Source organism: Erythrolamprus reginae, chromosome 6, assembly GCF_031021105.1.
Source record: "Erythrolamprus reginae isolate rEryReg1 chromosome 6, rEryReg1.hap1, whole genome shotgun sequence".
Taxonomy (NCBI): domain Eukaryota; kingdom Metazoa; phylum Chordata; class Lepidosauria; order Squamata; family Dipsadidae; genus Erythrolamprus; species Erythrolamprus reginae.
The window spans coordinates 48,798,706-48,926,337 of record NC_091955.1 but is presented as its reverse complement, the minus strand read 5'-3'; the positions used below and the strand labels follow the sequence as shown (position 1 = coordinate 48,926,337).

At 38.8% G+C, this 127,632-nt stretch overlaps 1 protein-coding gene across 7 annotated transcripts; it reads left to right on the top strand.

Annotated features, from left to right (window-relative positions):
* The first annotated feature begins 23,021 nt into the window (after positions 1-23,021).
* On the top strand, positions 23,022-102,931 carry KCNC2 (potassium voltage-gated channel subfamily C member 2). 7 transcript variants are annotated; one of them, XM_070754762.1, is made up of 4 exons: positions 23,022-23,750; positions 93,603-94,527; positions 96,940-97,107; positions 102,822-102,931. In XM_070754762.1, exons 1-4 carry the CDS (start codon positions 23,022-23,024, stop codon positions 102,929-102,931), a joined length of 1,932 nt encoding a protein of 643 aa, XP_070610863.1. The 7 variants fall into 7 exon arrangements, with proteins under 7 accessions (XP_070610863.1, XP_070610866.1, XP_070610865.1 ...); XM_070754765.1 differs by lacking the exon at positions 102,822-102,931 and adding an exon at positions 101,668-101,729; XM_070754764.1 differs by lacking the exon at positions 102,822-102,931 and adding an exon at positions 99,866-99,999 and having other exon boundaries at positions 96,940-97,068.
* Positions 102,932-127,632: the final 24,701 nt, after the last annotated feature.

The following is a 127,632-nucleotide window of genomic DNA, read 5'->3' as shown; positions in this document are numbered from 1 at the left end:
AATACTGGTATATTCCTTCAGTATGTTATAATTCAGGTTTAAAGTTATAAGTTAACTTTGCTCAAAAGTATTCAGTTTAAATAACAGCTTAATTGATCTTTAATTTGTTGCCAGAATCTTTTAGGAACGAAAAAAACAACAACAACCAGATTTATCCTGTTAAATCTAGACATGCAGATGTGCATTTTTGGAGATCTATAATTTAGAATACCATTAATCAGTCATATATAATCTGCTATTCAGACATCCTCAATGCCACATAACAGTAGTATTTGTGTTCACCTCCAAGTCTTGAGAGCTTGAACTTGGGAGGATGGGAAGGAAAAAAAATCATTCTATTTTAAAACCATTTCATGAATTCAGCCAAAATATATTCTCTGTAGGCTAAAATATTTTTTTTTTAAAAAGTTGATTGAAACTACAGCAGAAAACCTCAGAAACAGACAAATGCAGCTGGAGTTGTGTGAAAGCTATGTTCAATTTGTCTGCAGAAGATTTAATGTAACATCTAAGGGGAAAATTGGAGCCATTCTATATATTGTATACACTCATTTGGATACATGTAAGGATTGTCTGAATGGAACTCAGGAGTCTGAGCAAGGATTACTGTTTTTCAGTACTCTGGCAGAAGTAATCACATGTAGGTGTCAACTTCTATCTGCCTGGAGACTAAGATTGTAGCAATTTGGCCTGGTCATGCACCTTTTGCATCAGTTAGCTGCCCAGAAGGTACATACAGAACAACAGAGGAGGAGACCCGCAGAGGGAGGTTTCAACACAGTCAATACTTATGATGGAATTAGTGCCTAGTGGTACTCTTGGCAGCCTATTTCAGGGTACAGCATGCTTTCAGTGCCTGAGGATGAGAATAACAGAATAGGACTTTACCTTTTATTTAGATAAATTTAATGTGATAATTTTTCAGAAGACCCGGATTCAAGAAAGAACTAATCTTGATAGATTTTATTAAACCTCCCTGACAATAAAAGGAAGATAAGGCAGGAGATACAACAGTGAGGGGCTGAGAATATTTATTTCTATTAAATTCTAACTTTTGGAGATTAATCTTGCCCCCTTGAATTTTGCTATAGCAACATTCATAAAATCCAGCCAATACAATCTTATGGCGCACCATACACAACACCCCCCCGCCACCCCGAGAATCTACTTAAGAACTAATCATTGATACGTCAGTAATTTCGGTGTCAGAAGTGGGTGTCTTTCTAGAATCTTTCCACTTTACTGCTTGCCATTCTCAATCTACTGCTATCTAACTATGCTGAATTGTACTTAGTACAGATCTTCAGCAGACTAAATCTGATTATTTTAAATGGTGTCACTAAAGGAGATTTTCTAGGGGCATTTATTTGGGGAGATGTACATCTATGACTACCCTGGGTTATAGTGACTGGCTCTTACAACTTTCTGTAATTCGTAGATAGTAGAAAACTGATTGAAAGATTACTACTATCATGAACTTCAAGCCTCCATCAAACAGAGCAAGAAATATATTTTTCATCCTGCAGTATAAACAGATGTGGAACTGCTTATTTAAGGTAGTTAATGCAAATATGGCAGAAATATTGAGTTTGATGCAAATTTTACAACTTTGAACATCTATTGTAGAGACAAAAATTTATTCAGAGTCCTCAATTGGAGCATTCCTTGTTAGCTGATTTCAGTTCATAGATAATTAAGGAGTTGTTAAATATAAAATACTGAATAATGCAGCGCTAATTGTAACTAAACATCAATTGGATATTTCTAGATTTTTTTAATAGTACAAGTATCTAAATGCAAAATAAAATAGTTAGCTATAGAGTAGGGCTTGATTCATTTACTAACTTCTGCAAAGTTCAACAATCCCATTTGAAAAATGGTATCTGTTTTCTATATACTTTTACCTGAGATCTTTTACCCTAATAGGAAAGTGGAAGTAGTTCATCCAGCTAGTATACGCAGGAAATTTGAACAGATTGATCTTTAAAAGATTTGGTCTTCTTTATCTTGGCCCCTATGTTACTACCCAGGTTTCCAAATTGGAAGTCTGCTTAAAAGTTACCTTGAGGTAAGATGGGTGGCCTATAAATTTTATGAATAAAATAAAATAAATATGTTTGGCAGTCTTGTTATCTACAAAGTTGAATAAAATTTAGACTGATAAGCTCCAATTTTGGCTTCATAATTCACAGGTATAAACTAAATCTGGAAATTGCAGTGATCAGAAATTTATTTAAACTTATGACCTGAACTTTACATGGCCAGAGACAAAATTCTGTTCAGTAATCTGCCACATGATCCAGAAATGGAATAGAACAGACAAAAAGCTAAAAGGAAACAGATGAGGATGATAGGGATGTGGAGGGTAGTATTTCAGCATTTTACCATGTTAGTAATCTAGTATTTTGTTTTTATAATCTACTGATCTAGTAATTTTCCTAGTATTTAATACTTCATATTGCACTCCAGATTTCTTTAATTTCTGTGTATTACTTTATCTTTTGTCATATTTCTGTCCAACTGTGCAATGACTATATTAAAGACTTGATTGATTGTGAAAATATACTCTTGGTATACCTAGTTTTATTTTGGGAATTGTTTTAATGAGATATAGAATGAACACATATTGCTTTTAAGTTTTCTTTCTGCATACAAAAGCAGATAAAAAATTGAATCCATAATTCTTGAAAAGAGAGACATTGTGTTACTAATTCTCTGTATTCTAATCATTTAGCTAAGTACAGTATTCTAAGAAAATGTTCAACTTATAGTTCTATAGTTTAACTTTCAAAAATGAATTAACATTCAATCATTTATTGCTTATTAAATGATTAAATGTGTATTATTAGTTAAGTATTAAGTTTATATTTCTAAAGATATAGGGAAAAACATCAATCATTATACCATATTTTTCAGAGTATAAGATGCACTGGAGTATATGCACTGGAGTATAAGACGCACCGGAGTATAAGACACATCTTAGTTTTTTGGGAAGAAAATAGGGAAAATAATCTGCTTACCAGATCTGGCTAGCATCCTTAGTCTGGTCAATTTCAGCACATTATTTTATCCCCTTGTTAGGGCTTTAAAAAAACCTTATTTGGAGAGATTAACAATGAAAGAGCTTGCAAGCCAGTAAGAGATGGGAACATTGTCAGAACCTGTTTAGGGCTGGAAAGAAAAATTCTGAGCAAGTAGAGCAATGAAAAAAACCTGCAAAGACTTAGGGCTTGCAAAACATTCTTCGCAGAGTATAACAATGAAAGACCTTGCAAGCCAGTAAGAGCTGGGAACATTGTTAGCACCTGGTTAGGGCTGGAAATAAACATTTGGAGCAAGTAGAATAATAAAAAAACTACAAATGCAGGGTTTGGAAAACATTCACAGAGAGTACCAGTGAAATAGCATGCAAGCAGGTAAGAGCTGGGAACATCATTAGCACCTGGTTAGGACTGGAAAGAAACATTTGGAGCAAATTAGAGCAATGAAAAAATCTGCAAAGACAGGGTTTAGAAAACATTCTTAGCAGAGAGTAACAATGAGAACTTGGGTAAGAGTTGGGAACATTGTTAGCACCTGGTTAGGGCTGGAAAGAAACTTACTTGGAGCAAGTTAGAGTAATGAAAAAAACTCTGCAAAGTCTTAGAGCTCGGAAAACATTCTTTGCAGACAGTATCTGTTTTTAGTGAACAGTTCGTGATAACAAAAATATAGTGTATATATATAATTCTTAGTGCCTATTAATTAACACTAATTTGATACTTGTGCTTTATTTCCCTGTAGAAGAAGCAGAATACAGAAAACCTTTCTCTGTTTTAACTATTAGGATAACTATAGAAAGTAAAATGAAACTACATGTTCTATATACAATGTTTGTTAACAAATCAAATTATTGATTGTTTGATTGTTTGATTGATTGATTTGATTTCTATGCTGCCCCTCTCTGAAGACTCAGTTTCAAAATAAAACTGACAAAAGTATATTCATTTCACCCAGTGTTTGATGGGCAATGATTCTGAGAAACAGATTTGGCAATATCTTCCTCTTACTAGAAATACAGATAGTTCTTGACTTGCACCATTAGTTCAGTGATAGTTCAGAATTGTGACGGCACACACGGGATTATACCCCTGGCTGAAGTTATATCTCTGCATCACCTTCCCACTATTGCATAAAATTAGGGTGCTTGACAATCCACCTGCCTTTATGAACAACCACAATGATGCTGCTCTGTCCCCACCTATCTTCCTCCCCTTCCTGCCTTGCTGGGTTCCACTGCCCAAGCCCTCCTCCCCAACTTTTCTCACAGTTGTGGCATCTTTTCAGAAATTCTTTGGAAAGCAGCCAATCTGCTACACCACTTGGTGCTGACCCAGAGGTGGGAGGCCATTTTAGGAGTGGCCAAAATGAATTGCTGCTGCTATGAAATGGCACCTGTTTCCAGTATGGTGCCATGCAACCTATCTGCTGTATAAGAACCCAGAGGAACAGATTAACCAGCTCTCCTTTCTGAACATGAATTTGAAGATTCTGGGTTGTTGGAAAAATTTTTTTGTCATTTTGTTTATCCGGTTCTAGCCATGGGCTACTCCCTGGTTGTGCGAGGTTGTAACCACCTGCTGTTAGCCAGTGTTCCCTCTAATTTTTTTTTGGGGTGGGCGGAAAAGTATAGTGTCTGAGCGGCAGTCCCTTCGGGACTGGGCGGCACAGAAATAATAAACAAACAAACAAACAAATAAAAAACCCACCCTGTTTTGCCTCAGAGAATTTCAAAATAAAATACTGTACTGTGTGTCTATAACAGTGAGCTCATAATAGGGCAACTATCAATATCAAAATGCCACTTAAATAGTTGAGCTAGTTTCAAACTAGATTTTGATTTTCTTTCTCTCTTCCTTACTCCCATTCTTTTTCTTTCTCTTTTCCTTCCTCTCTTTTTTCTATCTGTTTCTCTCTCTTCCTCTCTCTCTCCTTCCCTCTCACTCTTTCCCTCTCGGCTTCTGGGCAGGTTTGGAAAACTCTGAGTTGATGATGATTTTTAAGTGAGCGATTGCTCACTGCTCAGCTTAGAGGGAACTATGCTGTTAGCAGTGCTATTCCTTTGCAATATTTAACATCTGGATTATTTTGGAATTAACTACTGAAGAATTTTGCTGTTTTTTTCCCTTTCCTTTTCCTTTCACACGAACAGCCAACAGCTGCAGAAAGAAAAAGGAATGTTAACCTCACCTTGGGAATGGCAAAGAAAAGTTTTGAGAGATAGGAAAGAGGAAAATAATTTGTGGGTGTTGTTTAGCATAGGACTGTGTGGTGAAAAATTGGCAGACTCAAGATTTAGTTGCCGTATTTTTCGGTGTATAAGACACACCTTTTTACCTTTAAAAAGTGTTTTGAAAATTGGGTGCGTCTTATGCATCGAATGCTGCCAAGATGGGACAGGAGATGGCGGTGGCAGCAACAGCGGAAACTGCTGAGGCATCTCTGGCGGCTTTCCTTAGAGGAGCAGCAGCAGCACCAGGAATGTCACCTCCATGACCCAGGCTGCCACCACCACTGAATCAGAGGCCCTGAAAGGGCAGAGCTGTTATCTGCACTGGCGCCAGGTTATAGGGTGGCAGGCTTGGCTCAGGCGAGCGGCTGTGGCAGGGACCGGTCAGGTGCCGCCTCTCTTGGAGTGAAGCTATCTCAGCCAGCCTGATCCTCCGGCGGGAGGGGGCTCAGATCCATCATCCCCCACCCCAATTGCCCGCCTTCAGGGATGCCTTTGGCACAGTGAAGGCACTCCCGAAGGCGGGAGATTGCGTTGTAGTCCACAAGTCTTAAAAGTGGCCAAGGTTGGAGATCAGAAACACTTCTTCTAAGGAATATTTCAGGTTTATCTTCATCACCATATATTTCCATGCACTTCAATTGTGAAGATTGGAGTGGTCAAGAGAGGGGTCTTTGAAAATCTCTTGGTATAGTAGTAATATTAAGGCAACCTCAGCAGGGAACTGTAATTGTAAATGATTCTATCACTAGCCATTTCTGTGACTAAATGAATTGTCCTCATTTGCTTGTTTTGTTTTGTTTGTTTGTTTGAGTTAGGGTTAGGAGTGCAAAGGTTTTCAAATCTGGCAAGTTTAAGGCCTGTGGACTTCAATTCCCATTTCTGAGCTAACATGACTGGTGGAGGAATTCTGGGAGTTGAAATCCACAAGTCTTGAAGCTGTCAAGTTTGAAGTTTGTAAAAAGTGTGCATGGTTTTACAAAGTATACATAGTTGTAAAAAGTATTCTGCTATACTGGTATTTTATTAAACAATATAATACTACACCATTTGGTTCAGAATATTTTTTTCCTTGTTTTCCTCCTCTAAAATCTAGGTGCGTCTAATACATCGGTACATCTTATACACTGAAAAATATGATATCTATCCTATAATAAAAACTGCATTCCTGAAAGCCTTTCCTGACTTGTTTCTTGAATTTCCCAATTCAAAGAGCTGATACAGACTTAATCAAGTGATGCATTCTATGCTTTAGCCTTTATCCCTATCCTTTGTGTGTGATCTGTTCAGCTAGGCTATTAAAAAAAAAAAAAAACCAAAACACTTAGTGTTCTTTTAAAGGAACATAAAAGCTCCCCCCCCCCCAAATAGAGCTAGCAGGTTTCTACAACATTGTAAGTCCTGTGTTCAAATATAGCCCAGGTGATAAGTTATTGGGCAGAGAGGTTCAATGATGGCAACTTGCCACTTGGAGAACTTGAATGGTGGTTAAAGATTGTTCCCAGATACTTTTCCAGAGTCACTCAAGCTCATCGTGCCACATGCTGAGGACAGTGATTAGCGGCTGTTTTCCCTGCCAGCAGATGGCAGAGGGTGGGAGAAGAAACAGGCAGAACAATACACCAATCACTGGTTTTAAATTTCTCCCCATGAAAGCTATACAAACAGCACTGTCATTAGCTCTTCCATTAAGATAGATTACAGCTTGATGACTACAGATTTGAACAAATGCATATTAATGTATCTTGGGGAAGATTCGCTAGATCACTGTACTTGAATAGACATTTATGTATACTTCTGGACATGTACTGCTTTTCTCACAAGTCTTCAACTTGTGAGGTTCAAGGTACAAGTTCATGCAAGAGATTATGCATGTATAAAAAGCTGTCCTGCATAGATATCTGAATTATAGATGCAAATTCCAGTGTAAAGACAATATTACAGGTCTATCAACAGGTCGAATTTATTGCTGCGGTTTGCATAATGATTTTTAATGCCTGAATAAGCTAAACTCTATGTTTACAAAATTCTAACCATGTATACTGACATTACTGGGTAATAACCCGTTAGATATTTGCTCAAAGTAGCAAGAGGAAATGTATAAGATAAGACTTTGTTGACTGACTAGTTCCTCATAGTCCCAGCATGAAACACATGTGAAGATATCATGGTCTAGTAATTAGGATCATACATGGAGAAGGATGCAAATTAGGGTCAGGAACTGAGAAACTAAGAGTCAATGCCAAAGTGATGTTGTTAGTGAAGTGTGAAGACATCCTATAGTTTGCAGTTGCCATATGTTGCCCACTTAGAAAATACATTATTAATTAATAGAAAAGAACCTCTTTTACAGGTGATTTGAGCCTTGGAGAACTTTGAATAATATATAAAGATCACAGGTATAGCTATGCATCTGGTTTTATTTTGCATTGGTTGTAAACAAATTCCAGTATGAAGCCTCAGCAACCCTTATTCCCTGATTTGGATGTAGCATGGATGTATTTCTTTGGATTTTTCTCAGTAATATTTCCAGAAATGAAAAATTGTAATTCACACAGATGAAGTCCGCTATTCTCTATATGGCAAAACAATACGTCCTGTTGATAGGGCATGGCAGAAAACCACTTAAACTTCCCTTTAATAATTTTGTGGAAAATAAACTGTACTCCTTGAAAACAAGCAGAGCAATCTCACCACTGGTCCTTTGTTGTGCGTAGTTCGGTTTCCATGGCAGTAGACAGCTTAGTCCAAACACAGGCAGCTTTTTCTATCAAAAAATAAAGAAATAAAAAACCTGAAGAGATGCAGTAGTGGGGGGAGGGGACACAATCCAGTTAATTATATGTAATTGTTCATATGCTGGGACCATATTCCTTGTGCTGTAAAATGCATAAGGAATTATAACAAAAACCTCCCAATTTTTGGCATATATATCTGCATTTTGGCTGTGCAAAAATTCAGGAGTGCTTTGCAGAGCATATTAGCATTTGTATTTCAAAGTCTTTCCTTGGATATCTGTACATGAACCTATATGCAGATCCAACATTTTTCTTAGAACATCAGTGAAATAAGGTGTTGAGCATCCATTTACACAAATAGAAAGCTAGTGGTTATCTTTAACTGTCTGAGTATGTCAAAGGACCTGGCCATGTTTATCTTGCTTATTTATTAAATTTATATGCAACAATCTTCCCTCCAAGGTGACTTTGGGTGGCTACGGTATATTAAAGGTTTGAGGAAGGGTTCTTCACTTACCAGTAACATGCTGTATGCATCAGGTTTTTCAATAACTTTGTATAGCTTTGATCTGCACACTCGATGATATGCCTTTTACTGTAAATGCATATTGCTCTGTTAACAGGCAGTTGATATCATTTCTTTGCTTGCTTCATAAGTTAGAAGAAAGGGAAAAATCACTTTCATAATCTGAAGAGTTTCGTGGTATTATTGTTACTGTGCTGGTAGCCTCTTCTTAGTGGCAAGAACATTAGGGATTCAAACACCATTTCTCTTCTATTTTTCTTTTCCATTTGTTTTTATTATTTCTTTATTTCATAGAAAGAAATGAGGAGAAAGAAGAGAAAGTTCTAACATGTCTCTTAATAGCTTAATAGACATATATTCTTGGCAGAATCACACTGTGTTTTCTGTCATTCTTTTTCTTTCTTTGACATCCTTAATTAATATCTTCTTTAAATAATCCTTTTTTAACTTGAACAAATACACTTTGCTTTTGACCAAACAATACCAGCACAAGGTTCTTCCCACAGAAATAGCAAGGAAAGTAATAGGCCAAACAGAATTTTTTATTTTGAGCTAGTTAAGGAAAAAAAGTGCCAAGGACATGTTAAAGCCCATCAATAGTAGAGCAGTAAGGCTAAGGATGGAGGTAGAATGCCTTTAAAAAGGTCAGCTTTTGATGGGACCTGGTGGGAAAGGCTAGAAGTAGATACTTTTGAAGAAATCCTGAAGACATAAGTTGGGTTCTGGCAAAAAAAATAAGGTCAAGTGGCAAACCTGTGCCAGCATCACATGACTTACTAAAGATGTCACAGAAGTAGTGACTAAGCAAAGACATCTGGTAATAAGCAAATGTCAGTTGTAATGTAAGCCAAGCTAAACTGGTTTGGATGGCTATCCAAAAAAGGGTGGATGGAGTGAGGTAACAGGTCACATTTTGCGGAAGCCCTCAGACAAAATTCTCATTAGGCTCAGAATACCAGTTAGTCCCAAGTAGATAGCAAAATGAGGCAAGAACTCCTAAAAGGACATCTGTAGAGTGTGACTAGCTCTCAGATTACTTTTTTGTTCATCTCTTGTATTTTTAAAAAATCTTCCATCCTACTTCTGGGACATCTTTTTAAAAATATCCTAACTTCTGGCTGTAGACTATTGCCTATAGACATGATGGCAAACCTATGGCACACATGCCACAGGTGGCACGTGGAGCCATATGGGAGGGCATGTGAGACTTTGTCGTGTGTCAGCTCCAGTACGTGTGCATGCACTGGCCAACTGTTTTTCAATCTTTGGAAAGGCAGTTTCATTCTCTGGACCCTTCAGGGAAGCTTCCCTGAAGCCCCGGAGGCAAAAAATATCCCACAACGGACAAACCGGAAGTTTGGGAAAATGCACTTCCAGTTTGCCCATTTGGGCATTTTTTTCACCTACCTGCAGTGGTGGGTTCATACTGGTGTGGTCCAGAGAGCTGCATCGGTATGAACCACTGATTTTCCATGATTTTTCCCCCTGGTGTCCTTGTGTGGAAGAAGCCCTCAGCTATGCTTTGGATGAAGAATAAAGGTCAGCATTAAGACAAGGGTGGGTGGGAGGATTTCTTCCACATGAAGATGCTGTAAAAAAAAAATCTCTGACAATCAGTGGGTTCATACCGAAGCGACTCTCTGGACCACACCGGTAGGAACCCACCACTGCCTACCAGGCTTCAGAAAGGCCTGTGTGCATGCGTGGGGGGCAGCATGGGGGGGAGGTGTGCATGCAGGGGGGGGAAGGAATTAGTGTGGGCATGTGCATGCATGCTAGCACCCCCACCCTTTTGGCACATGAACCAAAAAAGGTTCACCATCATTGGTCTATAGTTTTCCTTCAAGCTGCATAAATGATGTTCCTGTTCTGCTTACAGTTAGTAAAAGGTGAAAAGTATATATGATTGGAAGAGAAGGCAGTCCCACCTATGCTTGCTGTAGAGGTAAATAATACAGTACCTAATAAATATAATTAGTTTAGTAGGGCAGACACTGCCCATCTATTCTAAAAAGAAGGTTTATTCAACTCAGTAGGTCTGACTTGCACATAAACTAAGTCAAAGGGCTTTTATCTTTTTGCAGTGTAACATATTTTGAGATACTATTAATTGACCTGATTATGTATCATATATAATAAAAATTACCATATAGTTTTAATTTTGATTATCCATTGTTAATAGCTACAGCAGATTGACTTTGCAACTATTATTAATCCACCATTGTTTTTAATTGTTAATACATTCTAATTCTAACATACGTGTATTTTCTTCTATTACTTTTACTACTATTACTTTTACTACTATATTTACTACTATTACTCTTCAATGGGTTTTTTTGATTAACATTGAATACTATTGTTACTTAATATACACAATGAACAGGCATTATATGCATGTGTTTTGTTCTCTGAATTTTTGTAAAATTCTACAAATTACAGTTTGTCATATAAAATATGCTATTCTGTATGTAAATTTCAGAATTGTTTAATGTTGTTGTTAACTTTGTGGTTCAAAAAAAATTGAAGATAAATATAAAATATAAAACTGATTAAAAGAGAAAGAAAAAAAACTTAAAACATTAAAGTCAAGAGTTAAGTACATACTTAAAATTACTAGTAAAACTCATTAAAAATTCTTACGCAGAAAACCTATACAGTATTTCAATTTTAGTAACAATACCAGCCTTGAAGTGCAGTAGACAATTTCTAGATGTCTATGGAGATTCTCAGCCATCCAGGTCATTGTTGTCCCAAAGTTGCTTTTTCAAGAGGCAACTGGACTTTCTTTGTTTTTCTTTGGACTGAAGAACTTATAGGAAGAGAAATGAGCCATCTTCAAGGAAAAACAAAGTCCAGTTATCTTTTAAAAAGTAGATTTGGGCAATTTCTAGATATATTTATCTAGTCTGGCCTTTAATGAACATAATACTTGTGGATGGTTGTTTTTGAAATTAATGTTTAAAAATAAGTATATATTTTAATTTCAGTAATTTCATATTGTACCGCTTAATTTTGTATTTGTATGGAAGTGATATGAATGTGGATAACATGAAAAATAACAAACTGGTGTGGATGCATCATTTTTTATAATTGTACTCATATATGATAATTAAATATATTAAACATATTTTATTCATATTTTAGTTAACAAAACAATGTCATTTTCCCTTTTCCTCATAGTTATTTATTGCTGGATTTTTGTTGCATTGAAAGCCTCATTACATAAAATGACTATGGATTTAAGAAAGTTTCCAGGAAACTTTCCTTTTTCTTCCAAGAGGAATTCTGTACAATAGTGATTAAATGCCTGTGTTATTCTTTACTTTTGATCATGCAAAAACCTGTTTTCTCTCTCAAATGATGCAGTATTTTTTAAGTGAAACTGGTAATTTCTTTGTTCCCTCAAACATTTTCACAATTATAAACTACTTTCCATGAATAATTTTCCTAATATTCAGCAGATACTGATTAAGGGTATTGTGAACATGTACATAATTATATGCAAAATATTGTAACCTATATAAAGAAACAAAGTTAAGAAATATATTTGTCTTTTTAAAAAAATAATAAAAATCATGATTATGTGTAAATATCTTTCCTTCTTTCTTTTGCAAAAAAGTATAGATATTATTCTCAGGAATAATTGTAGACATCTTGGATGATAAAAGTTAGAAATGGTCCTTCACATTAAATAAAAAGTTGCTTGTAAAAGCGTCTCTCCCCCCATCAAGTATAGATTACCTAAAGCTTCCCAAGTGAATTCCGTTTCCCAACATGGTTATTTCAGAGATGCTACGAACCAACTTTTAGCAGCATTTGAAGGAACACAAATACCTTATTGGATCTGAATAGTAGATTTGCTCATTGTGTAGAAGCCAATAATTCATAATACAAAAGAGAAACGGATTCAGAAAAAAAAATTCTGGAATGGGCATTTCACTGAAAGAAAAGGCTTATAAACGGGCAAAAGAACTGTCCTGCTTTCTGCTCTATGTGTGAACTACAAGGGGACAGGGATTTTTTATTTATTTATTTATTTATTTATTACTTAGATTTGTATGCCGCCCCCCCACCTCTTGCGTCCCATATGTGTCTGTTCCTATCCCTCTGTGCCATAGCTTGTTGGGCTGCATGGTTCTAATATGATATCAGATAACAACAATATCACATAAAGGGTTTTATTTTTCAACTGAACTTAAGTAGAATTTAACTTACCACAGTTGGTCAGCTCTCAGTCGGTTATAATTTGTAATAAAAACAACCACAATAATCATAGTAAACAGCTAAAAGCTAAAAATCTCAAAATAACACAAAAAATATAAGTTCTTACAAGTATAAGCCAAAATGAGAAGTAAACAAATGGTTGCTTTCAAATATCAAAAGCCTTCTTGGACAACTTGTATTTTAATTATTTCTTAAAACTTTACCAAGTAGTATCTTCACAGTTCCCACCCTCTGTGAGGCTATCCCTGCCTAAATATAAATAAGGACCTGACATGAATGGCCATATCCCCTTATATTGTGCTCACATCCTTATATTTAGGTATATATCTGAATAAACTCATTACCGGACTCAATTGTGTCAACCCCTAACCTCCAACATTTCTCCCTTAGACTCTCCACGATTGACCTCTCCAGGTTCCTAAGAGGCCAGTAAGGGGCGTACATAAGTGCACTGGTGTGCCTTTCGTCCCCTGTCCAATTGTCTTTCCTTTCTTTCACCTATCATATATATTCTCTTCCTTTCATATATCCTCTCCTCTTAGGTCACTTTTACCCTTATATATATTACCACATGTCTATTTTTCTTCCTATGTATTTGTGTATTGCACAAATGAATGAATGAATAAATAAATAAATAAATAAAATAACTAGAGTTGCCCCACAAGTAAAAATAAAGATGTGTAGATATTCAGCCTCATATTTGACAATATTTAGGAGATCTAGTTATAGAAAATATTATTGCATTGTAGTTAAAAAATTTCAGCACAGGAAAATATCTATTAGAAATTGTAATCTTCTTCCGGTCTGGAGGAGACCGCAGCGGGATCTCTTCGGCAGCGCTCTGCCCCGAGATTCCTTCTACCCCTCCGAAGGTCGCTAATTTGCGATCGGATCGGGCTCGGATGGCCCGATCCCAGAACAGGGGGCTCCCCTCTGTCTGAGGAGCCGTCGCTGAAGCTCCGGAGGCAGCGGTTCGCCCCGCAGCTTCGGAGAAGGGAGAACCGATCTTCCTTGCTTAGGAAGATTCGGCCAGTGCATTCTCCCCACACCCAGCGGGAAGCAAGAAAAAGTTCAAGAAAGCGAAACTATTGCAATTTATCTGACTGAAAAGGAATACAACAGATAAAAAGACCTAAGGTAAAAAACTCTTTTTTCGTTTCATGTTCAAAAACAGAAGATTTGATCGCAGTGAAAGTTTCAAGTGAAAGTTTTTTTTTCCAATAAGGCGAAGGTGAAAGTTTTTCTTTTGGATTCATCCGCAAATAACAGCCGAATCTAATTTTTTCACTTTCGTTTTTTCCATCTTGAACTTGAACTTTGGAACTTAAAAAATATTTTCCTTACTCTATGGATTAATAAAATAATTTAAATTCGATATGACTATATAGAAAATCTAAATCGCTAAAGGAAATTTGCAATGATGATTGGAATTCGTTTTTTTTAGATCGTTAAAATTGTAGTGTTCCGGGCTTAAATTCTGACAGCGGAGGAACACAGTTTTGCTGCCTTTCTTCTCACCTTGCTGATTTTTTACAATAACGAAATAACGCAATAATTAGAAAATAAATGGAAAATAAAAGGAACTGAAACATTAGATCACAAAGAGTTTATTCAACCTTTTTTTTGGATTATTTACTTTTGGATTAACGTATTTGGATTACTTGCTGATCGTTTTTGGATTATTTGCTGAGAATTTCCCAACATCTGCTTTGCTGTACGAAACTTAACCTGACTCCATCTTAGGATTTGCCTCTTTACTTCTGTCTTGAACTTGGAAAATAAACTTACTTTATTCTAAGCAAACGAAAACTTTTAACTTCACTTTGCCTTTGAATTTGAAATTGGAACTAAATATAACTCTATCCCTTGATACTTGGATTTACAACCTTTACTTCCTTTTCTTTTTTTGTGCACTGCTATTTTTAAAAGAAAACTGATTTGAAACATATGCATTGTTAATAAACCTTGGTTTCCTGCTCTTTTTTAGTGGAATTAAAATACCACCTCCTTTCTTTTTCTTTCCCCTAGAATAATTTCCTCCACTCTTTTTCCTAATTTTCTCTTCTTCCCTCTCTCCCTCTCCTTTTTCTTTCCCATAATTTTTTCCTTCTATTTTTTTCATCTATTCTGTCCTTTTATCAGACTACTTCTTTTTAGCTCTTATTTCTTTCGTATTTTTAAAAGTTTTACACCTGGTTTTTTTTGGTATTGCATATCTAAAGTTTTAAAAATAACAATATATTTTGAATTTTGTTAGTAATTGGATTGATATATATAGCTATATTTGAAGGGAAACTGTTAACAAGATAAATTGAACAGGTTTGGTGATTTTAATGCTATTGCGAATAGACAATTAGACCATTCAGGGGGGGGAGGTAACAATAAAAGGAAAAAAAGTAAAAAAACAAGAAGGAATTTGCTACCTAGTACTTTTCAAAAAATGAAAGCGGAACTATTATTAAACGATATCTGGAGGGAAAGATACCCTCACAAGAGACAATATACCTTCTACTCCAACCCCCACAAAATTTGGACAAGAATAGACATGGTATGGGCACCAAAAATGGTTGCAGAACAAATAAAAGAGGTCGAGATAGATGTCAATACATGGGCTGATCACAATCCAATAGTGGTCTCTATGAGAATGAATAATAAACAGAATAACTGGCGGATGAATAGAAACATTTTAAATGATAAGAAATATAAGGATTGGATTGAAAAAGAATTAAAAATATTTTTTGAAATTAATAAAAACTCAGACACCACTCCACAAAATTTATGGGATACAGTTAAAGCCTATATAAGAGGATTAACAATATCCTACACAGCAAAATATAACAAGGAAAACAAATTAAAGTATGTACAATTAATAAATGAATTAAAACAACTAGAATTTTTATTGCAGCAACATATTAAGAATAGAGATTTAAAAACAGAAATAAATGTAATTAAACATAAAATTAGAATCATAGAACAAAATCAGATAACTGAAAAAATTAAAAGAGCAAAGCAACACTATTTTGAACATGCAAACAAACCAGGCAGATGGCTAGCATATAAACTTAGAAAACAGAGACAATCAAAATTAATTAAAAAACTAGAAGACAAAGATGGTATAATAAAATATGATACAGAAGGAAAGGCAGACATTGTGTATAATTTTTATAAAGATCTATATGCAAAAGATAATATTAGCGAAGATGAAGTTTTTAACTATTTACAATCTTCAAAATTACCACAAATAACAGAGGACCAACAGGCCACCATGGATGGATCAATAACAATGGAAGAACTCCTAATAACAATTAAAAAACAGAAAAATAATAAGGCCACGGGCCCAGACGCCATACCGGCAGAATGGTATAAAATAGAAAATGAAACAATAAGAAATAACATGTTAGAAATCTTCAATTTATGTAGACTCGAGGGTAAAATTCCTAAATCTTGGTCAGAATCACTAACAACTTTAATACACAAACCGGGCACAGAGCCAGAAAAAATTAAAAATTACAGGCCTATATCATTATTAAATGTAGATTACAAGATATTTATTGCTATTTATGCAGACAGACTTAAAAGAGTCATAAATGGAATAATACACCAAGATCAAAATGGGTTTCTACCAGGGAGACAAATTAAAAATAACCTCAGAACAGTTATAAACACACTAGAGTACTATGAACAATATCCAGGTAAGACAGCATCCTTAATGTTCCTAGATGCCCAAAAGGCCTTTGATAACGTCAATTGGATATTTATAAAAATGCAATTAAATAAAATGAGATTTGGCCCAAAATTTGTTAATTTAATAGATGCTATCTATTCAAAACAAACAACTAATATAATATTGAACAATAACCAACTACCAATACTTGAGATAAATAAGGGAGTTCGTCAAGGTTGCCCTATATCACCATTGTTATTTATTATGATTCTTGAAACTCTATTAATTAAAATAAGAGCAGATCCTAAAATAAAAGGTTTAACTGTAGGAGATGAAATTTATAAAGTCCAAGCCTTTGCAGATGACTTAACGTTTATAATTGAAGAACCGATAACAACAGTTCCCACATTACTGCAAGCTATTGAACAATATGGAAAGGTAGCAGGTTTAAAGATAAACAAAAGTAAAACACATTTTTTAACTAAAAATATGAGCAAAACACAAGAAACCAAATTAGAAAGCATTTCTGGAATAAAGATTGTTAAAAAAGTAAAATACCTAGGAATAAATCTAACAGCGAAAACAATAACATTAAAAAATGATAACTATACAAAATTACTAACAGAAATAAAAAAAGATTTAGCAATGTGGAATAACCTGAAAATATCATTTCTAGGAAGAGTTGCAACAATTAAGATGAATATTCTACCCAAGGTCTTATTTCTCTTCCAGGTAATTCCAATAAACCCAGGGGGAATCTTTTTTAAAACTTTGACAAATCTAGTTAAAAAATTTATATGGCAAGGGAAAAAAGCAAGGATAAAAATAAATTGTCTAGAAGATATCAAAGAAAGAGGAGGATTTGGCCTTCCAAATTGGAAATTATACTACCAGGCTGCCGCATTAACATGGGTTAGAGATTGGATAACTCTAGAGAACAAAAGAATATTAAATCTAGAAGGACATGATCTTATGCTTGGATGGCACGCATTTATATGGTACGACAAGGAAAAAAACCACTCATATTTTAAAAGACATACATTAAGGAAGTATCTATTAGAGGTTTGGAAAGACATAAGGAAAAATCACTTTCTAAATATCCCAGAATGGCTTGCCCCCCTAGAAGCAATAACACATCCGAAGTCTATAAAAGACAAGAAAATATCTTTTAGATATAAAGAATTACTAAATGACCAGATGAAGTTAAAATCTAGGATTAAATTACAAGAAGAAGGGATAACAATAGACTGGTGGCATTACGCCCAGATTCGATCTAGATACCAGAAGGATAAAACTCTTTATATTTTTAATAAAAGTAAAAATTTGCTAAGTAATCTAATTACTACCAATCCAACAAAAATGATAGGTAAAATATATAAATTCCTCATTGCTCATAAAAATATAGAGTTGACCTTAAAAGACACTATAATAAGATGGTGCAGAAATATTGGCAAGGAAATAGACATAGACACATGGGAGAAAGTTTGGATTAATAACTGGAAAATGACCAAATCAGTCTCATTAAAAGAAAACCAAATTAAAATGTTCTACAGGTGGCATCTCCCACCAAATAGGATAGCAAAAATGTTTCCCAAAACATCCCCACTATGTTGGAAATGCAAGAATGAAATAGGAACCTATTACCATCAATGGTGGACATGTGGTAAAGCTAAAATATACTGGAAGATGATAGAGAAAATAATAAAAGAAATAGTAAAGCAAGATATAGAAAATACCCCGGAATTTTACCTATTAGGAATTACCAACCAGACTTATAAGAAAGAAATTCTTTACTTAATTATACACATACTAACTGCGGCTAGAATAATATATGCGCAAAATTGGAAGGGGGAAGAAATCCCCAAGGAAGAAGAAGTTATAGCCAAAATATTAGATTGCGCTGAAATGGATATGATGACAAGACGATTAAATGATCAAGAAGATACTAAATTCTATGAAACATGGAACAATGTTTATAAATGGATAGACAAGAAAAAATAAGATATACAAATTTATTTTTAGTTAATCTTTTGTATTTGTTTTCACCTAGGTGATAACAATGTTAATATTAGTTTAAATGTATTTTTTGATGATTATGGTATAGTAGTTTATGTACAAGCAACATATTAAGAATTTTGGTTTATATACGTATAGTAGTTAAAATTAGTTTAAATGTACTGTTTGATGATTATGGTATATTAGTTTATGTATAAGCAATATATAAAGAATTTTGGTTTATACACGTATAGTAGTTAAAATTAGATTAAATGTATTGTTTGATGATTATGGTATATTAGTTTATGTATAAGCAACATATTAAGAACTTTAGTTTATATATGCATAGTACTTAAGATTTTGAAAATTCTAACCCAAATTTACTAGACTTTTTAATATTCAACATATATTCAATTATGTATTCTTTTTCTGTATTTGAATCTATACTTTCAAGAGAAGCGGGGGAAATGCACCCCCACTTTATGTTTAATGTTTGTATGTGTGTCTGTTTATTTTAAGAAAAATTAATAAAAAAAATTAAAAAAGAAAAAAAAATTGTAATCTTAGCAGTACATATTTAATCAGTTCTCTCTGCACAATAACCACTGAAGTTCAAAAGAAAGTATAAAAATGTGAACAGAGTTATTGGGCAGCCTACAAAATAATACCATGTGCCACATACAAATTGCTTCAGTGAGCTTGTGCTTTCTTATATGTAACATTTCTGTTCAGCAAAAATGTGATGCCTTGGGAGAGAGATGATAAAGGGCAAGATGACACGACCCTTCTCACAGATACTAATAGTTACTGACATAATTCATAAGGATGCCTGAGAGCAAAAAAATAGTTCTGCAATGCATTTTTGATGTTATCTTTCAGAGCAGGAGTGTAGACCAGATAGGTTGATCTATGAATTACTCAGATGATGTGAGTTTTGATTGTTCTAAAAACAGCAACAGAAATTAAGGAGGTCTTTGGCAGTAAGCTGCCATGGCAGCTTTGTGATTTTGTGTTTTTTTCCAAAATGTTTGTTTTGCACTAGGCTTCTAGTTTTTAAAAAATCATAAAAGAAAATCAAAATGGACAATGAAGTGGACTATAAAGCTGAAAATATTAGGATAAGACATGTAACATCACGTAATGCTTATTGTGCTGGGGAAAAAGTTATATATCAGGTTTTGCCTTTATATCCCCTTTTATTTACACTAATAAACATGTACATGTGTGTACATCTGATTTTGTTTTAATAGAATTTCACATACAGTTGACTTACAAAATTATTACATATTTTAATTTCTTTTCAAATATGAGAAAAGTGCTAAGCAGATTTTTCTAAACCATCTTTCAATAATATTTGTTGCTGAATTCTCTGTAGTAGGAGTCTATGTATTATTAATTCTTCATGGATTCTCCAGACGGGACTGTTTGTGTTTTTAAAATATATCATGTTTTGATTTCTTGAGCACTAATAATAGTGAAAGAAAAAACATAATATGCAAGAAAAAGTTTAATAATAAGTTTATAATTGCAAATATAATTCTGAAATCCGTCATAAATGAGATTTTTTTTAAAAAAAGAAGATATAAAAAACCCATTCCCCACCCCAGGGCCTGATTAATTAATCCAAAAACATCGCATATAGTCACAGAATGTGTTTCTAATACTGTAACATAAAACTGGAAGGAATGAAGACATAAACACACATATAAATTTGATTTAAGCAATCAACATTACCTGCATTGCAAATACACCCCTAGATTCTATTGGGTGCAGGCAGTCTCTAGCCTCAGAGTTATTTGGAACATTTCTCTCAGGGTGTCTTTCTATGTATATTTACACTATACAGTGAAAATATACATTTCCTTTGATATCTTGGAGATATCAAAGATTACTTTGGAGATCAAACTGATATTCACTTGTGAGAGTATATAAAAATGCATTTAAATATTTCATAGTTACCTTCAGAAGGTTTTTGATATTATCAGTGATAAATGCTATCAAATACACAATCTGTTTAGAATCTGAATGGGAAGCACACATCTCAACCTGACCTCCTTCAGATTCCCTGAACCCTGTTCAAAAGAGGAAAATGATCATACATGAATTGTATTCCTTTTTTATGATTGCATCTTTCTCCATATCCATTATCGAAAGATATTTAAAAATATATTTGTTTGATGCAGTGCTTTCTCTCTTCATTTTTTGAAGGAGGTAGAAGCATTCATCATATTCTTCATTTCAAGGTACTTCTAAAGGATTCTCTAGAACAGTGATGGTGAATCTATGGCATGGGTGCTACAGGTGGCACACAGAGCCATATCTGCTGGCACACATGCCCTAGCTCAGCTCCAACGTGCATGTGTGTGGTGGCCCGCTCCAGGGAATCCTTTGGAGCCTGGGAAGGGTGAAAAACGGGGCTACTGGGCCCATCAGAAGTTAGGAAACAGGCCATTTTCGGCCTCCAGAGGACCTCCAGGGGGAGGGGGAAGCTGTTTTTGCCCTTGCCAGGCATTGAATTATGGGTGTGGGCACTTATACATGCATGATAGTGCGCACACACATTCTTTTGGCACCCGAGGGGAAAAATGTTCGTCCTCACTGCTTTAGAACTTTGAAACCATTAAGTGCATACTACTAAATTTGAATTCTTAAGTATTATGGTAAAGTTGTGTTGATCCAAGATATTTATTCACAGGGACAGCTCAAATATTATAGGCAAATTATTTTTCATAATCAGTGGGATAGAGATGTAAAACTAGAAGCAGATATCTAAAAAAATTATCATCATCATCACTTTTATGTTTTCTTCAGTCATTGAATTTTTGAAACCATTAAATATTTTACCAAAGGGTTCAGGTTCTCTGTATTGTTCTCACCTGTAGCTAAGTGTCATTTTTGCTGCTCCTATCAGATCAAATTAGTTGTTCCTATTTTGGTGTTATCAGCATGTAAATGAAAAAGAGGGAGATGATACTTTCTTTAGAGAGTTTTTGTAATCTTTTTTAATTTTTGGAGGATTGTTTTTAATGATTGTGGCAATTACATTATCCAAAGAAAGAAGAATTGCAAAAGATCCTTGCCACGAACACCAATTGCTGGAGAGTGGTGCTGAAAGGACAGCTCTCTCCCTCCACCGTCTCTTAAAAAAAGAAGCAAAGCGAGGAGCCGCGTTTCTGGTTCACCTTGGAGTCATAGCAGGGGCCAGTTAAAGAGTCGCCTGCTTAAAGCAGCAGTGAGTCCTTCCTTTGCTGGGAGCCCGTTCTGTTGATACGCTTTCCATCCCCCCATGTTTTTGTGGTGGTTTTTCTCTGCCTGATGCTAAAGCGTCTCATCTATTTTGCACAAGGACAAAAGATAGGTTTCCTAGCAGCAGGTGGGGGTTGCTTTTATTGCGTTCGGAGCTGGCAGTCAAGGGCGCTGAAATGGCCACCTGAAGATGGACGGAAAAGCCGCACAAGGAGGGATTTTTCGTTTTTCGTTCGGACACACAAGGGGTCTGGAGGCAACTGAGAAAGGACAAAGAGCGGCTGGAACGTGAAGAAAAGCCTCGTTCTCTCCGTGATTAAGGTATTGAGAGGGTTGTGGAAATAAGGGGGGGAGGGGAACGTCCATCACAGGATGTTTCTGTTAATCAATCGACAAATAAAATCTGGCGAAGATGTCAGCGATAGGAATCTGCTGATAAGGTTGCAATGGTCCTATTTAGGGTGTGCCCACAGATCGACTTGCTGGGGAGGGGCGTAAAGACTGTTTTTGTCACCAGTTAAGCTCTGGTGTCTTCTGGAGGTATTTTTTTAAATTAGAAGATGGACAGATGACATCTTTTAGTTTAGATAACTTGATCTCAAGAATTCCAAAGAGGAAATATGAGTAAGGTTGACCAAGCTGACGCCTGCTAAAGGGAAACAGCGTTTTAGCTCTGACCGTATTGGAATGGGTGGGCGGGTGCAGGTTTATAGGAAGAGTCCAGATCATCATTGGAAAAGGAAGGGAGGAGACAGGGATGAGGGAAAGAAGCCACCTGATTAATAAGCTAAACAAGGATGCTTTTGCAAGAATGTGAGGATCCTGTGCTGAATTTGGCTCAGGACTATAGCTATTAGGAGTGCCGGGTTTGTTCCTGAGTCGTTATAGAGTAACTTTCTCGCTGCTGAGATCCAATAACCTGCCCGCGGTCCTCACTTTGGAAAGAACTTTGAAGGAGTAAATTAGGAGATGCGGTAAGAGATTGATTTTAGTCAAGGATAAGAGTGTAGAACGGAAAAATAAGGGAAAGGTAAAAGGAAGATTCCAGAGATGCCCTGTGTGTACAAACAGGAGCCAGAATCCTAAGGAGGTGTCTAAGTTGGAAAGAGGGCTTCCAATGCTCTGGAAGAGGGCTCTGGGATTGGTCTTGTCCCCGGGTGTGGGCCCTTCCTTTAAGATCCCTTCCCTTTCCCCATAGGGACGCTTTGGGAGGAGGTTCCTTTCTTCTCCCGCACCCCGCTGGATTCCTTGGTACTTAGTAGTCTGTTGTCTTCTCCACAGGCGGCCTTTTAATAAGCGCCTTGCACATTGCCTGTCTCTTCTCTCTTTCTCGCCCGCAGTCATGTCTGAGTCACAGAGATGGGGAAGCTCGAGGATAACGAGAGGGTGATCCTCAACGTCGGGGGCACCAGGCACGAGACCTACCGGAGCACCCTGAAAACGCTGCCGGGCACCCGGCTGGCTCTGCTCGCCTGCCAGTCCCAAGGCGACTCCCCTGGCGGCGGAGAGGAGCACCCCCAGACGCCGCTTTTGCCCACCCCCAATCCGGCCCCCAACCCCGGGGGCGGCAGCGGCGGCCCCCTGGATACCGTGGGCGGGAGCGGCTGGAGTTCGCGTGCCAATGGCGGCGGCGTCACCCGTGGCGGGAGCGGCGCCTGCTGCGAATTCTTCTTCGACCGCCACCCGGGGGTCTTCGCCTACGTGCTCAACTACTACCGCACCGGGAAGTTGCACTGCCCCGCCGACGTGTGCGGGCCACTCTTCGAGGAAGAGCTGGCTTTCTGGGGCATCGACGAGACCGACGTGGAGCCCTGCTGTTGGATGACCTACAGACAGCACCGCGACGCCGAGGAGGCGCTGGACATCTTCGAGGCGCCCGACCTGATCACCGGCGAGCCACCTGGCGACCCCGACGACGACGAGTTGGCCGCCAAGCGCTTGGACATCGAGGACGTGGGAGTTCTGGGCGCCTCCTCGTCTTCCTCTGCAAATGGGTCCCCTCTCGACGGAAACGGCGGCCGTTGGAAGAGGCTCCAACCGCGCATGTGGGCGCTCTTCGAGGACCCCTATTCTTCCCGCGCCGCCAGGGTAAGCGAGAAGAGCCGGGGAAGGAGGGAGAGCGCCCCTAGACGGAGAGTAGGAAGCGCTCCTAATCTTTGAAAGGGGCCTGCTACACCATCCTACATGTGCTTGTTCAAAAGAATCTCCTGAAGTTGCAACTTTTACTTTGTTTTATATATCACCATCACAACCACCATAAGAAGCGCTTTAGTGTAACCTTCCCCAGGGTGGTTTCTGCCCAAAATCTAGCCAGTTTGGGGAAGGATGCCTTCCCCCACCCCCATTTCATGTAAGGCAGATCAAAGTTTATAATGGTGATTGGATGTTGCATTGCAGGTAAGTTTCTTGCCAGCATATACATCTCAGGTAAACAAGCTCTTGCCATGTACATTAGACTTCTATATCTGTGGCTGAAATAGTGATATACTCACATTACACAAATTAGGCCTTGATGCATGATACTGCTCCAGGGAGATTATGCACATTATTTTGGTATCCAAATGTTACACAATACCTGTCCTGTTGTAGTAAGTGGGTATGAAATTAGAAGGTATACCTGTCATACAAAGGGAGAGTTACCCAAAGTCCCATTTCCTTATTGAAGACTAACCATCATCAAGTGCATTGCAAATAAGTCCAAATTCTTACATCTGTATATTTGTCATGATTGTTTCTCTAATAGCTCAGATTGGTGTATGCTTGTTAAGTTGTTTTGTATGAATAGACCACTTGCCCAATTTATGTTAAATGATGACAGTTGTTAGATGTGGTAATATGTTGATATGTGGATTTCTCTTGTGTGTGAAAGAGGTGGTACCTTATAAAGGAAATGACTTAATTTTCTTGTATCCTGAAAATCGGGTGTGTACAAGAGAACATTGTTTATAAGGGGAAATTCTTAATAATAAAAACCAGCACGAAGCTATATAATATGTCACTTACTATGTGTTTAAATAACAAAGTTGAGAAACTTCAGAAGAATCTGTCTACTGAAGTAAGCCAAATGGGAATAGTGTATCAAGTATGTAACAAATAGCATTATTTGACACACACCCCTTCCTAGCCCAGGTGCTGCCCACCTAGCAGTTTGAAAGTATGCAAGTGTAAGTAGATAAATAGGTATCATTTTGGTGGGAAGGTAACTTGTGCTTTTGGTACATAGCCGTGCTCACCATATGACCATGGAAAATGTCTTTGGACAACACTACCTTAGAATCAGGCACAACTGGACAGGGAAATCTTTACCTTTACTGAAACAAAACCTTTAGCAACAGAATACCTTATACTAGGAATAAGTCTCAGCAAAAAGGAATTAGTTACATCTATGCAGAATTGATCTGAAATCCTGTGGAATAGCTATGTTAGGGAGGTAGAACAGAATGGGTAGTTTATACCTTATAGACCTGTACTTATAACTGGATAGTACACTTTTGAATAAACATCCAATGATAAAAATGCAAATATGCCAAATAAAGTAACAATCAATTTATGAATCACAGCAAAGGACAAGAGTTTTCCTTTTTTTTAATATATAAATTTTAAAATTAATTTTTAACAAATTCATATTACACACAACATAAATAGTGCATAGTGAAATGTGCCCCCCACCCAGACACACACACATTCCCCACCACCAAATCGGGGGTGTTCTTGTATAGTCCACTTGAGCCAAGAGCAATATATCTATTTACATATTATAGAGTGATTCCAATTTATTTCTTGTAGCTTGGTCTCGGATTCTGCTCGTCATATATCGTCTTATCTTGTCCCACCGTCCCATCAGTTGTCCCAACTCAGTTTCATTTTCCGAATTTATCCTTTTATCCATAATTTCAAATTGAATATGGTCCACCATGTACCTATACCAATTTTGCATTGTCCATTTTGTCGCATCCTTCCAACCAAAGGCTATTACTGCCTGAGCGCTTTCAGGGCAAGAGTTTTCCTGAATTATTTGAAATAAGTACTTCCTCATCTAAAATGATCCGCAGAAAGCTAGAGAAACATTCTGTCTATAAGTTGGATCTCGGTGTGATGATATGTTTGTTTGGATGCATTGAAGTGTTGAATCCCAATGTGTAGTGTGGAAATAATAACCACTATCTTAGGTTATTTAATGGATTAAAACTTTCATGGAAAGAAAACCCTACCTCCAGAAATCTGTTTAGAGGCAGTTTATTTTGAAAATTAATTATTGAGGTGCAAATGACAGTGGAGGATTTTTCTAGGAACAAGAAATCAAAAGAATATGACTTGGTATTGAATGTTATTTTATATTAATTCAATTTCAGAAAGTGTTGACAGAGAAAAAAGCAGGGAGAAACAAAATAAAACAAAAATTTGAATATTTATGTATTAAAAGACATGTTAATATAGAAAGGTTAACCCTTGCAGCTGATTGTTTAATGGCTACACTGATATTAAAAGTTATAAAAGTCCCTGATAATGTTATAGCAATTAAGCAGTTTTACTTAAATTACAAGTTAGTTTTGTAATTAAACCAAAAGGATAAACTAATTTCACTTTCACTTTATTTTCATAGTCAGCTAGGTAGTGTTCCAAACTTCAACTGATATTTCTGTTTTATTCGCTCTTTACTATAGTATTCCGGTTGGGATTGTGAACTTTAGTACTTCATTCTTCTACCTTTGATACTAGAAATTTCAGAAAGTGCCCCATCCAAACAATTAAAACCCATAAAAAGAAAATAAAAGTTATTCATACCCTTTGGGCAGAGTTTGGTGGTATCATATTGCTCAACGGCTCCAGGCCAGCTGGCAAAGCCAGGTTTTCACGGTTTTCCATAAATACCACAAAATGTTACTGTTAAATTATAGATAAGTGTATTGCTGTCTATTAGCATGATAAATAAAATAGTTCAACAATATGATGAGAAAGAATGAAACATACTTAAAAAAATGCATATGAATCTCACTAAAAAGTACACAATAATAAAATTACTTAGAAATTTGATAACCCCAATCAGTATTAGGTGTGGATTAAAGTTGGATTGTGCCTAATTTGAAGTATTCACTTGATTGGGAGCTGCTCAGAGTTGGCTGGAAGATGAGAAACTATATAAAATTTTAAATAAATAACTAACATCAAAGATTTCTTTAGTGAGAATGACTTTAAATAGCAATCAAGCAATACATTTCAACTGAACCTAGATAAAATAAATAATTAATCTCCATGCTTCATGCCAAATATATAATATATTATTTTTTTCTTTAAAAAACCATAGTTGCAACTACTTATAATGAATAGCAGAGTATTTTGGATCAGAGGTCTGAAGATCTATGTATGAAGGCAGTTGATCCTCATGTATTAACATTTGATTGGATGTGGGTGAAGAGTGAGCAATAACTGTAGAAAAAAGGAGGACTGACTACTAATTTTAGGCTTCCCATGACTCATACTCTTGCTTCATATTTATTAAAGATAGTTGCTTTCATTTTGTAACAAAAGTAATTTCTAGTGGTGTCTTTTTCCCAAGCATCTTAATCTATGCCTTAGCTATAATTTGGAAGACTTTTTAAAATGTATGGCATCTTTATGAAAGTATAATATTGAAGATGTACATGGCATATATGAAATTAAAAATCATAGCATTTAGCTAGCATATTAAAAATAGATAATTCTGGTTTTTATTATATTAATTTCAGTTTGATCAACTCAATTGTTTCATTTTTTTCCATATTTTGCAAGCTAGACAAAATCTTTTCGAAAATGTGAAATCCAATGTTGTATGTATCATTATTAGTGCTCTTGTACTACAGGTTTACACAACAACATTACAATATTGATAATTTTACTTTCAAATTGTTTTCTGTAATAAACACAAAACTATATTTATTTTACCATAGAGGTCATTTGTCACTTTCATGCACTTTGTCACTGTTTGAAAGGATCCTTTAAGGACTATTTCACTGTAACCATTGGCTGCCTCATTTTTCCTCCCTTTTGTTAAATTATAGATGGAATAACAGAGAGCAAAGGATTATCTATATCAAGAAGTTAATGCAATTGATATTGTAATCTTATCTGCTAATTGGGACTTCTACACTTGCCTCCAGAAACATCTCCAGATGCTTCTTTAAGGTTAGGGTACAATCTTTCCATAACAAGCCATTCCTTTAATCCCTTAGTCCAGAAGCCACCAAGACAATGCTTCCATGTAAATGAAATTCATCCTAAAGATTCTTATCAAACCATACAACATTCAAGAATCAGTTGAAACCATGTCTAATCTTCCCAGCTTTTGATGTTAGAGAAATGCATCTGAGTATCATAGACACTTCCTTGATTCACCTAAGTATAAGAAGAGTATATCCTTAGACTTGCAAGATCCTGTTATTATAGCCACCCTCAATAAAAGTAGTTTTAATTTCTTGTGGAGTTGACTGTCTAGTGGAGTAACCAATTTGCATCCCCTTCATTGAATCCCAGTAAAATTATTCTATCAGGCAGGTTCAAGCTAATTCTGTTTTATAATTAGATTACAATCCCGACAAAAGTGGATCTGAGTAATCCATATCTTTAAAAAACACTAGAAGCTTCATAACAAGTTTTAAATAGTAATTACATACATTTTCTAGTAGAAAATGGTTTTAAAATTGTCCCTAGGAAATGATCTTGGGTATATTTATTGATTCATTTTATGTTATGAAATACAAGTTTAATACATTTGTTTAGAAAACAATTTTATCAGCACCGATTATCAATTTTCAGAGAAGGACTATTCACAGCATCCTGTGGCATGAAAGGACTATTATTATATAAAACAATGGCAATACAACGTATTTATTATGGGTCTTATTATGTAATAATAATAATAATAATAATAATAATAATAATAATAATAATAATAACAACAACAACAACAACAACAAAACAACAACAAAACAACAACAACAATAAACAAAACAACAACAACAACAACAACAACAATAATAATAAATTTCTTAGATTTGTATGCCGCCCGTCTCCGAAGATTCGGAGCGGTTCACAACAAACAATATACAGTGTACAAATCCAATGTTTTAAAAAACCCTTACAATAAAAAGCAATCATACAACCCAAACAAACCATACATAAACCATAATAACCGAGGGATATATCAATTTCCCCATGCCTGACGACATAGGTAGGGCTCTTCCCCTGGATCCCGCCAGATGGCATTGCTTAGTCGACGGGACCCAGAGAAGGCCAACTCTGTGGTACCTAATTGGTCGCTGGGATTTGTGCAGCAGAAGGCGGTCCTGAAGGTATTTTGGTCCAATGCCATATAGGGCTTTATAGGTCATAATCAACACTTTGAATTGTGACCAGAAATTGATTGGCAGCTAATGCAGGTTGCAGAGTGTTGACGAGACATGGGCATATCTAGGGAAGCCCATGCTTGCTCTCGCGGCTGCATTCTCCATGATCCTAAATTTCTGAACACTTTTCAAAGGTAGCCCCATGTAGAGAACGTTGCAGTAGTCGAACCTTGAGGTGATGAGGGAAGGAGTGACTGTAAGCAGTGACTCCCTGTCCAAGTAGGACCGAAATTGGTGCACCAGGCGAACCTGGGCAAACGTCCTCCTCACCACAGCCGAAAGATGGTGCTCTAATGTTAGCTGTGGATCGAAGAGGATGCCAAAGTTGCTGACCCTCTCCAAGGGGGTCAATAATCCCCCCCTAGGGTAATGGATGGACAAATGGAATTGTCCTTGGGAGGCAAAACCCACAGCCACTCTGTCTTGTCAGGGTTGAGTTTGAGCCTGTTCACACCCATCCAGACCCTAAGAGCCTCCAGGCACCAGCACATCATTTCCACTGCTTCACTGACTGGACATAGGGTGGAGATGTATAACTGGGTATCATCGGTGTACTGATTATACCTCATCCCATGCCCTTGGATGATCTCACCTAGCGGTTTCCTGTAGATATTGAATAGCAGGGGGGAGAGGACCGATCTCTGAGGTCCCTCACAAGGGAGAGACCTAGAGGTCGACCTCTAAGCCCCCATTAACACTGACTGCGACTGACTGGAAAGGTAGGAGGAGAACCACTGGAGAAATGTGCCTTCCTCTCCCAACACCTCCAGCCGGTGCAGTAGGATACCATGGTCGATGGTATTGAAAGCCGCTGAGAGGTCAAGAAGGACCAGGAAAGAGGACAAGCCCCTGTCCCAGGCCTGCGAGGGATCATCCATCAGTGTGACCAAAGCAGTTTCAATGCTGTAGTCGGGCTTGAATCCTGACTGTTGAGAGCCTAGATAATCGGCTTCTTCCAAAGATCGCTGGAACTTCTCGACAACCTTCTCCATAAAGGGAAGGTTGGAAACTGGACAATAGTTGTTAAGCACAGCTGGGTCCAGGAAAGGCTCCTTGAGGAGGGGGCACATGAGTGCCTCCTTGTAGGGAGCCGGGAAGGACCCCCCCTCAAAGAAGTATTGACAATCTCTTGGACCCAGCTCAGTGTCACCACTCTGCTGGCCAAGACCAATCAAGAGGGACACAGATCCAGTAAACAGGTGGCGGAATTCATAGCTCCAATGGCCTTGTCCACTTCATCAGGTGTCACCAGGTCAAACTCCTCCCAGACAGATGGACAAGGACGGGTCCCAGTCACCTCGACTGACTCGTCAGCTGACACTGCGATCCAATCGGAGTCAAGGCCCATCCGAATCTGAGTGACTTTATCAGCGAAAAACGAGTTAAATTCCTCGGCACTACTCTGCAAGGGATCCCCCCCCCCGATTAAGAAGGGAGCGGGTCAACCTGAACAGTGCGGCCAGACGGGATTCACGCAACTTGCCGCCTTGAGCGCCACTTTGTACGACTTAATATGAGCTCTTACAAGTGTTTGATCAGACTCAGATTTACTTTTCTTCCATCACTTCTCCAGACATCTGTTCTGACGTTTCAACATCCAGAGTTCCTGGGTAAACCAAGGAGCTCTCCGGGGTCTAGTGCCACGGAGAGGTCGCAACAGTGCAATCATATATTCATATTTTACAGAGCTGATATAAATTAAAGTTCCGGGATTCTTTTAACATTTTTGAAATAGCTTCAGAGAAAGCAATCAGTGGGCTGGCTCTTTGTTATTAGAGAGATGGAGGGAATGAGATGCCTTACTGCCCAGCATCTGCATTTTCCCTATCTTTGGCTCAACTGTCTAATGCTCCTCTTGTTGCCATGGAAACATATCAGCTTCTGGCTTGTTTTCATCAAAAATAGCACCCTTCTGCCATTTATTAGTCTTAGAAAATATTTCCCATTATTTTGCCATAAATGTTTTGTGGATTATCTATAATGTCATTTCAAACAATGGTTGCATATAAATGTAAATGCTTTAAATGTTCATTTAAGCAGTTCAGTAGTGGGTTCTAAAACCTGTTGCTACTGGTTTGCATACACATGCAATGCTTCTGTGCGTGTGCAGAAGCATCTCAGGTGGGTTGCAGAGCATCCTGCCACCACCGCTGCTGGTTTGCAGAACTGGGCCGAACCAGAGCAACCCACCACTGAAGCAGCTCCAGATAAACAAACATGGGCTTTTAATTTGGAAAGCTTCACAGTCTCTCTGTCTCTCTCTGTGTCTATAAAGCTAAACACAATTGGGCACTTTCTCAGATTTTAACATTTGTTTACATTTAAATATTTTAAAATATAAACTACATGGTAATGAACATGTGAAATGGAAACTACAATAAAAATAACCGAGAAGAATTTTGACTGTAGTCACAAACCTCCATAGTGTGTCCAATGATGGGATATAATGTTGCAATGATGGGATTCAAGAAAAGGAAGCTGATGGAGAAACACATTTATTTTATTATTTTTATTATTATTATTTATTAGATTTGTATGCCGCCCCTCTCCGTAGACTCGGGGCGGCTCACAACATTTATTTTGTTGCAAATGTAACTAAAATGTGATGCAATAACCTAGAATTAGTTTTAAAAATTTTAAGCTTCATAAAGAGTGTAGTGAAGATGATGTCAAGTAAAAGAAGCATTCTAAATAATTAATCTGCTCTTGCAATTACTTCTTGCCCTAATTTTAAGTACATGAAGGCAGTATACTGAAGGCACATTAAAATATATTTATTTTACAAATTTCTCAGACTATCTAGAACAGGGGTCTCAAACTCAATTTACTCGGGGGCTGCTGGAGGTAGAGTCTGGGTGAGGCAGGGGCGCATCAGGTCACAAAAGGGGGTCACATGACCTCAGGACACAGCGACGGTCATAAATATGAAACAGAGGCCAAGTTTTGATCACATGATCATGGGGCTGCTGCGAAGGTCATACCCCTTTCCTCCCTCCCTCCTTCCTTCCTCTCCTCTTTCCCTCCCTCCCTTTCTCTTCTCTTTCCCTTTTCTTTCTTTCTCTCCACTTCTGACCTACAGTTTGGGAGCTACGCTGAGTTCTCTGCACTGTTCAGACTATAGGATGAGTTTAGGCAGGTAAGAGAAATGAGTCCTAAAGGTGCTTCTTCTTAGCTGAAGGAGGGAAAGGACAGAAAAATATAGGAAACAAAGGGAACAGGTGATACAAAATTGATCTGCTAGCTAGTGGGATAATAGACAGAGGGCATTAAATTATGCAATGTTGGAAAAGTCAGGCAGCAAAGATGGAAGAGATGTGGAAAAGGATCTTCCAGAGAGCCATGGTGATCTGAGAAGCTACAACTGGAAAGAGAAGCTAGAAGCCCAGATTTGTTCTCTTTGCATCCCAGGCTGCAATCCAAAGATTGAGGACTTTGAGGACTGAGAAAGACTGAGCACACCCATGCATACAAATACAGAGGGAGACATAGATGGGAGTAATTAAAATCAAAACAGGGAGAGAATGGCAGCAAGGACAGGCAATAGGTGAAAGCAACTGCTAAACCAATGGGGTAAGAGTAGAAATAAATGAAGAGGGTTTTGAATGGGAGGAAATTTGTTCAAATTTGCAAGGCTATTAGCTAATACATCTAATCAACTGCTATTAATCATCTAATACATTTGGGCCAAAGGGACCTCTGTGCTAATTTTCAATTTTCATATATCCTTATTTATTCATATGCATCTCTAAATCCTTATTCTAGCTTAATTGCTAGAAGAAGAAAAGAAAAAAGCAATATTACTTATTCCTAAACAAATATCATCCATTCATATCTACTAAATCTTGCTGAATATTCTCATAATAATAGCTTACTAATCCTGCCGCCCGCAGAGAGAATTTCCCCTCAGAGCAACAGTTCGGACACTCCTGCCGCAGTGCCTGCGCTGTGGTGGGAGAGTGACCACGCCTCGCAGACTTGCAAAGGCAGGCTCAGGAAGCGTGATAAGAAAAAGGTGGAGGGAAAGAAGGCGGCGCCAGTGCCGGGACCCACGTCTCAGTGGGATAAAACCCTCTCTCTCTTTCTCATGGCACCGCCCCATCCTGTGGCTGCTCCCACCATAGCCATGTGGTCCTGGCGCTACTGGCTGAGTGTCGTCCTGGGGCTAGTCTTGGGCTTCATGGTTGCCTCCTGGCTCCCTCCTTCTCCCACTGCCTGTGTCTACTGCCGGTGCCTCTGGCCAAGCTGGTGGCTGTCGCTGTGGGTTCCTCGGGTGGCAGCTGCCGCTTCCCTCTGGGCAGCCCAGCCATGTGGCTGTAGAAAGTGCAGAGGTTATTGCTGCTGATTAGAGGCAGAGGCAGTGGCAGTGGCAATAATCTCTGCACTTTCTATGGCGGGCGAGAGGGAGGGAGCCGCGGCCACCCCCAGCGCTGCCCACCACATATGGGGTGGTGCCAAGCCTCCCGGTTGCGGTTGCTGGGAGAGACTCTCCATCTTTCTTTTTAAAGTTCACAGCAGAGTGCTCAGTCTCCCCCCCAGGCGCATGGCGGGATGGCAGTCGAATGGGAGCTTGCATGTGCACGCGAGATTCAGATGAGAAAAAACTTTTGCCAGTGGAAGACTTCCTCGGGGCGCAATAACATTACACTTTGATGCTGAGGTGGGGGCTGCAAGCTATTGTCCTGCGGGATGCAGTTGTCCCGCGGGCCGCAAGTTTGAAACTCCTGATCTAGAAGGTATAAAAATACATAACCTATATCTGCTATTCATTGAGGTTGGCTGTTTCAGAATTTAAGTCATAAAATGTATTTTATTTTATTTTATTTTATATCTATCTATCTATCTATCTATCTGTCTGTCTGTCTGTCTGTCTGTCTGTCTGTCTGTCTGTCTGTCTATCTATCTGAACACGTATAGGATTGTAGTTTGTATAAGCATAACATAAGTGGTCAATAATGATAAAAGAAGACTATAGGACAGTAGGGCAGGGATAGTAGGCACAACGGTATGCTTATGCATGCCCCTTACAAATATCTTAGAAAAGGAGAGAGGTCAACTGAAGACAATCTGAAGTTAAAGATTTTGGGGTTTGGGGAAGAAACCACAGAGTCAGGTAATGCATTCCAGGCGTTGGTTACTTTATTGCTGAAGTCATATTTTCTGCAATCTAGTTTGGAGCAGTTTATGTTAAGTTCGAATCTATTATGTGCTCATGTGTTGTTGCCGTTGAAGGTGAAGTAGTCACTAACAGGAAGGACATTTTGGTATATGATTTTATGAACTGCTATTAGATCAGATCGGAGGCGACGTAGTTGTAAATTGTCTAATCACAGTATTTTAAGTCCGGTGGCGTAAGATATTTTGTGGCGAGAGGAGGAGTGAAGGACTCTTCTTGTGAAATATTTCTGGACTCTCTCAATTGTATTGATGTCTGATATGCAATGCGGGTTCCATACAGGTGAACTGTATTCTAGAATTGGTCTGACAAAAGTTTTGTAAGCTCTGGTTAGCAGTTCAATGTTTTTGGAGAAGAAGCTATGTAAGATTAGATTAACAACTCTTAATGCTTTTTTGGCAATGTTGTTACACTGGGCTCTGGCACTTAGTTCACTGTATATGAATAATCTGAGGTCTTCGACAGAGTGAGGATCATCTACAAGTTCATTTCCACCAAGTTTGTATTGTGTGTTCTGATTCTTTTTGCCAATGTGTAAGACAGAGCATTTCTTGGCTGGGATTTGAAGTTACCAGTTAGACCATTCAGCTACATGGTCCAGATCCTTTTGAAGAGTAGCAATATAGTCAGTGGTATTAAATATTTTAACATCATTGGCAAAGATAACACAGTTGCTGATAATAAGGCCATAGTGATCATTTATATAGAAAATGAAGGAGTGCTTGTCCTAAAACACTGCCTTGAGGGACACCACTGATGACAGCAGCAGGATTAGATAATGGCACTACCTATTTTGACTACTTGTTGTCTGTTAGACAGGAACACTGTTATGCAATCATGTAGGGGTCCTGAGATACTGTAGGATTTTAGTTTCAGTAGAAGTTTATCATGAACTACTGAATCAAAGGCTTTACAAAAGTTTATGTGGATTGCACCTATTGATTTATCCTGACCAAGTTAAGTAGTCCATATGACAATCTGCAGTATTGCAGATTTCAGGATAATTTTTTTCTGAAACCAAATTCTTTGTTGGAAAGTAGGTTATTAGTTTCAAGGTGGAGTGTAATGGATTGGTTTATGATAGATTACATGACTTTGTAATAGACACAACACAATGAAATTGGCCTGAAATTTTCAACGATACCTGGATCACCTTTTTTGAAGATAAGGATGACTGTGGCTAGAGTCAAAGTTTAGGTAAGGAGCTATTCTAAAAGATGTTTTGAAAATTATGCTTAAGGGTTCAGCCAAGGTTGAGGAGAGCTTTTTAAGAAATATGCACATAGTCCATCAGGTTCAGTAGATAGAGATGGTTTTAGGTTGTGTAATGTCTTTCTAAAATTTTCTTCTGTAAAATTGATTTGTGTTGGACCGTTGAAGTTCATTGTGGTATGACTAGGAAATGTTGGGCATGAGCCATTGCTATAACAAAGACTGAGCTGAAGAAGGTGTTGAAGAGTTTACTTTAACTATTTCATCATTATAGTCTTTATTGTTTGGTCCTTTAAGGGGTGGGATGGATTTAGAAAGTTTGAGTTTATTGTTTACAAAATTATAGAAGGCACAAATGGACTTCGTACAGAGAAGGTTTTCTTCTTGATTGATGTGATAGTTGGTACATTCAGTCTTTATTTGGTGTCATTTATGTAGTATTGACAATTATAAAACTATAGCGTATTTTCAGGAAGTCACGGTGGTAAAGCAAAAGCAAAACTGATTATATATTTGATGTACTGACGAGCATAAGCAAAATATTTGGCATTCTACCAAATGTTTCTAGTCTACTCTTTAATTGTTTAAGTTAGGAGCTACCATTAGAATATCTAGCATATCATCATCTTGTAAAGTTAATTTATGTGTAAAAAGCATAACAAAAGTAATGCAGTATACTGTTATTATTGCATATCAGTATTCATGTATGACTTCAAACTAATATTCAAGAAATATGTAGTTTGAACTTTCTATACACATTTAAAAATTAGCATTTCAAATTCAGCATTTCTAAGAGATTTAGACACTTTTTACAATTTTGATGTGGCATAGTTCACTGACTTCAGTTTGTTCAGCAAATAAATAACTTTACTTAACAATTATAATTAAACTCAAGTACTTCCTTCATAAGTAAACATTAATGGAATGGCTATAAGAGACCATAGATAATTTTTATAAATTTCCCTGAAATGAATAATCCACAAGACACAGATCTGAATTAAATCCATTATTTCTTTACAGTACGAGTAGTCCTCAGCTTAAAACAGTTCATTTAGCGACCATTCAAAGTTACAATGGCACTGAAAAAAGTGACTTATGACCATATTTAAAACTTATGACTACTGTAGCATCCCCATGGTAGGGGATCAAAATTAAAACAATTGGCAACAGAATCATATTTATAACAATTGCAGTGTCCTGTGGATATGTAATAACCTTTTGTGACATTCTGACAAAGTCAATGAGGAAGCCAGATTCCCTTAATAACTGTAGTATAAAAACATGTTAAGATTTCTAAAATAAATACAAAAACTAAATGATTAAAATGGTTATATAAAAGAAAAGATAATCAGGGATGCACATACAACCTGGAAAACAAAACTAAACAAAACTGAGCAGAGCAGAATACAACACAATGTTGTTAATAATATTAATAAAATTCTAATGTAATAATAATAATACTTCTTAATGATAAGTCTTTGGAGAGGGGCGGCATACAAATCTAATAAACTATAAACTATTAAAATTCTAATGTACATAGGAAGGAGTCATTTACAAATAAGTATAGTTTAGACAGTATTTTCATAATAAATAGGTAGCTAACAAATGAACCACAAGATAAAGAACATAATAAGATAAATATATGTTCAGTGAATATGCAGCAACTGCAACTAAGAAGTAATAAAATAAGCATAACTTATTTATTTATTTATTTTTTATTTATTCAATTTTTATGCTGCCCTTCTCCTTAGACTCAGGGTGGCTTACAACATGTTAGCAATAGCACTTTTTAACAGAGCCAGCATATTGCCCCCACAATCCGGGTCCTCATTTTACCCACCTCGGAAGAATGGAAGGCTGAGTCAATCTTGAGCCGGTGATGAGATTTGAACCGCTGACCTTCAGATCTACAGTCAGCTTCAGTGGCCTGCAGTACAGCAGTCTACCTGCTGTGCCACCCCGGCTCTTATGTTCAATTAATGAATTGGGAATGGAATGTCAGGAAGTCACCAAGGATTGTTACTATTCTTATGTATCTTAGCTGGTTTTTCCTATTCCTGTTTCAAATACATTACTCCAATACCAAAGGAAGGCATGCATAACCTTGCATTTCTTCTTGAGTAAAGTAATCTTCTTGAGTAATGAGATTGAATGTAAAAAGCTGCTGAGAGAGGAGAGAATTGCTTAGAAATAGTTGGAGACCATGTGATTTTGAATGGCTTTTCCTCTTAAAATAGCCACATCTCCACACAACTTAAGAAAGACCAAAATCTGGAGAGCCATTTCAAGGGCACAGATCAAAAGTACAGGGACATCTTCTTTCTATATTTCTTTGAAGAAAAAGAATTTCTCTTAAAATTCTTTGATTTCTTAAATTCTGTAATTTAAGTATTTTTGTATTAAATAAATAGAAACCAAGAAATGTAAATGGTAATTACATTATTCATGGAAATGAAAGGCAGCATGGAATTATATGAAAGGAAGAAAACTAAAAGAACTCATCACAAAATATGCCGCATCATCTAAGTCAATACAAACCCATTAAGTTACCACTAATAAAATTCTAAAATTATTATAAGTTTATACATACTTTATTAAGAGAAGAAATCCATTAATTTCACAATATTTTATTACCATTTTAAATATCAATACTATTATAGTATTTCTACTACACCGTTTTATCACTTAGGTTCAGACCAAATCACTATTATGGGTCTCTAGTTAACAATGAACTATATTATCTTGATATCATTATAGTATCCTACTGATACAGTCGGGTTTGATGCAAATTGCACTTAAACAATAAATATAGAATCCTGAGCACAGCAAAGTTCTGGTTTTCTGATACACTTCATCAAGGAAAAGTTGCTATTTGTTAATTGAATAAAAACGTAAGAATTCAAATTGATACTGGAACTGGAGATATAATAACAGAAAAACATCCCTTAAAAAGCATTCACGTTTTACTTTATCACATCACATTGCCTTCTTTAATACATGCAGCTGTTTGAATGACTCATATGTGTGACAACTTATTGTTACTTGTGGACGCTTTATGTTTTAAGAAGAAAAGTCCACAGCTTTGAAAAGTGATTATAAAGTAAGAGCACTAGGATTAGCTATCTATAATCATCTTTTTAAAGGAACTTTTTCCCCTCAAAGAGCTTAGCTTTAGCATTAAGTGACCTTATAGGACTTAACAGCATCAGAAAATACTGATAGATTGAAGTAGCATGAATATTCCATTGTAGTCATTTAGTTGATGTTTCTTGTATAGTTCCTTATATTATAATTAAAACTATAGAGTTTTAATTACACAGTGTATTTCCCTGAGAAATAGCTCTGAAACTCTAAGGTATAATATAAGCGGAAATAAAACATGAAGTATTTGAATATTATAAATTCTGTATTAATAGAATAATAGTATCCATTTATAATAAATAATAGCACAATTGTATTTTCAGTCTGCATTTGGAATAAAATGCACTGGTTACACAACTTAACTGCAGTGAAACTAAAACAATGAATCATTTGTCTAAATTTCACAATACAGTGGTACCTCATCTTACAAACTTAATTCGTTCCATGATGAGGTTCGTAAGAAGAAAAGTTCGTAAGATGAGACAATGTTTCCCATAGGAATCAATGTAAAAGCTAATAATGCATGCAATCCCAAAACTCACCCCCTTTTCCTCATTACTTCCGGCATTCGGATCCTTATTCGGGGGCGGGTAGAGGAACGGGAGGGGGGGGGGAAGACAGCAAAGGCTGCCCGAAGGGAGCCTTCTGGGTGTATTTTCAACGGTGGCAGCAAAGGGGAATCCTATTTTCATCCTTGCCGAACCTGGAAAGCTCCAGCGCATTTAAGGGGGAATTCCTCAAAGTCCACACACATTCACATGTGCTGCCGGTTGCGTGACTTTTGGGAGGCAAGCGGTGAGGCTTTACCACAGCCACAAATGCAGAGGCACTGCGCGGAAACTTGCCCAAGTGGAAGCCTTCCACCTCAGTGAACGGGATTCTGGCTTTCACTGCCTTTGGTGGTCCCCAAAGTATCCTCACAGGGAGGGCTGAGAGTAGACAAAGGGGGAGAAAGTCCAAGGCCAGGTGGGCCCGGAAGACAAGAGGGCTTCCCAGAGCCCATCAGTCATTTGACAGGCACATATGCTCAATGAATACAGATAGGTCTCCCTTTTTTCCTGATGTCCATGTCATCCCTCCCTTCCCCCCGTGGGGGCCAGAGCAAAAGGAGTTTCTCAGGGACCTTTCTATAATACTCCGGATTTCTGGTGGGGTTTTTTTTGCTGGGGTGAGGCGGAGTCAAACCAGAAATGATAAAAATCAGAAACCATGCTGGAGCCGAGATGAGCCTCGATTCACTTCGGATCGGCCACGGCTTTGCCTTTCGAGTGACTGTCCCCCCACTCGCTCAGACGCCTGACTAAGTGGCTAAGGACAGAGCCGGCTCCCGAGAGCTCTGTCTCTTATACCTGAGAAGGGAGTCTGGTCAGGGATACTTGGTGGGGGACGCTTGAGACCCTTGGTGCTGCAAGGCTGAAGGCTGTTTTCATTGTGAGAGGATGGTCCTGTGGAAGGTCGCTGTTTCTTCCCTGCCAACGCTTGGATCAACTGGCGTGGAAGAAACAGCGACCCTTCCACGGGACTGTCCTCTTGCAATGAAAACAGCCTTCAGCCTTGCAGCACCGACGGCCGGATTCCCCACCTCGGGACTGCCAGTGCAAGCAAAAAGAGGCGGGGAATCCTGGCGGGGGTGGCAAGCAAATGGGAAATCCCAGCGGTGGCAATCACAAGGCAGGGGAATCCCTGCAACAGTAATAATAATAATAATAATAATAATAATAATAATAATAATAATAAATTAGATTTGTATGCCGCCCCTCTCCGCAGACTCGGTAAGGGAGCACACACACACAGTAAAAGAGTGCACGCACCCAGGCTTGGGTTCATAAGGTGAAAATGGTTCTTAAGAAGAGGCAAACAAATCTTAAACACCGGGTTCATATCTTGAAAAGTTCATATGAAGAGGCGTTCATAAGACGTACCACTGTATAGGCTCTGCCCATTTTGTACTTTTGTACAGCACTGTCACATAAGTACAAAACAATGGAGTTTTTGTAATCATTTCATAACACATATTTTCTCACTTCCTCCCTTTCAGCATCCTTATGTGGACATCCATGTTTGGGCAACATATCTTAAAAGGATATTTGCAAGCCATATTGTGTCTAGACAAAAACAGCCAGGAGTCTGGAAATCAAAATCAGTGAGGCATGATTGAAAGAACCTGCTGTGTTTAGCTGGAGAAAATAAAATCAAGGGGAGATGCAACAGTAATATTCAAGTATTGCAAAAGTTGACTTGTTGAAGAGAAGTTATATGCTATTCTCAGTGAAGGGCGACCAAACATTTTACTACCACACTGTGGGCGTGGCCTATGCAGGACACCCTGCATTTTCTTTCAACATTTTTCAGTGCAAATTGGATGCTCTGGGGTAGAGCTCCATTTTTGCTACCCCACTGCATTCCCCCCCCCATCTGGGCAGTAGCCCACCCCTGGCTATTCTGTATAACTACCATAAAAGAGCTGTAGAACTACAGCCAGTGAGTAAAATGGCAGAGAATTGGGATTTGACTAAGAGGTAGAGGAAATGAAAGTGATTATCTGTAGAAATAGTAAAAAAAATCCTGAACTGACATTATTTAAATTGTGGGCTTGACAACTACCGTATCTTGACAATAGATTGTTTACATTATTATACAAACATTTTTGTTAGAAGGTTTTCCTTATATTTAAATTCAATCTATATAGTTGCACTTTATACTGATTTTTTTTATTCTAGTTTCTGTGACAATGTAAATGCAGAGTAGTTCCTGAGCTTCATCCCTTTGGCACTCTTTTATGTGGTTGAACATTGATATCATCTTTGTTTCTTCAGGCTGAGGATTTTTTCTCACCCAAATCCATCCAGCACCTTTGCCACTCTTCTCTAAATCTGTTCTAATTTATTAAAATCATTTTGGAATTATGGTGACCAGATACAAAATACCAGTGTGATCTTTTTTAAGGAGGGGGTGGGTATAAATTTTTTATTGCTTTTCACACCTTACAGAAATTCCAGTTCAATACCTCAAACATAATACAATATAATATCAAATGCCAAATTCTTAGTCAAATTAATCAATTTTTTTCTAATTATTTATCCAATTTATTCTGATACATATCATTCATCCTGTGCTACCTCCTTTCCACATACTACCATCCGGATTTTAGGTATTGTTCTTCGCCTTCATTTGCATTTAAAGTACTATAGCTACCTAGATTTCTCTTGGCTATTTGCTGTTTTTCATAACTATGCCATCGTGCTTTAGTCCATTTCTAACATTCTACTAAACTCATTCCTACCTTTATTTTTTTTAAAAACCCATCATTTTATCGTAGCTGCCCTGAACAAAAGAAATATTGAAATTTACTTCTCATTGAGACCTAGGAAGGAAAGAAAAAAAAAGAAAAAAGAAAAAGAGAAACACCATTTATATTGTGTATTAATCTAATTATAACAATGTCAATATATATAGGAGGAAGGGTTGTTATTAGAGATTTAAAATGTATTTCCTATTCAATTCATTTCTTTCATTATATCCATATATCATTTTAACTTTAACAAATCAAAATCAATATAAATAATATTATTCCATTGTTTTTCTTTTTCTGTTTTTTTTTTTACAAAAGGTATCTTCCATTAGAAAAATCAATATAATATTATTCTTCCCTATAGGTATTTTCCATTGCCGTTCTTAGTGTGATAGTCTTCCCTAATCTATAAATTTCACTGCCAATCCCATTGTAATTATCTTCCCTAATCTATGTATCACTGTTATATCAGTGCAATAATCTTCCCTATTCTAATTGCTTTCACTGCTAAATGCAGTGCAATAATCGTCCCTAATCTATATATTTCCATAATTATATATATCTTCCACTATTGAACTCAGTGTGATAATCTTCCCTAATCTGTTCAATTTAGTTCTTCCATGTTTCACCTGTCTTTCCTAATAATAATGATAATGATAATGATAGTAATAGTAATAGTAATAGTAATAGTAATAATAATAATAATAATAATAATAATAATAATAATAATAATAATAATAATTTATTAGATTTGTATGCTGCCCCTCTCCGAAGACTCAGGGCAGCTCACAACAATAATAAAATAATAAAACTTATAGTGCCTAACATAATATATTCCAATAATAAACTCCAATAAGATTAAAAAATTAATAATTCCAATTCATTATACATACTCATTTCTTTTTATAATTTATAGCTTTGTAGGAAAACAGAAAAACAAAAATACTCTAACTGATCTTCTTCCTCCAATGTGTTGTCAGTCAAATCAAGCAGTCCAATCATGTCAAATCAAATCAAATCAAATCGGTTCAGTTCAGTCAATTTCATCTTGAATGTTTTCTTCCTTCCATGCAATAGATAATCCTCCTTCTCATAGCCAATCAATGTGGAAGCCAAAAGGATGTGTAGAGATCAGACAAATAAAATATATTTATAGGCTAGAATGTCAAAGTTTTTAAACAAATAACCAGCTGCTATATTTCCTCTGGCCACACAATGGCGCTAGACACCAAATCTTTCAGCTCTTCTCCAGCTCTTTCCAGTGTCCTCTTCCGGTATTTTAAGTTCCTCTTTGTTTATATAAGAAAAAAGAAAAATATAGCTTCCACAACAGAAATTTAAGGTTCACAATTCAAAGGGGCAAGTTTTTTTTAAAAACTATTTAGATAACTAGAAAATCCAATGATGAGCAATTTGCTACTTTTTAAAGCTTCGCTGAACACCGCCTCACACAGATAGCTGCTTTCTACAATCTCCGGCTGTTTTAGCTCTGTCCATAAATCAATCAAAAAACAAAAGTCAAAAATCCTTTTCAGGCATTCTTAGCTCACCACCAAAGACAGGATATCCCTTCTTTTCTCTGCAGGTAACTCCTCCAGCTCTTTCCAGATGCAACCATTCAACTTCTATCCCGGCATCACATTGTCTCCACAGCTGTGTCGGCCCAGGCATGGCTGCCTGTCCAGCTTCACCACAGCCAGTGCAAGATACGCCAGTTTGTGTGGCGGGGCATGCCGGCCCCTGCCAAGCCTCTGGCAGCGTCCCATGTGTCACCCTCCCTGCAGAAGGGATCTGGTCAGGTCCAAAAGGCCCAGAAGCCCCAGACAATGGGAACTCAGCGCCATTCCCAAGAGAGAGGGAATGTCACCACTGCTGTGGCCATCAGACCTCGGGGTGGGGTCTGAGGAGAAAATACAAGTGTGATCTTATTAGTGCATAGCAGAAGGGAATAAGGTCTTCATCTTAATACAACACTTCTTTATACAGCCTAGAATTGTGCTAGCTTTTTCAGTAACTGTCTCACATTGACAACATTTAACTTTCTGGCAATGACTACACCCAATTCTTTCTTGTAAAGTAATACTCCAAAGCCATGAATTCATCAACTTGTCTCTGTCTCATTTTTTCTTCCCCAGTTTTTTTTTGGTCCAGTCCAGTCTTTAAAGTGGTCTAGATTATAGTCACATTCTCTCTTCCTAGGCATTGGTCAAACTTTCCAATTTTGCAACAGCTCCAAATTTGATATGCAATTCAACAGTCATGCTATCCAGTTCATGAAAAAAGGTTTAATAATATTGCATCAAGAGAGACCTATAGGAATTCTACTGGTTTTTGTTCTCAGTTTGATGTAGACAATTACTGCTGAATTTCTGAACATGTTTTTTAGCCATTATAGACTCATCCTACTATAATTAGTTGTGCCACTCTCTGTAATTCTGCTATCTATTCAAAATTAATGTAAATGATTGCAAGGACATTCTGATTTGAGAACAGACCTGCCAATATCAGAATCAAAATATTTTGACACTTTCAGAATTGGCAGTATTTAAAGAACATTTTTTCCTGTTGAATGTGGCTGCTACTTAGTGTGCTATATACCAAATTACATGTTGGAATGTGAGAGAGAAACCTCAGGAAAGGAATGTGAATAAGGCAGAAGATGAATTAGATATCTCCAACCTGTTTTGTGTGCATTAAAAACTATTTAGCATTGCTCCATATGCCATGGGATCAGTTTTGTGGTACTCTTTCAGACCACAACCGTATTCTATGTAGCCTTTGAGGTTAATTCTTTTTATCTGACAAAGCTAGTGCCTGGCATAAAAAGCTGAGAAATAAATATAAACCAATCTGCTTTTAACACAAAGATAGCATAACTATTTCTGAAGGTAAATTGCCTTGCATATGTACCCAAGAACCAAGAGCCAGCTGCAGCCTGACAGTCTTGATTTGAAAGAGGCTCATTAACTATGACATGTCTTTGAAATCCAGATGAAAAACATTGCAGCCCAAGCTTAGCATTTAGACAGAAATATAAGCAAAGGAGTTATCAAAGAAATAGCTTTAAAGTGGCATAGAGAAAATCAAGTGGTGATGTTTTGTGTACACAGTGAAATAAGGAAAATTCCATTTTTAAACTTTAACATGGAGTGGGGACTTCTTTCTGCATAAAAAACATTATTTAACCTTTAAAACATCTTTCCAACAATTCATCCCTTGATTTATTCATGTAGTTCTTAAAGAGTTATTTTTATATATTTTGTGCATATCTAGGCTATTTTAATCTCATTGCCTTGTACTAAAAATACAGAGAACTACATAATAATATTAAATATAATTATATTTAGCTCAAAAAGTTGTTTATTTCAATTGAATTAACAGTCTTTCAAAGACCATTAAAAAGGAAATAAAAATAACTAATGAAGATACATTGAAAGTGATAGAAAAACAAAGTACAGACCATTTAAGAATGCAGAGAAAGTATCTTCTCATATCCAAATCACCCCATTTATCATCCCACCTCCCACAAATTATTTTTCATGGAAAAACCCAGTTAAAAGTTTGAGAAAAAAAGAATCTTTTAATTTTTATCATTCCCACCATTGCTTTCCCCTTTCCCTCTTCATCCTCTAGAATAGTTGTTTAAATGAGCAGTAGAATGACAAAGAAAAATTGTTAAATTTAGGTTTTCCTTTTCTCTTAGACTTTTTTACTATGTCACTTCTCAGATCTGCTAGAATGTATCCTTCCAAACAATCAGAGCAGGACTTTTTTCAGGATTTGTGAAAAAAGTACTAATGATGTAGTCCAAATTCTAATAAAGAAAACTTTTATTTTTCTGTTGTTGTGTAAGAGCAGGTTTCTGCTGTCAAGTCAATGTTAGCTCTTAGTGACTACATAGATTTCCCCTCATGATAATCTGTCCCTAGCCTGGCCTTTGGATTTTTCAATGATGCATTCATTGTCAATATAACTGAATCAATTCATCTGGTCATCATCTTCTATTTCCTTCTACTTTCCCCAGAATTAGAACCTTTTTTTGAGAGTTGAGTCTTTGTATGTGTCCAAAAAGGGATAATTGTCATTTGTGCTTTGAGTGAGGATTCTGGGTTGATTTATTTGATGAGCCATTGGTTTGTTGCATATCCATGGTATCCTCAGGAGTGATCTTTGGCACCAAAATTCAAAAGCATCAATGTGCTTCTTTAGCTTCCATACAATATCACAGTAAATACCATGGCTTGCACAGTTCTGATCTTGGTATATGTGGATACATTATATCTGCAAAAAATAATATCCTAAGAATTATCATTGTGCTATCACAGAGAAAGAAATTAAATCATACAATAGACTATTTATTCTCTTTAATGTTGTTTCACTTTTTAAAAATTTGCTTACATACTATATATATCTGTATTTAAATTGATCACATAACTGTTCTTAAATTATCCCTTTGCATCCTGTATTTGAAAAAGTATTCTGGGAAACACTCTTATTTCCAAATGACACAGCCCACAGTTAAAGATATTTTCTTTCATAAGGTAATAAAGCAAAGTATAGCTTCTGAATCTATATGTTTCCTATCTGCTTACAAAACTGATCTTTACATCTTTGACAATTTTTTTTGATGTGGGTAAAATACAATTTCCCATCTAACATATTAAAAAATCAGATGAATATTCATAGGACATACCAGCTGCACTGTTACGTCTGTCTTCAGAGAACTGAAATTATCATGCCCCAGTTCAGTTGCCAGCTTAATGAAAATAAATAAATATGGAGATAGACAAGTGTTTTGGACATAGCTATAGGAAAATGCAGCTCAGGGCCTTCTCAAGGTTAACTTGCTGTAGCAGATATTCCAACAAGGGTGTTACATTTCTGATGACTGAGAGTTATATCTTGTAGCAGTGTTATGCATTTTCTTGGTATTTCTAATATAGAATTTTCTTCTGCTTAAAACAAATTCTGTATATGACTTTGTTGAAACATGGACAGAGAAATACTGAAATTTTGAAAGCATGTAAGCTTGAAAATAGGATGTTGTGAATTAGGATAACTGGTGCTGAGGGTAAATGTAAATGAATGACATTTTGGAAAGGAAATGTTACTTAACAGAAGCGGCTGTTTTACCACTATTTTCCTTATTTTTGGAAGTGCCAGTTTTATTATAGCCTGTTATACTAAAAGCAGATGTTGGCATCAGTATGATCCACAGTGGGCAACTTCTGCATTTTAAACAATCTTCTTACTGTGTTTATTTCTTTTTCAAGTCATATATAGAAAAATAAATATAGGCTAAAGGTTGCCTGCCTACAGTTCATCCTAATTAAAGCTTAATTAAATATCATTAGATAACAAAGTTTTTGCTTCCTGAACACTTTTGGTTGTGTTTTATAGATTTTTGACTGCTAAGTACAAAAATAACCTGTAATTTACCCTATCCCTTACTGTTTTATAGAAATCTACAGTTTTTACATAATGGCAATGTACACTCTTCATAGCCACATGAAAGAAACATGGGAAAACATGGATCTGTCATTGAAGCACATCCAATGCACAAAATACAACTAGAGTAACTGCACAGATCTAAAAGTAATGGCTCTGCTGCTTGTAATACAGCTTGGATATGCTAAGTGCTGCTGTTACATATTCAAATAGGACAGTCATGCAAAAGAGTTTCATTTAAAAAATGGCCACTCCAAAAGAAAGAAAAACACGGTAGATGGACCACATTTGAGACGACACAGGTATTTTTGTTGGTGCACACACATCATCAATAAAAAGCAGTTCTAAAATCTGCTAGTGGGGCCAGAGCAAATCACCAGGATGTCATTGAGAATTTTCTTGGCAATTGGAGAGCACTAATCTACTGTCAGGCCGGAGCCATCGTTTGAGTTAGAGACTTTGGCCTGCCACAAGTAGAATAGTGCTGAGGGAAAAATACTAGCCACAACAAATTCTAGAAATTCAAGGTCATCCTTCGTTCAGCACCAGCTGAAAGTACAGGTAAGGATCATGGACGTTGAGAGAACCGGAGTGGTCCATGTGATGAATTTGTGGGTGTGAGCACGAGTGATGAACCTTAAATCAATCTTAGACATATGAGATATTTAGAAATTTTGATGGAAATGCCCCAAAGTTTTAATTCATAACTCAACCCCTTCTACAATACTGGAAAATATGGTTTAATGCTTCTTTGATAAATGTTTTATTCAGGAAGCAATATTTAAATTATTTCATTATTTCATACCCTTCTAGATTTTTTTTTTTGCAAATTCCATCCCATTTTGCTAAACAACAAAACATTTACACCTGTTATGAAAGGATAACAAATTTTGCAGGCTAATTTCTCATTTCATATAATGATCTAGAGCAGTCCAGACTTATTTTACAGCTCCCACTTCCATCTTTAAAGCTGACTGAATGATTTCTGTATTCCTCTTAATTTTGTGGTAATAGTAATTTTGGAATATATGAATTCCACTTACGTGATGGATAATTACCATATTTTTCAGTGTATAAGATGCACCGATGTATAAGACGCACGTAGATTTTACAGGAGAAAAACAAAGAAAAAAGTATTCTGAACCAAATGGTGTATATTGTTTAATAAAATACAGGAAATACTGGAAAACTGCTAAATATCAAGTGAGCTACACAAGTAATCTTGCAATAGCATCACTTAAGCAATCACATAAATGACATTTTCTGGGTCAACCATGCTGCTGCCTTAATGGATTGCACTGTGGTCAGAAGACTGATGTGGTCTGAATCTAGAGGTTTTGGGAACAGATGTGCTAAATGGATATACCATTCCTCTCCCAATTCTTATGTGCACTCATAAATCTACTCTCAATCATTTGGACTTTTTTGTCTTCTATGGCAATATTACACATCTCAAGATGAATGTATGGTTATTTCCCATTCCCTGAGATGTATGACTGTATTATATCCATATTTTAACACATACACTGCAGTACACTATGTACTGCATTAAAACTTTCCAGTAATTTCTCTGCATTGCATTTCAATAAAGCTAATATGGAGTTTTTGTTAAGATTAATCTGTGCTTAAGTATATTTATATTATTTTCTTTCATGAAAGCGACTAGTTACAAAGTGTGAGGGAAAGGGGTGGCACTGCCTTCTAGAACTTAAGGTTTTGAAGTTTGAAAACTAAAAAAAATATTCTTGGGTTTTTTACAAGCCTTGGCAAGAGTGGGAGGGCAGATGATAAAGCAGAGGGTTTTGTTTTGTTTTTTATCTGCAGGCCATTTTTTGTGCTATTTTTCTCTCTCTCCTCTCTCCTTTCTCCTTCTGGCTTCCACTACCTCTTAATCCTCTTTTTTGAGGCATTTGAAGTTGCTACAGCAAAGGAGGTTGATTCAAGACCGGGGAAAAGAGTTGCAAGTGCCGGGCTGCCATGCTGCTCTCCTCGGCACCTCTTTCCCTTGGTAGGTTAGTCACGCCCACCTTTCCTTCCCCCTCCCAGCCACCGAGGAGATCAGCATGGCAGTTCAGCACTTGCAACTTTTTTTTATCCCCGGTCTTGAATCAATGTCCTTTGCTGTAGCAAGCTCAAATGCCGCTGCCAGCAGAAGCTCTGCTTAGCTCCGTGGCATTGACATAAGAGACAGAAGAGGAGACCGGAGTGGGGATGGCAACAAAGGAAAGCATGTGTGAGGTGGTGGGAAGGAGAACAGGGTACCTGCAGCAGGGTGACTGTGGTGGTGGTCAGCAGCAGTGGCAGCAGTCTTCCCGTAGACCGGCGATAGCGGCTTCTTCTGTAGATTGGTAGCGGAAGTCAGCGCCAGCTGCCAGACCGCATGGAAAGTCGCCATTGCCAGACTACGGGAGGGCTGCTGCTGCTACTGCTGACCGCCACTCAATTGCATTCGGTATATAAGACGTACCCAGTTTTGGAAGCACTTTATTGAGGTAAAAAGGTGCGTCTTATACACCGAAAAATACGATATGTTGTATGGTTACTATGTTCAGTTGCTATTCCTGACATCTTTCTATATGAAATCTATATTCCCACACTGAATGCTAGCCATATCATATATTCATTTGCCCAAAAAGCTAGTAATCTTATTTTAGGAGAGTGAAATCTGTTATGGGTACTCATTCATGAAATATAGTGATTGTTAACAGTCCTGGGAAAAAAACAAATGTTAGCAATCCAACTTTCTGTGCTATTTTCCATTTCTGTTCATGTAATCTTTTATTGTTTAGAATAGAGGTAAAGGGTGAATTGTTTGGGGGGAATTTTAATATAAAGAATTGAATGCAATTATTGGATGTTTTGGTTTGATTTTTATGATTTTATCTTTATCGAATTAGTAGTTTATAGTTTGCTAAATTGTACCAGCCTAAAAGAGCAAGTTAAGTTAATAAATAGTTATATCTTATTTAGAGCTTCCTTCCAGTATACTTTTCCCTTGATGCATAACAATTATTTACTAATTTGGCAAATATAATATCAGTTCAAAGTTATTGGTACTGTGGTCAGACTTTGCTATTGTTATAATATTGATATGTTTGATTCATGGATTATCTGGGTCTATACATTTAGGTATAGATGTGTTAGCTGATATGGAAGTGGCAAGGGAAGACTTTTGTCAGGGATGGTATAGAAAAATTAGTAGTAGTAATATATATATTACCCTGCCAGATCGAATCCCAGTAAGGAAGGGTGTGGCTAGCTGAAGGCTCCATTCTGTTCCCTGCCGGCCCGATTGAGCGGCCGGCGGTCTCCGCCACGGAGCCCGGTCCCGTGGGCTCGGTTACATCTTCCGCTGCCAACCAGGCCATGCTGGCGGCAGCGCAACGAAGAGAGACATTTGCTTTCCTCCCGCCGGCCCCTCAGGTTGGATGCACCCTCACTGGCCCGCTCGGCCGCGCCTCCTCGCCCGCCGCCCGCCCAGGATGCAGACCTGCTGCCTCGCCCCATGCCCGCCGAGCCTGCGCCTCCTGTTTCCCTCCCCAGCCAAAAATACAAAGGCGGTCAGCCGCCGCCCGCGGAGCAATGGGAAGCTGAAGCCGTCGGCGGTTTCAGACTCCCTTTGCTCCAGGCTGCTCCGCCCTGCCTGTCATGCAGTGGCAGACCGTCTTTGTGTTTTTCGCTGGGGGGGGAGAGCAGGAGGACCTTCCTGACTCCCTCCCCCAGCGCCGGACCTCCTGCCCTCCCTCCCAGACAAAACCCCAAAGTGGCCTCCCGAACCCGGAAAGAAGCCCCGCCGGCGGCTGTCACCTTTTAAAACAGCCGGGCGGCTTTCCAGAAGCCTCCGAACGCTGAACCCGGAAGTTCGGGTTTGGCGTTCGGCTTCGGGAGGCTGCTGGAAAGCCGCCTGGCTGTTTTAAAAGGTGACCGCCGGGCTGGGGGGCTTCCCAGCAACCTCCCGAACCCCGAACTTTTGCCGAACTTCCGGGTTTGGGGTTGGGGGGGGGGGTACTGGGAAGCCCCCCAGCCTGGTGGTCACCTTTTAAAACAGCCGGGCGGCTTCCCAGGAGCCTCCGAACGCCGAACCCGGCAGTTCGGGTTTGGCGTTCGTAACACGAAAAAAGTTCGTACGAAGAGGCAAATTTTTTCTGAACCCCAGGTTCGTATCACGAGTTGTTCGTAAGACGAGGGGTTCGTATCTTGAGGTACCACTGTATAGTAAATATATTCTAAAATTATCTGTAAGTAAACTAGAAGACAATGTTACTGTGTTTTCCTTAAAACAAAACCTATCCTGAAAATAATCCCTAGCATGATTTTTTGCATATAACTAATACCAGATTTACCCCAAAATAAGTCCTAGTGAAGATCACCATCAGCCCCGGGGGCAGAGGTGGGCATGGGCAGCATAGGAGAGGGGAGTGTCTGACAGCAGCTGCAGGCTAGCAGAGAGACAGTGGGATGGAGTGAGCGGGCATGACAGATGTGTAAATCACCCAAACACAGTTTGACCCAAGGGCAGAAAATAAAACACTACAAAAAAAAAGTAACTGAGGGAAGGGTATTCTACCTTGTTTCTGTGTATACCTATATAAAAGTCAACAAAAATTGGAGGCCTGAATTGAAGCAGTAACACCTCCACCCACCCCTGCTGAGGCCTGGATGATGAAGATCGAAAACTTATTACCCTCCTCTGCCCTCCATGCCCAGAACAGCCAGCAACCACCTGCCCAACCATGTGTCCTTTCACACATACGGGCATAGCCTTTGGAGAGGGGCGGCATACAAATCTAATAATTAATTAAATCAATCAATCAATTCCTGAGTTGGTGCTTAGCATGGCAGCTCCTTCCTTTCCCAGAGACCAGGTCTTGGTGCCAATCGCCACCTGTGCATGGGAAGAAGCATGTGGCATGACTCAGCATAGTGGTGAGATCACCAATGTGAGTAAAGTGCTTGCCTAAGCTCGGCCTGGACCTGACTTGGTCCCTTAATCATGGCCCCACAGATCAGCTGAATCAGTGAGCCAGAAGTTGCCTCTCGTTCTGTCTCTCTGTGTCAGCACCCCAAATAGCATCTGGGAAATAAATCAGATTCCAATCCAATTCTCGCATCCAAAATTCGATTTATTAACAGAGCCATGTTGTTCACACTGTTGCCAATCCCAATACTAACTTCCTTCCAGTTCCCCATCCAGGTTAAGGTTCATCCCCCATCCCCACACCCACAAGTTCATCACAACGACCAGTCCGAGTGCAGGGATTTCAGCGACCACCACCTTCTTCTGTTGATGCAGAACAAAAGATGAGCTTAGACTCTAAGAAAGGAATTTGTTGTGGCTATTAACTTTCTCTCTCAACCACCCCTCCCAATTCCCGTAATACTAATCTACTGTGGCAGGCCAAAGTCTCTAACTCCACATGATGGCTTTCAGTCTGACACTCTGGGTGACTGGAGGTGTTTTTGGTGCATACGGCACCAGGCAAACTCAATGCCACGGGCCCCCTCTCTTCTGCAGATCACTGTGTAGCTCTGAAGCAGGAGGTGACCATGGCTTGCACTCTTTCTGGCCTGGAGCTTGGGTCTTGTTCAGGCTGCTGCTACTGGTATAATGAGGCAGAAGGTTGCACGGTGCATCAAGATCACCCCCTTGTGCCTCTGCTTGTCTGCTGGGCTGCTATGCCTGTTGCTGGTGGCCACATGGACTTTTCACCCTCCTGGCCACACTGCTCTTGGCTATCCTGTGGGGGGGGGGACACAGGGGGGGGGGCAGTTGATCCTGATGCATCACATGATCTTCTGCCTCATCATAGTAGCAGCCTGAGCAAAACTCAACCTCCAGTGTCCCAACAGCCTTCTGTATGTTAAAAAAATAAGACTTCCCCTGAAAATAAGCCGTAGTGCTTATTTTGGAGCCCCCAAAATATATGACTAGATCTTATTTTGGGGAAACAGGGGTAAGAAAAAAAATACTCTATTATTTATTGTAGATTGTTGTGTAGGGTGAATATTTGACCCTTCATTTTAAAGGATATTTCATTTGAAAATTAATACAGTATTGCAAATAGAAGCACTTGAAAATCCATGCTAAAATTTCAACCAGCCCATATCTTCTTTTATATATGTAGAATATTATTTTATTCTACAGATAATATTAGCCAGGATACAATGGCATGAGATGAAAATCACATAGAAAGAGGCTAACAAAAATAAAAGCACATTTATAGACCCAAGAAAATGAAAGAAGAAAGTATTGCTATCATTTCTACTCCTAAGAATGAATAGGCAGAGGTGTGATGTCAGATTGGCTAGCTTCTCATCTCACGTAAAAAAAAGGCCACAGCATTTCCGTAATATCCCCCATTACCCAAATGTATTCTATATGGAATTAATTGCAATTTTGGATGCTACCTGAAAGAATCCCCCAAATGTCTGAGAAACCACTGAATGCCTGAAGCATTTGGCATGGCTTCAAAGCACATTGGATTCACTCAGCTGAATATATTGCTTCAAGGCAAGTCCCAGTTTCAGTTTGTGATTCTTGTGAATCAGCTCCATAAAATCAACTCACATTATAAGATTCCATCAAAAAGGCCTTTAAGAGTTTTATGAGACCATTTATTTTATGTTTATGCTGCTCATACCCTAAGTAAGGTGACTCTGGGTGGACCATAGATAGTGGATTATTTTATTTCAGAAAGATGTATCTGGAACTCTCAAGACGATTGGCTTAAGATATAGTAGGATATTGACAGACATGAACATTGGGCCCTCTCTAACAAAATGAAATTCAATGGAGAAAAAAGTAATATTCTACATTTAGGCAAGAAAAACCAAATGCACAGGTATAATAAAGGTGGTACCTGGCTCAATAGTAGTAATTATGAGAGGGATCTTGGGGTCCTAGTGGACAATCACTTAAATATGAGCCAGCAGTGTGCTGCAACTGCCCCCCAAAAAAGGCAACATAATTCTGGGCTGCATTAACAAAGGGATAGAGAACATCCAAGGGCATGGGGCGAGGTATCATCAGTATGCGGATGATATCCAGTTGTACATCTCCACACCATGTCCAGTCAATGAAGCTGTGGATGTGATGTGCCGGTGCCTGGAGGCTGTTGGGGTCTGGATGGGTGTCAACAGACTCAAACTCAGATGGAGTGGCTGTGGGTTTTGCCTCTCAGGGACAATTCCATCTGTCCGTCCATCACCCTGGGGGGCGGAATCACTGACCCCCTCAGAGAGGGTCCGCAACTTGGCCGTCCTCCTTGATCCACAGCTCACATTAGAGAAACATCTTTCAGCTGTGGTGAGGGGGGCATTTGCCCAGGTTTGCCTGGTGCACCAGTTACATCCCTACTTGGACCGGGAGTCACTGCTCACAATCACTCATGCCCTTATCACCTCGAGGCTCGACTACTGTAACGCTCGCTACATGGGGCTACCTTTGAAAAGTGTCCGGAAACTTCAGATTGTGCAGAATGCAGCTGCAAGAGCAATCATGGGCTTCCCTAGGTATGCCCATGTTACACTAACACTCCGCAGTCTGCATTGGTTGCCGATCAGTTTCGGGTCACAATTCAAAGTGTTGGTTATGACCTATAAAGCCCTTCATGGCATCAGACCAGAATATCTCCAGAACCGCCTTCTGCCGCATGAATCCCAGCGACCAGTTAGGTCCCACAGAGTTGGCCTTCTCCGGGTCCCATTGACTAAACAATGTAATTTGGTGGGACCCAGGGGAAGAGCCTTCTCTGTGGCAGCCCCGACCCTCTGGAACCAGCTCCCCCCAGAGATCAGAATTGCCCCCACCCTTCTTGCCTTTCGTAAGTTCCTTAAAACCCACCTCTGTCATCAGGCATGGGAGAATTGAGATTTTCTTTCCCCCAGGCCTATACAATTTATGTATGGTATATGTGTGTGTATGTTTGGTTTTTAATAAGAGTTTTTAGTTATTTTAAATATTAGATTTGTTATACGTTGTTTTATTATTGTTGTTAGACGCCCCGAGTCTACGGAGAGGGGTGGCATGCAAATTAGATAGATAGATAGATAGATAGATAGATAGATAGATAGATAGAATCAAGATCACATGAAGTGTTAATACCACTTTTTAATGCCTTGGAATACTGCATCCAGTTTTGGTCACTATGTAAAAATATTTTGAGATTCTAGAAAGAGTGCAGAGAAGAGCAACAAAGATGATTAGGGGACTGATAGCTAAAATGTATAAGGAATGGTTGCTGGAGTCTTGTATGTCTAATTTAATGAAAAGAAGGTCTAGGTGTGACATTTATAGCAGTTTTTCAATATCTAAGGGATTGCCACAAGGAGGAGCAGAACCTATTCTCCAAAGCCCTTAAAGGTGGAACCTAGAACTAAGGAGAACTTTCCTCACAGAGCAATTAATTAGTGGAACAATTTGTCTCCAGAACTTGTGAATGCTCCAATACTGGAAGTTTTAAGATGAGATTAGACAACCCTTTGTCTGAAGTGGTATAGGCCAGTGATGGCGAATCTTTTTTCCTCGAGTGCCGAAAGAGTGTTTGTGCCTGCTATCGTGCATGCATGAGTGCCTACACCCATAATTCAATGCCTGGGGAGGGCAAATACAGCTCTCCTCGCAGAGGCCCTCTGGAGACCAGAAACAGCCTGTTTCCCAACTTCTGGTGGACCCAATAGGCTCATGTTTCGCTCTCCCCAGGCTCCAAAGGCTTCTCTGGAGCTGAAGGAGGGTAAAAACGTTCCCCCACTGGAGACTCTCTAGAAACCAAAAATGTCCTCCAAGAGCCTCTGTGCAAGCCAAAAATCAGCTGCCCAGAACATACATGCACATTGGAGCTGAGCTAGCGCAACACCCATGCCATAGGTTCGCCATCACTGGTATAGGCCTTCCTGCCTGAGCAGGGGTTTGGACTAGAAGACTACCAAGGTCCCTTTCAATTCTGTGATTCTGTAATTATCTGTCTGAACTTTATTGTAAATGAAAATCCAATGTACTTTTAACTAATACAATATAATTTAGCCTCTGGTAATCTGGGTTTACACAGAAAATGAGAAGCATAGTCTATTTCTTATACCAGCAATTCTTACAGAAAGTAATTTAGGCAGCCAACCTGTACTAGTCATCCTATGCATTATGGGGTTTTTTTTAACCTAAGAGGACATTGTCAGTTCAAATAAGCTTGATGGGAGTCTTTCAGTGTAACTTTTTTGCCATGCAACTGAGTTATTTGGAAGTAGAGATAGGTTTCCCTTTAAAGCTCTGTTTCAGAAAATTTTGTGTTGTAATACATGATAGTTTGTCCACAGTAAAATGTCATCCAACTGCTCTTAAAGTTCTTTGCCATATGTCTTTAAGAAAGGATTTCTTGAATAAGAAATGCTTGAGAAACAAGTTTTCAACTTCTAATCTTCTGCATCATTTTTTTAAAAAAAGAACAGAGTTGACTAATCCAAGATACCATATTTTTCAGAGTAAAAGAGACTGATAATTTGAGTGCGTCTTATACTCTGAATGTAGCTTTTTTCAGCCCTAACTAGCTGCTGCTGATCTTCCCAGCTCTTATCTTGCAGGCTCTTTCATTGTTTCTCTCTGCAAAGACTGTTTTCCAGCCCTACGTCCTTGCAGGGGTTTTTTCATTGCTCTAACTTGCTTCAAATAAGTTTCTTTCCAAGCCTAACTAGGTGCTAACAAGCTCTTACTGGCTTGCAAGTTCTTTCATTGTTACTCTCTGCTAAGAATGTTTTCCAAGCCCTAAGTCTTTTTCCATTGCTCTACTTGTTCTGAATGTTTCTTTCAGGTGCTAATGATGTTCCCAGCTCTTACTGGCTTGCAAGCTCTTTTATTGTCACTCTCTCCGAATAAAGTTTTTTTAAAGCCCTAACCAGGGGGTAAAATAATGTGCTGGCTAGGGACACTAGCCAAATGAATACCTGGTAAGCAGATTCTTTTCCCTATTTTCCACCCCCAAAAGTAAGGTGTGTCTTATACCCCCCCCCCCAAAAAAAAATATGGTAATCCTAGTTTAATACCATACCTTATCTTCCTCATGTGTTAATAAAACTGATATTGCCTATTACTTTTTGAATATGAGCATTAACACCAAAAACAATTCTTAGAATTTGGAGTTCTGAATTGCAGATTTGCATTTGTAAATATTCACACGAGAGTGCCGTGGGTGATTAGGCCTTTTTATGTCTCCTGAATATTTCTTGCATTACAGGTTTTGTTTCCTTTTTTATGTCTAGTAACATCTCTGCCTTGCATTGCAAGCTAACGGAACGATCCACAATTATCTTCAATTTATTTTTAGCAAGGCTTTTAGGCCATAATCCCCTCCTTACATCAGGTTTATAGATTCTCTATATTGTTTGTCCTTGATTGTAAGTAGCAAGTTGAATTTACTGTATTGTCATTGCACCTTGTACAATGAAATTAAATGCTATCTTCAGTGTATATCATACATAATAAAACTATAAGAATAAAAATAAAAACACATATCCTTCACATTCCAGGCAATTGAATTGAAAACTCCAGATACTGCATTAATATTACACTATACAGCATATAGAAGAAATTGCTTTGAAGACTGAGGCTCTATTTTCCCGTCATGCTAATAATAATTATGGATAATCTCATCTTCCTCTTGTGAAAATGTATTAATACTTTTCAAAACCATCTAATCATCACCATTTCAATCATTTAATATATGTTATATAGAGATATTTTCAGATTGCAGCTGATGATTCCCAGATGTTAATGTCCCATCCTGGAAAAGCATCTTTACCAATCACTTGTACCTCAGACCGAAAGCTGGACATTTTCTTCATGTACTAACATTCTATGGTAGATAACAATACATTAAGAAAATTCAAGATGATTTATCACCTGATTGGTTGTTGGCTTTCAACCTGGCAAATGCATGTCAACTCTGATGACTTCTGGAATTATGTTCCAAATTATAGGCATAAATTGTCTACTCCATTGTATTCTGCTGAATCAGCTTTTCTGTAACAAAATTTTCAACCCTATCTCATGGCTATTTGCTGATAATTTATTTACTCTTTTAATTGGATCATTTTCCTATAGTGCATGTACAGTATTTGGAGTTAATAAAGAGATTTGCAACCTATTCTATTTCTATTTCTCCTGTCATTTGTTTTATATATCTAGCCAAGCCAAAGTCTGTTTCCCCATTTAAAAAATATATATAATTTTTACTAAGTTATATTATTAGACTTAGGTAGACGGTCCTTTCTATATTAAGTGCTAAGTTGTTTTAGATATCAAATGAGTGGAGCAAAAAACTGTGCCTAGTCAACAAATTTTGTATTGGTCTTAATTGGTAAACTGAAATTATATTAGGAGCATCTTTTATTATTGCAGAAAGCTTTTGCATCTTAACTGGATCACAGACCTTTTTACCTTGCCTGGTAAAAAGTATATCAAAAATTCACCATGATACTGTAGACAGAATAATTTTACTTTTGTAGCTATCTTACCAATTTGTTAGATTCTTAAAATGCAGATTCTTGTTGTGAGCTTTAAGACAATATGGAAACCTTAACAAATTCCATATTTGTTAACTATCTGGCATCTAATTGGTAGCATTCTTATAACTAAGCAAAATGTGAGTATACTCCAAATCTATTAGGTTTTGTTAGGTCCTACTAGTTTAATTAAGATTTAGAACAATACATAGCAGCCAATATGTCCAATTTGATTATATTTGCTAAGTGGGGCATCTCTCCCAGGTACTGCGCAACAAATCTGCCAGGGCAGTCTTGCTTTGTCAGCTGTTAGCCTCATTCCAATTTTTGCACTTTGAATTGTTTCTGCTATATAGGGCTGAGAAGAAGGGACATTGTTTCTTGCAGTTTTTCATGTCTAATTATTTTTTCTTCAGAAGAAAAAATTATCTTCAGTTACTTCCTGTGTGGTGACACTGATTCCCCTGTATCCTGTGAATCCTGGTCCAAGAGATGTATCACATCCTTTTATCAGAAGATTCTTTGGCTATAGTTCTGACACCCCAGTGCACTGATAATATATAAGCTCTTTAAGAAACAGGAGAAATGTGTTAGCCAGAGATCAGCAGGAATCAATCATTACCAGCATTCTAAAATATAGTTTCCAAGCTTAGGCTCAGTCTTTCTTGAGTATCAGATATAGGTCATTTAAGTATTGTAACAGCATGGCTATTTTGCCATGTCTCCTAGATGTTTCTCTTTCACCCCTTCCCAATCTATTTATGTTTATTGAATTTCATTAATACTGACTCTCTTTTCCCTTTCTGAAAATAATTTTCCCCATTGCCTATGGAGATTCTCAGTCATCCAGGACATTGTTGTCCCCAAAGTGCTTTTTCAAGAGGCAACTGGACTTTCTGGTTTTTCTTTGAAGATGTTTTGCTTCTCATCCAAGAAGCTTATTCAGCCCTAATTGAATGGTGAGGAATGGAATATACTCCTTGCAGACAGTTGGTCATTTGCATTCTTTTAGCGAGTGTTAGGTCACCTGGAGGTTTACCTATGTCATCAGAGTCATCTGAGTGATGCAAATTGGTGTGAAGCCTTTTTGGAACTGTTGAAAGGACTATATTGTAGATTGGAGATAGATTATGTCACATCCACCCCTATCTTTTGAGAGTGGGCTGTTCAAGTTTGACATAAATGGCCTCTTTAACTCCTTTTTCAAACCAGCAGTCCTCTCTGTCCAAAATGTCTTCAAAGAAAAACCAGAAAGTCCAGTTGCCTCTTGAAAAACCACCTTTGGGGATATTTCCCCCATTCATAATAGTAGAAATAGCTCAATACACTCTCTTCTCAGGATCTTGGATTGCAGTTAGAAATAAATGCAAAAAATAAAATTAAAAAAATCGTAACTAAACATGTATATAATTAACATATATATATATTAAAAGGCAATGAACTAAAGCACTCAGATCAAGCCACAGCCTTGATCCAGTGCTCCTGGATCAAAAATTCAAACCATTTTTCCTGGATCATCATTAACATTGTTTGTGAAGTTAGACACTTTCAGCAAGTTCAATTTATTGTTCTTTTTGTCATAGAAATTAAATTTGGATTGCATTTTTGGCTGTTTGCATTGTGGATCATGTACATTACTTTATAACCCAAGGTAATTTTCTTAGTCCAGTATGAACATTTTGATCTATTCAAATTATAGTGCATAAACATCAAATGCTTTTTTAAAATTAAAAAAAAACATTTCAATATACACTTTGACTTTTAAATGTCTTGGATATGTGGATATGTGTTTCTTTTATTTGTATATCTTATTTGATAAGAAATAAGCTAACACAGGTGGTCCTCAACTTACAACCATTTATTTAGTGTCAATTTGAAGTTACAACAGCACTGAAAAAGTGATTTAGGATGGGTTTTCCCACCTACGACATGCAGTATGGCTATGGTCATAGTATCAAAATTTGGGCACATGGCAACTGGCATGTATTTATGACAGTTGCAGTGTTCCAGGGTCATGTGATCAGTTTTGTAATTTTGTAAATTTGTAATCTTCCAACAAGCAAGTCAATGGGGAAGCCAGATTTACTTAATGACTGCACGATTCACTTATTAAGTATGGCAAAAAGATTATAAAATTGGGCAAAACTCATTCTCCTTGCTTAGCAAAAATTTTTTGGGGTCAGTTGGCATGTGGGTAATGTGTTCAGCTATGTAAAAATATAGCAGTGCTTGAAATTTATATTTATTTATTCAATTTCAACTGACCAAGCTTTAGTTATGTCTTTAATAAATGCTTTTATCAAGATATTTATATCTTACTTTTTCATTAAGAAGCTCAAGGTGGCATAGGGCGAGCTCCTAATTGTCCGGAGAAGAATTATGGATGTTAGCTATTTGGGTCATTATAAGATTCAACAAACAGTTCTTGCACAATCATGTGTGTAACTGAATGTTAAAATTCTATTTCTTATATGGATAGAAATAAACATAGATTGTTATTGTATCATTGAGCTAAGTATCTTTATTCTGATTTTATAAAATCAGATAAGGTAAGGTTTTATTTGTAAATGTCCCAGAGACATCTGCTTTGTTACTGCAGAAGTTTGGAGTGTATGGTTTCTGAACTAGTTTAACAAGAAAAATCTTAGATTAAGAATCTTCTTGTACTTTTAAAAATCAGTGCTTTAAAATACCGTATTTTTCGGTGTATAAGACGCATCGATGTATAAGACACACCTAGATTTTAGAGGAGGAAAACAAGGAAAAAAGTGTTCTGAACCAAATGGTGTAGTATTATATTGTTTAATAAAATACCAGTGTAACAGAATACTTTTAAAAACCATGTACACTTTTTAAAAACTTCAAACTTGACAGTTTAAAGACTTGTGGACTTCAACTGCCAGAATTCCTCCTCCAGGCGGCTGAGGAGGAAGGATGAAGCGGATCCGACAAGAACGCAGCTCTGCCCGTTTGCCTCAGTCTCCATTAGAAGCAGCAGTGGCGGCGGAAGCAGCAGCCTCCCATCCTTCCCTTGTGGGAATGAAACGTTTACAGAGGAGGAAGAGCTGAGTCGGTTTACAGAAGAGGAAGCGAGATGAATGTACCAAGGGAGAGAGGCGCCCACATGATGGAGGACAGAAGCTTGGGTTTTCCCCTATGCCATTAAACTTGAGGTGTAGTCCCATAGTCCAGTGGGGGCGATCAGTAGCAGTGGCAGCAGCCTTCCTGTAGTCTGGCAATACCAGCTTCTCACGCAGTTTGGTAGCGGTGGCCGGTGCCAGCTGCCAAACTGTGTGAAAAGCCGCCGCTGGGACTAGGGGAAGGCTGCTGCTGCTGCCACCGCCCACCGCCCAACAGCATTCGGTGTATAAGACGCACCAAGTTTTTGGTGCACTTTTTTGAAGTAAAAAGGTGCGTCTTATGCATTGAAAAATACGGGACTTCTAAAAGCAATCAATTAGCTCCTTCCTTCCTTCCTTCCTTCCTTCCTTCCTTCCTTCCTTCCTTCCCTCCCTCCCTCCCTCCCAAATATAATTCTTTGATGTTTTCATTTTATATATTAAAAAAAGAACTCTCACCCCAAGTACAAGGGAAAGTAATGTTAATATTCTATGCTTCTACATGCAAATTAGATGGAATTTTATATTCAGGATTGTTAGAAGGAAGGGACATCATTATCACTTTGTGGCTGGAACAGCAGCTGTATATTAGTACGCATCTAAGAATGATTAGGGTTATTTTAGATCCGGAACAAAACCATTTTGCAGCTGCAGTGCTTATATAGTGAGGATAATCTGTATCACCAAGTTCTTCCTTTTCCCCCAAATTAATACCTCTTTTTTGAAATGCTATTACACCTATAATGCCGTGCCTAATAAAATACAGTGCAATGTCATTATTATACTATAATAACTCCATTTGAATATTAAAAGCCTTTGATCAAATATAATGAAAGCATAAAGGATGCACAAGTCAAATTGCAATATTGAAGACTACATGGACGAGTCCATATAATTTTCTTAGCAGTGGTATAGAAATAGTTGGCCAGTCCTTTCTTCTGGGGTGGTTTTTCAACTTCTCAATATAACCTACATCCTTATAATTTTCTGGCCAGCTCAGATTTTTTAAGATTTTCCATCTTGCTAGATGCTGCTAGTGTATGCTTTGTTAAATATGAACAGTACAGCCCAATTAAAACATGCTGTTTGTGCTGCAAACTGTAATCTTACTAAATACGCAAAAAAAAACCTTTTGCTGTATTCCAAATTTTATTTTTCAAGAAATATAAAAGTTATTAAATTTTAAACATATGCTAAAAATAACATTATTTCATCCCTCAAACGTTATCTGCATCTGTTTCTATTGTATTAAATATACGTCTTGCCTTATCTCCAGAAACTCAAAGATGATTGCATAGAGCATCCTCTTTCAGTTTTTCTCCCAGCAAAAACTTGAGAAATATTGCTTGGTTCAATGTCACTAGGACCTTTTTTAGCTGACAGTGATCTTCAACCTGGTCCATTTTTTAAAATGTAATAACTTCACTGCAACTAGGAATATAATAACTTCTGCTTCAACTAGAATATATTTCAATACATCACTTTAATGGATCTCAGTTTAGTGGAATAAATTTTTATTTTAAAATTAGTGGATAAAACGGTCACCTGGATAGTTAAGTTACTGTATATAGTCATTACTTGGAGAAGCAGTTTGATGAAATGTTTGTTATATGGCATCCCTGGGGTTGTACCCTACTTTGATGAAATGCTCTTATCCAGGGGGGGTGTAGAGTTTAAACCATTCCAGGCAAGGCAATATGAACTGTCAGTGCAGAAGGGCTGCTTCTTGTGGGGAAATTGGGTAGTTAGACCCTCAAGACTAAGGAAATCATTATTAGAGACTCTACATGAAGGCTACCCCAGAATCGTACAGGTAAAGGCATTGACTCATAGTTATCTTTGGTGTCCAAATGTAGATAAAAATATAATGGAGTGGGTAGTGTTGTGTCAAGCATGCCAAGAATCAAGACCAGCACTTCCAGCAGCACCACCATGGGACTGGGAAACATCTGTTATTGAGGGTTCATTGCCACAGAGTCCATCTCGCTCTTCTCTGTGAATATGACCAGGGGGAACCCCCAGAGAACGATTGTGAACCATCTGACATAGTTGAAGAATATGGGAGAATGCAGTCAATGTGTGATAAAAATACAGGAAAGGTGCCGGTGGACGCGAAGTCATCGTAGACCAGTGTATCGGAACAATTATGTTTATGTTTTCAAAGTTTCCCCAGGGAAGGGAAATGGGTGTTATGTCTGTACAGGTATGAACAGAGGCTTATCCTCCTGCTGCACAAGTGCCAGACGTGTTTTAATGATATTGATTTATTGGATGACAGTGCTTTTAAAAGGGTTTGGTCAGCTGGGAATGGGATTGTCAGGCCCAAGGTTAAATTGTGAATTCAAAGGCTGGCCTGACACAGTTTTGGTAGTAAGAAAAAAAAACCACAGGAGAGTGAGAGATTATGCCACATAGCACACATTCCTTTACGCAGAATCCAAAGTAACTGAACACAGGAAGGAATTAGAAATCCGTGCATCGGATTTGTCCTCATGATTGCACTTGTAGGTGTGGGGATGGGAGATGAGCTTTTGACCTGGATGTAATCTTAAGGGACCTTAAGTTGGAATGAAGCATGCTGAATTGGGTACGCTAAAGAAATAAGATGTGGAAGTTGATTTATTCTCTCAGATGCTTTTTTTTGGTTCGCTTGATAGGGATGTTGATTTAAAATGAATTCTTATCTTAAATAAACAAGAGTTGCTGGAAGATTGGCTCTTTACCTGATTTACCATGCCCACATTACAGAAATCAAAGAGACCCAGGAACAATATAATTCTCCCATCTTCAGCCTATCACAGATTATCAAAAAATACAACCAACCTTTGTTTAGTGTTATGTCTTTTCCTGAATCCCCACTAATAGAACTTGACAGTCCTTTTCCTGCAAGATAATTTGAAATTAAGAATGTTGGTGACTGGGCAAAACCTCACCACTCTCAAAGCCAGTGAAGTACCCTTTTACTCAAAAACACTACATGGATCCAACAACATGGAGCCCAATCTTGGGTACTGGTGGTGAGTGTAACTCTGGCCCTGGGCTCAGGTTGCTGCTGCTGAATGCCAGGTCGGTAGTAAATAAAGCTCTCCTCATCCGGGATCTGATCCTGGATGAGGAGGCCGACCTGGCAGGTATTACTGAAACCTGGCTGGGCCCGGAGGGAGGTGTTCCTCTCTCTGAAATTTGCCCAGCCGGGTTTCAGATATGGCATCAACCTCGACCCCAGGGAAGGGGGGGAGGAGTGGCTATTGTAGCCAGGGAGAGCCTTTGCCTGCGTAGACTCATTGCTCCGGAAATTGCGGGTTGCGAGTCTCTCTTGATGAAGTTGGACTTAGGGGTTCAGGTGGGCTTATTTCTCACGTACCTGCTTCCCAGCTGCGTGTCAAAAGCCCTGCCTGTGCTACTCGAGGAGGTAGCCGGGTTGGCGGTGGAGTTCCCCGGACTCATTGTCCTGGGGGACTTCAACCTGCCGTCACTCGGTGAAACCTCTGGGTTGGCACAGGAGTTCATGGCCACCATGACAGCCGTGGACCTGACTCAAGTAGTACAGGGTCCGACTCACGAGGGAGGGCACACACCTGACATGGTATTCCTTTCCGAGCAATTGAGTAATGGTCTGAGACTAAGGGGCTTAGAAGTATTGCCTTTGTCATGGTCAGACCATTTTCTACTACGACTTGACTTCCTGGCTCCAATCCTCCCCCGCAGGGAGGCGGAACCAATGAAGATGTTCCGCCCCAGACGCCTGATGGACCCAGAGGGCTTTCAGACGGCGCTTGGGGTTATTCTAGAGGCACTCGTCCACAGTTCGGCGGAGTCTCTCGCGGAGGCCTGGAACAGGGCTGCGGCGGGGGCTCTTGCACCTTTGCGACCTCTCCGTGGCGTTAGACCCCGTAGAGCCCCATGGTTCAATGAGGAGCTCCGGGAGTTGAAACGCCAAAAGAGACGTCTAGAGAAGCGATGGAGGAAGAGTAGGTCTGAATCCGATCGAACACTTGTAAGAGGTTTTATTAAGACTTACAAAGTGGCGCTCAAGGCGGCAAGATGCGCGTACCATGCCGCCTTGATTGCATCAGCGGAATCCCGCCCGGCCGCTCTGTTTAGGGTGACCCGCTCCCTTCTTAACCAGGGGGGAGTTGGGGAGCCCTTGCAGAGTAGTGCCAAGGATTTTAACATGTTTTTCGCTGATAAAGTCGCTCAGATCCGGGCCGATCTCGACTCCAATTGTAAAACAGAGTCGACTGACAACGAGTCAGTCGAGGTGACTGGGGCACGTACTTGTCCACCTGTCTGGGAAGAGTTTGACCTGGTGACACCTGATGAAGTGGACAAGGCCATTGGAGCTGTGAGTTCCGCCACCTGTTTACTGGATCCATGTCCCTCCTGGTTGGTTTTGGCCAGCAGGGAGGTGACACGGAACTGGGCCCAGGAGATTACCAACGCTTCCTTGGGGAGGGGAGTTTTTCCATCACTCTATAAAGAAGCGCTCGTGCGCCCCCTCCTCAAGAAGGCCTCCCTGGACCCAGCTGTGCTTAACAACTATCATCCAGTCTCCAACCTTCCCTTTATGGGGAAGGTTGTCGAGAAGGTGGTGGCACTCCAGCTCCAGCGGTCCTTGGAAGAAGCCGATTATCTAGGTCCTCAGCAGTCGGGTTTCAGGCCCGGTTACAGCACGGAAACCGCTTTGGTCACGTTGATGGATGATCTCTGGCGGACCCGGGACAGGGTTTATCCTCTGTCCTGGTGCTCCTTGACCTCTCAGCGGCTTTCGATACCATCGACCATGGTATCCTTCTGCACCGGCTGGAGGGGTTGGGGGTGGAAGGCACTGTCCTTCAGTGGTTCTCCTCCTACCTCTCTGGCCGGTCGCAGTCGGTGTTAGTGGGGGGTCAGAGGTCGACTCCTAGGTTTCTCCCTTGTGGGGTGCCTCAGGGGTCAGTCCTCTCCCCCCTGCTATTCAACATCTACATGAAATCATTGGGCGAGATCATCCAAGGACATGGGGTGAGGTATCATCAATATGCGGATGATACCCAGCTTTACATCTCCACCCCATGCCCAGTCAACAAAGCGGCGGAAGTGATGTGCCGGTGCCTGGAGGCTGTTGGGGCCTGGATGGGTGTCAATAGACTCAAGCTCAACCCGGATAAGATGGAGTGGCTGTGGGTTTTGCCTCCCAAGGACAATTCCATCTGTCCGTCCATCACCCTGGGGGGGGGGGAAATATTGCCCCCGTCAGACAGGGTCCGCAACTTGGGCATCCTCCTCGATCCACAGCTCACATTAGAAAAACATCTCTCAGCTGTGGCGAGGGGGGCGTTTGCCCAGGTTTGCCTGGTGCACCAGTTGCGGCCCTATCTGGACCGGGACTCATTACTCACAGTCACTCATGCCCTCATCACCTCGAGGTTCGACTACTGTAATGCTCTCTACATGGGGCTACCTTTGAAAAGTGTTCGGAAACTTCAGATCGTGCAGAATGCAGCTGCGAGAGCAGTCATGGGCTTACCTAGGTATGCCCATGTTTCACCATCACTCCGCAGTCTGCATTGGCTGCCGATCAGTTTCCGGTCACAATTCAAAGTGTTGGTTATGACCTTTAAAGCCCTTCATGGCATTGGACCAGAATATCTCCGAGACCGCCTCCTGCCGCATGAATCCCAGCGACCGATTAGGTCCCACAGAGTGGGCCTTCTCCGGGTCCTGTCAACTAAACAATGTCGGTTGGCGGGCCCCAGGGGAAGAGCCTTCTCTGTGGCGGCACCGGCCCTCTGGAACCAACTCCCCCCAGAGATTAGAACTGCCCCTACTCTTCCTGCCTTCCGTAAACTCCTTAAAACCCACCTTTGCCGTCAGGCATGGGGGAACTGAAACATCTCCCCCTGGGCATGTTTAATTTATATATGGTATGCTTGTGTGTATGTCTGTTAGTATATGGGGTATTTTTTAAATCTTTAAATATTTTAAATTTGTCAGATTATTTATGATTTGTTTTCACGTGTTGTGAGCCGCCCTGAGTCTTCGGAGAGGGGCGGCATACAAATCTAAGTAATAAATAATAAATAAAAAATAAACATGCAGCCTTTTGCAAGGCCTTGACCAGCCAGGAAAGTGTACTCATCATTTTTAGTTGTATTTTTGTAATACAACTATAATCTATCTGATTTTGATTTTAAGATTTTTATATAAGTTCATAAATTATAGGTTCATTTCATTTGATTATGTTAATACTTTACCAGAGAACATGCTTTGATTGTTATATCATTTTTTAAGTGCTAAATTGCAAGATAAAAAGGATGGGATTTACTTGCATATTTTATTGGCACTGGACTGTATGTAAGGCAAATAACTAAGGGTAAAAGGAAGAAGAAACTGCTATGGTTAGTTATGGCAATTCTGGTCCTAGTTGCCATAATTAACCAATAATATCTAGGGTGCTCAGATTTTTTTATTTTAGTCAGCAGTGGGTTGCTCACGGTTCAAACCAGTTCTAAGAACCAGTAACATTGGTGGTGGGAGGCTGCACCCATTTCCAGGATGTTTCTACGCATGTGCTATATCACTGCATGTGCAAGCATATGTGAACAAACCTGTAGTAAAGAGTTTTAGAACTGATTTTAGTATTTCTTGCTAGGGCTGGGATCATGCAAATAATATTACATTATAATTTGTGAGTTAAAATCAATAAGCAGTGAGCGTCAATAGGTTATGTTTTCAGCAGTATATCCTTTAGGCACGAGTCTTCGGAGAGGGGCGGCATACAAATCCAAATAATAATAATAATAATAATAATAATAATAATAATAATAATAATAATAATATGCAGCTACTAGAGAAGAACAGAAAAATTAGACCTAAGGAAGACATGGGGACAAACTAGCATCCATAACAGGGAAGGCTTATTCAGGTACATATGAGTTATCTAAGAAGTTAGGTATGTGGAACATAAACAAAAGAAATACCAATTGAAAATAATGAGAGATAGTACATTGAGTTCTTGTAAGTGAAGAGAACAATTGCATAGTGCTTTATTTAGTGGAAACAAAGACACAAGAAGAAAATAAGGTAGTTTAGATTCTTCTACACACTTGTTTTACCTATTCTGTGTTATGGTTTTGGACCACTTGAAGCAGGGAGAAGATTTAAAAACCAATTGGTTAGCATGTTAACAGATGCATGGCATATGTGCATGCTTCCATTTTCTAAAGAAAATGGTTACAATAAAGACTAATGGCATAAAAATGATGGATAGTTCAACTTTTCTGCTCAGTTTGCACATACACAATTTGCAATAAGGTAAAAATGCATGATAAAAGTAGAACAAACAGTGGCAAAAGGAGGATAACCTGCCCTTTTAAAGAAAAATCTAAGAGTTTTTATATCTCACAAATTTAACTTTTTTAAAGTTTTCATATTACTTCAACAACAAAAAACAAAACTCAAGAACAATTCTACAAAATTTGCTTTAATATTCCTCCTGCTCCAAGTACTGTATTTAGAGAGCTCAGGAAAAACTAAATATCAAAGCTGTCAATCACAAAACATCTCTTTTCCTTCACGTCTCATTCTGAGAGCTTAGAAGAAAATGAATCAATTTTTGCTGACACTATCTTTAGCTATTTATGGATACTCTTTTTTCCATTGTGACTTGTCCCAAGTTAAAGAAATTATTCCTGTTTGATAGTTGAAGACACAGTCATAAGTGTTCTTAACGGTGAAAACCTGATTTACCAATGTAATTTTATTTATGAATCTGTCTTTATACAAATGGAGAAAACAATCCAACCTATCAAAAAGAGATTAGGAGCACAAGTTAAAATAGGGAAGGAAATGGTAACTGAGCACCTGTCTATGCTAGACAAGTTGAAAATCACCAGGACCAGATGGATTATACCCCAAGGTTCTGAAGGAATTGGCAGATGTGATCTGAGAACCATTGAATCAAAGATCCTGGAGCACTGGAGAACTGCCAGAGGACTGGAAAAAAGCTGATGTAGCACCTATATTCAAAAAAGGGGGGAAAATAGATCCAGGCAACTACAGACACATCAGCCTGACTTCAAGACCATGGAAGATTCTGGAAAAGAAAATCAAGCAACAAATTAGCGAACATCTAGAAGTAAACAAAGCAATAACCAAAAGTCAATATGGGTTTGTCAAAAACAGGTCATGCCAGACTAATCCTATTACATTTTTTGACAAAATGATAAAACTAGTGGACCAGATAAATGCTGTCAATACGATTTGCTTGGACTTCAGTAAGGCATTTGATAAGGTAGACCTTAATCTATTATTTGATAAAATAGAAAAATGTAGGTTAGACAGTATCACCACTAGATGGAGTCTTGTATTCACCCTTGTGTTGTAAGCCACCTTGAGTCTACAGAGAAGGGTGGCCTAGAAATCTAAACAAACAAACAAACAAACAAACAAACAAACAAACAAACAAACAAACAAACAAACTGGCTGACAACCACACTCAATGTATAGTCTTCAATGGAACTGCATCTACAGATTACAGATTAACAGGTTTGGAAGGGACTTTACAGGTCATCTAGTCCAACTCTCTGCCCAAGCAGGAAACCCTATATCTGCCTCTACCTAGGATATCTGCCTCTACCTAGGATTAAACTCACAACTTCCTAATAGTGAGGCAAGAGGTCTATTTCTAGGCCACAGCAGCTGGTTTGAATGGAGGGAAGTATGTAGTGGGGTACCTCAGGCTCTGTTTTAGACCCAGTACTCTCAAACATATTCATCAATGATTTGGACAAGGGGATAGATGGGGAACTCATCAAATTTGCAGATGATATCAAATTAGCAGGAATAGCCAACACTCCAGAAGATAGGCTTCAGATACAGAAGGATCTTGACAGACTTGAACGTTGGGCGGTATCTAACAAAATGAAATTCAGTGGCGAAAAAAGTAAGGTTTTACACTTAGGCAAGAAAAACAAAATACACAGCTACAGTATACGTTGCACCTTGCTCAATAGTGTTGACTCTGAGAGGGATCTTAGTGGACAATCACTGAAATACAAACCTCAGTGTGTTGCAGTTGCCAAAAAAGCCAACACAGTTCTAAGCTTTATAAACAGAGGGATAGACTCAAGATCATGTGAAGTGTTAATACCACTTTATAATGCCTTGGTAATGCCACATTTGGAATACTGCATCCAATTTTGGTTGATGTAAAAAAATATATTGAGATTCTAGAAAGAATGCAGTGAAGAGCAACAAAAATGATTAGGGGCCTGGAGGCTAAAACATATAAAACTGGATGTCTAGTTTTACAAAAAGAAGGATTGGGGTGGCTTGATAGCAGTGTTCCAATATCTCAGGGGTTGCTCCATAGAGGTAGTCAAACTATTCTCCAAAGCACCTGAGGGTAGAACAAGAAGCAATGGGTGGAAACTAATTAAGGAGAGAAGCCACTTAGAACTAAGGAGAAATTTCCTGACAGTCAGAACAAGTAATCAGTGGAACAACTTGCCTCCAGAAGTTGTAAATACTGGAAGTTTTAAAGAAGGGATTAGATAATCATTTGCCTGAAGTGATGTAAGATTTCATGCCTAAGCAGTGGGGTGGACTAGAAGACCTCCAAGGCACCTTCCAACCCTGTTACTCTATTTAATTGATAAGAATCAGGTTCTGTTTTTAAAAAATGACATATATTGGATTTTGCTGGAGAACTGGTAAAATATTTTTAAAGTGTTATTTTGTATCTAGTATCCTTTAGTTCCATAACCACCAATTAATATATTAAAATCTAAGTGGCTCCCAAGAGATAAATTGGTCATAAAACCATACAGTCTGAGAGAAAAAGTGTTTTTATTAACTTTTGACTAAAAGGCATGCCTGTCTGGCATAAATCAAAGTTTATGGTTCAACAAATTATAATAATATGGATTTGTTGAGACTATTTACCATATTTTTCAGGCTGATAATTTGGGTGTGTCTTATACTCTGAATGTAGCTCCCTCCTCCCCCCACAGCCCTAACTAGCTACTAATGATCTTCCCAGATCTTATTTTGCAGGCTTTTTCATTGTTTCTCTCTGCTAAGAATATTTTCCAAGCCCTAAGTCTTTGCAGGTTTTTTTCATTGGTCTAACTTGCCCTTAATGTTTCTTTCCAGCCTAACCAGGTGCTAATGATGTTCCTAGCTCTTACTGGCTTGCAAGCTCTTTCATTGTTACTCTCTCAAAATAAAGTTTTTAAAGCCCTAACCAGGGGATAAAATAATGTTCTGAAGCTGACCAGACTAAGGATGCTAGCCAGATGAAAATCTGGTAAGCAGATTCTTTTCCCTATTTAAAGCAAAGAAATTAATCATTGCATGGATGTACTGGTTACTAAGTGGTGAATGGGCACTACTAAACCATATCTCATCAACAGGCAAATTAAAAGACACATAAGTCATATATATACACTACTCAAAAAAAGAGAACAAAAGCTAAGAAGAAAACAAAAAGGATCAGAACACTTTCTCTGCAACAGCTAATACATACGAGGGTTATCCAGTAAGTAATGCACCACATTTTTTTCTCCGCCTACTGTAATGATATGAATGCGAAACTTTAGATATACATTATTTAAATTGTCAGTAGTGCACGTGTAAAATTTGCATTTCTTCAGACAGATAGTGTAGCTGCAGCAGTGTTTCGAAATGGTGTCTGTAAGTGATGTAAGTTACAAGCAGCGTGTTGTCATTGAATTTGTCACTGCGGAGAAAGAAACTGTGTACAGTTTATAGAGAATCTGTAGTCGACAGAAGTATGGTTAGTTGCTGGGCACAGAGGGTGAGGCCATTAGAAGATGGTTTGAGCCATTAGAGCTCCAAGATTTGTAATGTTCAGGGTGGCCAGCCACGGCTGTCACACCTGACAAGACACAGCTTGCTAATGTGCTTATTCATGAGGACTGATGCATAACGACTTTGCAGTTGGTGCTGAACCTGTCAATCAGCAAAAGAAGTGTAGATGCAATCATCTTTGCTCTTGATTACTCAAACGTATATGCACGATGGGTTCCATGTTGTCTTACGGTGAACTACAAATCTCTCAGAAAAAACATTTCTTCTGAGATGCAGAAATGTTTTGAAGATGAGGGGGAAGCGTTCTCATCCAGGATTGTGACAGGAGATGAAACTTGTGTTTCCCATTTTGAACCCAAAACTAAACGGCAGTCAATGGAATGGCATCATCCTCAATTTCCACAAAAGAATAAATTCAAAGCAACCAGTTCCACCTGTAAGGTCACGATCACTTAGTTTTGGGTCTGTGAGGATGTCATACTCATTAATGTAATGCCATACTCATTGATGTGATGCCGAGCTTAATTCTGAAGCTTATTAACCAAACTCAAGAAGTGCTTCCAGCAACTTCAGCATCATAACAACCCAGGTGAATGTTTGATTCAACATAATAACACTTGGCCTCACACAAGTTTGAAGACTTCAGAACACATCACTAAATGGGATTGGACAGTGTTACCCATCCACCCTACAGCCCTGACCTAGCTCCCTCAGACCTCCAATTGTTTGGGCCATTAAAAGATGCCATTCGCAGAAGACATTTTGAGGATGATGAAGAGGTGATTTGCACAGTGCAGAAATGGCTTCGTGACCAGAACAAAGAGTGGTATCCACAGGGTACACATGCCCTTGTGTCTCGCTGGAGGAAGACCATAGAATGGGATGGAGATTACGTGGAAAAATAGGGAGTGTAGAAGAAACATCATTCTTTCTTGCAACTCCCCCCAGAGATTAGAACGGCCCCCACCCTCCTTGTCTTTTGCAAATTACTCAAGACCCACCTTTGTCGCCAGGCATGGGGGAGTTAGGATATTCCTTCCCCTAGGCCATTACAAGTTATGTATGGTATGTTTGTGTGTATGTTTGGTTTTTATAATAAGGGTTTTTAGTTGTTTTATTAAATTGGATTGTTACATGTTGTTTTTTTGTCATTGTTGTTGGCCGCCCCAAGTCTGCGGAGAGGGGCGGCATACAAATCCAATAAATAATAGTAGTAATAATAATAATAATAATAATAATAATAATAATAATAATAATAATACTGTAAGTTTCATTGTGTTCAACAAATAATTGTTGAAGAAAAATAATGTGGTGCATTACTTTCTGGGCGACCCTCGTAAATAAGCAGAAATTAATTTCAGACAATCAATCAGAAAAGAGTACTCTAATCAGCGACCTACCAAGGAGAAAATCGCGCATCCACCAACTGGAAGAGCAAGTAATTGTATATAAACAGGGAGCAAACCCTACACTTAACACTGATATTAGTTTATTGGGTAATGAAACATCTACAAAAACCAAGTTTACAGGATATCAAGAACTCTCCATATGACATAATCAAATTATCAACACTTGTAATTCTAGAGATGGAGAAAAGATAATTGTCCTTACTAGGGAGTTATAACTCCATTCAAAATGAATAAATCCAATCAGTTTGCCAGATGTGCTAAGCAAAAGTCTGCCAAATTTTAAGTCGACTTTTTGGAGAGGTGTACAGGAAAATAAACCTCATTCTCCATTGTAGGGAGAAAATTATGATCTTGTAAAAATAGACTCTTATTTTTAGGTTTTATCCTGGAACTCAAATTACTATCATAATTGAAGTATGCTGCTGGGTAAATGGATAGTGAATTATCAATATACAGTACTTCAATTTAGGTCACATTTGCTTAACTGCCAAATGTAAACATTGTGAGGGAGATAAATACAGAGGTATTAGGAAGAAGTAGCATTTAACTCAATTAGAACTGCTATAGCTCAATGGTCACATAGAGAAAGATTAATAATTTCTGCTTGTAAACTGGTGGAGACATAGAGATCTAGCCCAGCACTTACTCTGCCACACTTCTTATTAGTTGAAGCAGTGATCCATTTTATCTATCAAATTCCCCCGAAGCAACAAAAAAGCACAACTGTATAATAAAGGAAGTGTCTGATCTTTTACTAACAAGAAATGCTCCATGATACCAGGGAAAGATTATATGGCAACAGTATGCATCAAGATAGATGATATTTTGCAAAGTTCTAGGAACACGATTTAAAATCTGAGGCATCTTGCTGGCCAAATAAAATAAGGAAGGTTCTCCAGATATGAAAGGCCAGGCGAAATATCGCCTGGACGAAAATTGCCGATGGCAGGAACCAACTCGGCTCCCCCATCAGCTGGGGGGCGTTCCCCGCGATAGCGTGGGAACGCCCCTGAGCAATCAGTGGCCGCTCGGGCATTCTGGGAAAGCCGAGGGGCGGGGCATGTGCCCTTTATCAGGGCTTGCTTGCCCTCCCCTGGCTTCCCTTGCCGACGAGCTCGCCGCAAAACGGAGCTCGCCTCCTTCGTTGGATCTCCGCTCCTTCTTCATTGCCGGCAGCGCGCAGGACGGCGCCTACAGGAACTTCGAAGATTCCCTTTTTCCCGCCCGGTTTGCTTGCTTGGGGAAAGGGGGAGGTGGTCAGATGGCTAGCGTGGGCTGACGGCCCCAACACCCCCTCCCCAACCTTGTGTTTGTAGCGGCGGGGCATGCAGGGGCTTTTACCGGCTTGCCTGTTGGGAGCGCGGCTTCAGGGACTGTGGGTCCGCCCGGGCAGGTTAGCAAGGGCTCTGACGGCCCAGCTGGCAATGCGCCAGAGCGTTTCGGTGCCGGGCAACTAAGGCGAGCGCTGAGAGCGAGCAGCGGCAACGGGGAGGCCTTTTTTCCCCCTTCCCCCACGTGGTTTGTGTTCCGCGTGCAGGGCGGCGCTGGGGGGGGGGGCTGCCACGTTGGGAGGCTGCCGTGAAGTAAGACTTTAAATTTATAATTATATTAGCAGCATTTTGGAAACTTTTGAAGCTATCACCTCATGTTAAGTTGCAACTTACCTAGAAGAATGATTTCCCAAGTATGCAAATGAGCTGTTGCATTCAGTAAATAAGTTGTCAGATATATTAAAGTAGGTAAATGTTATCATGATGGGGAAACTGGCACGTGCGCCATAGGTGACACTCAGAGCCATATCTGAAGGCACATGAGGCATTTAATACATGTAACTTTTTCAAGGCTTAAATAAGATTCAGGAGGGAAGCATTTTAATAGGAAAGTGAACTGAGGTTGGTTGAAGGAAAGATCGGAAGCAATGTGAGAAATATTGTTTTACTGAAAGAGTGGTGGATGCTTGGAACGGACTTCCAGCGGACGTGGCTGGTAAATCCATAGTAACTGAATTTGAAGATGCCTGGGATAAACATATATCCATCCTAAAATGCCTTAATTTATTTAAGTTGGTTTACTTGATTTGATTGAGCATAAAATGGTGGAATTGAAATGTTTCAATCTTGTAAAGTTAAGTACATGTATACTTGAATTGCTTTAAAAAAAAATGGACAAATTAAAACGATTTAATTTATTTAAGCAGGTAAACTTGAATTGATTGAGCATAGAAGGAATGAATCAAATGATTTAATTTATTTAAGTCAGTATACTTGAGTGATTGAGCATGAACTGAACGTTTCAGACAATTTAATTTATTTAAACTGGTACACTTGAAGTGGTTTAGCATAAACTGATTTGTAAAAACAATTTAATTTATTAAGTCAGTATAGTGAAATTGATTGAGCTTGAATCAAATTATTAAAATTTAATCGATTTAAGTCAGTAGATTTTGATTGAGCATAAAAGGAATGAATCAAAATGATCTAATTTAATTTAAGCTAGTATACTTGAATTGATCCTAAGTGGAATGAATTAAAAAGAGTTAAGTTATTGAAATGATTATATTTGAATTAGTTGAACATAAAGTGATCAATATATATATATATATATATAGATAGATAGATAGATAGATAGATAGATAGATAGATAGATAGATAGATAGATAGATAGATAGATATAGATATAGATATAGGATTTAGGTTATTAAGTCAGTATATGGGAATGGATTGTGCTTAATGAATTATCAAAATGATTTAATTTATTAAGTTAATATATTTGAATTGAGTGCACTTAAAATGAATTAATTTGCAATTAAACTAATTTACTGGGGGGCACAACACATGGGTTGTGATATGACAGCGGGGCTGGTGGGCAAATCCCCCCCCCTCTGCGCGCCCCACCAACTCCACAGGGCACTGTGAGCATTCCTTTAAGGCAATTTTTTTTTTCCCTCACAAAGAGGGACAATATCAATCAGGGATAGTAGCCATGAAACCAGGTTAGGGGTTTTGAGCAACTGGGTCTATGGAAAGACTGCCTTGTCAGTGAAAAATGGCTTTTAGTGATCAAAAGACGGTAGCTTTACTATAGACCTTTGCCCCTTTTGTTCATCATAGCTTCAGGGGACTTAGCTGGCTTCTGACAGCAACTTTGCAGTTAAAACCTTGGCTTCTGCTCAGAAGCGGGTTTAGCAGAAACAGTACAACAAATGACGAAGGCTTTCTGCTACTTGGGAGACTGTTAATCTTTATTACACTTTTATCAAACATATATCCCTGCACTCCATTTGGAACAGCGCTGCTGAATATAAAAGGGTTTGTTTCTTCCTATGTAAGGATCTCCTACCGAGAGCACTGTGCAGAAATATATCTTGGCCTTTCTTTGAAGCACGGTGGAATGGGGACCTAAGAAGCTGTTTGGCAGACAGGTCTGGCATATGTTTCTTTATCACATTGAAAATACCAATTAGGTTATTGGGCGGTAAGTAAACATAGCCTCATGCTGCTCCCTTACCCTCAATTTAAAATAAATAAATAAATAATTGCTCTCACGCTTTAAGAAGGGTGACAGTGTTAATATAAACTGTTATGGCAGGTGAAACATGTTCTACACCTTACATAAAAAAAAATTTGTTTATTAAAGCTTTTGTTGAGAATATATACATGTTATCAGGCCAGAGGTTTACTTTGGTATGTTTTCCTCTTCACTTTCAAGTTGGCTTAATGGCAATCCTCCTGGTCAAATATGCCCTGAGGAATTATCTTTGTTAATTTTATGGCCATACTTAACTAGTGATGTACTGCACTAAAGGAGTACTTGGTAACAGGGGGTTTTCTGATGTGCTTGCTCCTGGGTATTTATTATTGTTATTATTATTATTATTATTATTATTATTATTATTATTATTATTATTATTATTATTATCATGATGTGCCAGATCCTGGAGCAGTTGCGCATGGAAGTCATTATGTCTCCCTGAATGGTGCTACTAATATTCTGAATTTTGCCACATTTCCAAATGTGAAGTTATTGTACTGGAGGCTACAACAGTACGGGTGTAGTTGGTAGCAAGCCCCCCCCTTTTCTGGACAAGCAAAACTGAAAGATACTATTAATACCATAACTACAGCCTGCAGATCCCCATGTCATTACCATGCTGAAGGTTGGAAATCTCCCAAATTCTGGCTAATCCTCTCATGAGTAAGACAATGAGGAACTGGATTGAGGGGGCAATAGCCTGGCTCTGTTTAAAAGTGCTATTGCTAACATGTTGTAAGCCGCCATGAGTCTAAGGAGAAGGGCGGCATAAAAAAATCGAATAAATAAATAAATAAATAAATTAGTCGGCTTATCTCAGCCCCTTTAGTTTTTTCATAAGAAATGGTATAGTCACTTACCGGAATGGGGGGCTTGCAAGAACGCTAAGCATTGAGGTCATCTGAATCAAACTCACGTTTGAGTTGATTTTAAGCTTAATATAATTATTAAGCATTATATTAATTGTTTTTAATGAATAATTCAGAAAATGTTATTATCATAAACAATATTGAAGTCGTGGTGCCAGGATGGTACCATTAATATTATGGTTATATTGATTGAGTCATGTTGGTAAAGCTAATCCATGCGCTAACGGTAAAGAAAGCATTGGCATGGGCCTTTGCTTATCTTCATAAATTTCTTGCAATTATTTTACTCCCTGGGTTAGCAAGCAAGGCCACGGAACATATTGGCTAATCCCCCTGGCATTTTAATGCTGGAGGAAGAGTATTATGATTTCCTGAGAGGAATACAGGAACATGGGACTCCGACTATGGTGTACAGCTGGCCCATCAGTGGAGTGAAGCGAGCCAGCAACAGGAGGCCCAGTCTGTTAACAGGGAGTATGTGTGCATGGGCAGGCGGTTGGCAGCCACATGGCATAGGCTGGGGCGCAGGGTACCCAGAATTGGGGGACGGCGCCATCGCTCAAGCAAAGGAATGCAGGTTGGACCACATGGTTACATGCCATCATGTAGGGGCAACAGGTGGGCTTAGCTCTCCTAACAAAAGACCTCGGCGTCAAACTATTTGAGGATAGGGGGAATGACCAAGAGATGGTCCAAGGAAAGGACTCAGATTGGGGAGAAATTAGTAAGCTGCTATACATTGCCCAGTTTCAGGGGCAACGGGCATTGGATGAGACCCAGATCCTCACCCAACGAGGTGAGGCTGTTTCACACGACAGCCATAAAAATGGCCTTTGGGACATGGTAGGTCTGCAAGGTGCTGTCATGATCTCATAGTAGTGGATCATGCAAGGTTCCCTGGGCCAGCAAACTGATGTTAAATAGCGGCTGCGGCAGCCGCGTTGGTTACACATGGTGGCTGACCAATAACGCAGATGGTGGATTGATCACTGGCCTGGTATATCAAACAAGGATAGATGCCGAGGTATGACGGACTCAGTGCAAGTAAAGCGATGAAGCCAGGGAAGGGTGCCTTTTAAAATAACAGTTAGGGGCCGTTACAGGAGGATCGGCAAGATATCAGGTGGTATTCCCTCAACAATACTGAATGCAGGTTTCAACAAGTTCTCAGCAAAGTAATGAATCCGGTGGCAGATGGAAGTCAGTGGCTTTCATAAAGTAGATTCAGAGCACCTGAGTACAAGCACTCTTGGGATCGGGTGGCTAACACTGTCTTTGTATCTTTATCGTTTCTCTAGGTCCTGGCCCTGCTCCACTGTGTTACGTGCGAAGTGCGAAGGAGCTGCCCTTCCGTTGCCCACAGTAGTGAACTGCAGCCACAGCGTGGCTTGGTGGCTGAACATTGAGCTGCAACATTATCTTCAGGAATGTGGAGGTTGCTGAGTCGCTGGGGCTTCAGCGGAAAGGCTTGAGCTCGGAGGTCTTCGTTTGAGACGGGTCTCTTCCGTTGTGAAAAGTCGGGAGCAGTGATGGGCCGGACCCAGATTGTTGGTGTTGCACACAGGTGGCAACGACCTGGTGATGGTGAAGGACTTGGCTCAGTGGCGTCAAGTCATGGCAGTCCCCCGGGGTTGGCAGAGCATATGGAACAGATTGTTGGTGTGGCACACGGGTGGCAACGACCTGGTGGTGGTGAAGGACTTGGCTCAGTGGCGTCAAGTCATGGCAGCCCCCCGGGGCTTGCAGAGCATATGGAACAGATTGCTGGTGTTGCACACGGGTGGCAACGACCTGGTGGTGGTGAAGGACTTGGCCCAGTGGCGTCAAGTCGTGGCAGTCCCCCGGGGCTTGCAGAGCATATGGAACAGATTGTTGGTCTTGCACACGGGTGGCAATGACCTGGTGTCGGTGAAGGACTTGGCACAGTGATGTCATGTCATGGTGAACCACCGGTCGTACGGGGCCTACGGCCGTGGTGTGTGGTTCTGGTGTATGGTTCTGATACCCCCACATGGAGGGGACGCGGAGTTGCCGTCACACCAACAGCTGTTGACGGGACCAGGTTATGGGTTAACATGGCAGGGGGAGGCAAAGTGATCTGACACACGGGCATGTGTTTTTAAACCCCCCCCTAGCTTTCACTGGGTCAATTTAGGAAGATGTCAGGAGTGGCAATTTTTACACAGACCTGCAGTGGTGCCTGCGTGAGCTGGGGCAGGCTTAGGGGGGGAGCAGGGGGCCAAGATAGAGATCTGACCCCCTGCTGTGGCAGAAACGGGGCGGAAAGGGTATCAGTAGCAACTGTGTGTTCTCCTTTGGGCATCTTTTGTAAGATGATTGGCACCCCCATTGCACAACTCACGCTTCCTCCACGGACGGAGAGGTGCGAAGGGAGTGCCCTTGGGGCTCACCTACGTCATTTCCGGTTCCGGGTCATGCAAGGCGAGCCCTCCCACATGCTGGGCGTGGCTTTCGGGTCGGGAGTAGGCGGGACACGCCTCACCCTGACCAGGCTTGGAGTAACGCCCATTTAAGTTGCCCAAGTATGTTGTGTTCAGGAAACTCCGCCCCATTTAGTGACCCCTGCAGGTCTTTCTGTTAATATTTAATAAAGTGACCCATTTTACCCAGCTTGGTGTCCGAGCGTTCTTTTCCCGTCCAAGGCAAATGAAAGGCCAGGCGAAATATCGCCTGGACGAAAATTGCCGATGGCGGGAACCAACTCGGCTCCCCCATCAGCTGGGGGGCGTTCCCCGCGATAGCGTGGGAACGCCCCTGAGCAATCAGCGGCCGCTCGGGCATTCTGGGAAAGCCGAGGGGCGGGGCATGTGCCCTTTATCAGGGCTTGCTTGCCCTCCCCTGGCTTCCCTTGCCGACGAGCTCGCCGCAAAACGGACACCCACCCACCCTCGGCTCAATCCAGGATGTTTTTATAGGTCGCCTGGTTTGGGGCCGAGTAGGAATTTTTGCAGTCTTAGGGCATTTGCTACAGATTGTTTTTCGCCTACTCCATCCTGGACGAGGGTAAGGATTTGTGGTTACGGGGTGCATCTGTATGTAAATAGGTTCTGATTCAGCAATTGGATGTTTATATTCTTGGTCACTATATGGCAGAAACGGGGCGGAAAGGGTATCAGTAGCAACTGTGTGTTCTCCTTTGGGCATCTTTTGTAAGATGATTGGCACCCCCATTGCACAACTCACGCTTCCTCCACGGACGGAGAGGTGCGAAGGGAGTGCCCTTGGGGCTCACCTACGTCATTTCCGGTTCCGGGTCATGCAAGGCGAGCCCTCCCACATGCTGGGCGTGGCTTTCGGGTCGGGAGTAGGCGGGACACGCCTCACCCTGACCAGGCTTGGAGTAATTTAAGTTGCCCAAGTATGTTGTGTTCAGGAAACTCCGCCCCATTTAGTGACCCCTGCAGGTCTTTCTGTTAATATTTAATAAAGTGACCCATTTTACCCAGCTTGGTGTCCGAGTGTTCTTTTCCCGTCCAAGGCAAATTCTTGCAATGATATAGAATGACAGAATAGAACCTGCAGATGAGACCTGCAAACACTTGATAATGAAAAATGTTTGCCCATATATCTTATTCCCTGTGAGGTCTGCAAAGGAAACACCAATGTATCTTTTGCTGATTTCTGGGAGACTGATTCCGGAACTGGGCCTTCTGATTTATGAATCTTCAAATGATGATGTGAATCTGTATTGTGGAGATTATATTATATTCCTGGTACAGGTTTATATAGTATAAAAGGGGCTGGGAGGAACCTTGAAAGTTTCTCATCCAATCCCGGCTCCTTGCATGAGGTAGGAGTCCTTGTATTATCCAAGACAAATGATTGTCCAATTTTTCTTGAAAACCTCCAAGCATTTCATAAGTTGAAACCAGCATGATATTAGAAATAGATAGAGACAGCAGGTGTGTTGAGACTGTCAGGATATGCTTTAGTTGATATTGTAATCTCTTTACATTTGACTCTGGGTAGGAATTTTTTAAATCTCTCTCTCCACATACACTTATCAGTGCAGTACACCTTCTATTTTAGTACAATAAAATACAAATATTTTGTTGGTAAATAGTTCATTCTTCCCTCCTGCATACTATTTTAAGTTTTCTCATCCTGTTGAATCAATTGTCATGTAATTAAATTTCATGCATGCATGAAAACCAGCAATGGAAAGAGCAATGGGCCTGCATGGTCTGCATGGCCAAAGATGCAAAGTGGGGATCCAGTCGCTTCCTAGGGGAGCAGAGATGTCAACCAGGATGGGTGAGCTGGAGCTTCCCTCCCTCCCCACCCTAGTGGGCTTCTTGTACAGATCCAGATGGTCTGGAGCATCTAGGCAGTTTGGGTGTCCCAGAAAAGCTGGCCAGCCCCACACAGCCCCTGTGAAGAAAGTGTGACACTTCCCAACCAGTGCACAGTCTGGCATTCCTCCTGTGCAGCCCCACAACCCCAGAAGTGCAGCAGCAGTGGCAGGCGCAGGGGGAAGGGCAAGAACAAGCGGCCAGCTCTTCACACCACTGGTTTTCAGCACAACTCATTGTCTGGCCCCATTTAAAAGAAGGGTTGGGAATCCTTGTGTGTCCAGCCACTGCCTCTTTGGCAGGTGCATGGGGCAGCAAACAGGGAAACCCCAGCCCACCTGTCCATCCTTGCCATTGTCACCCCCCAGCAGTGGCACCTGTAACACTGCCACTTTTGGTTGGGTTGCTGGAGCAGCCAGGAGAAGGAGGAGTGAACGGGCTGCTGCCGTTGTGGTTCCTCCTCCTCCTGCCAGCCTTGCTGTCAAATCTTGGGGCTTGGGTTGGGTGGGTTGGGTGGAAAAAGGTCCTGGTGATGGTGGGAAAGTCTGTGGTGCCAGAGACTGCTGCCATGCTCCAGAGAAGCCATGTTGGAGCTGTGACCCAATTAGCAGTGTGCATGGTGGCGGACAGCACAAGAGAAGTGGAACACCTGATGCTCAGCTCGGCTGACCCATGGAGTCAGTCAGACAATTTCTGGAATGGCCTGCAATGGCGGGGCCTGTGGCTTGCTGAGTGTCAGGTGTTTCGCTTCTCTTGCACTGACTGCCACCATGCACACAGCACACAGCTGCAAAATCTGGGAAAAGAGGAAGCCACTCACATCTTTTAAAAAAGTCTCCTTTCCCCAAAGTAAAATAACTGGGGTCGTGGAACCATCATGTGTAGTGCAAACACAGGTATGTAATCATTCTATTATATTTACAGGCTAAGTGAGTGCATTTAGCTACTTTTACATGCAAAGAAACAAGAGTTTACCCTCCCATAGGTATGGCTGGGCTCTGCAAGTGAAGCCACTTCTCATCCCCTCCTTACCGTGCCTGTGGGCACAGCAAACATCAAAATATTTAAAACAAAATCAAAGTTTTATTTTCTTACTTTAAAATATAATTTGGATTATGTATCAAGAGACTCGATATGCATTATTATTTGCATTTTTCTTTTATAACCGTGTTTCAAATTTTCCTAACTAAATATTAATTTTGTTATAGTTTGTCTTAATAAATTATAGCTAAAATGAAGATAAACCTTTATTATAAACAATAAAACATTTATGCAAAAAAATGCTACTTAATTCCCTCTAGAGCACTACAGCTGAATTGCACTTTCTCCCTCAGCTGAAAATTAAATATGGAAATCATTGCACTGTATTATATGCAAACATATAATACGTAGTTTCATCATTAACATTCCATGTTAGTGAAATTTTGTCTCATAACACTGTAAGAGGAAAGTTTTCTGGCCTTGCTATATGGCCAAGAGTTTCTTTGATTTTTTAAAAATTCTATCCCCCCCCCAAATAAGCTTAGAGATTTTTGAGCATATTTAGGAGCCCCCCACCCCAAAAAAATAAGCTTAAGGACACTTTGAACCCAATTTATACTCCATTATTTCCCTTTTCTCAGAAGTTCTTACCTCTGTGAAAGTATCAGAAATCTGTAGTGGAAGGATTAGTTGTATCTATATCTATATGTTTTAGTATTTTAGTATTTTGGTCATAAATTACAGCAGTGAGTGGATGATATATTCAAAGGGTAGAAGAAAATGTGGGAATCATCAGCTATTATTTATAAAGAACTTAGTGGTGATAATGGTGTCATCTTTCTTGAAATCAAAGAAGCACAGTCATTATGGCTGTGAGGAAAGTGGTCAGAGCTGAACATGCTCAGAATCATAATGCATTGCTAAGATACAAGATTTGTATTTCTTTGTATCACTCAGAAATTAATGAATACATGATGATGCTATGCTTTTTGCTCAAGCAAAAAGTACCAGAAATGCTAAATATTTGGGCCTTAACAACTAAGCCTATATATTTTTGTTACTCACAACTTGTTTCATTGTTATTGGATCCACCTTTAAGGTCACCTCCTTTTCTTCAAATGTACTGAACAAAAATCTCATGGGATTACTAATCAACATGACTAATACTTAAGATGGTTAGGCATTGTAACTGTTATCTAGAAGATTTGGGGAGGACTGTCATAAAATGAAATTCTATGGGAATGGAATGATGTACATTGTGGCCTTTGTTTATATTAGAGAAAAAGTTTCTACATTTAAATAATTGGAAATAAACATTGTTCTTGAAATATTGTACTATCTCAATGTACAGCTACATATATTTGGAGTACAGATGCTAATGTTTCTAATGTTTGCATGGCTACAAAATTTCTAAGAAGTATCAACACATCTGGAAAATTTTCTTTTGGAACTCTGAATATATATCATTTACTGATATGTTATTATACTGCAAAATGATTGTATAATGAATAAGGTTGCTGAGGATAATGGGAATTTCACCAAGGCAAACATTTTTTTGGGGAAAGTTTTCTATATAATACTGATTCATTATTGCTTGATTTATTTGAAAAATACAATTGGATACAGGAAAAACACATGAGAATTCATAAGTGTACATTTATTAGATCTGTATGAATTGTTTGTATAGGTGCTTCAAATACTGATTAAAATGCTTTACTGAGGTAGTACTAAAAGTATTGAAATTCCAAATCTTTTCAAAGGGCTACTTCAGTGTCTGAGTATGTCTTATCTATGCATCCATAGAAGATAATTCTGCTGGGATTTCCTCAGCAGAAAGTAGTAAAAGGTCTCTTCTGTTTCAGAAAACTGGAAGATTCCCTTCAAATACTTCCCTGAGCTTTTGAGACAATGAACAGAGTATTTGGCAAAGTACATTGGTACCTCTACTTAAGAACTTAATTTGTTCCGTGACCAGGTTCTTAAGTAGAAATGTTTTAAGTAGAAGCAATTTTCCCATAGGAATCAATGTAAAAGCAAATAATGTGTGCAAACCCATTAGGAAAGAAATAAAAGCTCAGAATTTGGGTGGGAGGAGGAGGAGGAAGAAGAGGAGGAGGACAGTCGCTACCGAAGGAAGAAGGTGAGGGGAGTGGAATAAAAAAAATCCAAAACTTTAATCCCGGCCATCTCGGGCTTTTCTGGGCTGCCAAAGGAGCCTTTGGGTGGCACTTAAGGAGGCTTTGGCAGTCTAGAGCGAAGGGAGCATTTCTTTTCTCTGGGCGCTGGCAAAGGTTTATTCCCTCTCCAAGCGCTCAGAGAAAGGAAAATGCTTTGTTCGCTCTGGACTGCCAAGGCCTCCTTAAGTGCTACCCAAAGGCTCCTCTGGCAGCCCAGAAAAGCCTGAGATGGCCGGGATTAAAGGGAGAATGGCAGGAAACAGGCCGGGCCTTTGTGCCACTCTCAAATTTCTTGGGCAATTTTTCCGGGCTCGGGTTCTTAAGTAGAAAATGGTTCTTAAGAAGATGCAAACAAATCTTGAACACCTGGTTCTTATCTAGAAAAGTTCTTAAGTAGAGGCGTTCTTAAGTAGAGGTACCATTGTACTTTGGGAATATGTGTGTTTTGAAACATGAACAAATGATTTGCAGCAGAAACATTTAAGACTTTCTTAGTCCAAATTGCATTTCTCAGTTGCATGTTTTCTGTTATGTTTTTGCCTACCATTATCTCACTTATGGAATTAATGACAAATATTTTAATTTACATAAGGAATGTTAGCAACTTAATTTGGAATTATAAAGCAAAAAACAGGTGGTCAAAATAATTTGGATTAGAAACCAAATTTCTAATAGGTGGATGAATAGAGAAAAGGATGCATGTACTGTTGTTGTTAGTTGCCAAGTCATGTCCAACCCTTTGGGATTCCATGGACAATGTTCCTCCAGTCCAGGCCTTCCTGTCCTTTACCATCCTCTGGAATCCATTTAAGCTCATGCCTACTGCTTCAGTGACTTCATCCAGCCACCTCATTTTCTGTCGTCCCTTTCTTCTTTTCCCCTCAAGATTTCCCAGCATTAGGCTCTTCTCCAATGGGTTCTTCCTTCTCATTAGGTGGCCAAAGTATTTGAGTTTCATCTTCAGGATCTGCCCTTCTAAAGCATGTCAGGGTTCATCTCCTTTAAGACTGACTAGTTTGATCACCTTGCAGTCCAAAGGATTCGCAGCTGTCTTCTCCAGCACCATAGTTCAAAGGCCTCAATTCTTTGGGGCTCAGCCTTTCTTATGGTCCAACTTCCATAGCCATACATTGCAACTGGGAAAACCTTAACCTTGACTATATTTACTTTTGTTGGCAGGGTGATGTCTCTGCTTTTTAGTATGCTGTCTAGATTTGCCATAGCTCTACTCCCCAGGAGCAAGTACCTTTTAATTTCTTGGCTGCAGTCCCCATCTGCAGTGATCTTGGAGTCCAGGAAAATAAAATCTCTTACTACCTCCATTTATTCCCCAACAATTTGCCAGGAATTGAGAGGGCCAGAGGCCATGATCTTAGTTTTTTTTAATGTTGAGTTTCAAGCCAACTTTTGCACCCTCCTTCTTCACCCGCATCAAGAGGCTTTCTAGTTCCTCTTCACTTTCTGCCATTAGAGTGGTATCATCTGCATATCTGAGGTGGTTGATATTTCTCCGGGCAATCTTAATTCCAATTTGTGATTCATCTAGTCCCATCTTTCTCAGAATGTGCTTTGAATATAAATTAAATAGGCAGGGCAACAGTATACAGCCTTGCTGGACTCCTTTCCCAATTTTGAACCAATCAGTGGTCCCCTGTCCAGTTCTCACTGTTGCTTCTTGACCCGTATATACAGTGAAGGGCTACCAAACCTTTTACTACCACACTGTGGCTGTGGCTTATGCAGGATGCCCTGCATTTTCTTTCAACATCTTTCAGTGGAAATTGGATGCTCTGGGGTGGAGTTCCATTTTCGCTACCCCACTGCCTTCCCCCCTGTCCAGACAGTAGCCCACCCATATATAGATTTCTCAAGACACAAATAAGATGGTCTGATACTCCCATCTCATTAAGAACTTGGCACAATTTATTGTGATCCACACAATCAAAGACTTTAGCATAGTGCATTGTGTATTGGACAAAATAAATAAATAAAAATAAATAAAAATAAATGTTTTTCTGGAACCCCCTAGTTTTTTCCATGATTCAGTGTCTTTTGGCAATTTGATCTCTAGTTCTTCTGCTTCTTTGAAATCCTGCCTGTACTTCCGGTAGTTCCCGATCCACATACTCCTGGAGCCTAGCTTACAGGATTTTAAGTATAACTTTACTAGCATGTGAAATGAGTGAAATGGTGCAATAGTTTGAACATTCTTTGGCTTTGCCTTTCTTTGGAATTGGAGTATAAACTGACCTTTTCCAATCCTGTGGTCACTGCTGAGTTTTCCAAATATGCTGGCAACTTTTACTGCATTGTCTTTTAAAATTTTGAATAGCTCAATGGGAACACTGTCACCTCCACTAGCTTTGTTGTTGCTCAGATTTCTTAAGGCCCATTTGACTTCACATTGTATGATGTCTGGCTCGACTTCCGTGACAATCCCATCATGGTTATCAGGAACAATAAGCTCATTCTTGTATAGTTCTTCCGTATAATTTTGCCACCTCTTCTTAATCTCTTCTGCCTCTGTTAGGTCCCTGCCATTTTGGTCCATCTTTGCATGAAACATTTCCTTCAAATCTTCTATTTTCTTGAAGATATCTCTGCTCCTCCCTATTCTATTATTTTATTTTATTTCTTTGCACTGTTAATTTATCTCTTCTAGCTGTTCTCTGGAATTGTTCTGTTCTAGCTATGGACCACAGAAAGCGTAGCACACACTCACTTTGTTCAAACCTATATTTAATTGATTAAGCACTGCTAATAAACTGGCTTAGTAGTGTTCACACTCAAATAAACCCTAAATCTTTTCTTGAAAAAAACCAGCTGTTAATTATATAGCATTAACAGCCGGCATAATCCATAAAGTCAGAAACAAAGATAAGTAATTAGTCCTGGATATCACAGGAAGTTTGGTTATGACCTTTAAAGCCCTTCATGGCACTGGACCAGAATATCTCCGGGACCGCCTCCTGCCGCACGAATCCCAGCGACCGATTAGGTCCCACAGAATGGGCCTTCTCCGGGTCCCGTCAACTAAACAATGTCGGTTGGCGGGCCCCAGGGGAAGAGCCTTCTCTGTGGCGGCACCGGCTCTCTGGAACCAACTCCCCCCAGAGATTAGAACTGCCCCTACTCTTCCTGCCTTCCGTAAACTCTTAAAACCCACCTTTGCCGTCAGGCATGGGGGAATTGAAACACCTCCCCCGGGCTTGTTCAATTTTATACATGGTATGCTTGTGTGTGTGTCTGTTAGTATATGGGGTTCTTTTAAATCTTTAAATATTTTAAAGCTATTTGAATTATTTATGATTTGTTATACTGTATCTTGTTGTGAGCCACCTCGAGTCTTCGGAGAGGGGCGGCATACAAATCTAAATAATAAATAAATAAATAAATAAATAATAAGCTTATGGAGGTTGGCAAGATGTCTGGAATCAATCCACAAAACGGTTTTCCAAACAAGAGGCACATGAACAGACTATCATACGAGATGTTTTCTGCAGAGTTGTTTCCATCTTTGTCATTCATTAAGTAGGTTTGGGGAGTGGCCACTTAGCCCCAAGCCTACTCCAGAGGAGTACTCCTCCTGAATAACCATTCCTGCCTTTTGGTGGCTCTGTGTGCTTGTGCATTAAGAAGAGGCTCCTCCTCTTCTTCCTCATCACTGTTGTGAGGTGCTGGAGATTCTGAAGGCCCTAGCTGAACCTCTGCCTCTGCCTCTGAGTCCTCGTCAGCCTCTTCACCATTTAACATGGGTGCCAGCTGCACAGGCTGCTTGAGCATCACATCATCGGCCTTATCTTGGATGGGATCCACTGCAAGGGCTGCTGGTGGATCACAACAGGAATTCTGCATTCAATTGGCTTTATCTTTCTCTTTCTTCCTTGCCTTTGCATCCCTTCTTTCCTCAACTATTTGTAAAGCTTCCTCAGACAGCCATTTTGCTTTCCTGCATTTCTTTTTCTTTGGGATGGTTTTGGTTGCTACCTCTTGTACAATGTTGCGAACCTCTGTCCATAATCTGTCCTCCACACCTCCTCCACACTCTGTCTAGCAGATCTAATTTCTTAAATCTATTTGTAACCTCTATTACAGTGATATGATTTCGTTCATAACTGAATGACCAAATGCTTTTCCCCACTTTCTTCAATGTAAGCCTAAATTTTGCAAGAAGAAGCTCATTATCTGACCCACAGTCTGCTTCTAGTCTCGTTTTTACTGACTGTATAGAGCTTCTCCATTTTGGCTGCAGAGCACATAGTCAATCTGATTTCTGTGTTGACCATTTGATGATGTCCATATGTAGAGGAGTCATCTCTTGGGTTGGAAAAGAGTGTTTGCTATGACCATCATATTCTCTTGACAAAATTCTATCAGCCTATGCCCTGCTTCATTTGTAAAGTCCAAGGCCAAACTATCCTGTTATTCCAGTTATCTTTTAGCTTTCTACTTTAGCAGTCCAATCCTCCATGATGATAAGGACATCATTTTTCGGTATTAATTCTATAAGGTGCTGTAAGGCTTCACGGAACCTGTCAATTTGATCCTCTTCAGCACCACTAGTTGGAGCATAAGACTTGGACTACTGTGATATTGAATGGTTTGCCTTTGAATCAAACTGAGATCATTCTGTCATTTGGGGGATTGTATCCCAATATTGATTTTCCTACTCTTTTATTGACTATGAAGGCTACTCCATTTCTTCTGAGGGATTCTTGCCTACAGTAGTATACCTGATGCTTATTTGAATTAAATTGACCCCATTCCGGCCCATTTTAGTTTGCTGATTCCTAAGATGTTGGTGTTCAGTCTTGTCATCTCTTGTTTGATCACATCCAGCTTGCCTTGATTCATGGATTTTACATTCCAGTTCCTATGAAGTATAGAGCCTTACATCATCAGATTTTCCTTTCACCCCCGATACATTCACAGCTGAGTGTCCTTTCAGCTTTGGCCCAGTTGCTTCACTTTTTCTGGTGCTACTAGTACTAGCTCTCTGCTCTTCCCCAGTAACATATTAAACACCTTCCAATTTGAGGGGCTCATCTTCCAGTGTCATATCTTTTTTCTTTTTGATATTATTCATGGGGTTTTCATGGCAAAAATATTGGAGTGGGTTGCCATTTCCTCCACATTTTGTTAGAGATCTCTGCTATGACCCATCCATCTTGGGTGGCCTTGCATGGTATAGCTCATAACTTCATTGAACTATACAAGCTCCTTCCCAGTAGATACCTTCAAATTTCTAGGTTCTATCATATCTCAAGACCTAAAATGGTCACCTAACATCAAAATCATCATCAAAAAAGCACAACAAATAATGTTCTTTCTGTGCCAGCTCAGGAAGCTCAAACTGCCCTGATGGGGCTGCTGATACAGTCCTACAGAGGAATCATTGAGTCTGTCATCTGCACCTCTGTCTGGTTTGGTGCTGCAACCCAACAAGACCGACACAGACTTCAGAGGATAATCTGAACTGCAGAAAAAACAATTGCTGCCAACCTGCCTTCCATTGAGGACCTGTATACTGCACAAGTCAAAAACAGGGCGGGGAAAATATTTACTGACCCCTCGCATCCTGGACATAAACTGTTTCAACTTTTACCCTCAAAACGTTGCTACAGAGCACGGCACACCAAGACAACTAGACACAAGAACAGTTTTTTCCTGAACACCATCACTCTACTAAACAAATAATTCCCTCAACACTGTCAGACTTTTTACTAAATCTGCACTTCTATTTCTACTAGTTTTTCTCATCATTCCTATTATCCTTTTTCTCCCACTTAGGATTGTATGACTGTAACTAGTTGCTTGTATCCCAAGATTTTTATTAATATTGATTGTTTCTTCATTGCTTATTTGACCCCTATGTCAATCATTAAGTGTTGTACCACATGATTCTTGACCAATGTGTCTTTTTCTTTTATGTAATGCTGAGAGCATATGCACCAAGACAAATTCCTTGTATGTCCAATCACACTTGGCCAATAAAATTCTATTCTATTCTATATGTCTTCATGAATGTATTTTAACATCCCAATCAATTCTTCATACATACACACCTCCATATTATTTCTAAACATAAGAAACTGTACAAACAATTTTACCTAAATATAGGTAAAAAGCCAATATAAAAGGCATGATTATATTTTATTTGGCCAATAGAAACTAATGATTTTTTTTGGCATATCACAATGGTTCATCTTAATAATAGTCTGTTTTTGGATATTGCATCCTACTATAGATTGGCAAAAGGTATTTTAGGGGACTATATAGAGATATACAATGAATCAAAGAGGCCTCACTATACTGCAGAGGATTATCTGCTAAACTAGAGGTAATGATTTCAGAGGTTAAGCATTTAATTGCATCAAGTAATTAAGACTAGTGGAAGGCTCTGGTTTGAATTAATCCCCTCCCTACTTCCCCATCTAATCAAGAATAATAAGAATGGTGAATTTCCATTGTGGCTTTATTATCTATGACCAAGCAAAGTTGTAAATTGAGGGACTTGAGCTTGCAAATATTTCCCCTTAATAATAACACTACCCAAATAGTGTTTGGGTAGTTTGGGTAAATTTCTACAATCCCAGTTTGAATTTCTAGATCTATAAGTAGAAACATGTTGGAAAAAACAATGGCAAACCCCTTAACATCATCAACAACAAAACCCTTGTGACTACATGGTTGTGTCCATGTAGTCACTAGATATTGGGCACCATTCAAGATCATCTTTACTTTATCATTTATTTAAAGATGGAATATATTATCAAACCCCTAATAAATATTAAATTTGGTTCCACGTGTGAGGATATTTTTTGCCTTATGTCTTTGTCCCACTGTTTTTTGTCAGCCAGAGAAAGAAAGTATATAATACTAGACCTTAACATTTATCCTACTTCCATTATATGGTGTAAAATTGCAAGCCCTTCCAACAAAGCTTCCAAAGAAAAAGGATAATGTTGGGTCATTTTGGAAAGAATGAAGATTCAGTTCTATAAATATTCTACTTTGAAATTAGCTTTATTAAATTTAATAAAATAATTACTGTACATATATATTATTGCATTACTGCTTAAATATCAATTCACTTAATTACATTGCCAGAAGCAAGTATTTTCTTACTATTTGCAGTTATACATAATGTCAGCCACGTACATGCATACTTATCATGTTCTTTTCAATCCATGTTTTGTAAAATGCAGAAAGAAGTAGCATGGGGAGCACAAGATAAAAAAAGGAAGAAAAATATAGGTATATGTGCCTTGCACCAGAGAATTCATAATAACTATCTCATACTTTTTTGTCTATTGTTTTATATTCTTTAAACTTGTCAGTTCTTCTTGAGAATGTTAGTAATGTCTTCTTTGGCAAGTAAATGGTACATGAATTAAGTGAAATCAATTAATATCAACAATAACCCAGATGACCTACATCCTGTTCTACATTTTAGCCCTTTCATTTATAGTACTTAATGATTAATTAATACAAATTAAGGCAAAAATTCTAATTGTAATATTGTTGGGCATCATTTTTGGATTTTACTGTCTTTTTCTAATGTATTTTCCTTTCCTTTCCTTTACAGTTCATTGCTTTTGCCTCTTTATTCTTCATCCTACTCTCGATTACCACCTTTTGCCTGGAAACCCATGAAGCGTTTAATACCATCAAAAATAAAACAGAACCTACCAAAGGTAGCGAGCCAGTTCTGCACTATGAAATAGAGACAGATCCAGCTCTAACATATGTTGAAGGAGTCTGTGTGGTGTGGTTTACATTTGAGTTTTTAGTGCGTGTTGTTTTTTCACCAAACAAACGTGAATTCATAAAAAATCTCTTGAATATCATTGACTTTGTGGCAATTTTGCCTTTCTATCTAGAGGTGGGTCTGAGTGGGCTCTCCTCTAAAGCTGCTAAGGATGTGCTTGGTTTCCTCAGGGTGGTGAGGTTTGTGAGAATATTGCGAATCTTCAAGCTCACTCGACATTTTGTTGGCCTCAGGGTGCTTGGTCATACACTCCGTGCAAGCACCAATGAGTTTTTGCTGCTGATAATATTTTTGGCATTAGGAGTGTTGATATTTGCCACCATGATCTATTACGCTGAACGAATAGGTGCCAAACCCAATGACCCATCAGCTAGTGAACATACAGAATTCAAAAACATTCCCATTGGGTTTTGGTGGGCTGTGGTCACCATGACTACTCTTGGATATGGAGACATGTATCCAAAGACTTGGTCAGGAATGCTAGTGGGTGCTCTGTGTGCTTTAGCTGGAGTGCTGACTATAGCCATGCCTGTGCCTGTTATTGTCAACAATTTTGGAATGTACTATTCTCTGGCCATGGCGAAACAGAAGCTTCCAAGAAAGAGAAAGAAGCACATCCCACCTGCTCCTCAGGCAAAGTCCCCTACATTTTGCAAGACAGACTTGAATATGGCCTGCAATAGCACACAGGGAGAAGTCTGTCTTGGCAAAGACAACCGGCTGATGGAACATAATAAATCAGGTAGGACACAATTCCAGATGCATGTCTGGTATGTCTGGCAATATAAAGAATGAAAAAACACTTAAAATTTCTTCAGCTGAAAGAGTTAGATCATACACTTCTCCCTTCAACCACTAGTTGTGTGTCAGTCCCATAAATGGCAAAGTAGCTAGAATCTTGGATCTGTGAGTTGCTTTCTATAGAGTGTTTGCTAAATGTATTCTGAATGTTAAGTTGCTTTTTGTTCCCTATTTTTCTTTTCTAGTGGTGGCTTCTTCTGTTTTTGCTTATTGCATTGTACAGATGTTTAATTCATGCATGTTTGTGCTATACAATTTTTCCTTCATTCTGTTGAATTTTTATCTTATGTAATGTTACAAAACAACTAGCAGAATCTTTACATTATTTATAGGTTAGCTTAAGTTGTCCTATCTCAAATGAGAGGCTTTGAAGTCTTTGAACTTCATACACTATAGCCACCATTGAAGCCAAAGCTTTCTGAGAATCAAGGATTCATGGATCATAAGAAGAGAGGGCTGATCTAATTTACATGCAATGGAACAAGTAATAATACAAAAATATGTTTTCTAGATTACAATAATAGTATCACTTAATAACTTAGAACAGGTAGTAATTTCTCCAATATTCAGAGAGCAGAATTTTTTTTGTAATAGTTTTAAAATTCTATAAAAATAATGACAGATTTTGTCTAAGTTTCACTTCTCTTTTTTATAATTACAGCTGTTGTCCTTGACCTAGGAAATAAATATAAACTAAATTTAAGTTAAAATCAGTAAGAAATGTATTTAGTTTGGATTAGGATCTAACTTAAAAGTATCCTACATTAAGAAGACTAAGTTATGAATGCTACAAGATTGTAATTTAGAATTGTTTTAAGTAGATAATCAATAGAATATTTTCATAATGTTATTAACACTGTGATTCTTCAAGTGTTTGTTTGGATATAAATACTGATAAATTCAGTGAAACTTTCTTTCAACCAATTGTCTTTCAAATAATAAAACTACAGCCCTTTAGATATACCGTAATTTTAATAAATCTGATACCTAAATACTCACACACACACATACAGAGTTTTAAAAAGGTAGAAAAGAAGAAACAATGTTTATGTTTCATGAACTTCCTCTATTCAATTCTAATATGGAGAAGGCACAGTTTTTAAGTGTGGATAATGAGTTCTGGTAAAGAGAGATTAGGGGAAGTGAAGCAGATGATCGGATCATGATCGGAGAAGACAGCTTAGCCTTTTCATAGAAACATAGAAACATAGAAACATAGAAGACTGACGGCAGAAAAATACCTCATGGTCCATTTTTCTGTAAATATCTGCTCCAGAGTTGAGCTAAAATATGGCTTGGTCCTTGAATACAGATTTTTCTGTAAATGTCTGCCAGCATAGAAAATAATCTAGATTAATGTGTTAGTAAGAAGATAGGGAAACTTTAAGGCTTTTATATAAAAAGATGGTTAACAGACAACCCAGAAAAACCAAACATTTCCTTTCAAGCTGCAGAATTTGAGGTAGAGTCTTATCTGTTAAAACAGCAGATCTCTGTGAATTGCTAAGGATCACTAACTGCCTACCATATAAACCTTGCAATGTATTGTACCTACACAATTTGGGATTTGCCTGCTGAATTTAGCCACTAGCCATATATTGCAGGTTGATTAATGCATTCTTGCTTTTGCTGCCCTATGAATATTTAAAAAAGTAATTCATTTATCAACATCTTAGAGATGATGGGCTCATGAGCTGCATTTAAATTTGTGACTTACAATATCTATTGAAAAACATTAGGTTATTCATTAGTGCCTTAATCTAACATTTATGATGAGTGACAGATTGGCCTTAGACTGCAGGTGTTGCATATGTAAAATTAATAGTAAAGTGTTAGAAAGCAGAGCTGTGGACATTATCTAGCTTATCTTGTATAATATACTGTTTCACTTTGAAAACTGTAGGAAGAAAGTCTAGCCTAGTCTCAGTGATTTTTCCTTAGGAGATTGCCATCGACTTTATTTTAAGCAGCAAAATATCTTGGATGAATCTGAAATTTTTTCCTAATTATTATTAAATGTAGAAATATAATATCTGCTGTTCTTAATGCCAATTGATTTCTTTGAATAGTGGATGAAATGCTATAGTAACAACATTTGCTGTATTTTTTAAATACCAAAGACACTGAGGCAATATATAATACTGAAGACAGCATCCATGTAAATGGCCAGTTTGTTTGTTCTTTAAGAAACCCTAGATTTTCAGCTTTATGAGCAAAATTTTTTTCATTTCATAATTTACTACTACTTATTCTTCTTTTCCACCTTCAATAGTAAGAGTATAAGGAAAGTTATTTGTGATGTCTCATTTATTCATTGGCTACATGACGTAAATGGGCATGGTGCTTTGACCAGTGTTATCAGGTGAAGACAGTACAGAAAGTGAGCAGCCATTGTCACCAATGGAAAGGCCCCCACCAATCAGACGCTCTAGTACCAGAGACAAAAACAGAAGAGGGGGAACATGTTTTCTACTGACAGCAGGTGATTACCCGTGTGCTACTGATGGAGGGATCAGGAAAGGTATGAATTCTTTCATTAGACTATCAATTTTATTACTATTCTTCTGAACAAATAATCCTGGAATAAAGCAGATATGAATACATTCTATAGGAAATACTATAGTGAGCATTTTTCTTCATACTTTCTTTGTTGTCTCATTCTTGTTTTGTATTAGAAATGTCTTTGGCTCATTAATTCATTGAAAAATATGTCATTGTTTCATTCATGATTTCATTTGTCTACCTGAAAGAATATAAATATAGCGTAGACCATTTTCATTAATTCTCTTTCTAAACAATTAGAAATTGCTGTGGGATAATTTAAATGCAAATCAGTTACTATTGTAATTTAGTTTATGGAACAGGAGTGTCACAGCATCATCACATGATGTATCGGGACTTTTTTGTCCTTTGCTAAACCAGGCATGGGTGTGGCCAGTGTTTGATGAATCCTACAGTGGGCTGGGAGTTTGACAGCCCTGCTGTAGAAGGATGGTTTAATGAACTCTGAGGTAGATAAAATAAACTTCTGAAAAAGAAACACAAATTTATGTACTATTTTTTATACAGTGTTTATATTGAAAGAAGGAATATGGTTAGCTACTAAGTTAAGGATAGTTCCATTATGTTGAACAGAAAATTGCTTCAGCTACACCGGTGTTACTACATTCCCCCCCGCAGCAAACTAATAAAAGTTCAATGGCATGCCTAGGTCACATGCATCTTTGAATCACAATTCAATCTTTAAACCTCTCCTCCTCCCAAAAACTTATTTATTGCTTTATTTGTTAAAAAAAATTAAACACTATTTTGCATTAGGATCTGGAAGCATTTGAAAGTCCACATTCACTTTTATTCACAGTTTTCCATAACATATGGCATTTTAATATACAATTTCTATTGCTGTACTTACCATAGTTGTTAATGTAAACTCCCCAAGAAATTATTTTTAAAGCAAATTTCCATGATGCTATTATTGATTTCATAAATTTCTCAAGTATTTTTTAAAATGTACATTTCCTTAATATTTATGTAACTACCCCTTTTTGTATGCAACATTCAGAAACATAACACTCTTTTTCAGATGCATCTTTCACAAACAAATGGAATTTTTATGCGGATTTTTGACCAGAGAAAGATGGACACTAATGGACTCAGTTCAGTGCTACTATCTTTATTGCAACAGAGTCCATATTGGGGAATCTTGCAAATCTGCTCCCACAGATTTCTTTTACATCCCTAGGTATGTCATCCATATTTTATGTGTTTGTTGTGGGAAACCCTGGTGTATTTGCAGCAATTGCTTCTGAGATCAAATAGCATTTATATTTCTATTCATCTCATCTTCTTCAGCTTTGGACCATGTCCAACCTCTGCTGTGGAAATTCACATTCATTCTCTCTCAACCCAACCTATCTTAAAGGATTGTGGTTGTGAGGAGAAGTTTCAGAAATGATACCCCAGAGAAATGGAGTGATATAAATTTAACAAAAAAATAAGGAATATATAATTGTCTACATAAGAGTGAGATTAGTTTGTAGCTAAAGAGATTATTAGTACATATTTTATGAAAGTCATAGAATTATATTTATTTTGTGTATAATTCAGTTACAAGATATATTTTAATTGCTTCCCAATGGATTCTTTATAAAATAAGTGGAACTTATTGTCAGGTAAATTTATATGAAATTGTAATCCAAATAAAAATGCCATTTTTATATATATTACATTTACCTGAGGATTAATTGCTTTGGTAAAGAATTCATTGCTGCTTCAAAAATAGATCACTCATATTTAATGAAGTAGGCCACAGATTAAAACTTGTTTAGTAAATTCAGGATTCACATATGTCTAAACTGTAGTTTATGAAATATTAGCTGACTCCTTGTCTATCACTTTTGCCCAACTCACATGGAGCATAGATTTTAGTGCTGGACCCTCTGCTATGCTTAAATTAGTAACCTGTAGTTTAGATAATATAATATAACAGGATCTTATTACGTGTGAAGGAGGGGCGAGCACCCAGCCTAATGCTCACTTCTAACATTGTTTCATGATCTATCAAAAGAGAGCTTCTATAACTCTAGATGTAATGATTACTTAATAACATCTACTGTTTATTTTAGTGTCCTAAGTGCACATTCACTCTTTATTTTTAAACAGCCATTAGAAAATTATAATACTATGATTTTACTGAATAATTAAACACTAAAAATATATGCATATTTTAATGAATTTCAAATCTTGTAAATATGTCAAATATATCAAATTTTAAATAGTATTAGATGTAGGATATTGGATGCCTGATGTTTTCCTTTTGCAAATGGAACTTTTTAACAAAATAAATGTAACCTTGGGGTTACAAAAAAAAATAGGCTTCATAAATTTAGGTAAAGAATGTTCTATGTCACAGAACTAGTCTAGTGCCACTATATATATCAATAAAATTCCCCTGGTGCATTCTGATTGCCAGATGGGGAAAACTGTTCTATTACTATGATATTGATTTACATTATAAGAGAGTCAGTTACAGTATTTCTTTTAAATATCATTGACAAAACCAATAGGCATAGCAAGTATATGCTAGTGGTCTTTGCCCTTAAAATGAACAGGAAAATATAAATTTTATTGATAAGTATAGTGGTATCTTTTTGTCTATTATTTAAGAAAACATTAGGACTTTTTATAGGCACCCACTGAAAACATATTATTACATTGCATTGTGTTGTTTTTCTGTTTTCTGACTGAATTCAACTAATGTCTGCATTTTCTCATGAAAGGCTATGAAAAATCCAGAAGTTTAAACAACATAACTGGCATGGCAGGCAATGCCTTGAGACTGTCTCCAGTAATATCACCTTACAGCTCACCTTGTCTAAGACGCTCTCGATCTCCCATCCCATCTATCTTGTAAACCAGAGACTATAAATTGATTAAATTTCTGCAATTTAAATGCTGCCTATTAACTAAACCACTGGAATAGCTATAGCATTTACCAAGTTCTATTGATAGAAGTATAAATGTTATACTTGTTAGTGTCCCGCAGTAGCACTTGGATAGCTGAAGATGTTAATTTTGCTTGTAAGAGCTCTAAAATACAGTAGGTTGTTTCCTCTTCACTGCTATTATTCTACATTACCACAGCAATAAAAAACAACAACAACAACTGAACAGTGTAAATAAATGACCATATTTTCAGGGAGATATATTTAAATAAATGTGCTTCCATTGATAACTATACCATTGGACCTTCATTTCTTCTGATTCCAACCTGTTCTGTATATGTCTGAGATCTTGTCATAATTGCATAGGATGTGACTTCAGTCTAATCATGTTCATTGACCATTCTGTTTCCATTACTTGAAATCCATCTTTCAGATTCCCGTATTTTTGGAGTATAAGGTGCACATTTTTACCCCCTAAAAGAGGGTGAAAAATTGGGTGCATCTTATATACCAAATGTAACCCTATCGTTTGGTCTCCATCTCCCAGCAATTTACCTCCTTGCAGCAAATAGCGCAGAACCTGATAAGCACAAGCAACTGATTATAGGCCTCCTGACCCACAGCTGATTGAGGCTGCAGATAGGCCATTTGTTAAAACTGAAAGTGAAACTAGCTGCAAGGAGGCAAATTGCTGGGAGGTAGAGGCAGAATTTTATTTTCTTGTGCTTATCAGACTGCTGAAACTGAATGCAAGGAGGTAAGTCAATAATTATAAATGTCTATAGAATATTCAAATTATTAGACTTATTTTTAAAGACTGTTTATTATTATTCTAGACAATTTAACAAAAATGAAGAAGCTTTTTAAAATAAATGCTTAATCTGAAAAGTCCCAGTGCTATTGTATCTTCTTTTAAATAGCAGAGAATAATGTATACTTCCAGAAAGCCACATACATTTTAACAGCATCTGTACAAGTATAATCTGAAATATAACAGAGTCCTGTTTTAGTATTAAGATAAGGCAGCTGAGTTAAACCCTGACATAGTCATGTTTGAAGTAGATCTATTTAAATAATTGGAAGGAGTTAGTGTGACTACATTTAAGAAAACTTTCTGGCATTGCTATACTGCCTTAATGTACATTTCTCCAATTCTTTGCTATTTCTATGGTTCAGGCACACACAGAAATACACAGCAAACAGTGTATATCATCTTTACTGTTTACTGGGAGGCAAAGGCAGATTTCCCCCCTTATTTTCCTCTTCCAAAATTAAGGTGTATATCATCTCTACTATTTGCTGGGAGGCAGAGGCAGACTCCCCCCCTTAACTTCCTCCCCCCAAACTAAGGTGGGTCTTATATTCTGGTGCATCTTACACTCTGAAAAATATGGTAGTTGGAATCATAGATGATCTAGGACTGTGCAGGTTTGTTGTTGTTTTAATTGTACCATCTTATTGAAATCAGAGTGATGTTTGATGGGTCTGCATATGGGATTGGGTAGTTTGTTTTTATTTTGGTTCTCTTTGATTTATTTTAAGTTATTTTTTTTCAAAAATGTTATTTCTTGATTGATTTATTTTAGTACTGGATAAATATATCAGATTTCTGAATATTTCCGGTTGTTTGCACACAGATAACTGCAAAGAGGTTGTCATTACTGGGTACACGCAAGCAGAGGCCAGATCTCTTTCTTAATGGCTTGGGGAAGGCACAAAACATGAAAGAAAGGTAAACACAGTCCAGGCTTGCAATATTAAGTTAGCAAGTGTTGCTTGGTAGTGTAGTCATTTCTCTTCTCCAGGATTCTTCAACATTTTTAGATTCAAAGCACCAAATAAAGCAATATATATATTATATTGCAAACTATATATATATATATACAGAGAGAGAGAGAGAGAGAGAAAGAGAGAGAGAGAGAGAATGTTTGAAGTTGTCATAGTTGCAAAAGGATAATAGTTTCAAAATGGGGTTTTGACCAGCCTTAAACCTCTAACTCTAAGGCTTTCACAATTTATTTGTCAATATTTGTTTCTTCTTTTCTTTAAATGCTTTGTCTTATGTGTTGTGTTTACTGTTTTTCCGTCTGTATTTTTCATCTGTTTTCATGTTCCACAGTTGCCTTCTTCAAAGCTGCTCTTTTCATGTAAGTTTAGCTGTTAAAAGCATTTGCTTCCTTCCACCACTTTTTGATACATGTATCTATGCATATGCCAAGTATAGTTTGATAAATGGCCACTTCCTTAACATTTTTCAAAAGGTGGGATTTAGCAATGGTCTTGTCATTTCATTAGGATTGTTACTTCAATCCCACAGTTTTACAATTTGCATTCATTTTTATGTTCAAATTTTATTCTCTAGAATTGCATTTTCTTTATATAAAAACAAGGTAACGTGGTTTAAGCAACATCATGAACTTAGTTGTAAATATGAAGTTTTGGGCTGGTGAGGAAAAAACACCCAACAATGTGAAAGACTTAGACAGTTAAAGCTTTTTTAAAAAAATTATAAGAGATCATTCAGATTGTTGAAAATTCCCAGATTTTTGTACGTTTAGGATTGCTAGGAAAACAGGTGTATCTAAACATGTAACATTCTTTGCATAAGATGCATGTTATATAAAAATGTACAAGGTTGTATTTGAATACTTATATTTCTTATACAGTATATGGAGATATACATTTTGTTATGGTAATAGCATTTGCAGATATAGCTGTACAGTACATATGTTTAATATAAAAATAGATTCATCAAGAAATTAATATCTGATGCTGCTATTATTGGCTACAGTGTTATACAGAATTTATCATGGATTTTTGACTGCTGAAAAAGGGACAATGGAATTTAGCCATGCCAAGGACTGTACTGGAAAGAGTTTGCTCCTCCTGAATGGGCCCTGATCATCACCTAAAGCCTTGAAGAGATTCTTCTAATTTCCTATGGAAGTCGAGCTTGTTATGAGGATTAAGGACTAATTTTAACAGCTGCTGCCAGTAGATGCAGTTATTAGTCACTATTGATGAGTCAACTGTAAATAAGATATGTGTGCATGGAATATCAGCTTTAGACGTCTACACCAAGGGATGCTGCATCTCTGAAACCCCATGAAAAAAGACCAACACAACTTTTTGTGTATTTTTCTTGGTCATTACAACAGACCAACTGTGGATCATAAAAGGCACACAATTTAACAATAGTGATGTTAGTACATACATTTCCTCATAGCAACTGTATTTTTGCAAAATTTGTAACTTAAGAACATTAATGTCACAGGATTTTGCAAGAAGTCTTTGCACTGTCGTATCTATATTTTTATGAATCCTAGTGAATGTGCCAAGACATTGTTTAGTTTGATTTGGATCAGAGATATGTAAATGTAGGTGAAAATAGTAAGCTGAAGAAAAACAATCACAGATTTTGCCAGAATTGTATAGATGCTTTTTGCTGTTGTTTTGATTTTCTTTATTGTTACCTCATAGTTATTGAGAGAAATAAAATATGGGCAGTTAAATATATTATAGTTTTTTAATTGAAATGATCACAAAATAATATTAGTAAATGTAAAGTAGAAAATATGAAATAGATCTTAAAATGTATATTTTGCATAACAGAGATTCTTTACTTTTTTGTGATTTTTGTGATAAAATTGTTCTAGTCTATTCAACGTCTATGATACTTTGTTGCCAGGTACTGTGTGATAACTTATGTTCTCTCCCTACTGTAAGACCTTCTCCAGAAACTGTTTGTCACCCTACTTTGAATGTAAGAACATTTCCCACATATGAAACTCTGTATTGTGGACCTTTTTTGTGAAGCTGTCAAAAGGTGCATGCAGAAACCTGGTGGAAGCCAGTGGCCATGTAACTAACCAAAATGGAGAATAAAATGAAAAAGATCTTGGGGAGGACGTTGAAACACAACTCAGAAAGTTGCTCCTATTTTCTTTTCTCTGCTGTTTCCTTTTTCTTATCCCTTCTTTCGCTAAAGCAGTATTTGGCCATTCTGATTATAGTGAATATACAGATTATTTCAGGATGAAATCAGTTTCCCATAAAACAAGATGACAAATACATGAATGAAGAGAGACAGTGCTGTCATGCATCTCTCTTTTAATTAAAACCAGTCTGTTACCTCTGAAACAAAGTGTTTCCTCCCTCTAAATTATGTTCCAATTTTGCACAGTTCATTACACTGCAATCCTATACATATATCAAATACATAGCAACTAGTTTCACTAATAGCTAGTAAGACTATGGTATTATAATTCTCATGTTTTCATATTCAATACTTTACTTAACTGTGGAACAACTATCAAAGGGGAAGAAGTTTATTTATATATGCTTAGTATGCTTTTCAAGAAATTGTTTATAACCATATATAAGAAGAGAAAGTCTAAACAGGAAGTCTAAAGGAATATCACTATCCTTTTGTTGGTAACTATTCATGAAGGAGGAATATAAAAACTGTGGCTAACAATGGACATATGACAACCACTTCCTCTTATAATACATGAAGACTAAAATCAATGAAGTTTGGAGAGTCCAAACAGACAACATGACAATCACAGCAACACAACTAAATTAGCACCTGTTTTGTATATGTATTTATGTCAAATATATTTTCAATGGGGACAGGTTCCAACCATGCTACTGTGACACTCGCCTTATCATTGACATTAGTCTTCACGTATTATAACAGGAAGTGGGTATCATATGTCCATTGTTAACCATAGTTATTATATTCCTCCTTCATGAATAGTTACTAACAAAAGGCTAGTGATATTCCTTTAGACTTCCTCTTACATTATCTGCTTTGACATATCTCTTGGAAGCCTCTTATTCAGATCTTATGTGTGTTGAATAAGAGTGATTGGGGTTTTTTATTTGCAGATGTATCAGGCTCACACCCAAAGATGCTCTATGCTTCCAAAATGCCATTGCTTCTTGTCTGGGAATTGCACAGCAGATGTCCAAATGAAGTCAGAGATGCTGACATGGACTTGTATTTTTTAAAATAAGTAAATATATTTTACATTGATATATATAGCAAACAAGGTAGCCAGGCATATCACTACATCATGAGGTAAATCATAGATCACACAGAAGAAAAAGTGTGGTGGGGGAGGGAAACTCCCCCTCCACACCCATAGCAGATTAACAGATTTGGTAGGGACATTGCAAGTCATCGTCCAACCCCTTGTCAAAGCAGGAAACCCAACATCTGCCTCTATCTAGGATTGAACTCATAACTTCCTGATTGTGAGGTAAGAGCTCCACCTCTAGAACACAGCAACCAATCACAGTACAGATTGCTTCATGCAGAATGGGCATTGGATCCTGCTGATATGCCGTTTCTCAAGGGGTGGAGCTAGCCTCCACATATGGGGTGAGAGCACTCTATGACTAATGAGGACTGAATATGAGCTTTTAAAATTTTGCCCCTCTTCCTGTATTCCCCCTCTTTAAATGGGGGACGTGATCAGATTCTGTGTGCTGCTCCTGTGTCAGTACATCAGATGCAATTCCTCTTGGATCCATAATATCAAAATGGTGCACTTTATAATTTTGCAATGCTGCAAATGGAAATGGTCAATTCAGAAGACCCACATAATAGAAAATGTAAAAATGACAGAAGTGATAAAGGAAACATTGATTAAACATTCCTCTGAGAATGCAGAACATTTTTCCAAAGTGGAATTGTTGCTTTTTATTAATGACAAAGAATGCCCCACATTGGATTTCTATGTCCAAGACAAAAGAAATACCTTCCCACAGGCTTTTGATCATCTGCCCAGGGAGTGAGCCTAAGATCAGACTATGGAACCCATCAGCTCCAAAGCACAGAATAAGGTAACGATACTTCATGTTTACTAAATAGTGTTTAAAAGTGATTGTATACTGGATTAAATTATTTCTATTTAGTGGCAATATAGTAATCTCAGTATACTGAAGTTTGAAAATTGTAAAACACGTATATGCAAGGATTTAGCCTCTTATGTAAACAGGAAAAATTAAGGGAAAAATAGGAGATGGCTAAAAGAAAAAATGCTGGTACAGGGCAGTACTCATCTTCAACATCCAAATTATTATTCATAAGAGCAATATTTTGTAGGAATCATAGATATAAAAGGTTGTTTAGTTTCAGTCATTATTTTCCTTCAAGTAAGGATTAAAGAAAACAAAGAATTCCAATGTGATATACATTGTCTGAACTGAAGATTAATTGATTAACATTGATTCACTAATAGTTTTCACCATGAATACTGTCGTTAGTTCCTAATGCCTATAAAATTACGAAGCACAATATGTTATATTGTGTTGTGAGCTGCCCCGAGTCTTCGGAGAGGGGCAGCATATAAATCCAATCAATCAATCAATCAATCAATCAATCAATCAATCAATCAATCAACGTTAACTGCTAAATTTATTATTACAAAACACTACAAACTAAATAAATCTTTATTTGGATTAGTAGTATTAAAATATGAGAAATTACAGTAGCATAAAATTACTGTAACATTAAGAATGATGAAAAGTGGTAAACAAAGAACAATAACCATATTTATTTATAGAAATATTGGGTTTCCCACATATTAGCCTCTCTTATATATATGTTGTTCTAGAATCTAGATTAACATATTAAATATGGATGGCCTGTTTATGTTCTGTTATAATACCAAATGTATTTTCATAGTTTTGTGTTCATACCTGAATCATAGCTGCCTAAAAAGATGGCAACACTAAAAATAAGTAGAGGGGAAATTCATAAATCTACTAATGGGTCTATCATTCCTGTATTTTTATTCTTTTATGCTTGTTCTAGTTTTTGTTTGACTAATTCTAATAACTAACTAACTAACTAATGCACAAAGCTTGGGAAACAAACAGGATGAACTGGAATTATCAATACACGAGGGCCAATACGATCTAATTGGAATCACAGAAACCTGGTGGGACGAAACGCACGCCTGGAACACACAGATAATGGGTTACAACCTCTTCAAGAAGAACAGGTCAAACAAGAAAGGAGGAGATGTTGCACTATACATCAAAGACCACTACACTGCCACAGAACTACATCCAACCAAAGATGATAACCCCCTAGAAATCATATGGGTCAACATAAAAGAAAAAAAGAGCAACACCACAATTGGAGTATACTACAGACCACCCAATCAAACAGACACAACGGACGACCTCTTCACATGCCAACTAACAGACATATGCAACAAACACAGCACGACAATAATAGGGGACTTCAACTACCCAGACATCAACTGGAAAACTAACTCAGCACCAAGTGGAAAGTCTGCCAAATTTCTTTCCAGTCTAGCTGACAACTTTCTAACCCAAAAAGTTGAAACAGGAACCAGAGGGAATGCTATATTAGACCTAATACTAACAAAAAGGGAAGAAACAATAGAGGGAACAGAAGAAGAAGGGAAACTGGGAGAGAGCGACCACGTCATCCTCAAATTCAACATAGTGCAATCACTAGCTACTATACCCAACACCACCACAGTCCCAGACTTCAGAAAAGCGGACTTTAACAAGCTCAGAGCGAACCTTGAACAATGCCCCTGGAACAAACTCTTAGAAGGAAAAACCACTCAGGAAGCCTGGGCGATCCTAAAAAACAGCATCATAGATGCCCAAAACAACGCAATCCCCATGAAAAGGAAAAACAGGAAAACCAAAACTAAACCTGCATGGCTAAACAAAGCCCTCGCAGATGACATAAAAGGAAAAAAAGCTAAGTACAAACAATGGAAAGAAGGACTCATAACCAAAGCGGAATATCAGCAAACAGCCAGTTCCTGCAAACAAAAAATAAAAACAGCAAAGGCACAATATGAACAACACCTTGCAGCGGAAGTCAAAGACAACAAAAAAAGATTCTTCCAACACATCAACAATAAGAAGAAAATCAAAGAAACAATCGTCACACTAAAAAACGAAGAGGGTAGAGAAATCACAGACAGCAATGACCAAGCACAGCTACTCAACGCCTACTTTGCATCAGTCTTCACACAAAAGGGAACCTCCCTCCAACCAATCTGCAATTTAACTGCAACAAACTGCCCCAGAACCGAACTCAACATAGACAAAAGCACAGTGAGGGACTACCTGAGGGAACTCAACGAATACAAATCACCAGGGCCAGACGGACTTCACCCCAAAGTCCTAAAAGAATTGGCAGACACCATAGCGGAACCACTCCTCCTCATCTACCAAATATCCTGGATCACTGGAGACCTACCGGAAGACTGGAAGCGAGCTGACGTAGTCCCCATCCACAAAAAAGGCAAAAAGACCGACCCAGGTAACTACAGACCAATCAGTCTGACCTCTATACCTGGAAAAATACTGGAGAAAATAATCAAAAAACAACTTACCCACTTCCTAGAAACAAACAAGATCATATCCAATAGCCAGCACGGATTCATCAGGAACAAATCATGCCAAACCAATCTCAAATCATTTTTCAACACCATAACCAAGTCAGTTGACCAACGCAACTCAGTGGACCTCATATACTTGGACTTCAGTAAGGCTTTCGATAAAGTCGACCACAATCTCCTAATCCACAAACTAGAAAAAAATGGAGTAGACTACTACACATGTAGATGGATAAACAGTTGGCTGACCAACCGCACCCAACGAGTTGTCCTCAACGGCACCAAATCCACATGGAAAAAAGTAGACAGTGGAGTACCACAGGGCTCTGTCCTGGGTCCTGTACTCTTTAACATCTTCATCAATGACCTGGACGAGGGAATAAAAGGGGAACTAATAAAATTTGCAGATGACACCAAGCTGGCGGGGGTAGCCAACACCCTTGAGGACAGGCTCAGAGTACAAGAAGACCTAGACAGACTATCACAGTGGGCCCATACCAACAAAATGAGGTTCAACACCGACAAATGCAGAGTCCTCCATCTCGGCAAAAAGAACCCTAGACATACATACAGCCTGGGAGATACCCCACTCAGCAGTAGTGACTGCGAAAGAGATCTTGGAGTCTTGGTGCACAATCAACTAAACATGAGTCAGCAATGTGCAGCAGCAGCAGCCAAAAAAGCCAACCCAATCCTAAGCTGCATCAACAGAGGAATACGCTCCAAGACCAGGGAAGTACTAATACCACTCTACTATGCCCTGGTCAGACCCCACCTGGAGTACTGCATCCAATTTTGGTCACCTCACTACAAAAAAGACATCGAAACTCTGGAGAAGGTGCAAAAAAGAGCAACCAAAATGATTAGGGGACTCGAAACCAAGACTTACGAAGAGAGATTGAGAGAACTGGGCATGGACAGCCTAGAAAAAAGAAGGTCTAGAGGGGACATGATAGCAGTTTACAGATACTTGAGGGGTTGCCACGGTGAGGAGGGGGTCTCTTTATTCCCCAGGGCACCAGAGGGCCGGACGAGGAACAATGGTTGGAAGCTGACCAAGGAGAGATTCAACCTGGAAATAAGGAAGAACTTCCTGACGGTCAGAGCGATCAACCAATGGAACTGCCTGCCAGGGGAGGTGGTGAACTCCCCAACTTTGGACACCTTCAAGAGGAGATTGGACTTCCATTTGGCTGGGGTGCTGTAGGGTTTCCTGCTCAGGCAGGGGGTTGGACTCGATGACCTAACGGTCCCTTTCAACTCTATTAATAACTAACTAACTAACTAACTAACTAACTAACTAACTAACTAACTAACTAACTAACTAACCAACTAACTAACTAAAGTAAGTAAGTAAGTAAAATATCTGGCTCTGTAAAGATAGTGTAGATACAAACAACAAAACAACAACCAGTGCCAGTGTTCAATGCTCTGTTTTCCTATCTGTAAAATTAAATTGCCAACTAAAGGTAAAATAAACCCTACCTCTCTCCAGTATTTTTGAACATGTCCCACATTTGTGTGTATATTATATATGTCAAATTATATATGTCAAAAATTAAATTAGTATTTACTAATTAAATTGCTCTTAAAATAAGATGCTCTGTTTATGATCTTCTATCTGATGAATTGTTTTCCTTCTAGCAACAAAATAAAAAAACAGGACTCAAACAGGAAGAGCATATTTACAAAAGAAAGGAAATTATGGGGATATGAGCAAAACAGGATCATTACAGAGAAGTTTAGGGAAACTGGCAAGGTTTGGGTGATTTCCCCCTATCTTCTGTGCTTCCGTGCATGTGTGGAAGCAAAAAAATGGAGAAAATCACCAGTATCTCACCGGTTGCATGCGTGCACGGCTCCAGACCTAATGAAGCTGTGCACCTGGGTGCACTGACTGCTGTCCACCACTGCCCCGGCTTAGGTCTTTCTTTTTGAGAATTAAAGAGAGAAATATATCAGGGTCTTATTCTTAGTTCAGACTCTATAGTAATATTCTTCATTACTATCATCTGGTAACGAATCATCATCTATTGGCAGCTATTTAATCACAAATTCTGATTCAGACCTAATTTTCCATTGTATACAATATAGTTAACTTCAGAGCAGTGTAATTAGTTTTATTGTGGAATTATCCAAAAGTAATACAGATAAATTAAAACAATACATTAAGCTCTTTGTCAGTTTTGAAAGCCATTCTATCTGTTTGCTTCAACTGCCACATATTTTAGCCTGGTTTTATTTAATTGGTGTGGTAGAAACTTAGTCATAACGAAATTATTTACTCAAGGATGAATGAGCCTGTACCTTAATGTAGACAGTATTTGATTGGACCATGTGATCAGCTTGTGGGTGTGGGGCAGGGTTGTTAACTTTCAACTGGATGGAGAAACCCTGGAAGCTTTCAGATTTGGGTTTTCCCAGATGTCGCCAACATGGCATCTCTAATAAATTGGAACTTTGAGGAACTTCTAGCCTTGGAGCTTTATTTCATTGGGGGTGTTTATAGGAACACTGACACTGTTTAGATGTGAAAAATAACCAGCTTTGATGAGAATATTTTTGAGTCTGGCAATCCATCATCATGTTTATTTATACATAATGTTTGCTTCATCATTAGACTCTTTTTCAGATGAAGCAAAGGAGAACAGCGGATTGTATATATGCCAATATCTCCAGATTGTGCAGCTGCTTCTGTTTTCAATATCTACAAATTTAACATTGACAGATTTTAGTTTCATCTTTTTTCTGGTCCTTATTTTTAATGTTTCTTCCTTCAGATAATCACTGAAATTGTAGCGACACAAAACTATTTCTAATTAATTTTCTGGCTTGTCAGCAATTTATAATTGGTTCTTCCCAAAGAGGAAAGACTGACAGGTTTAAGATGGAAGATTTACAAAGCACTTTCTTTAAAAACAAAACAAAACAAAACAATTGTTGTTAACTTATAGATGCAGGCAACATCTAGTAGGGTATCAAACAGATATTACATTGAAACAGATTAATTCGGGCTATATACTGTAGTTCTGTACCTTATGTGCCATTTATAGAGGGTTTTTTGAAATCTCCCATCAACCATGATTCATGCCCTAATCTTGCATATATAGTACTGTAATACACCCCCTCAGAAGCTTCAACTGATCTTGTCAGAGTGTGCATAGCATGACTACTATTTTGAGGGAAACCAGAAGAAAAATACAGTACACAGAGATTTGTCTTACAAACAGTGGTTTATATTCAATACTTCTCTATACACACATATATGTGTTAGTCACATATCAGGCAATCGATCAGTCTTCAACTCTATACTGAGAGCTACAATGCAGATAGAACACAATGATGAGAGAGATACACAAGGAGAGAGAGATACGGCCTCTCGTGGTCTTCCTTCTATAGACAGCTTCTTATAGTGGTAGTAACCCTGCTGACTCATTGCTGGAGAGACGGAGTGACGACACGGACACAAGAGCTGGATTTAAACTGGGTCATTTTTATTAACATAAATTTGCATAATTTATTCATTAAATTTGCATATATTAGCATAATCAACTGACCCGGAAATGGACCTGCAGGGTCAAACAAACACTTCCGGGGCGGAAATGACGTTAGGGCAAAACTTACATCAGCATTTCAGTTTACAGCCTTACATAGCTCGTCAGCTATTAAATCATCATTACTCCGACAGACTTAAAACATAGTAGTTAATCCAGGAATGACAGATTTAATAATGCAGTTGCTACATTGATTACAAATCTCCTTCTAGGTCCAATTCAAAGTTGATTGTCAAATCCTGCATGTCTTATCATCTAAATTCCTACATCATTACCTCCCTGGCCGAAACTTGGCCAACCTTATGCTATCTTTAAAAGAAGGAATATTGTGGGTCCAGATCTCAGAGGATGTGAAGCAGCAAGAACCAAATACAGACCTATGGAAAGAGTTCTGCTTGATACCTTCTGCTGAAATTTATTTGAGGTCTAATTTATTTGAAACTAAACACAAAATCTATGAATGAATTTCTTTTTCTACAGTCAAAAGCCAACCTGAAGTAAATCCATAATTTTCTTGTCCCAAAGAACTTTCAATCTAAATGTAGGTAATAGAAAGAATACTGTAAGAAAAATAGAAGATGCCAGAGAGAGAACCGAAAAATCCCCCTCCCACACTCAGATATTATCAATAACAAAGAAAAATTACCCCCATCTACAATAAATCCACAAAGAAAGAAAAAGGAATACATAAATACATGCAAATAATGTAGAAAAAATTCTTAATTCATAACCAGAATTGGTAGGCAAGCAGAACACCCAGTGGTTTTTCCATGATCCACATTGGGAATAAAAACATAATTCTCAAACAGTGTTAGTTTTATATTTATAATTGAATATTTTCAGGCTTAAGTGAGAAAGTCTTTGCTGAAGTTAACCTGAATTTGTGATATATAGTTGACCTATTCAGTTAATCAGTATAAGGAAAATGTGTTCACGACTGTAATAATTTGACAATAAATTATATTATAAAGAGCCTGGCTTCTCCAGTTGCTCCCTAGCCCAAATTCTTTCTTGAAGAACTGAGCAAGCAGAACATGGCAACTTCCCCATTGTTAACTGGGTTCAGATGACACAACTGACCATTTGAATATCTATCTATCTATCTATCTATCTATCTATCTATCTATCTATCTATCTATCTATCTATCTATCTATCTATCTATCTATCTATCTTTTTGTTTGTTTATTTGTTTATTTGAATTTGTCAAACAAAACTAGAACAAGAATAAAAGAATAAAAATACAGTGACAGGCATAGTTTCCTCTAAGCTGAGTTATGCGCCATAGCGCACTTAGCTGCAGTTGTCAGTGCACATTTTTTGAACCCTGCCCAGGAGCCAATCGCCTACCTTTTGCAAAAGCCTACCTTTGGCGATTGGCTCCTGGGCAGGGTTCAAAAAATGAAAGCCGCAGCTAAGTGTGCCATGGCTAAGTGAGCAATGCCTAAATGTGTGTGGGGGAAGGCGACTGCCTCCCCCCCGCAGAAGCAGATGAGCACATTGCTGTCGGGGCAGCCGAGGTTGCTGTCGGGGCAGCTGACATCTCCTGACGTCAAGCCCTGCACCGGCCAGGAAAGCGGCGCCCTTTTCATATGCACCACTGCTTTCCTGAGCCCCCATGACAACAAGGAAACACAGGAAAACGTCTGGGATTTAAGGCGGCCCCTGGGCTGGCTTTAGGATTGACCACTCAAGATGTGCCAGCCAGAAGGATGCCACCCGGTCCCCCCAGCAAGAGGCGTGGTGAGGAGAAAGCTTCCTGCATGGGTCAGGGCGAGGGCTTCCCTGGGCGGAAGGCACAAAAGCCTCCGTTTCCTTTCCCTCCTCCTGTTTTACACAGCTGGGAGTCAAGTATCTTCTGGGCTCTTCCGAGAGTCGCAGCAGCAGCTGGTGGGTGAGTTGAGGAAGGGTCGGAGGAGAGGCTGGGAGCAAGAAAGGCTGCTTGATTTCCTCTGCAGGGAGGAAGCAGAGAAGCAACCAGAATACTGTATAGAAAAATACATTGGCAGTCCTGTAGTCCAACCCCCTCCTCGAGCATGAGAACTTAGAGCTGGTGAAGGTTTTTTTTATTTTGAATGTTCTGGGCAGGCTGGCAGGGGGATGGGGAGCGTGTGCGTCCAACATTGAAAATTACCTTATCTGGCCTCAGCTGTGAGAAGAACGGACAGAGAACGAGAGACAGTGAGAGCAACACACAGAGCAAGATAGAGAGAAAGTGAGAAAAAGAGAGAGAGAGAAAGAGGGGGGAGAGAAAGAAATAGCAAGAGAGAGAGAACAAGAGAGGGAAAGAGAGAGAGGGAGTGAGAGAGAGCAAGAAAGAGAGAGAGAGAGAGGAAGGAAGAGAGTGAGAGAGAGGAAGAAAGCAAGAGAGAGAGAGAGACAGAGAAAGAGAGAGAAGAGTGGAAGGAAGAGAGAGAGACAGAGAGAGAGAGAAATGATAGAAAAAAGGGGAGAAAAAAAGAGAAATGAGAAAAAAATTGAGGCAGAGAATGACAGGAAAGAGAGAGAAACAGAGACAGAAGTGACTCTTGATTTAAAGCATATGGTAAAAGCACTTAAATAATAACAGAACCCCCCAGCCCTCACCTGTTTTTATTAATAGTTATGTTTTTGGTTTTGCTGGTTGTTTTAGTTTTAATAGTAATGGATTTTGTTTTTTTTTTAATTATTAATTTCTTTTAATAAAAAAGAAGGGATTTTTTTCTTATTTATTTATTTATTTGTTTATTTGTTTATTTGTTTGTTTATTTATTTATTTAATTTTTACTTCTTTGCCGCCCAGTCCCAAAGGGACTGCCGCTCAGACACTATACTTTTACACCCACACCGAAAAAAATTAGAGGGAAGACTGGTGACAGGGACAATAGGCACATTAATGCACTTATGCATGCCCCCTTTACTAACCACTTAAATATGATGTAAGATCCACACAATTCAATGTGACTGAAACTAGCTGAAACAACTGAATCAGGCAGAGCATTGCAGACTTTGACAACCCTATTACAGAAATAATATTTTTAGTCAAGTTTAGAACAATTTATATTTTTTAAAGTGATTGTTAGTGCGCATATTATTGTGATTAAAACAAAAAAAGTCATTTACAGATAAAACATTACTACGTATAATTTTGTATTCAAGCATCACAGTTCTAAGTTATCCAAACTGAGAATTTCGAGCCTAGTAGCATAAGGAATTATATTGTGTACAGAAGAGTGCAAGACTTTTATAGTGAAATACTTATGAACCTGCTCAGTTGTACAGATGTCAGATATATGGTGGGGATTCCAAATAGTTGAACAATACTATAAAATTGGTCTAGCATAAGATTGGTCTAGCATAATACTCTAAGATTGGTTTAGTATAAGTTTTATAAGCTCTAATTAGCAAGACAATTTTTCCAGAAAAAAACCTGCACAAAATTAAGTTTACGACTCAGTGCTTTTTTTTAGCAATGTTGTTACAGTGAGCTTTGGAGCATAAATTGTCAGAGATAAGTACACCTTGACAAAGTAAGGACCATCAGCTAGTTTAATGCTACCTAACGTGTACTTGACATTCTGATTACATTTACCAATATGTAAGACAGAGCATTTGTTCATCAAAATTTGAAGTTGCTAAATAGATTCAGACACATAATCAATATCATTTTGTAAAACAACATAATTATCTATAGTATTCAATAATTTTACATCCTCAGCAAAAAGTACACAATTGCCTTTAAATTAATCACATAAATCATTGATAGAGAGCAAGAAAAGTGTAGAACCTAAGACACTGCCTTGTGGAACACTATTGTTAACTGATGCAGGATTAGACAGCCAGTTCCCTGTTTTGAGTTTCTGCAGATAGGAAAGCAGCAATCCACTTGTGCAAAGGATCAGAAATGCCATAAGAGTTTAATTTCAACAGCAGTTTATCATGTACTACTGTATCAAAAGCTTTAAAAAATCTATGTAATCTATAGCTTTGCCTTGATCAAGACATGTATTGATCAAGACCATATTGGATTAAAACTGTATCTTCACAATAACTTTTGGCCAAAGTCCTGAAATCCAGACAGAGTCCTGAGAACAAATCCTGAAACAGCAAGTCAAGGTCCAACAAGTACGATCAGATAATCTTCCACACTGCGAGGTGGCACGCTGCCAATTTAACAGTAGCCCTAATTACTTGAACCCCACCCAACCACAGGTGGACTCAATTATCTCCTGTAATATTTTTGAAGCTGTTCTCTCCTATGCATAACTCTATGCATGCGTGGGTCTATCATTGTTTCCTTATCAGAATCTAACGAAGATAATGAGGATTGGCTTCTTCCTTGGCTGTCTGCCAAGCCCCCCTCATCCATCTCACTGACATTTCCTTCTTCAGAGGATAATTCATTGGCCAACTCTGTCGGCAGCAAAACAGGCCTGTGACATTTGGATGTTTCCCCAACATCCACCTCCACAGTCCTTGGGGCAAGAGCTGGGCCAGAGCTAACCACAATACCTATCACCACATTTTATGGACTTTGGGTATTCATATAATACACTGACTTCCATCTCTGAGTAAATTAAGGATGTCCTGCCATGTGAGCATAGTCTATATAACATTAAACAAGGTCAGAAGTTCAGATATTTATAACAATACTCTTAATGATATATGAGAAAGCATTTATGTCAAAGCAGCTACATGACATATTGTCTTAGTACCAGGATGTGCTCTAACAGAGAGGGCATTGCTGAATTTATTTTAGGTCACTGAAACCTAAATTTAAACTATATTTTCTGAAAACACTGTCTCATTTCCCCCCTTCATATTGGCCCTTCTCATATTTCTCAAAGGAAGTTAATCTACTGGAATAATGAAAATCAACAGTTACTATCAGTTCTGTTTAGAAATAGTTTCATTTAATTATGTTATCATTTATAGAGTTAGCAAAGAATTATGTGCATTTTAAGAGTAATCCAAAATATGTCAAATACTGTATAATTTAATATTGGAAAAACTGGAAAAATATATACAGACAATTTTTTAGGTAGGGAACACCAGAAGATTTGAAAGGAAGGGCAGTGACTAATCCTTTTACTGTAATCTTTACTTCTAGGTAAGAAGTTCAAGTGTGACATGTTATCACTTGAAGTAAGTTGTTGGTAACTTAACAACAATATATAGCAGAAAACTGATAGCCTATATTGTAAGTGAAACAGCTTATTTGAGGGGAAATTTCTATATTTTTGCATTTGAAATAGAGGATGAAAAGATTATGGTTTTCCGATATTACCAGGCTTCTTGTAGTAAATAAAAATGGTGGATTTTCACTTTGCCAGATGATAAAGTTGTAAACAAGACTCAGAGAGAAGTATAATAAATCAAAAGAATAAGAAATTCTGAATAATAGCCATCTCCAAGTTTTGGACCAAGTTTTGGACCACTCTTGCTTTTTCAATGGCATCCAAAAAAAATGTCCTGTTAACAAGGGCAGTGATATGATCAACGTTCAGTTTGATATGATAATTGTACACATATTTAATATTATTACCTATTTCAAAACTTAAACAATAGTTTGAAAGATTGTTTGGAAAATATTCTGTGGCTGTTTGCTTTTGGGCTATGCAGACCTGTACAAAACAGCCAACTGTCTAGAGCAGCATTTCCCAACCAGTGTGCCGCGGCACACTAGTGTGCCGCAAGACACGGTCAGGTGTGCCGTGAAGCTCCTAGGGAAGCTCCAGCTGGCGAGGCGCTGCCGGTGCCGGTACCTCTGACCTGGAGCTCCCACTCGCAGCTGCCCCCGGCTACTGCCCGATGCCGCTGTTGCCGGTGCTCTCCTGCTGGGCCCCAAAGAAGGAAAGTGGGAAAAAGGTGAGCTTCATTCTTCATGCCTCCTTTTTCCTGCCTTCCTTCTTTGGGGCCCAGCAGGAGAGCACCAGCACCAGCAGCATTGGGCAGTAGCCGGGGGACAGTTGCGAGTGGGAACTCCAGGTCAGAGGCACCGGCACCGGCAGCGCCCCGCCCAGCTGGAGCTTCCCTGGCATCGGCGGCAAGTGTCCTTTGGAGCCCGGCGGGAGGGCACTGGCAGCGAGAGCCAGAGGGCACCCTCAGCAGCGGCACCAGGTAGTAGCCGGGGGGATGGCAGTGTCAAGAACTCCAGGGCGGAGGCACCAGCAGCACCCTACCCAGCTGGAGCTTGCCTGGCGAGGGCGGCAACCAGTATCCTTTGGGGCCTGGCGGGAGGGCACTGGCAGTGGGAGTGGGAGGGTGGAGGCGGCGAGAGGGAGCTCCAGGGTGCAGCAGCCCCAGGCAATTGTGGGGAGATGGCAGCGGCGAGAGGGAGCTCCAGGGTGGAGGCACCGACAGTGGCGGTTGGATGTGCTGCTGGACGCTGTACATGCTGGCGCTGCAGGGCTGGCACTGGCTCGCTGGCTGGGCTGGAGGTGCCAGCCCCACGCCCATGCCCAGCGCAGCACCAGCATATACGGCGTCCAGCAACACGTCCAGCTGCCGCCATCAGGGCTCCCGCTCGCAGTCAGCTGCTCTTCCGCCACCCCTGGCTACTGCCCGATGCCACTGTTGTTGGCGTGGTGTAACAAGAGAGAAAGAGAAAGAGAGAAAGAAAGAGAGATAGCAAGAGAGGCAGAGAGAGAGAGAGAGAGAGAAAGAGAGACATAGCAAGAGAGGCAGAGAGAGAAAGAAAGAAAGAGAGACATAGGAAGAGAGAGAGAGAGAAAGAGAGACATAGCAAGAGAGGCAGAGAGAGAAAGAAAGAGAGACATAGCAAGAGAGGCAGAGAGAGAAAGAAAGAGAGACATAGCAAGAGAGAGAGAGAGACATAGCAAGAGAGGCAGAGAGAGAGAGAAAAAGAGACATAGCAAGAGAGGCAGAGAGAGAAAGAAAGAAAGAGAGAGAGAGAGAAAGAGAGACATAGCAAGAGAGGCAGAGAACGAGAAAGAAAGAGAGACATAGAGAGAGAGAGAGAAAGAGAGAGAGAGAAAGAGAGACATAGCAAGAGAGGCAGAGAGAGAGACAGAGAAAGAAAGAAAGAAAGAGAGACATAGCAAGAGAGGCAGAGAGAGAGAGAGAAAGAAAGAAAGAGAGACATAGCAAGACACAGCGAGAGAGAGAAAAAGAGAAACAGCTGGAGAGACAGAGAAAGAGAGAGAGAGAGAGAGAGAGAAAGAGAGACATAGCAAGAGAGACACACACACTCCCACTTAGGACTGTATAACTGTAGCTTGTTGCTTGTTTCCTAAGATTTTTATTAATATTGATTGTTTCTTCATTGCTTATTTGACCCCTATGACAATCATTAAGAGTTGCACCACATGATTATCTTTTTCTTTTATGTACTCTGAGAGCATATGCATCAAGACAAATTCCTTGTGTGTCCAATCACACTTGGCCAATAAAATTCTATTCTATTCTATTCTATTTAAGCAACTTGATGCTTCTAAACCATAACTCCCAGCAGCCTAAGCTCGTAATCCTAATAGTGAGAAATTGTGAAAGCTGTATTTCATCAGCATTTAGAGGAACTCAAGTTCTCCAGTTATGTTTTAATGGAAGTACATGATATTCACATGATATTCACATGATATTTGTTTAATATATAGCATTGTAAATTCTGTCTTATTACTGATGGAAAATTTCCCGTACCATTGTTTCTTCATATAGTTCTACACATAGTACATATACCAAATGAAATGTTCAGTCCTGAGCAAATAATGGGATTGTACTTAAATGATATTTTTGAATTTTACTGACCATGACAGGAAAGTGCTTCTGGAAGAAAATGTTCAAAATAATATTTTGTCTTCTATATAGAATGACTTTTATAAAGATACACTGATGATGATTTTAGCAGTGTTTTCCCTAAAAGTAAGAGCTGCACATATTAGTTACATTAACCTATTTATAGCTTCAAAGGCTGTACAAGCAAAGCATCAAAACAGAAGAAAGGAACTTTTTGAAACCATTTCATGCTGAGAACACTAGAAAAGATACAATGAGATGAAGGCAACAAGATTGACTAGGCAGAATGAAGAGCAAAGCTGGGATGATTCAAGCAATCACAGACTGTTGAAAGGAGATGGTTGCCATGGGAAAGAAGGAAAGGAAATGCTGATTGGATAGTTGACCTGAGTGTGTGTATGTATAGCCTAGAGAAATATAAAGGTTACAGGCCTCACAAAATAAGCAGGAAAAGATGGTAAACAAGAGAAATCCTGCAGGAATTAGAGGAAAAAGCGGCACCTTGTTTTTTACCAACTGTCTTTACATTGATGCCTCACCTATTGTGCAAGCAGAACAGAGTCCAGCTATCTTGTGAATAAATGTAAAAGAAATATAGCAAGCTTTTCTTTGAGCTTTATAAAGTATGATCTGGCGTATAGAGTCTCTTACACCAAATGGATGAGAAAAGCTGTTTGCATGACATGCTTATCCATGCTGAACTTAGCTAAATAATTCCATTCATACAATCCAGAAACCCACAGACTAATCACATGGAAAGCGTTCACACAGCAAGCCCATATGACTGCCCATTTAATGATTTAGTGGGTCATATAAACCTTGCCAAGGTCCAGCACTGCCTGATATTGTACAAAATGTGTGTTGGAAAGAGGTATCCAAACATTTGTGCAAAGTTGGCAAGCTGCACAGAAACAAAGAGTATTTTGTTTCTGAAGTTAAACATGATTTACCTATTTTTTTAAAAAAAATATTTGTCTGCTTATGTTATATATAAAAAGCCTAGGTTGATAACCCAGAATACAAATAACAACAAGAACAACAAACAAAAACTAAATTAAAACTCTCATACTGTATAACACTATTGCCCTAATACACTATCTCAAGAACACAAATGCTGGACTTCTCTCCCATCTTGGCCCAATGCCTGATGAGAAAGCTAAATCTTAACAGTCGCTTGGAAGGCAAGAAAGTTAGGGGCCTTCTGTACCTTGGATTAAGGCTATTTCATAGAATAGATGGTAGTACAGAAAAGGGTTACTTCCAGGTTCCATCAAATGGCTACAGGTAATACAGCTAAGTCTAGGGCCCCAAATCTATTCAGTTTGGTGAGATGGGTGCATTTCCTTAAAACAGTGATTCAAATAGCCTGCCTCCTTGTCATTCAAGGCTTCAAATGTGATAGGCAAATGTGATAAGCATATTTGCAAGCTACAGCTGGTTCAGAATGCAGTGGTGCAGATAGTTCTGGAGAGCCTAGGGTGGAGCTGTATGCAAATTGCATTGGTAGCGATTTTACTTCCAGGTCCAATTCAAGGTGTTGATTATCACGTTTAAACCCCTTCATGGTATGGGACCAGGTTGTCTGAACACACCAATGGGATTGGCCTGCCCCACTCAATTCAACAGAGATACATTAAATGTACACATTACTTTGTAGGACTTTTCATTTCAGATGAAATGAAGGTGAAATGATGTCACTATAAAGATAGTCAAGCTAGGGAAGTCATGGTGGGCTGAAGTTATTTTCACCTGGCACTATTTTTATATCCATATTCTGCCAAATACCTTGAAGCAGTCTTGCCAAATAATCTTTGTCCTGTTAATTGCAGAATGTTGAGAACCCATGGAGGAAATAATAAGTCAATTAATGTTGTGCCTTCAGCTAATCAAGAAGGAGTAAAAAACACCTCCCTTCATTAAGTCTCTGTCTGACCTAAGCTACTGGCAACCTTGAAGCAACAAGATTCTCACCTCTTTTTACATAAAAAGGGAATTAAATAAATCTGCATCACAACTCTCTTTTCATTCACATTTTCATTACTGACTATATTTTTCTGGTGATCTGTAAAATATCTGAATATTTGAAAGTAAATATTTTCCCCGCCCTCTTTTTGACTCGTGCAGTATACAGGTTCTCAATGGAAGGCAGGTTGGCAGCAATTGTTTTTTCTGCAGTTCTGATTATCCTCTGAAGTCTGTGTTAGTCCTGTTGGGTTGCAGCACCAAACCAGACAGCTATAGAGGTGCAGATGACAGACTGAATGATTCCTCTGTACAATGTTCCCTCTACATTTTTTTCGGTGTGGGCAGAAAAGTATAGTGTCTAAGCGGCAGTCCCTTTGGGACTGGGCGGCATAGAAGTATAAATAAACAAACAAACAAACAAATAAGAAAGAAATCCCTTCTTTTTTATTAAAATAAATTAATAATAAAACAAAACCAAAATCTATTACTATTAAAACTAAAACAACCAGCAAAACCAAAACATATATGTTAATAAATCCATGCTTTAAAACATTCATTTCTTAAATATTATAGTAATATAGTAATCTACGGAGTCTATGGAGAGGGGTGGCAAAAAAATCTAATAAATAAAATAAATAAATAAATAAAATCTAGTAATACTATGAAAATCTATCTGAACATCAATGCATTAATTAATATATTTCCATAAATTATACTTTTCTATAATTTCATTCAATATTTCCAAGCTCAATTAATTTTCAGGCACATAGCATTTGCTATTATTAACTTTCATCAATCTTCTACATTTTCAAGTATATTTTAAATTCATAATGCAAACTCATAAAATCATACAGTACATATCATAAACCCCTTATTTATCATATGTATCTTCCATTAATTTTACTTATGTAATTCCATATAGTTCTAAAATTCTAATCCAATTTTATGAATTAATACATCCTAATATTAAACCACACCTAAATATATCTTTTACCAATATTCCATAGTCAATCCATATTTAATAATCAATCATCCCTCCTCAAATTTCTACCACTGTTCTCATTTCTGGGTACCTCTCCTGTCTCTCCCCCTCTTCTCTCTCATTTGTTTCTCATTTCTCCCTCTTCCTCCCTTTTTCTCTCATTCCTTCCCCACTCACTTCTCTTTTCTTTTTCCATCCCTGTCTCCCCTCCCCCTTGTGTGTGTGTGTGTATGTATGTGAACTCTTGAACCATTTCCAAAAACAGGTGAGGGCTGGTTTTTTTCCTCTGTTATTATTATTTATATAAATAAAGATTATTTATCTTACCATATGCTTTAAATCAAGAGCCACTTCTCTCTCTCCTTTGTTTTTCTCTCTTTCCTCTCATTCTCTGCCTCAATCATTTTCTCATTTCTCTTTTTTCTCCCCTTTTTTCTCTCATTTCTCTCTCTCTTCCTTCCTCTCCTTTTCTCCTCTTTCTCTCTCTTGCTTTCTTTTTCTTTCTATCACTCTCTTTCTTTTGTTTTCTTTCTCTCTTTTCTTGCTCTCTCTTTCTCTCTCTCTTGCTTTCTCTCTCTCTCTTTCTCTCTCTTGTTTTCTTTCTCTCCCTCTCTTTCTTTCTCTCTCTTGTTTTCTTTCTCTCCCTCTCTTTCTTTCTTTCTTTCTCTCTCTTTCTCTCTCTCCTGCTATCTCTCTCTTTTTCTCTCCCCCTCTTGCTCTCTCTCTCTTTTTCTCCCTTTCTCTCTCTTTCTTTCTTTCTATCTCGCTCTCTGTCTGTTGTTCTCTCTCTCTCATGTTCACTCTTTCTTTCTTCCTTTCTTTTCTCTCTTTCTCTCTCCATCAGTGGCAGCACCTGCGCTACCTCTCTCACCTGCTTCCGAGGCAGCACCAACCCAGAGGAAGAAGACAGAAGATTCAGTCACTCCATTGGCGGCATTGGGGTGAATGCTCCCATTGCCAGCCTGCCATGCACCTGGGGGGAGGGGAAGAATCTCTCCCAGCAACTGCAACCGGGAGTCTTGGCAGCAGGAGCGGACGCTGCTACCTCTCCTTCTCCAACACCTGTGTCGGGGAGTGACAAAGAAAGTGCGGTGGGGCAGGAGTGGGGAGACCACAATTGAAAGGCTTGGCACTGGCCCATCTGCAGTGGGCGGGGCAGGGACAGCCGTGGCACCCTTTCCTTCTCCCACCGCTTATGTCTACCGCCAGCGCCTCCCACCAAGCTGGCGGCTGTCACCGTGGGTTCCTCGGGCGGGAGCTGCCACTTCCCTCCAGGCAGCCCAGTCAGGCAGCCATAGAAAATGCAGAGATTATTGCCACCAACTTTGCGTCCACTCAGGGAGCCACCATGGTCACCATGCCTTTTCCTCTCACTCAGCCCAACCACGGTGGCTCCCTGAGTGGAGGCAGAGACAGTGGCAATAATCTCTGCATGTTCTATGGCCACCTGGCTGGGCTGCCTGGAGGGAAGTGGCAGCTCCCGCTCAATGAACCCACAGTGACAGCTGCTGGCTTGGCAGAAGGTGCCGGCGGTAGACATAGGCGGTGGGAGAAGGAAAGGGACCCGCGGTCGCCCCATCCACCCACCGTGGAAGGCTGGTGCTGAGCCTCTTGGTTGTGGCCTCCCTCCGGCGGGAGTCTATAACTATTTCCTTTAATAGAATTGGGCTAAACATGAGTATAAATATTCCCCAAAATTTGTTGATTAATAAGGCAACTTCTGGATTTTATAGAAGACAGAAAATCTAATAGGATAAGAAATTGGAGGCAAATTGTGCAACTGATATTTCTGAGCTGGATAATGTAAGTCCTGGTGACATGTTCACTTTGGATTTATAAATATATTATTGTCTATCCTATTTATTTATTTGATTTTCATTCTATCACAGTTGCATAATGCTCAGCAGTTATACTGTTATAAAAAAATAACAATAATATTAAAACATTTTGCAATTCAAATTACAGAAACAAAACCCAAGACCCAAGCTGGGAAGAAATGCAGATAATATTATTGAAAGACTCTTAGAAAATTTTCTGTTTTTAATAACTTCTTAGAATCCACCAAGTATCCATAACTTTAATAGCTTCCTAGAAGCCACCAAGCAACCAAGGAATGGTACAGTGGGAAATTCATTCTACAATGTTAGCATTGCTGTAGGTAATTTCTAGCTTCAGCACCCAATATCTTAGAAATGGGTGGTGGTGGTGGTGACAGAAACCTCTCCCTACATGATCTAATAAGCCAGGCTATATTTGTTTGAAAACATGTCTATGCTCCAAACCATGATGGGCTGTATAGATTAACCAGAACAGATATTGAGAACTAACTTGGTAACAGATGCAGGGCCTGCAGCATAGATATATTATGCTCTCAGTCAGGGAAGGGCTACCAAAATTTTTACTACCACACTGTGGGTGTGGCTTATGCAGGACACCCTACATTTTCTTTCAAATGAGCCACCCCGAGTCTTCAGAGAGGTGCGGCATACAAATCTAATAAATTATTATTATTATTATTATTATTATTATTATTATTATTATTATCATCATCATTCAATGCAAATTGGGTGCTCTGGGGTGGAGCTCCATTTTTGCTACCCCACTGTGTTCTCCCCATCTGGGCAGTAGTCCATCCCTGCACAGTGTATAGAGCCAGTTAAGAGATGGTTTCAGCATTCTTGACTAATTGGAATTAATAGATAGTCTTGAGGCATGACCAAACAGAAACTGCAAATCCAAAAGGATCTCAAATTTCAAACCTGTTCTAGGCATAAAACTAGCACCAAAGAAGAACCCAGATATAGGAACAGCCTGGGTTGAATTTGAAACTATCTTATTCAGTTCTCTTTACTTTGCAACACCGGAGAACTCCCTCAATCTTTAATTTTTATCCAAACAACCACACAAAACTTTGAAACAAAGTAGCTCTGGAACAGAGGTGATATTCAGCTGGTTCAGACTGGTTCAGGGGAACTAGTAGCAGAAAATTTGAGTAGTTTGGAGAACCGGCAAATGCCACCTTTCAATGGCACTGCTCCTGCCCCCCCACTTGCTGGCTCACTGCTCACCCTACCCACTTGCTCACTGCTCACCAAGTCCGCCTGATCACCCCACCCACCCAGTGATGGGCTACCAAAATGTTTACTACTACAGTGTGGGTGTGACTTATGCATTTTGTTTCAACATCTTTCAGTGCAAATTGGGTGCTCTGGGGTGGAGATCAAAATTTTGCTACCGGAACTGCATTCCTGACCATTCCCATAGGAGCCCATCACTGCACCTACCCCTCCTTGCCCCACCCCAACCTACTCTATACATCTTGCCTTTGCCATGCAGTCCAACAATCACTGCGACTCACTTCTGTGCCTCACCTGCTCTGGTCGCTAAAGGTAAGCATGCTACCCACTCACCCTTCACTTCGTATTAGGATTGGGGCCCAGGAATGTGCCACTCCACAGCTCGGGCCTTGTCATGGGCCTCTGCTTGGATGCCTTTGCCTCTTCTGGGGTGAAAGCAATTTACTCAGCATGAGGCCTGCCATGCTAGGCTGAAGGGCCACAGAGGGTGGGGAGTGCAAGGGTGCAGGAGACCCAAAGCAGTTTGGGAATGGATTGGACAGAATTCTGTCCTAGGCAATAATCTCAATGAAAAATAGGCCAGCTAGGATACAAGTGCTAACTGTGATCAAGCAAGGAAAGCTTTATTAATCAGTGAAAAATATCCTAAATTGTTATTATATGCTTTCCCTTGCAATTTTGTGCCTTGAAGTAAGATGCCTATGGTTTAAAGATCAGGAGAGGAAGAATTACAGTTTATTGTATAGCTATTCAGTTGGGCAGCTTTATATATTTAAATAATAAATGTCTTTATTAATATAATTTTCCCTACTTCAACAAATAGGAGCAACAAATCACTGTCACTTGCATCCTGTCAGAGGCTAACCTTGGTTTAACTTCTGTGATCAAATAAATCATTCAGATGGAAACATCACTGCTTTATTGTCTTTTTAAAATGTAGTGCCATGTTTATATTGTGTGTGTTCTCCAATGCTCTTTTGAGGCAAAAGTTGGAAGAATCCACTGCACAAGGCTATTTTTAGCTTTGCAACATTAGAGTACATATTGTAAGTATATATGGTTGTTATTTTTTGGATTTAGTTGGATTCATTAGTTTGATGTTTGAAAATAAACTGGATGTCTCATGTCTCAGATTTAATTAGGATATGCTTCAGCTCTCAAGAATTAATATGATCTTTGAGTTTACATGATATTAGATAATTTTTCAATTGAATAACATATTTTTGGAAAGATAAATATGTTATTCTTTACAAACGCAACACATAGTTTCAACCCTGAAAAAGCAGTCTATAGACTTATTTTAGGGTCCACATTTATCTAATGCTGGCCTTATGAGTGCACTTAAATAAGTGACCCCTCTGAGTAGTGCCAACAATTATAGTATGTGATTTGATTAAGAATTAAGGAATCCTAATTTGGGTGGCACCACTCTCAATTTAATAGCTGAGGGGTGATTATGATCTTATATAGGGTAAAATCAACTCAGCTTTTGCTCCAGAAGAAATACAGTGAAGACATTTTCCAACATTTTTCTGAAATTTTGAGGATGAGATGTTTCTCAAGGTTGAGATTCATGGCTCACCATTTTATTTTCAATTGTTCAGTTACTAAAAAGTTTAGAAAATATTTTTAAAACTTATTTGTGGGTTTATAACCAATCTTTCTGATGGATTTAATATTGTGCAACATGCTTGAAAATAGTATTATTTTACAAATGTGTGTTCACAAAGTACTATGTATTTATTTTGTTTTATTTTTACTATATTCAAATGTTTAATTTCAGTTTGGACCTGAATCATGGCAGCTGCTAGGAATAACATCAGAAAGTATGAAATCATATATCAGAGTCAAATTTATTTAATCACATCCACTGCAATGACCATTAAACCTTAG

Bases quoted from the DNA above. Each gene is read 5' to 3' on its own strand.
- KCNC2 (XM_070754760.1), top strand. From the start codon at position 23,022: ATGGGGAAGCTCGAGGATAACGAGAGGGTGATCCTCAACGTCGGGGGC. The intron at 94,528-96,939 runs GTAGGACACAAT...TGCTTTGACCAG, and splicing joins GATGGAACATAATAAATCAG to TGTTATCAGGTGAAGACAGT. The intron at 97,108-99,865 runs GTATGAATTCTT...TTCTCATGAAAG, and splicing joins TGATGGAGGGATCAGGAAAG to GCTATGAAAAATCCAGAAGT.